Source organism: Nymphaea colorata, chromosome 2 (genome assembly GCF_008831285.2).
Source record: "Nymphaea colorata isolate Beijing-Zhang1983 chromosome 2, ASM883128v2, whole genome shotgun sequence".
NCBI lineage: Eukaryota > Viridiplantae > Streptophyta > Magnoliopsida > Nymphaeales > Nymphaeaceae > Nymphaea > Nymphaea colorata.
Window position 1 is genome coordinate 29,815,726 of NC_045139.1, and position 111,640 is coordinate 29,927,365.

At 38.5% G+C, this 111,640-nt stretch overlaps 13 protein-coding genes and 3 non-coding genes across 35 annotated transcripts; 6 read left to right on the forward strand and 10 right to left on the reverse strand.

The window, feature by feature from the left end:
• Window positions 1-5,015: 5,015 nt before the first annotated feature.
• Window positions 5,016-11,606, forward strand: LOC116248605 (binding partner of ACD11 1-like). 5 transcript variants are annotated; one of them, XM_050076317.1, is made up of 8 exons: window positions 5,214-5,547; window positions 7,292-7,460; window positions 7,659-7,734; window positions 8,025-8,138; window positions 9,048-9,486; window positions 9,764-9,831; window positions 9,927-10,040; window positions 10,877-10,892. In XM_050076317.1, exons 2-6 carry the CDS (start codon window positions 7,345-7,347, stop codon window positions 9,769-9,771), a joined length of 753 nt encoding a protein of 250 aa, XP_049932274.1. In that variant the 5' UTR covers window positions 5,214-5,547; window positions 7,292-7,344; the 3' UTR covers window positions 9,772-9,831; window positions 9,927-10,040; window positions 10,877-10,892. The 5 variants fall into 5 exon arrangements, with proteins under 5 accessions (XP_031477348.1, XP_031477347.1, XP_049932274.1 ...); XM_031621488.2 differs by lacking the exons at window positions 5,214-5,547; window positions 9,764-9,831 and adding an exon at window positions 5,016-5,161 and having other exon boundaries at window positions 10,877-10,896; XM_031621487.2 differs by lacking the exon at window positions 9,764-9,831 and having other exon boundaries at window positions 5,212-5,547; window positions 10,877-10,896.
• Window positions 10,898-11,447, forward strand: LOC116248607 (binding partner of ACD11 1-like). Its single transcript, XM_031621492.2, has one exon. The coding sequence runs from the start codon at window positions 10,898-10,900 to the stop codon at window positions 11,303-11,305; it is 408 nt and encodes a 135-aa protein (XP_031477352.1). The 3' UTR covers window positions 11,306-11,447.
• Window positions 11,607-15,142: 3,536 nt separating the features above from the next.
• On the reverse strand, window positions 15,143-17,907 carry LOC116249178 (uncharacterized protein At3g28850-like). The gene is made up of 2 exons (XM_031622356.2): window positions 17,389-17,907; window positions 15,143-17,153 (listed from the first exon to the last, which is right to left on the reverse strand). The coding sequence occupies exon 2, from the start codon at window positions 16,709-16,711 to the stop codon at window positions 15,425-15,427; it is 1,287 nt and encodes a 428-aa protein (XP_031478216.1). The 5' UTR covers window positions 16,712-17,153; window positions 17,389-17,907; the 3' UTR covers window positions 15,143-15,424.
• Window positions 17,908-28,002: 10,095 nt separating this feature from the next.
• Window positions 28,003-33,069, forward strand: LOC116249232 (transcription factor MYB124-like). 2 transcript variants are annotated; one of them, XM_031622446.2, is made up of 13 exons: window positions 28,003-28,340; window positions 29,486-29,618; window positions 29,742-29,788; window positions 29,887-29,943; window positions 30,016-30,088; window positions 30,432-30,487; window positions 30,603-30,782; window positions 30,876-31,063; window positions 31,175-31,323; window positions 31,427-31,599; window positions 31,703-31,905; window positions 32,215-32,354; window positions 32,462-33,069. In XM_031622446.2, exons 2-13 carry the CDS (start codon window positions 29,538-29,540, stop codon window positions 32,588-32,590), a joined length of 1,476 nt encoding a protein of 491 aa, XP_031478306.1. In that variant the 5' UTR covers window positions 28,003-28,340; window positions 29,486-29,537; the 3' UTR covers window positions 32,591-33,069. The 2 variants fall into 2 exon arrangements, with proteins under 2 accessions (XP_031478306.1, XP_031478304.1); XM_031622444.2 differs by having other exon boundaries at window positions 28,004-28,340; window positions 31,697-31,905.
• A 240-nt stretch (window positions 33,070-33,309) lies between these two features.
• LOC116249234 (probable serine/threonine-protein kinase PBL3) lies at window positions 33,310-37,541 on the reverse strand. The gene is made up of 6 exons (XM_031622448.2): window positions 37,157-37,541; window positions 35,456-35,778; window positions 35,126-35,261; window positions 34,542-34,678; window positions 34,310-34,433; window positions 33,310-33,949 (listed from the first exon to the last, which is right to left on the reverse strand). The coding sequence occupies exons 1-6, from the start codon at window positions 37,215-37,217 to the stop codon at window positions 33,480-33,482; spliced, it is 1,251 nt and encodes a 416-aa protein (XP_031478308.1). The 5' UTR covers window positions 37,218-37,541; the 3' UTR covers window positions 33,310-33,479.
• Window positions 37,542-48,914: 11,373 nt separating this feature from the next.
• LOC116248327 (amino acid transporter AVT1J-like) lies at window positions 48,915-53,384 on the forward strand. 2 transcript variants are annotated; one of them, XM_050076320.1, is made up of 4 exons: window positions 48,915-49,089; window positions 50,869-51,042; window positions 51,349-51,956; window positions 52,561-53,384. In XM_050076320.1, exons 3-4 carry the CDS (start codon window positions 51,465-51,467, stop codon window positions 53,074-53,076), a joined length of 1,008 nt encoding a protein of 335 aa, XP_049932277.1. In that variant the 5' UTR covers window positions 48,915-49,089; window positions 50,869-51,042; window positions 51,349-51,464; the 3' UTR covers window positions 53,077-53,384. The 2 variants fall into 2 exon arrangements, with proteins under 2 accessions (XP_049932277.1, XP_031476922.1); XM_031621062.2 differs by lacking the exon at window positions 50,869-51,042.
• A 78-nt stretch (window positions 53,385-53,462) lies between these two features.
• On the reverse strand, window positions 53,463-55,402 carry LOC116248325 (pentatricopeptide repeat-containing protein At1g08070, chloroplastic-like). The gene has a single exon (XM_031621061.2). The coding sequence runs from the start codon at window positions 55,248-55,250 to the stop codon at window positions 53,472-53,474; it is 1,779 nt and encodes a 592-aa protein (XP_031476921.1). The 5' UTR covers window positions 55,251-55,402; the 3' UTR covers window positions 53,463-53,471.
• Window positions 55,403-56,122: 720 nt separating this feature from the next.
• LOC116249242 (vacuolar protein sorting-associated protein 29) lies at window positions 56,123-59,988 on the reverse strand. 2 transcript variants are annotated; one of them, XM_031622460.2, is made up of 4 exons: window positions 59,766-59,988; window positions 59,460-59,625; window positions 57,885-58,022; window positions 56,123-56,719 (listed from the first exon to the last, which is right to left on the reverse strand). In XM_031622460.2, exons 2-4 carry the CDS (start codon window positions 59,589-59,591, stop codon window positions 56,429-56,431), a joined length of 561 nt encoding a protein of 186 aa, XP_031478320.1. In that variant the 5' UTR covers window positions 59,592-59,625; window positions 59,766-59,988; the 3' UTR covers window positions 56,123-56,428. The 2 variants fall into 2 exon arrangements, with proteins under 2 accessions (XP_031478320.1, XP_031478319.1); XM_031622459.2 differs by having other exon boundaries at window positions 59,821-59,987.
• A 1,490-nt stretch (window positions 59,989-61,478) lies between these two features.
• Window positions 61,479-65,562, reverse strand: LOC116249075 (annexin Gh1-like). Its single transcript, XM_031622191.2, has 5 exons — window positions 65,340-65,562; window positions 63,583-63,728; window positions 63,215-63,433; window positions 62,130-62,342; window positions 61,479-62,045 (listed from the first exon to the last, which is right to left on the reverse strand). The coding sequence occupies exons 1-5, from the start codon at window positions 65,413-65,415 to the stop codon at window positions 61,749-61,751; spliced, it is 951 nt and encodes a 316-aa protein (XP_031478051.1). The 5' UTR covers window positions 65,416-65,562; the 3' UTR covers window positions 61,479-61,748.
• An 845-nt stretch (window positions 65,563-66,407) lies between these two features.
• Window positions 66,408-66,480, reverse strand: TRNAR-ACG (transfer RNA arginine (anticodon ACG)). The gene has a single exon. It is a non-coding gene; the product is annotated as a tRNA-Arg (tRNA).
• A 2,043-nt stretch (window positions 66,481-68,523) lies between these two features.
• Window positions 68,524-72,415, reverse strand: LOC116246940 (annexin Gh1-like). Its single transcript, XM_031618861.2, has 5 exons — window positions 72,256-72,415; window positions 70,497-70,642; window positions 70,127-70,345; window positions 69,078-69,290; window positions 68,524-68,993 (listed from the first exon to the last, which is right to left on the reverse strand). The coding sequence occupies exons 1-5, from the start codon at window positions 72,329-72,331 to the stop codon at window positions 68,697-68,699; spliced, it is 951 nt and encodes a 316-aa protein (XP_031474721.1). The 5' UTR covers window positions 72,332-72,415; the 3' UTR covers window positions 68,524-68,696.
• Window positions 72,416-73,421: 1,006 nt separating this feature from the next.
• TRNAR-ACG (transfer RNA arginine (anticodon ACG)) lies at window positions 73,422-73,494 on the reverse strand. Its single transcript has one exon. It is a non-coding gene; the product is annotated as a tRNA-Arg (tRNA).
• Window positions 73,495-73,577: 83 nt separating this feature from the next.
• On the reverse strand, window positions 73,578-73,650 carry TRNAR-ACG (transfer RNA arginine (anticodon ACG)). The gene has a single exon. It is a non-coding gene; the product is annotated as a tRNA-Arg (tRNA).
• An 8,097-nt stretch (window positions 73,651-81,747) lies between these two features.
• LOC116247328 (protein LNK1-like) lies at window positions 81,748-94,501 on the forward strand. Of its 8 annotated transcripts, none has more exons than XM_031619451.2 (10): window positions 81,748-81,906; window positions 82,006-82,442; window positions 82,546-82,620; window positions 88,710-89,284; window positions 89,459-89,643; window positions 89,733-89,818; window positions 90,302-91,027; window positions 91,661-91,833; window positions 92,356-92,699; window positions 94,070-94,501. In XM_031619451.2, the coding sequence occupies exons 3-9, from the start codon at window positions 82,591-82,593 to the stop codon at window positions 92,648-92,650; spliced, it is 2,070 nt and encodes a 689-aa protein (XP_031475311.1). In that variant the 5' UTR covers window positions 81,748-81,906; window positions 82,006-82,442; window positions 82,546-82,590; the 3' UTR covers window positions 92,651-92,699; window positions 94,070-94,501. The 8 variants fall into 8 exon arrangements, with proteins under 8 accessions (XP_031475311.1, XP_031475318.1, XP_031475310.1 ...); XM_031619458.2 differs by having other exon boundaries at window positions 92,356-92,462; XM_031619450.2 differs by lacking the exon at window positions 94,070-94,501 and having other exon boundaries at window positions 92,356-92,889.
• Window positions 94,502-96,572: 2,071 nt separating this feature from the next.
• LOC116249163 (uncharacterized) lies at window positions 96,573-100,174 on the forward strand. 6 transcript variants are annotated; one of them, XR_004171100.2, is made up of 9 exons: window positions 96,573-96,846; window positions 97,694-98,217; window positions 98,299-98,371; window positions 98,460-98,540; window positions 98,622-98,685; window positions 98,984-99,071; window positions 99,364-99,448; window positions 99,543-99,748; window positions 99,846-100,174. XR_004171100.2 is itself a non-coding variant. In XM_031622336.2 (8 exons), exons 1-8 carry the CDS (start codon window positions 96,742-96,744, stop codon window positions 99,624-99,626), a joined length of 1,104 nt encoding a protein of 367 aa, XP_031478196.1. In that variant the 5' UTR covers window positions 96,573-96,741; the 3' UTR covers window positions 99,627-100,174. The 6 variants fall into 6 exon arrangements, 3 of the variants coding, with proteins under 3 accessions (XP_031478196.1, XP_031478198.1, XP_031478199.1); XR_004171101.2 differs by having other exon boundaries at window positions 99,856-100,174; XR_007572682.1 differs by having other exon boundaries at window positions 99,891-100,174.
• A 361-nt stretch (window positions 100,175-100,535) lies between these two features.
• LOC116248778 (asparagine synthetase [glutamine-hydrolyzing] 2-like) lies at window positions 100,536-107,072 on the reverse strand. The gene is made up of 14 exons (XM_031621745.2): window positions 106,813-107,072; window positions 106,542-106,680; window positions 106,334-106,429; window positions 106,024-106,165; window positions 105,573-105,668; window positions 105,354-105,448; window positions 104,415-104,576; window positions 103,444-103,524; window positions 103,138-103,359; window positions 102,913-103,047; window positions 101,793-101,873; window positions 101,597-101,683; window positions 101,394-101,501; window positions 100,536-101,034 (listed from the first exon to the last, which is right to left on the reverse strand). The coding sequence occupies exons 1-14, from the start codon at window positions 106,890-106,892 to the stop codon at window positions 100,807-100,809; spliced, it is 1,752 nt and encodes a 583-aa protein (XP_031477605.1). The 5' UTR covers window positions 106,893-107,072; the 3' UTR covers window positions 100,536-100,806.
• Window positions 107,073-111,640: the final 4,568 nt, after the last annotated feature.

A 111,640-nucleotide genomic window follows, 5' to 3' on the forward strand; every position in this document is an offset into this window, starting at 1 on the left:
ATACAGTTCTCAGCAAGATGGCTCAATTTTTTCAAGTCCCTGATTGGTAAAGCTTCTTCATCTGGCTTCAACGTCGCCGGCAGGCGAGGTTTCCGACGAATTTATGAACAAACCAGAGACTGCCCCCGGAATCTGTTTCCCTTACTTTGGAAGCTGAAAAAGCACATAAGGAGGCAAATATTTCCTTGAACTTGAATACTTTCCTAGGAAAACAGGCCCCACATAATTTGTCCACCGAAGGAAAAAGGCTGGGAAAGTGGGCCACTTCAGCCCTTAAACTTGGTCTGGACCCACTTAATTGAAAAATGGCCACTAAAGCTCAGGCCTGGCCTCTGCCCATGTGCTGCAGAGGGGAACCCGCATCTTATGCCAAGTTCAGAGAATGCTCTGATGCATTAATCAGAGCAAGCTGGGAGACAAAAGGATCGTCTCACAAATCACCACCCACTAGAAGGAAGAATAAAATAAGAAGGGGCCGTGCCGGAACCAGACATTTTTGGCTAAGGCGCACCCACTATATATTTGAAGGGCATTTTATATGTAAATATGAAAATATTTGACGTTAGCAGATTTTTATTAGACTGTATAAGCAATTGCCCACACATGCCCACATGCGCGTCCGGATGCACTATATCAGATCCAGATTAGATTAATGAAGGTACATAGTGTGTTTTTAATAATAAGGACACCTTAATGGGGTTCAGATCCCTTAATGGGTGTGTCCACCTACGAGGTAGTCGGCTCTCAGCATCGGATGCCAAATGGTAGGGCCCGCCATAACCCTTAATTGATGGCACATGCAAATGATACATAAAGTAGGTCATTAGGTGCTAAACAAGTCTTTATGTATGAGAGAGAAAGAGAGAGCTAATTTTTTTTTTCTCAATGGGTTTTAGATTCATTAAGAATGAATCTAACAATTGAAAGCATTGAAAGGAAAAGCATATTAAACAATACTCGGCAAGAACGTTTTTCCTTCTTTTCTCTTAATTGTCGGGGTGATCAGGAGGAGCATTTCATCCCACCACCCAACAAGGAGTGCAAGTCATTATGAGTTGATGCACCTAATATTAAAACTAGAAGCTAGCCGCCTACCGGATGCTTGTGGTTGCCTATGATCAAACCAAACTAGCCTCTACTCACCTCTTTTATATATATATATATATATATTATATATATATATATATATATATATATATATATATATATATATATATATATATATATATATATATATATATATATATATATATATATATATATATATTATATATATATATATATATATATATATATATATATATATATATATATATATATATATAATATATATATATATATATATATATATATATATATATATATATATATATATATATATATATATATATATATATATATATATATATATATATATATATATATATATATATATATATATATATATATATATATATATATATACCAATCTTTAGATTGAACGACCCTTAAGTTGTCTTTAAATTGAGAGTTTGAAAGAAAAACTTAATTTGAGTAAAAGGCCCACACAATTTTCTTCTTGGTGGTACATTTGAAAGGAGCGCAACAACAGGATCTTCAAGGGCACATTTTCATTGCCGAATTTTGTGGCTCGTCTTGTGCAGGAGAATGTCTATTTTGCTATTCGGCTATGGCGCCGTCCTCCGTCTACGGCTGGGTGGTTGTGTTGTTCTGTCTATCCACTCTCTCCTTATTATTTCGTTTTATTGTATAGTTGTCTTCTATATTTCGTTTTTTTATTTTTGTCTTTACGATTTGTTCTTATATCTAGAGAACTTCTTGTCTCCAAATTTTGTTATGAATTTTCATTTTATCGATGCTATCTCTCTCTCTCTCTCGTTTTTTGTTGAAGTAGCTAGATTCTAAGATACAAATGTGATAATCTGCAAGCTAAATGAGTTGGAATCCAGGTCAATCCGAGCAAGAAAAAAAAAAAAAAAAACAAGTGAGAAGAAAGTAAGTTCCCGTTAACAACGAATTTAGAGCACAAATCTGAAGCCAGATCCATTAGGTCCGCACAAATTCAGATTAGATAATAGATAAAAGGCTATAGGGAATCTTAATTAGACCGTGTTCAGTATGAATTGATACATTCTACACTAAATCCAGATGTACATCCAGTCGAGCAAAATAGGTGCCTAAACACGATCCAAATCCAATCCATTGTTTCCTTCCTCCTGTATCATATTTTTTTTTGAAGTGGCCTCTAAGTGTAAGTAAAATTAATCATTCACATGAATGCTTCCAGAAGGTCCATATGAACTTCAGAAGCAAACTATCTGGATCCAGGACACCAAATAAATTGGAGATCGGTCCGAATTGAATGGGATACGACCAAAAATAAGAGGGAACGCACTCTAGGACAAGTCAATATATTGGAGGCTGCAATATTGTCAGAACAAGGTTATGGGTTCAACTGAAAGTAGCAAAACCCCCCATACCAGATCAGTGGCGGAGCTTGGTATGGGCCACCAACTTATGGGGGCAGCTGCCCACACAGTCCTACATAATTTATTTTATTTACATATTGGTTCAATATAGAATTTAGTTTATTACATATTAATGCCCATCCAATCTAAGATTTATTGAAATTAATGTCACTTATCCACAAATTTTTGAGTTTACCACTGGTTCTGGATCGACCAGATCTATTAGAAAAAACCTGATAACATTAAAAGATGAGATAAGAAAGGTTACATATCTTAAGAAATCAAGGCCTTTATTATGCAGCTACCTGCATATGCTACTCCCTTGATCACGATCCGGTTGAACACGGAAATGGAAGACATAGAAAAGTCGAATAATGATTTAGTTGGTTTTCTGGTGAGTAGGAGAAGGTGAAGCATTTCATTATGTCGCCTTACTGAAAGCCGAAGCCTCCATCCCTTCCAATCAATAGTAAATCTGCTGCTGCATAACAAACGCCACTATTTCTTCAAGACAGGTAACCACTCGCGGAGCCACATGGTGGCTGGTGAGGGCAGTTGCCCACACTAGCCTTACAAAATTAATTTAATATATATGTTAATCTTTTGATATATTTGATTGTTATACATATAAGTGCCCCAAAAAAATTAAAGGTTTTGAATGAGTGCCCCCCAGAGAAAATTTCCGGCTCTGCTAGTACAGCTAACCTTTCTTATCGCATATTCGGACCGGGTTTGCTGGTCATATTCCAGAACATGCAGAGTAAACCCGGTTGTAGAAGGGTCGGATATGGTATTAAAGGTCTTGCCATTTTTTGCCGTATCAGATCCGAACCTCATTCTGATCAGGATGTCCACATTATCTAAACTAAGAGTGCATTTTCTTCTTCAACAAGCAAATGCACTCTTGAGTCAAAAGGCGAGAATAAAAGAGAAAGAAGAAAAAAGTGCTACCCAACAAAGGTAGCTTGAAAGTGTATCAAGAAAATGTTCACTTGCATTTTTATCTAAAGCTTTTTCGGTGAGAAGGGTATAAGATTTTGATCTTTGCATATTACATGATGACACATTATTAAGATATGTTTGGATAGATGATCCACAAATCCTGTTTGAAAATGTATTTGGATGTCAAACTCCTAATTTCAAAAATTTCACTATAATATTTACAAAAAAGTACTTTTCCTTCAAAATATTTATTTGTAAAATCTTAGTTAGTTCTCTCCTTTCTTTATTATAAAAGAGCAGTGTCCATGTTATGCAACTAACATGGAAGGCATATTTCCCAAAGGGGCATTTTAATAATTTTATAGGGGAAAATTTCGAGCTCTCCTTTTGCCATTATAGAGAAAGGGTTTTTTGTTTAACTAAAAAGAGCATTTTAATCATTTCCAACTCATAATATATGGTTTTTCTTATTAAAAACTATAACAAATAACCTGCTCTCTAGTGACACTGACTCTTTGAATTGTCAATTTTTGCATGTTCCCAAGGAAGAGGGATGTCATGAGCTGGAGATGTAGCTAATAACTCAATTTCGCCAAATGTTGCATCTTATGAAAATACATTTAGATGGGAACTTTTGGATTTAGGTTCAATTTTAAATATTTTAGTTTGTATTGGTAAACGAAATTATTGTTTGGAAGCCAGAAAATTCATTTTCATGTTTAATGAAGAAACGTAAAAACATAGTAATTCGACAGTAAGAAACACAGCAATAATATTTCTCCATCACTCTCTCTTTACGTTGTTCGCACCCTTCCCTCCTATCTCTCACTCTCTTTTCTCCCTTCTCTCTTCCTTCTTATATGTTTCTTTGCTTACTTTGTTTTCTTTGTTTTTTGTCGCCTTTTTGTTTCCTTCGAGACTACTCGTCGCTTAATTTTTGTTTAATGAATTCTTATTTTGTCAGCTCCTATCCCTCATTCTCTTTTTCTCCAGGAATCTCTCTGCTAAACTTATGATATGCCATCAAATATAAGCCATGGAAAGTCAATCTAGCTTTTCCTCTCTCTCTCTCTCTCTTAAATTGAATCGCATTGTGTTCTTGTTTTATGCATTTGTTAAGGTGCTTTAATATTGTCCTTTACTTATATATTATCACCTTAATTATTTTTCATATTTTTCATTATTTGTATTAATATCATATGCCTTACTAATTTGATCTTGTATTCAACCCCTCGAAGCTTATGTCTAAGTTTATGACGGACTTTCCGTCGCTTAACACCGACTTCATCTACTAGGTGGAAGTGGAATTCTAAGTACGTTAAATCTAAAAGCACCTTTTTCATGTTCGATGTTTGTGCAGGGCATATGGCCTTTGCGCTGGGTACTGGGTAGTCATCACATTCCAAGAACACGATGTTCCATGCAATAAAAAATGTGCTATGATCCTTGTTACAATTCATATATCCAAGATTTTGATATCTCAAATCACCTTCAAATTAAAATTGAGATGTAAATTGGCGTTTGGTAACAGGAACAATTGTTCTTAGAAATGCATGTTTCTAGAGCTTTGTTATGAGGAACTAACAAGCCTCTTCTTTCCCGAGGGGGAAGGCCATGCGAGCAGCGACAACATGTCCTCGAGAGACAACAAACAGTAGGAGAAAACTCTGGTAGAGCGAAGTGACGTGATGAGAATCTTTTGGTGGGCAGTGGGCTTGATTAGACCAGTTACTCATCCAATTGAAAAGAAGGTTCTCCTCTTATACGAATTAGTAGTTATACCAATCGCACCTAAACTCCATTTTAATGAAACACAGTCATTACCTGCCATCGAATTCTTATCGGTAAGGTTTTGGTAAAGGAAAGTTATTTCAGGATAGTAACGATATTCTGCTTTCACGTAGATATTCCTTGCAAAATTAACCGATGTTCGCATCTGCTTATACGTACAAAACTTCCAATACCACATTGAAATTTACCGAAAATGTCTGCACAGTACATCTTAGTAGTTCTTGCTCCAACCTAATTCATTAAACTAGTCAATCGTCACTTGCGCGCAAGTTTTATCAGTGGACGCGTTCGGGCAATCTATCTACGAAGGGAAACGCTTTCTCTCTGAGTGGGGAGTCTTCAAGAGGTAAGGAGGATATATTTCTTGGTCGTTTTCTTCCATTTCTTGTGTGCAGAATCTCCGTTCCGTTTTCTTCTCGTTTGGGTCCTTCGTGCTCATGAAAATTGGCCTTGATTCTTTATTACCAATGGTTGGGCTAAGTGCCCACCTTCAATGTGTTGGTGTTTCAGGATTCCCCTGCTTTTCTGTTCGCAGTTCTTTCCCTGTGAATTCTTTTGCGTCAGTAGCCTGTACTCTATGAGCAGATTAATCGAGAGAGAGGGAGATAGAGAGAGAATACTGACTAGAATCACTGGTTTTATAATTCGTGGCAGAACCAATTCGAAGGGGTTATTTTTTTCTATTCAATTTTCTCCCTTTTTTACAAGGTTGGGGAAGTTACTGCGGTTCCTGCCCAAATCACTCGAAAGCGTATTGTGCATTGTGGGCTATTAAGTTTTTAGTTTTTAGAATTTTCAGAAACCTTTATGTAATATCAACCTTCACAAGTTTAATTAAAAAACAGATAGAGGTCATAACTGGAACTGCAAGGTCCATCAAAAGGCAACAGACCCTGTGTATAAGCAAAGCCTCTAAATACACGCACTTACAGGACAAAGCATGTGGGTGCCATACCACGAAACCTCCTAAGGAGAGAGAGAAACTTAATCTCCTATTTTCAACGGTACCATATTCTGGGTAGGACCACAATTCTGCCAAATGGGGTCTCCATTTTTACTTCCAGATCTGTGCCCTTCTTCCATAATAATTGCTGAATCCCCTATCTGCAGCTGTCTCCATGTAACACAAGAACAAGTCTATACAAATTTTTGTATCGCTAATTTATGTTGTTTGTTGTGAAATTGGACTTCCTAAAATAATTTTTATTTTGTGCAGAATATGCCCAATTTTGTCTTGTGATGTAAAACAGTATCTTTGTTTTGCATTTTGTATAATTTTTATTTTGTGCAGAACATGCCCAATTTTGTCTTGTGATGTAAAACAGTATCTTTGTTTTGCATTTTGATGTTTAGGGTATTGGAATGCAACTGTAACCATTTATTGACTTGGCAAGTAGGACATTAGATCACTTTTGTGGCACATTAATGGTGGTTGTAGGGAATAAAAGTTTAAAGACTGAGAAGCAGTACAATAACTCGGCACATGTTAGTTCACCCATCGTTCCTCATGTTTCTTGGTACATCTTTAAGCTTCCCTGGATGGTGACAGAATAAATGTGCAATAGCATGGTTACCATTCCAAGTAAAATATGGACTAAACTCTATGTTTATCTATAGTTTGAGCTTGTTATGACTTGCGAGTGACATCGATCATCCAAAAGTTCATCATCATATGTATTATGAATGATGATTCTTCAGTTTTCTCCTCAAATTTGTCCTAGTAAATGATCATATGACGTGAATAGCACATTTTGTGATGCATATTTTTGTCCTGTATCTTGAAGCTTCCATCAGCTCCTTTAATCAACAATTTTGTAAACTTTATCCCATGAGCATCAATGTTTTCATTGGGAGTCCAAAATTGAAGTGAATCAGGTAGTCTGGTCTAAAATGTTACTCAGTTTTCTGTTCATCAACATTTGCAGTTTGGTTGAACATCTTAGATTCCAGCTTGGAATCCCAAAATCTTAGGATGTGAAGCATAAACTTTCTGAACATTATAAACAGAGATTCTTTCTTTGTCCTTTTATTTTCGTTGTTCTTTCCTTCTATAATGGAGCTAACAACTCTGTTTTCTTTTCTTTGAACAGTTATATCTGCTGAACTGAGGCTTGTACCAATAATTCCCTGTCGCTACAGCAGGATGAGTTCACATATTTTTGCAGTAGAAGTCACTAATCTGTCCCCTGAAGCGACAGAAAAGGATCTTTATGATTTCTTCGCTTTGTGTGGTAAAATTGAACATGTTGAGATCATCAGGTCTTGGAATCCTTTTGTCTCTCTCTCTCTCTCTCTCTCTGTGTGTGTGTGTGTGTGTTGTTAAATAGAAGTGCTCATGGCTGCATTTATGCTTGTTATGTTGTGTCTAACTTATATATTATCTTTTTGATCTAAGTGGATGCTTGTCGTTGGATTATTTTGTATTTCACTGGATTATTTTGGTTTTCACTTTGACAGGCATGGAGAGCTTGCAACTACCGGTTATGTCACCTTTGAAGACTTTCATGCCATGGAGATGGCAGTCCTGCTAAGTGTGAGTTTTATTTGTGTTAGGGTACTGAATTGTGAAGTTGAAAATTGTTGTCACAGTTTATGTGCTTGAAATCCCAACACATAAGAAAGTTAAAATCTTAATATGTGATTTTGTAAGTTATAACATTACTTGTTAATGATTTAGGTCTATTCCATTTGAACCTGTAATTGCACGATTTACCAGATATTCAGGAATGTAAGAAAGCTGCATGTTAGAAACTACTTGAGCCAATTTTCTTCCTTTCATTTTCTCCTATGGTCTACAAATGAGTTAAATGTGAATACTTTCAGGGTGCTACAATCCTAGATCAGAAAGTGTGCATTGCCCGTTGGGGTGATTATGATGACTCTTATAGTCTGTGGGGTGGCTATTCGTGGAGTCATGATGGAGACACAATTTCGAAGGTACTTTTGTATATTCAACGTATTTCATTCTTTTCATGCAACTATCAAGAAAACTGAAAATACCCTGGGATTGTGAGTGCTGATAACTAGAACCTCAAATATGTGTCTTATTTAACATCATTTGTCTATTATTTCACATCATGTTTACTATTCTGATGCAGCTTGTTGGTTCTCGGGGCACTTAGAGATAAGCCTTTATAGTCTTCCCATTCAACTTGATTTTCTGTTATGTAGAGAAACCCACTAGACGTGTCTATCAGTATTTGACTACCTTATTTAGAAGGTTAGATAGCTTAATTGTACATGTTCTTGTTTAAAACATATCCAAGAATGGCAGCGTACCAACTTTTGAAATGGAGAATGTCCAAACTGTATGTTGTACATAACTCTGAAATGCTGGGGAAACTTCTAAATTATTGGACTTTTTTAAGTTTCGTATTTCTGAGCAACTAAGGATGAATGATGCCCAAAGCCCAGAATTTATATTGGGCATAGGACTTGTTAACGTGACAAGAAATATGTCTTTACAACTTTGCCTTCAGGAGGTTTCATGTTAGGAAACCTATTGTTTCAGGATGTTGGATTACAATGATTTTTTTAGTTAATTACACTGTTCTCATTGTAGTACATCTGCATCAGCTGAGATGCTCATAGCAGGAGATGCTGTTCATAAAATTATCTGAGTGGGACATTGTTATTTATGTAATATGGAGTTTCCTTCAGGATAATGCATCATAAAGGAAGGAATAAGTGGTATAAATATCAATGCCAAAAAAAAAAATGCTATGTTACTCTTGACCATGGGCCACGTTTAAAGACTTTTGACTGTTGCTTTGATTTTATTATGTATTGGATAAATTCATGGAGTACGATTATAGCATCTTCTGAACTTGTCTGTTGCCTAACTAGGCCACACAAGAGAGCCACTTCGTGGCCACTCCAACGGAAGCTGTAACAATGGCACAAGAAGTAGTTAAAACCATGTTAGCCAAAGGATACATCCTAGGCAAGGATGCATTGGCCAAGGCGAGAGAGTTTGATGAATCCCATAAAGTGTCTGCCGCAGCTGCTGCGAAGGTTTGTGAATTGAGCAAGAGAATTGGGCTCACTGACCGGATCAATGCAGGAGTTGATACGCTCAAATCAGTGGACGAGAGGTACAATGTCTCTGGAATTACTAGCACAGCATTGGCAGTTACAGGCAGGGGTGTGGCAGCTACAGGAAGGGGTGTGGCAGCTGCAACCAACGCCGTTGTTAAGAGCAGCTACTTCTCTGCTAGTGCTCTTTGGGTGTCTGATGCTCTTGCCCGTGCTTCTAAGGCTGCAGCTGAACTGGGAAGTCATTCCAGTAAGAAGTGAACTATTGAAACTTTTTATGCTCGACTGTACTGTGAGAATTGGCAATACAAGCTGGCCTTCTTTCTGCTTGGTTAAGCAAGGACAGTTCCTTTCTGTAATGTAACTAATGATAATAGTAATGAGGCTTCCAAAATTTAACTAGTTCTTATGTCTGTTTTTCTTTTCCTTTTCGGATACCAATTGATAATATGAATCATCTTCCCGGATCTTTAGCTGCATTTTGCTGTTAGTAGCTTGCTTTGATTCTATTTTTAAACAAAAAACAGGGGGTTAAGCAGGCTTCTGAATATTGCTGCGCTGCTGTAATTGCACGATTTACCTGATATTCAGGAATGTAAGAAAGCTGCATGTTAGAAACTACTTGAGCCAATTTTCTTCCTTTCATTTTCTCCTATGGTCTACAAATGAGTTAAATGTGAATACTTTCAGGGTGCTACAATCCTAGATCAGAAAGTGTGCATTGCCCGTTGGGGTGATTATGATGACTCTTATAGTCTGTGGGGTGGCTATTCGTGGAGTCATGATGGAGACACATTTTCGAAGGTACTTTTGTATATTCAACGTATTTCATTCTTTTCATGCAACTATCAAGAAAACTGAAAATACCCTGGGATTGTGAGTGCTGATAACTAGAACCTCAAATATGTGTCTTATTTAACATCATTTGTCTATTATTTCACATCATGTTTACTATTCTGATGCAGCTTGTTGGTTCTCGGGGCACTTAGAGATAAGCCTTTATAGTCTTCCCATTCAACTTGATTTTCTGTTATGTAGAGAAACCCACTAGACGTGTCTATCAGTATTTGACTACCTTATTTAGAAGGTTAGATAGCAAACTGTATGTTGTACACAACTCTGAAATTGTGGGGAAACTTCTAAATTATTGGACTTTTTCATGTATCATATTACTGAGCAACTGAGGATGAATTATGCCCAAAGCCCAGAATTTATATTGGGCATACGACTTGTTAACATGACAAGAAATATGTCTCTACAACCTTTTGCCTTCAGGAGGTTTCATGTTAGGAAACCTATTGTTTCAGGATGTTGGATTACAATGACTTTTTAGTTAATTACACTGTTCTCATGTGGTACATCTGCATCAGCTAAGATGCTCGTAGCAGGAGATGCTGTTCATAAAATTATCTGAGTGGGACATTCTTATTTATGTAATATGGAGTTCCCTTCAGGATAATGCATCATAAAGGAAGGAACAAGTGGTATAAATGTCAATGCCAAAAAAAAAAAATGCTATGGTACTCTTGAGCATGGGCCACGTTTAAAGACCTGTGACTGTTGCTTTGATTTTATTATCTATTCGATGAATTCATGGAGTACGATTGTAGCATTTCTGAACTTGTCTGTTGCCTAACTAGGCCACACAAGAGTGACACTTCATGGCTACTCCAACGGAAGCTGTAACAATGGCACAAGAAGTAGTTAAAACCATGTTAGCCAAAGGATACATCCTAGGCAAGGATGCATTAGCCAAGGCGAGAGAGTTTGATGAATCCCATAAAGTGTCTGCCGCAGCTGCTGCGAAGGTTTGTGAATTGAGCAAGAGAATTGGGCTCACTGGCAGGATCAATGCAGGAGTTGATACGCTCAAATCAGTGGATAAGAGGTACAATGTCTCTGGAATTACTGGCACAGCATTGGCAGCTACAGGCAGGGGTGTGGCAGCTGCAACCAATGCCTTTGTTAAGAGCAGCTACTTCTCTGCTGGCGCTCTTTGGGTGTCTGATGCTCTTGCCCGGGCTTCTAAAGCTGCAGCTGAACTGGGAAGTCATTCCAGTAAGAAGTGAACTATGGAAACTTTTTATGCTCGACTGTACTGTACGAATTGGCAATCTAAGCTGGCCTTCTTTCTGCTTGGTTAAGCAAGGACAGTTCTTTTCTGTAATGTAATTAATGATAATAGTAATGAGGCTTCCAAAATTTTAACTAGTTCTTATGTCTGTTTTTCTTTTCCTTTTCAGATGCCAATTGATAATATGAATAATCTTCCCGGATTTTTAGCTGCATTTTGCTGTTAGTAGCTTGCTTTGATTCTATTTTTAAACAAAAAACAGGGGGTTAAGCAGGCTTCTGAATATTGCTGCGCTGCTGTGCATCTAGGATATGAACAGTTCGGATGTGGTTTCAATAGTTTAAATAGTCGAATTTAAACTGTCTAGGTACCTGTTTGTATAGTTTAATCTGATGACTATCATGGAGCTGCCTCTCAAGGGGGTAATCCACCAGGTGACATGGTCTCTAAACTCTGCAATGATTCACCAGTTTGAATGCGAGCTTAGGGAAGTTTCACTCAGTGGCATCCTGTTTCTTGGATTTTCAAAGCAACCTCAAGCTTCTCAATTTCTGTCACAAGTCACCTGTTTGCTCGAAGCAGGTTATTTGTTAGAACATTTCACCATTGTAGGTGGAATGCCTTAACACACAAGTCGCCCTCCTGGTTTGCCAACAGCTGTCAAAAAAGGTCCCTCTTTATTCTTTAATTCAGAAATTTTGAAGTTTATTGGAGGTAAAACCTTCTTTGGATTCTGTAAGGTTTACTTTTACTTTTTTCTCAAGAAATTCTTTTATGGAGATTATGGGAACTTCAAAACCTCACCTTTCTGAATCGAACCTTTAACTTGACATCCGAATTTGGGAGTCGTCAGAAAGAAATTGTTGCCCATATGAGGGTTAAATTAAAAGCATGAGATTTCCCATTAAATGGAATTTTTCTTCGATATTAAGCATTAACGATCTAAGATCCGCAGAAATCCTGATTTATAAGCTTTTACTTTCAGACAACTGTTTTCTCCAATAGATGGCTCTTGAAAATTCATCCTCAAACTGAATCGAATCGTCTCGAGTATGTGCTATGGTTTCCATTTCTACCGATCGTCTTGAATATTTACTGCGGCGTCGTCCAGTTTTCCCTTGGATCCTTGCAGTGGACTCCCAATGTGGATGTTGAAATCTCTGCATTGGGGTTGTCGACACCCTCACAATTGAGTTTCTTGTTACACACACGAATTTCTAACAAAATTGGTATCGTAGTTTCATAATGGAATCGACACAAATGTAAAAAGAAATCCCACCCTGCGACTAAATCGAGATCAAGTCATCTGCTGCTCGAATCCCTCAGCAACATGAATCACATATCTGGTCAGTAACAACAGTACACTAACAAACAAGAAAAAGGCTTCCATGGCTGGACAACTCGACAAGGTGAAGGGGGTGGCGACCTGCCTGTGACAAGTGACCTACAAAGAAAACCTGTGCTTGCTTTTCCAAGCATTGAAAAGGACATGAACCCACAAATTTGAGCAGCAGTAATAATGGCACATGAAACACCCAACCAGATATTGCCCATCACACCTGGGCAAAACTCCAATGAAAATAGAACTTTAGAGATCAGCAAGAAAAGAAAAAGGGAAAGGAAAACAGAAAAGCTGTCTTTTTCATTGTGCCAGCATAAACTTGAGCTTTTTGCAAGGTTTTTTTAAAACGCAAGAATTCAAACCTAAAATAGCTATTTTCCGATAACGGCAATTTGGGGATCTCAAGAAAAGTTGGGGACTCCATTTAGGAGATGTTTGATTGCGGATTCAACTCCCCATGGTCTGATATGGCTTAGAAATACACCGGTGCTAGGGGTGGAAGCAAGTGTGGGCTGCATGTGGGCAATTGCCCACACGAACCCAAAAATTTTCTTAATTTTATATCCATATTTTTTGAGTAATTTTTTTCATTTACTTAATTCTCCTTAGCCAGAATTTTCTGGCTCCAAGCCTTCAATGCAATAGATCAGGAACTGAAGGATCTCAGATCTAGAAAAGAAGTTCAAATAACCAGACATCCCCTGGCCAATCAAATAGATGGGACTTCAAAGATCATTGGTCCAAGATCCAAGGTTCATAACTGAAAACCCGGGCTCCAAGTGAACTATAGATGTAAACGGTTTGGATTTGGATAGTCTACCTGATGAATTTGATAGATTCATGCTGAAAAAATGTGGTGGAAAAAGATGGGTCATTAGACAACTCCTGTTTAAGGGTGGGCAATGGGCCCACTTACTCAAACCGGCCCGTGATGGGCTGAGTTTGAGCTGGTTCTTTGATTCTTGGGTATTGGAGGGCTCCATATACTTAGAAGTTAGAACTCATCTCTCCTTTTTTTTTTTTTTTTTGCTATATACATATTCCCTCGACATATGACATTAGCAATCGGCTTACTTAGAAACTTTTCATGTGTCGTTGATGGTATCTTTAGAAACTCTTCATATGTCACCGATGATTCTCTTAAAAGCTCTCAACATATCGTCAATGGTTTCTGAAATATTAAAATATAAAATATTAAAAGTTTCAAATATAAGTAATACCCATAGGTATAAAGTTGAGTTGACAGTCAGGCTCGACTCGACTCGACAGGTTCGGCTTATGCTTTGGACGACCCACCAAGCCTCACTTTGTTGAGCCACGGGCTGGCCTGGCCCACAGCCCAATGCCCAATGCCCAGCCTTATTTCTTCAGTTATTCACCAAAAAGAAAATTAATCTAACTGATAAGGTAAGTGTTGGGATCTAACAGTGGGCGTCGGGCCAGTCTCAGAGACAATGAAGAAACCGGGTCGAGCCCATAAAATTTTTTATAATATTTTTATGTATATAGATATATATATATACAATATTTTTTTAGTAAATCCTGAGCCGATGGCCACCCCTAGTTGGGATGTGCATTTATGGTTTTCATCTTTGAAATGGAGTCCGCGTTTTTTTATTTTGTCGTTTGGAAAAAGTTGTAGCGAGGACCTCCTTGATTGATCCAGCATTCTCTGGAAATGGTGGTCTCCAAAAAGGTATTTTTTTCTTTATGACTTCAACATGGGCACAGAACAGTGCTCTTTCGGCGTAAATGTTACAAAAAATGGGCTAAGAGATTAGGCAGGCACAATAATACAGCAACAAGTAAACCAGACAAATGTATAGTGCTCTTCCTTTAACCAAAAACTCAAACCTGCTTTTTACTACCTGCCCAACAAAATCCATATTCAAATTTGGTCCAACTCACATGCAAGAGAGGGAAAAAGGGAATCTGTGGTTTTGTTCATATGCATACATGAAACCATCTAGAAGTGATCCAAACTCACCCACAAAAAAAAAAAAAAAAAAAAAGGAAACTAAGATTTACCTACTCCACCTCTCTTCCTTAAAGAGTAAAGAAAACAAAGCCTCAAAGATTGTGAGAATTCTACCACTATGAAATTCCACACTCTCTTCCTTAGAGTAAAGAAAACAAAGCCTTTAAAGATTGTGAGAATGCTACCACTATGAAATTCCAAACAAACAGTGCCAAATCTCTCGCCTACCTCTTCAAGAGAGGCCAACCAAAACGGAACACATTGCTCTTTACACCAAGTTGGAGTTGTTACATCTTCACTTAAAAAGTTCAAACTGATATTCCACCGCTGTTCCTAGCAGGATTCAATTTTCAAGTTTTGAATGGGAAAACAACTACAAGAAATTTGGTCATGAAGTAGGCCCAACTGCCATGCTCCACTTGCACCAGAGCAGCCCAATCCACTCGATTTTTTTCAACTCTACGAGAATTATAGGCACATCCCCTACTGTTTATCAACAAGAAATACGAATAAGATGAAGGAAAATTTTCTCATTCAATTCAATGCTTCTCGTTGTGTATTCAAATCTTTTATCCATTTTCTGCTTTTAATCAAGCATCAAATTTCTTCTGTCAAACTCTACACTCTTCTTCTGTACACAGAGTCCAACTAAGCTTCACCACCACCCACATTTCAGTTTCCACATACAACATTACCCTTTAAACTAAGAAGAAAAAAAAAAAAAAAAAAAAGAGGAATACCACGTAAGGGATCCCCACAAACCAAAAATTACAAAGGAAATGCTCTAATGAGTATCAACAGCATAGGGAGCACCTCACGATACCGTTCTCGTTGCAGTCCGGGCACCTCAGGAACTCGTCCCTGTCCTCCTCATACACCTTGCAGCTGCCATGACACGTCTCGCAGGGCACGAATCTTATGTCACCGCAACCCTCGCACGCCGACCCGCCGACCGCCCGCAGCGGCAGCCCCTCCACCATTGCGCTCAGCTTCCCAGAGTCGTGCAATTGCCGGACTTCGTCGGCGCCGCCAACATACCGGCCACCTATGAAGAGCCTCGGCAGCGGCCCCGGCCCCGGTTCGCCGAGCAGTGTCCTGAGCTCCTCCTTGTATCCGGAGTGCATGGATACGTCCCTCTCGTCCACCAGCACGCCCAGTCCCCTTAGTATCAGCCTCACCGCACGGCAGTCCTCGTAGGTTTTTCGTATGCCACGGAGACTCGTCACATAGAGAACCACTGCTCCATCCTCGCCGCGTGGCGGACAGTCGTTAAGTGGGGCCACGCGGGATGCCTTCCGCGCCAACTGCTCGCCGGCCGGCGAGCTCGCCTTCAAGCTCTCTGACTCTGATTTATCCGATTCCTCTTCTTTATCTGATTCATCTGGTGAACCGACGGATTCTGCGGGTTCCTCAGCCGGTTCGTCGGCAGCGGCGGGGCTCGGGTTTGTTTTAGGAGAGAGTTGGTGATTTAGAGCCTTACGGAACGTGTCGATGATATCCGGATCGAAGTCGAGGACCACGGAAGGATCCGAGTCTCCCACCTGCAACCAGACCGATCCGGGGGAACCGGCGGCTGAGGGCGGCTTGGGCAGGACGGCGTGGAAGGAGAAGGAGCGGGCGGCGGTGGAATTGCGGTAGCTGGGGAGGTATAGCGGAGAATGCTCCTCGAGGCCCTCCATGAGCTCCCACACATCCAGAGTCTCGGGCTCGCCGGGGGGCGTTGCGGTCGGCGTGAACTTCCTCGAGCCTGCCCGATGCCGGTTCGCCGTCTCCATGGCCGTCGACCAATCCAGCACCTTGGCCGCCGGAGAGCGATTTTCTTCGCGCTTTGAGTCGCGCCCACCGCCATCGTCTCCTTCGACGCTCTCCGCTTCCTTCCTTGCCTCTGCGAAGAGTTTCTCGTCGAAGGCGTCGAGTTTGAGGCTGCCCAGCGTGGTGGACGAGAGGGAAACAACGTGGCAGCCATCATCATTCTTCCGAAGGAGGTCGTGGACGGGCAGGGAGCGGCTGCGAGGGAGAGGGTACCAGGAGGAGTTGGGGCTGCCATGGCGGCGAAACCTTTTCGAACTCGCACAACCCATCGATAGAGACGGAGGAGACGCAGACAGAAATGGCTGCGAATTAATTTCCTTTCTTGGGGACGATAGGTCTAATGAATTCCCGTGTGAACTAGAGCGAGAGAGAGAGAGGGTCTAATCCAATGATGAAGGGATCGGGATTCGGAATAAACCTGACGGCTCCCCTGGATTCCTGGTTTTACGGGAGATGTAGGTGCCAGAAAATCCACAATTTACTATCCTAAAAATTCCGGGAAACCCGCCGGCTTCTATATTGCCATACAATCATTCCTCGTCACAGAACCTCGTTCGCCGTCCACAAAAGTAAAGTAGAACAGCAACCATTCCCCTCTCTCGGAAGAAATGCGTTTCCAGCCGTCGACGGCAAATTTCCCCGCTGAAGTTACAGGAGACAGGCCATCCTCTGTCTCTCAGAAGCTATCCGATTCCACGCTCAGCAGCGATCCTGGCCAGACCCCAAAAAACGAAAATAAGAGATGAAAAATCTCTGAAAACATCAATCGATTCTGCTAATCAACAAGAGAAAAAACACCATAACTTTGAGTCCATTCAAAATTCTCGACAAAAATCATGAAACCGATCAATGGTATCGACGAATTTACCAGAACTGAGAAGAAACACGAAATACGAATAACGAAATTGGGCAGAGGCTTGATGGGGAGAGAGAGAATCCGACTTACGGAGTTATCCTAAATTCGAATTCCTGGAGAAGCGATTTCAAGCACGGAAAAGGAAATCTCCCAACGTGAACACTGGCGACGTTTGCGGGTGCCCGAGTCGGACAAGATCTCGACAACAGTGGCCGTGTAATCGACCGGCAATGGAAGCGTCGGTCACTGCATCATCAGCAGCAGTAACTCCATCGTTAATGCCAAGCACTCCGCTAATCGCGTTTCCTTATGTCGAAGAAACGACCAAGAGAAACGACGTTTTCCTCTCAATCTTCTGATTCCAGAGAGAAAGTGACAGAGAAAGAGAGAGAGAAGAGTCAAAAGTAGGAGGAGTCCCTCGTTGAACGAAGCCCTTCCTTTTAGCCGTCGCAGTCTCTTTTCAAATGGGGTTTTTCCCCTCTTTTGAAATCGTCAACTCAGAGAGAGAAGAAGACGAGGAGTGGCGCCAACTCTCTTCCTCCGCCGCGTCGTCTTCAACGGAACGAAGCGGATAATCAAAAGCAAGAGGAAGAAATGATTTCCTCTGCCGCGTCTCCTCTCCCTGGGTGCACGTTCATGGTTTAAGTTTTGTTTTCAAAAATTTCCGTTTACCTCTGCTTTTGAAGACAAATCCCACAAACGAACCTCAAACCTTAGAATTTCACCATAAGGGGCACGACTTTTGTTATAACATTTCAAATGAAATGCCTACGATGGTAGAATAAGTTCACATGTAATTGAAGTTTTCATTTATAAATTTTAGTGAAACTTTTGAAACTATAGTTCGGCTCTTTAATGAAAAATTCTTAGCTTTACCCTTCTTAAAAAAATATGTTTCTTACCCATGGATCCCTAGTCCCCAAGGGAAACTAATAGTACGAACTATAATTCGTAACTTTCCCATAAATTTATAATTTTTATGAAAACACTTGTGGATTATAATTTCTAACAGATTGATGATTTATATATATTTTTAATGTATAAATCTTCTTAAACAAGGTGTTACTTTCTATTAAACTGCGGAATTTCGTCTGCTTGCCTCGTGATGCTTGACGAACGGACCTTCGCCGTGGCTACAGTAAAGAAGAAGATACGTTAATTTTGGAATTTTATAAACCACAAAAAGGTAGCTTCGTGGAATAAGTTAAATATTTCGGTCGCACGTCTGATATTCTTGCTTGCCGGCACCAATAAAAGTTGCTTCCACCCGCGTGCATCAATTTATGTCCAAGCATTATGCTGATATTCTAAAAACGCCCTCATGTTTTTAAGTCTTGCAGTTGTGAACAGCCACTAATTTGACTGGCTTTTTAATGTGGACAGTCTAAAAATAGGAGAAAAATAAAAAAAAAATTGACGATTATTTTTGTTATTGGTTTTAATATATATATTTTTTATTATTATTATTTTCTTAACTATGCATCTACTTTATATGAACGTCATTGATTTGATAAAACAGCGCTGGATAACTAACTCGAGTCACCATTAACTCACTCTCAATCTCTATACTATGTATACACAAGGCCGGTTAAAATCTGATTAAATAAGTTAAAAAATATTACTTTTTATTTGTTAAATTAAATAATTAATTTAAAGTCCAAATTAAAAAAATCGAATACAAAATCCCATCAAAACAAGATGAACTGAGATGGGTCTTTAAATCAAATTGATCCAAATCCATGCGGTTTCAATACATCGGCACGTGATTAGATAACAAAAGGACGAAGGGAAAAAAACGCATCGGATGACATATAGTGAACATGGATTTAAATGAATATTAATGGACAACGTAATTTCTTAAGACAATGACAGAAAGGAGTTTTATTTGCATCTAGGCGGGGTTTTATTGGAGGGCTTCTCTGTCTCCCTCACCAATTCCACATTACTTCTGCTCAATTCAATGTCCCCTTAAAATTTACAGCATAACGTTTGCAAACCGACAAAAAAAAAAAAAAAAACTGGCTTCCATCATCCCATGTGGCTTTCATATTCATATGTGTGGCTCAATTGCTTAATCACAGTTTTTTTTTAGCAATGGAATGCATTTTTTGATAGTTTTTAATTATATATATATATATATATATATATATATATATATAAAAGAAAAAAAACTATTGGTACTCTGTTTATTTTAATTTTCATATATATATAATGACTTTGCCATGTAATCAAGACAAAGCATATAGATGCGTAAGAGAAAAAACTATATATACTAGTACTAGTCTACTAGATGATCAAAATACTCATCATTTATTTGGAGTTGGATAGAATGGTTCTAGTTAGATAGTTGGTAACTATGGAAAACTAAAGTAACAATATATATATCATCTGGATTTGAGTTTGATGTTGGTCGTCGTATTTGGTTTTGGTGAATGCAACTTTTAAATGGAAGGATAGGCATGTTAACCAGCAGACAAGAAGATAAATGTGCATCCACCAGACACATTATACCTCATTTTGTTTTGAATAAGGGAGATGAGACGTCAATGTCTGCATTGAACACCCAAAAAAATATGTATGCGTATTATCTGCCACACTCTTTGTCCGTGGTTGGTGGACTTACCTTTCTTTCATCCCCAAAATAAATAAATCTTCCGTTAATTTAAAAACACATATAGACGAGTCAACCGGAAGAAAATGAATCCCATGATGCGCCAAATACATGGAGAATGCTACTACCCTTGCATTCTTCTTGGGGACATCAAAATTTTAACAATCAAGTCTCTTCTTGCATATGATTTATGTATTAATCATGGGCCCCGTCAATTTGTTTTTTTTTTTTTAAATTATATCTAAGTTTTAAGAAATTTTACTTGTTTTAAATAAAAATTTTGAAAAATGATATTTCAAATTATGGTTAAAATATTTTTTAACCATTTTTTAAATAAAAGTAGGAAATTAATTAGCCAATACAAGCTGACTATGTCTACTATATATATATATATATATAAATTGAAAATCAACTAGTTAGAAAATGGTGTAAGTCTGTAGCTACGAGAACAAAAGCGCCATGAAAGAAGCGGAGCCCTCGAAGCAAACAACTCCTTTCAAGTGGACAGGACAGCCAACGTGCTCGACACAGTTCGCAAACGACGAGCTTCGTTGGCAAATTCACAAGATTTTGCTGCAAAGCAGGGAACAATGAACACGGCGCCTTGTTTGGTTGCTTTTGAAGAAGCTGCTACATGTTAATTTTGGTACAAGTTAATTTCATTGTTTTTATCAACTTTTCATATTTTCAATTTCCCTTTTTTTGTTTTTTGGCTTTGACAGTTTACATTTGAAAAAATACAAATTCCAATTTGATTAAAGTCACAAAAAATCTCGATTTTGACCCGATTGCGCCAATTCTTTGTGTATTTGCTTATGAATTTGATTTACAATCAAATTTTGACGCAGCAAAGCCTACAAAAAAAAAAAAAAAAAACCTCGAGATTGGGTCTGGTCAACCTTTTTGCTTTCACATGAACCATGCTGCTATCTTACAAAACTATGGTTGACTCGGTTTGGGCTGGTTGCTGTGATGTGACAGACGCATTAGCCAAGTTTGACTAAAGAGGCGGAACAGATTAAGCGATTTTTTTTTTTAAATATAAAACTTATTAGCCATGTTTGACCCAAGGCCAGTGTGAATAGAAATAGAGAGTGAGTTTTTTGGGTATAGGAATCGGCTTAAATTACCTTTATTCGAAGAGATAGAAAGAGAGAGTGAACGATGATTTTGGTTATCTATAGTCACTCAGCCATCTAACCAATGCCATCTATCTAAACTCAACCTTGGGCGTGAGTCAGGGGTCAGAAACAAGGCGTAGTTGTCAATGGTCAGGTCCTTGCTAGAGAAGTACGACGACACCTGAAAGTCAACACCGACATGGACAACCACAAGCGGAGAACTGGTAGGAAGCAATTGTTGTCGGTATCAGTTTGGTCCCATCTTATTGGTTTGAATTGGGGATTTTTTATACCAAGCTTTTCCTATTTTTCCTTATTCATTATATTCTAAAAAAAAAAAAAAAACTTGCATGTCGCTGTAAGTTGGTGCCACAGATGGGTCCAACCACATCAAGTTCTCCTACTAAAATCATGCAGTTTCCTCTTTCCTCTTACTTTAGATTTGTAACAACCTGGCTCGCTCACTCAGGCTCGGACTTCGAGTCTATCTAATGTGAACCTGCGATTTAGCCGTTTCAAATAAGGCTGCACACGAGCGCAGTCGAACCGGAGCTTGGTCAGCTTGAACTCAACTCGACTACACAAAATCGAGCTCAAACTCGACTCGTTTAACCCATTTAACTCATTTAGGTGTTATCTCGTGTAAGCATTAACTCATTCAACTCGTATAAGCATTAACTCGTTTAACTTGTGAAACTGGTTTTTGCAATATTATAGTTTTTTAGTATTTTTTAAATCTTTTCAGTAGTTCTGTCACGGGGCGACTGTTCTCGCCGAACCATGCGGCGCGACTATTTTGCATAAATTCCACACGCGCGTCCACTTAATTGGGAGCAAAACAAAATTCTTTAACCGCTAAAAGTGAGAAAAATTAGTATCTCGCAATATCCGGATAATTTAATAACTAGGTGCCTTCTTCGATCTCATACACGAAAATGTATTGAGAGAGAGAGAGAGAGAAAGAGAAAGAGTCACAGAATTATTTCATTAATTTTAGCAAAACATCACATAACTTTGTTCTTATTGCAGTTTAAAGCAAAGGGTGATTGCTTTTGACACATTCAACAATTATAGAAGCAAGCACATCTGTATTTGTCTCCACTTCCATTGGGCTCACACACGCCATTCCCATTGTACTGCTCCAAGCATTGCTGCCTGCAGCTAGAGAGGTCGCAGCTGTCCGGGCTCAGCACCTCCAGGCATCGACCCGCTTCCGCTCCAGGAACCATCTTCGCTACTGCAAAAAATTCATATATATAACATAATTAATTATTATTTCTCCGAAAAAAAAGGTTTTTCCAAATATTTTTTAAATTAAAGCAATAAAATCTTCATAGAATGTGCATCAGCTTCTTTGAGCTTAGACCAACTAGTGGGTGCAGCCGGGAATGCTAACCCACACAACTAAGACCTAACTGGGTGTGCTGCCCAAGTACATTTTTCACGTCGGGTTCTAAGATCACCCAGGTTCCGAAACAGTCCCGGTGCACCTCAAGAATACTTTTCAAGTAATTCAAACTTTTTTAAACAACAACTCGACAGAAAATCCTCAAAAATTACCAAATGAGAAGGCGAGGAGGGAGAGGAGCACGACGGCGAGAGCACGGAGATTCTTCATCCTTGTGCACCAACTAGTGTCTCAAGGCTCAAACCAACTGTGTGCATTGCCATGGATGAAGGGAAGCGCTCATATAGGAGATGAAGATGGACATGCCAGCCAATACTTGCACAAAAATATGGAAGTATGTAAGGAAAGAACATCTTTAGCGACACAAGATATCAGCAAAACTTGCCTTTTGAGAGGTAGCAAATCACTTCTTTCCTCATTGATTGGAAGAGCTCAATTTTTGGCCTCTGCTGCCCCATGGATGAATCAGATTCTCACTCATCTGAGCCAAGATGAGACCTGGGTCCCAGTTGGGTCCATCTCTTAATGCAGTCCAGACTTGTGTTGATAATCAGAAGTACAGGTTCATTCTATCTAGGCTTAACTGAACAAGACCAGACAAGATAAAGAACACAAACCAAATTGGTACCCACCTTGCCATTAAAGACCTAGCCATTCCTCATGTACCAAACACACAGTTGCAGAGCCAGTGTGGGCAACTGCCCACATGAGCCCAATCAAACCGCATATTTGTATGTTGATATTCATACTTATTTTCTCATTTTTTTGCATATCGTTGTCCCTAGGACCTGTTGTATGTTGACATTTACCCACATCACTAGTGGGGTAAATGTCATGTCAAATGCCAAAGCCTAATTGTGTCGATGACATATCACCTTACAAAGACATTATGTGGGGCAATTTTTCTTTTTTCTTGGTTTCAGGCACCTTCCCGTCCGGTAAGACCTAATTTGCTTAGATTATATCAAGGGAGACACATAGTAGGTATTTAAGTTTCGATCGCTTCATTCAACTGGACAGTAGAAATGCAATCCTCAATATAATTCAACTCGACAGTAGAAATGCAATCCTCAATATAAAGCCCCACAGCCGAAACGAGAATGTATCTAGGGGCCAGTGGTTGAGTCAGAATTTTTTGGTTATGGGACACTGTTATAAAAATTTTCATTTTTGAAGGGCACAACATATATAAATAAATAAATAATTATAAAAAATTTATGTAAAAATAAATAAAAATTTTGTTGCTGGCGTGGGCAAGTGCCCATGCCAATTTGTATGTAGTTTTGCTAATGCCAGGGCTGAGTCATATGTGAGCTTGTGTGGGCAGTTGCCGTATAGTCCCACAATTTTAGTTGTTTATCTGTTGGTTATGTTTGTATACAAACCATTGCTGAAGTTTTTGCTTATGGTGTTCTCCAATCATATGTTGAGTGAAAATTTTCATATGCTGCTCCTTGAATCCATGAAACTTCGGCTGCCTCGAATTCCAAACCCCAAAGATTTGTGAATGAAGTTTCTCCATATTAGTGCATGCATGGTGAAGTTGCCTAGCTAGAAGGTTTTCTATTTTTCTGTGGCTTGTCACTGACATGATACGATGGCTGCCAAACCTGCAACGTCACACAAACTCTGAGGTGGAGGTCGACGTGCTCGCCGACTCGAGAAGACGGCGAAGATTTTTCCAATTGCGGTTGAGATGGACATTCAATTCCATCCTTAGCAAACCGGCCAAGGCGTGAATGCTGAAAGATAAAGATTCTCTCTCCCCGAAAGGCAAGCATGGAAAAATGCATCTCCAGATATTTTTTCTCTTTTATTCTTGCCCGCCTTCAATTCCCCAATCTTGCATAATCAATTCGGTGGTTTTTGGGATTTGAGTACAGTACAGAATTAGAAGAAGAATGAAGCATTTCCGACCTCTCGGCTTTCTGCTCCTCGCCCTCTTCCTCATCTTCAACAGTAATTCCCATGACCTCCCATAATAAGAGTTGGACAATCAGTGATTTCCTGCTTTCACTTCATATTCTATGAGCTTCATTAAATTAGTTCATGTAACGTCCCGACCCACTCTCACACTAAGCTCGGCCCTTGTTTATTTATTCAACAAATTAAAATATGAGGGCAATGTGCAACGGAGGCGGGTTCCAGGAGCGAAAGCAAAGCAGTGTATGGTGGCGTTGAACCAGAGCAGCTGCAACCTCTCAAGCTGCAGGCAGTAGTGCCTGCAGAAGTACAACGGCAATGGGGTGTGTCAGTCCAATGCAACAAACTAAAATATGAGGGCAATGTGCAGCGGAGGAGGCGGTTCCAGGAGCGGAAGCAAAGCGGTGCATGGCGGCGCTGAACCAGAGCAGCTGCTGCAGAAGTACCACATTAATGGGGCGTGTCAGTCCAATGCAACAGCCACAAGAAAGAGAAACGCCCACAAGAATCGAACAGGAAACATGCTTAGCACATGATATATACAGTGTTGAGATCAATGAATCTAAAGCTATCAAACACACCCTAAGAATCTCCCATTTAAACATATAGGGATGTTGCATATTAAGTAACTGCAATTTATGAGTGCAATTCCCAATGTCTTTGTTTTTTCGATGCAAAGGCTGCTGGGGAGAAATGGCTCCCATCCTATTATTAAAACTTGTAGGAGATGTGAGGTTGAATTTGTTGTGGGGCACCACCATTCTATCAATAATTAATCCACAAGTTGCTAGTTATAATGAGTAGCTAAAGAGCCTGATGAGATCACATCTTTAACTGGGAAGCCGGAGAAAAGATTATCTCCAAACCTTGGGATTTAAAAAGCATGAACGCAGATTCTTATAGTAATTTAAGTAATTTAAAATCCCAAGATCTTAAATCACCTCAGATCTCAAATCCACAAACACGGCTTTAGTTGATTGGACGATGTGTCTGATGACAAGCTCTACGTACTAACCCGTAAGGCTGAGGGCACGTGACTGCGCTTTTAGTAAGACATGGAGACATATTAACTTTTAAAAAACGGCTACTTTTAACTTTTATTAAAATGCTTGTTGTTGCCCAACTTTATTAACACCTTTCAAAGATATATTTTAGAGTTAGAGCTACAGGTCGAGGGAGGATTGAGCAGCAAAATAAAGAGGGTACCACTTTATTAAAGCTTTCTTTTTCCTTCCACAATGTTAAAGTGGAAGATAATTTTAATATAACTTTTATCAAAAGGTACTAATCACCTTATAGAAATATTCTATTGGCCTTATTGACGGGACCTATCACTAAGATTTAACATAGTCAATTTAATGGGATCTTTCTTAATCAAAGCCGGACTTGAATTCATATTCAAACTTAAACGTTTGAAACTCAATCTGAATTTGGCAACATAAAAATCCCGCTTTCACCTAAAATCAAATCAAACTTAAAGTACCTGAAACGTATATGACTAAGGTTGTATTCGATCGAGCGGAGTTAAGCTCGAGCTTGGTCACTCAAACTCGAGCAGGTCAACTCAAGCGCCAATCGATAGACTGAGTCCCAACTCGAGCTCAACTCATTTAAGCTCGTTTAGCATCTCTCTATTTAACTTGATCCTTTTGTTACTTTTAAATTTAGAATTTGTATTTAAAAAAAAAAAAAAGATATCCTAGGTTAAACAAATTTTCAAATACCTTAACCATATATCAAATTCTAGTTCAAGGAATTGCTTCACTAGATTCATCTAACAAATGTGATATCACTAATTAATGAGAACTTATCAAACAATTTACATCACCAATCCAATTGCTAAGTTGCTAGTTCTTAGGATCAGTTTATTAACCTTTGCTTTTTTCATAGAACAATTTACAAGTGGTTAAAACAAAAAAAAAAAAAACAGCTACGCGTTATGGCGCTTAAAATAAAACATTATTTTCTGAAAATTTCCTTTGTTGACCTTTAAGCGCTTAGCCGATGAGGATAAAAGAGCATTTAATGACAACAACATGAACATTTTTTTTCCATTTTATATTCATTTAATCTGAGCCGTCGATGCGCCTGTCACGTGCCCGTACGCTGTCTCGTGGATTGAGAGCCACTTATATTCCCGTTGGATCGTGAGCTTCATTAATACGAATCGGGATCGCATCCCACGCATCCTCCGCTCCGAAAATCAATGTTATAAAAACCCTTTTCAGAACAAAGAGGAGGGAAAGTTTGGTTTTTTGTTTAAAACAAAATTTGCAAAATGCAGCTTCATGTTCAGACTATTTGCGCCTTCCCACCCTTTTTTATAAGGAATTCCTAAATCCCACAGCTCCTTGAATGAGACAAAGACACTAGAAGATTCGGATCCATTTTGATTGGTGATTGACACTATTATGTCAACTCCTTTGAATCTTATTATATAGAGTTGTACATATATAATACATAGAAACCTACCTATAGGAATGGAGCAGGGATTAAACCATATCCATACAGACTTGTTTGTGAACAAAGGCAAGCTCATGTTGAGGTTCTTTTTTTCAGCTTCAAGAGCCAGCATTTATTATCAGCCAGAATTAAACTGATTTTCTTTTTTTATATCCCTTTTTTTATTGCTAAAATAAAAGGTTAAATTTGAAAATAAAAGAATCCACACAAAGGCTAACTTTTGGTAGCCTAACTGGTATGTCAATTTCTTTAGTTTGACCTTAAAATATCTCAAAAAGTATAAGGGCGCGTTTGGATGCTTGCCCAAAATGGAGTTTTGCCTCTAAATTGTTGTTTTTGGCTTGTTTGGGTGGGACTGAAAATGACATTTTCAGAAAACCAGGTTTTTTGAAAACACTGTTTTCATATGTGAGTAATAAAACTGCCCCCTCCCATGTTATCCTGCTCTTCCAAACATAAAAACCATGTCTCCCAAAACTCAGTAAAAAAAAAAGTTAGGTTATATAATTTTTATAAGTCAGGTTTTATCGACAATCTTTCTTTCAAGGTGTCATCCAAACTCTATCTAGGTCAAAGATATCAATGCATTTTTGCAATCATTCATGGGTGTTCTTATATTTTAACCTATATTAATTTTGTAAAAACTACTCCAACAGGTTGATTGAAAATGTATTGTTTTTAAGTAGTTTCATGATTGGGCCAATTTTTACTATAAAGATAGTTGCTGGTTCAATTCTCATCGACATCAACCCCTTACATTGCATGTGCCCAATAAACATAGGTTTCGAGGTTTTATGGTGGTAAAGTTTCTCGACTCGACCTTTGGGTTGAGTTTGATAGGTAAGATCTGATGCTGCATAAAATGGTGTGTTTTGGAAGATGAACCGAAAACTTTAATTGCATTTTAAAAACCATGAATTTAAGATCGGATGGATGAAAATGAAAACATCTATGAATCTAAAATCTCACATAACTACTGCAGTGAATCAAACACAGCAACCTTGTTTCTATATTGGCCAATTGGATTCAAATTGTATGCCTTGAAGAAAAACTAAACTGGTCCACACCACTATAAATTTCCAAACTCAACTCACGAGTGAGAGGGAGGCGCCAAAGCGATCACAGGGAACGTCATATCGACGCTTTTGGAATTTAGTATGTTCACAGAAAGATAGAACCAGAAGAGAGAGAGAGGAATTACTATTGATTCAGTATTCGCTTCACTGTGAGTGGAGAGTAAAGACTGACATGACAAAGGGGATGATGGGGAAGAAGGGAAGCGCCACCGAATTTTACGCTCTCCTTTCGCTCCTCCTACTATTAATTTAATTCGCCACTCTCCCTCGGATTCCTCCCATCTCGCTTTGAACTCCAAAAACCCGCGCTCTCTCCCCCTCCTCACATTCTCTCTCTCTCTCTCTCCCTCTCTTTTATCTCTGACGTCTGACGAAGGAGCAGCAACCTCCGGGCGACACCTGATCTCCACCTGTTTCTCATCCGATAGAAGAAAAGACAGGTACGGAATTCTCCCTTCAAACTTCGAAAATTTTGCTCCCTTGGATTTGCCCTGCCGATTCGTCGCTCGGGGGCGCAGGTCCGGCTTCGATCTGGCTGGGATCTGCAGTGCCTCGCTGCGGGAGGACGAGGAGAGGCCGGATGATGGCGGCGTATGAGTTTGTATCCCCCAGGTTGGGGGAAGACATCGGTCTGAGTTGTGAGAGTGTTGAATTTAGCTCGGATGAGGGCCGGAAGTGTAGAGTTTGGAGATCATCGGAATTGCATGCACCCTTTTCTGTGGTATTTAGCTGGGGCTGGTGACGGTTACGGGTTATTTCGAGTATTCTTTGGTGGAATAATTGCCGGTTGTGCCAAGAGTTCCCGTATTGTTTAGAATTTAGCTCCAAAATTTACAATCTCCGGACCGCAATTCGAAAGGATATTGAAACAGGGGAGTATTTGAGCTCGGCAGATATTTCTGCACTGAATTCCGGAAGAGATAGAAGAAAAAGGGGAGGAAGGGAACGGTAGGTAGGTTGCGTGGTGTACAATTCGAAGAAAGCATCAGGTAGGAAAACTGATTTATTCCTCATTCCTTTTATTTTTTTTCGTTGGGAGGGGGAGCGGCGGGGAGGGAACTCTTTCGATTTATGATTGCCGCCTTGGTTTCTTCAGAACAATCTAAAGAAAATTTCAGTGGATTGCAAATTTTTGTTTTCTTTTTTTTCTCCTTGTATATCGTGAGTAAAATAGTTGCGGGTTCGTGCTATGGAGGTTGTTCTAGCTGTTTGTTGTTCTAACGGCAGGTTGGTTGGACCCCGTGAGAATCTTTCTCTTCCATATGCGGGAGAATGATTTTCAAGAGGTCACCATGTCCCCCAGTTCAACAGTTAATGTTGCTCTGAGAAATTGAATCAAGTCTCGTTCACTGTCAGACTCCAAATATCATGAAAATTACGATAAGAGTCCGCTTCTCGGGTGAAGCTTGCAATACGAAAGCAAATGTGCCCTAAGATGCACCTCAGATTTTTCTAGTATTGGAGATATCTTTTTCTCTGTTTCTGAAATAACTTGGAATTCGAATTATTAACAATGCAAGGCAGGACTAGAAAAATTTCCGGATACGAAGTGTCATTAATGATATAACTGTCATGTTGTTAATAGCCTGGATGGAGCCAATGAATGAACCCAAGACGCTGGAGAGGACAGAATACTGATGCGGGTGATGGGTTCCTACGACAGCTGTAAAATTAGAACCATGCACAAAAGCAGACACATCGTTACATGGACTCCAGAGGTGAGCTTGTTAATTAGATCTATGTTCTTCATGTATGATGAAGTTGACTATTTGAGTTGTGTTTCTTTTTATTTTTTATATATCCTGTTCATCTTTCAAACTGTAAAGCAAATTCATTCACAGGAAGATGAAATTCTGCGGGAACAGATCAGAATACGTGGAACTGAAAGGTTGATTACATTTGCCACCACTTGGAACTTCTCCTCTGCAGTTTCTTGTAAGCTATGCTAATTTCACGTTCACGAAAGCAATGTTTTTATGTTTGCAGCTGGAAGGACATTGCGGCAAATTTCAGGAATAAGACAAGCAGGCAATGCAGAAGACGGTAACTACTTGATTCAATAGAATCACGTTATTTACCTTTAGCTCTTTCTTGAATATGTGTATGTGATTGCAGGTGGTATGCATATTTAACTTCAGATTGTAAAAAGGGTGGATGGTCCGAAGAAGAAGACAGGCTTTTGTGTGAGGTAAGAACTTGGTCTCTGTTGAACTTTATAGCCATTTAGTGCTGGAATTTCTGAAGTTGCCGGAATTTTTTCAAAGCCAGAGCTAGTTAAATTTACATTATTGGCTCGTAATTATTTACTGCAAGCTTGGCATTTAATCTCAAGATCCTGTTTAGGAGTTTAGAACTCTTTCTATTTACAGATAACACCAGATATTTATTATAATCCCAGTTTCTGTTTTAATTTTTTTATCAGGTTCTCAGTCTTTTAACTAGCATATTCTATTTATAGGACTGTAGAACAAGGAAGCACTTCTGTAGTTAGGTGCATAGATAATCTGATTGTGGAATTTCTATTACTGCAGGCACAGAAAATGTATGGGAACAAGTGGACAGAGATAGCAAAAGTGGTTTCAGGCAGGTAACCAGCGTAAATCCTACCATAGCGGGGCTGTTTCCCACTATCTGTTTCCATGAAGTTCGACGCAGACTGATTCTCACATTGCCATGGAAATGGTGTTCTTTTGCGTATGCAGGACAGACAATGCTGTAAAAAATCGATTCACCACACTCTGCAAAAAAAGAGCTAAATATGAAACTTCCATAAAGGAGAACCAGGGCATTCTTATCAATTCAAACCACGGTCCATTCATGCTTCCGAACCAACAAGGTGCTGCATACGAATCTTATACAACACTGCCACTTGACAGAATCAGGTACCATCAGTTTTGCAGTACTGAAACTGCAAAAAGTAAATAAGAAGAAATTAGTATGAAGTTACTCCAAGGCTTACTTGTCGTGTGCAATAGGATCGTGGAGGAGATGTCTGCTTTGCATGGTTCACATAATGACACAAGAGGGAAATCAAAAGGAACTTTTGGATCTCAACATCAGAAGATGCAGAACATAAGGTCCCCCCTTGGTGCCCTGGACCTGAACAATCTGGGCAAGTTTCCAACCTTGAATATCAAAGAAATGGAAGGCCAACCACATAAAGGTACCTCTATTCACATTTTCTTTTTCATGCAAAAAATGGCAGTCCTGCCTTCCTTTGTTGATAAAAATCAAAAAATGGACTTCTGTCTCACTCTTCTGTTGTTTTCCATAGTTGCAACTTCCAGTAAAGCCCAAGGGATTTTCCTTAGGAAGGATGACCCTAAAGTCACTGCTTTGATGCAACAAGCAGAACTATTAAGCTCCCTTGCAATAAAAGTTAATGCCGAGTGCTCAGAGAAAAGCCTTGAAGATGCATGGAAGGTGATGTTGACTTTATTCTTGCAATCAAAGCATTTTTCTTTATGCAGATGTGCAAAGTATGCACTTTGTTGTGGAGATGCTTATAAAAAAAATCTGCATACAGGAACTACAAGAGTTTCTGCAGCAAAATAAAGAAAATGGGAACCCCTATTGCAAGTTTGATGATATGGACTTACACTTTGAAGATTTCAAGGAATTAGTAGAAGACCTAAAGAATGGTAACTTACAATTGGACTCAGACTCGAGCAACCATCTGGAAAGTCAGATGCCTTGGAGGTGGATACGGATACTTATCTTGAAATAGCAAACAAAGATATGTTTACGTTCATGATAGACCTTTGTACTGACATCATCTCTTCTGTTTCCTTTGTAGTTTCAGGGAGTATGAAATGCACACAGATTCTCAAGTCAGCTCTGACTGCAGCATTGGGTCACACGTCTCTTATCCTGCACTGGATGAACTAGAGCAGTATCAGACTTGTTCTCTAAATATCATTTGCCAGTCAAGTTGCAATCATCAGCAAGATGGTCAGGTTGGTGCTAATGAAAATGGGTGCTCAACGGAGGCCATTGAGATTGAAGGTAATCAACACACTAAAATTGCCCTTGAGCGCTTTTTTGTTTTGATTGTCCACCTTTCAGAAAGTTATAGAAATTTAAGTAAGCAAAATAGGTATGGATTTTTTATGTTTTGGTTTAAATTTTAAATAGTTTTCCCCCCATGCTCCATTTTATATAATTCATGAATTTATTATTCATATTTTTTCATGACTAACCTCAGTAATATTTCTAGTAGTTCTGGCTGTGGCGATGAATCTCTCAGGCTAGAAGTTGTGGACTTAGTGCTAAAACTTTAACTGCTTATTGATGTTAATGTTGAACTTCATACAGCCTCCTACATGTCATCTACTACAAAATTGAAGGGAGAGGCTTCCGTATCTTTAAATAGGGAGTTTTGTTCCCCTCTTCAAAGTATCCCATTCTTGCGCTCGTATGCTGATGGAATTCCAACTCCGGAGTTCTCAGCCAGTGTAAGAGCCTCCGTCTCTCTCTCTCTCTCTCTCTCTCTCTCTCTCTCTGTGGCACACACTTGTACAATCCTAGATAACTAATGGGTCCTCTTTTCATGGTTTTTCAGGAAAGGAGATTCCTACTTAGAACGCTTGGGGTCACATCGCCATCACCAGCATCAAAAGCTCCATTGCTGCCACAGCCTTCTCAGAGGTCCACTCCTCCATGCCGAAGGGCACTCCTCCATAATTTCTGAGTCCCTTTCCGTTTCCTACCATCGTAATGGCCAGCAGCATCGTCCCTCTGGTGCTTATTTTAGACATCCCTATGTGCTCTCGTTGGGTGTCATCAGCTATTTCATTGGGTCTGGTTGGGTACTCGTATACGAAGAACCTACCCCACATCTCTTTATCGTGCTTCTTGTACATACCATATTATACAAAAAATATATGGCGTCTCTCTTCGAGTGTATCAGTTTCTTTCATTCGTCGGCATTTCAGATGAGAAGGTGAAGACAATAACAGAGGATCAGCGGATAAAGTAAGGATCTCTCTTTGTCTTGACGAGTTTTGCAGCTTATGTAAAATAGTAGTGAAAGGGAAGTCATTGATGTTGGTGCTGTTTTATGAGGCAAATGTGGCCCCTGCTTTCTATCAGAACTGTAATATGTGTGTATACATGTTTCTGTATCTTTGTCTCTGTGGTTAAGGAGAAGTGGCTTTATTTTGTTACCTAGCACATATTCTTGCGCATAATGCTAAAAAAGCATTACAGGTTTGATGGTAAAGAGCACACCGAAACATCATATTTCGTTGAAAGCACCATCTTATTATCCACGTAGGCGAGAGACCAGATTACTCAGCAAACCGGACCGAACAGAAGCGCTGAAGTCAGACCGGGGTGTGAGAACTTGGTAAAAATATATTGGCTCAAATCATTTTACTGGTCCTCAGATGGTGGGGAAATACTCAAAACTGAGTCAAGCGTTTCATCTGAATTTTTTAAAAAATGCAGCCCTTTGCAGTTACAGCAAAGCAAAGACCAGTAACAAAACTTTCACAACAGCAGGCAAGATTTAAAAAAAAAAAAAATACATATCATACATCAGATAGATACACAAATTCCAAACCAAGAATGTCCCTCAATCAATGAACGCGCGGTGACTGCCGAGCTGGTTGCAGCGGGGATGCTACTGGAGTTCCACCAGCGGATCGGGGACTTCGATGGTGGTGATGGTGCCGTGCTGGTGATCTATGACTGGATTTGTGGTGACCATCGTGCTCCGGAATTGCAAGTTTTGCCAGCTCTTTGGTTGACTGAAGCTGTTCTAGTTTCTCCAGAACCTCAGTCATCTGAGGCCTCGTCTTCGCCTCTGTGTGGATACACTGAAAGGCAAGAGCTGCTGCAGCCTGCGCGGCCTTCTGCGGATACTGACCCTCCAATTTGGTGTCCATTATGCGAAATACCTTTCGCTTGTCGACTAAATGAGGCTTTGCCCAATCAACTAAATTCTGCTCTATACCAATTCTGGCTTTGTCGACGGCACGGCGTCCAGATAAGAGTTCCAACAGCACTACCCCGAAGCTATAAACATCACTCCTTGCAGTCAGGCGACCTAGCAAGAACCAGCAAGAGGATCAGGAAACAGACGGCTACAGAATTGCATTGGACAGTTTACATTGAGGAGGGTGATTTTTCTTCTTCCTAATCTAAGCAGATGGCTCTTCGAAGATCAACTGAGGTCCATTACTAACCAATCAAGAAGGATATATTAATCAGTGGTATAAGCGATTATTCATCAAACTGTTGGCACTATGATTTAGAATCAATATATTGTTTTTTGTGCTTTTTAGAGGCTAAAACTCATGAACACACTGTTTATGCAACCCATTAAGATTCCAGCAAAAATTTTGATTCTACTCCAGGCAAACCCAGAGAAAATAACTGCAAAACTGTGAAATATGGAAACACTGACCTGTGGCTACATATTCTGGGGCCGCATAACCATGAGTTCCAATAACTTGTGTCGAAACATGCGTCTTATCACCAGTAGGCCCATCTTTCGCCAAGCCGAAATCGGAAAGCTTTGCATTGAAATCCTGTACAAGAACACAATTACACTACATGTATGATGATTATTGCTTGCGAAAATTATTTTGAGAGAGGAGAAAAGCATAGATGTGAATCGCATTCTTTGTTCAACTTACTGCATCAAGAAGAATATTAGAAGCTTTAAAATCACGGTAGATGACTGGTGTCTTCGCATTGTGCAAGAAGGTTAGGCCCTTGGCAGCACCAATAGCAACTTTCATCCGTATTGCCCAAGAAAGTGGCTGGGCACCACCTGCAGAAACCATTTTTGGAAAATTTCAGTTCCATATGGAAAATGTCATAACAATTAAACAATTGATGCCCATCTAACCAATAGAAGAATATCTTGGATATATAGTTATATACTACAGAGATTGGAAAAACACATCTACCAACTAAAACAGAGAGAATGAAACAACATGCATCTCCTGATACATAAGCTGCATGAGTCTGCAGGGCTCTGAGATTCAGAAATTGGCTTCCCATGACATGTTAAGCTAAAGAAGATTTATTATATATTAAACAGCAGACATCAGATGATGGGAAGAAAAAGGTTTCTGCACCAGGCAACTAGCAAGGACATGCATAAAAATTAAGGTAACCAAGAAAATTTTCTTCAACAAGTAACCAATATACAAAAATTTGAAGTAAATAACTATGATAAATTTCTGCCATACCCTTGAACACAGAAAATACTCACGTCTAAATAAATGATTTTCCAGACTTCCTTTGGGCATGAACTCATACACCAGCAACCTGTTCTCGCCTTCTAGACAGTACCCAACAAGTTTTACAAGATTTGGGTGATGAAACTGGCCAAGGTAATTTACCTCTGCCTGCAATGATAAAAAGTTCATTTTATAAATGTAGATATCAACGAAATGATATCACGCAAGTTCCTGATCATTGGCTTAAACCAAATTTGATTCTATATAAGAGGATAAAGAATATGCACCATCTTAGATGGATAGTCAGTTCTCTTTAAAGAGAAACGAACTAAAGATTCAAGAACTGTATCAAGAAAACCTACCAGCCACTCTCTGTGGCCTTGAAATCCTTCTGGTTTCAGCTTCTTGACAGCAACAACTATGCCAGCCCCTGGTCTGGCAGCAGTCAAGGTTTGCTCGTCTATCCATCCTTTGAAAACATAGCCAAATCCGCCTTCACCAAGAAGGCTATCTGGACGGAAGTTTCTGGTAGCACTTCTAAGATCACTAAACGTGAATGCCTTCAGATTTGGTGATGACAATATCTCACCCTCAGATCTCAGGTGAGGAAGGGTTCCCAAGGAAGGCAGAATGGTCTGCTCCGAAGGTGCTGATACCGCAGCATTGGTGGAAGCTTTTGACGTATCTGGTTGCATACAATTAAAAGAGAAAAGAAAAAAGCATCAGAAAATAACACCAAGATTCTATGAACCAAAAAAATGGATGACATAGTTCAATACGTTTACTACCATCCAGTGAGCGATGGTAAATCAATAACATAAAAAAAGTGTACAAGTATGCAAACAAAAGCAAACAAGGTATCAATGCACACCAAGTGCTAAAGCTCAATCTACATTCAATGCCGTGGACAATCCAAATAAGCAAACTGTTGTTTGGAGTAACTGCGACAGGGATAAAAAGGAAACCCAAATAGAGAGCAGCTTCTAGTTTTCAGTTATTCTCCCACCCGGATAATTCGTGCGACCGAGAGAAATTTGTCACACCTCATGAAAATTTTAATATGTAAATCAGAAAACTGCTCGATTTTACAATCACAAAATGTTCAAGAATCAATGTGAAATTTGAAACGTCAGATACAAGTACAGGAACACAAAATCGATGCGAGAAAAGTTCAACAATAAAATTCAGACCAGACAAGCAAGCCTACCCCGTAGATAAATCCTACAATATTCCTTGCCCTTTTGCTCTGTTCTGGAATTAAATACTGTGTACTTAAAGGCATATCCCAGTCCAAGCAAGAAAACTTAACTCTTCATACACACACAAAGACGAGAGAAGAGACAGAGAGCAGAGCAGAGCTTTCTCTGCATACATGAAATCGTAGTAACTGAGAAATACTATAATTTCTCTTACCATTCTAATTTATAAAATGTCAAAGGAACACTTATATGAAGAAAGAAAAACTCAAACCCATTTCACAAAAGATTTCTCATTTTCCTTATTGTGGTTATACTTCATCTCTGAATTGCAAACTGAAGCACGACATCAGCCATCACGTACACATCTCCATGTTCAGAAGCTTCACTAGAAAGATCCACCTAATCAGTTCGGATTTTTCTCATTGTGGCAAAAGAAACATAAGGTAGCAAGAAGAAGTAAGACTCCTCATTTCCAGTCAATTTCAATAATATTTTCTATAACGAGGTCAAATTTCTTTATGTCGGACTGTCATGGTCTCTGAATATCTCCTGAATTAGGGTTTCACCATTGCTTGACCAATCTGAATTCACCCACGAAGTCTATTGGAAAGAAAGACAAGTAACTCTAAAAAAGGAAAAAGGATGGCAGCTGAATAATCTATCTCAAAAACTAACTGATCCAAATCCACCACAACAGTCAAACCTGCAAATCCACCAAAAAGTTTTCCATAAAAAGAGCAAAGGAAAAAGAACTAGAAGCGAGGAAAAACAAAACTTCCAAAACCAGCAACAATTCAAAATAGCATCTCCCCCAATGGAAAAACTCTGCGGCAAAGAACAGAAAAGGCAAGAAAACAAGCTTACCAGCATTCTGATTGCTCTGGGTGCTATCTACTCTGCTGGGTACATCGAAACAATTGCCCATCAAGCCAAGGATACTCAACAACAAGGCCAAACTCCAAAACCTTTACTTTCTGTATAATCCCATGACAGCTAACAGAGAGCCATCTCTCTGAATCTCTTTCCCCGAGTAGATACTCAAACCCCTCCAAATCAGTCTCTGTGTGTGTGGGGAGAGAAGGACAGAAAGCAGGAGAGAGAGAGAGAGAGAGAGAGAGAGAGAATAAGAACAGCAGAAAGAGAGAGAAATAGGAGAAAGAACAAGAACGCGAGAGACGCGAGAGAGAGAGAGAGAGAGAGAGAAAGAAGGCGCCGAGAAGGAACTCCCTTCGTCGCTTCCCACAGAGAAAGTGACAGGCTTGTTTCTGGGTATTTTCCACCATTTTTCCTTCGTGGCTAAAGAATAGAAAAATAGATTGGTTCCTCGAAAATTTTACTGAAGGTTGGTTTTCCCTTCCCTTCTTTTTACTGCTTCCACTTCAATTTTATTAGAAAAATTTACAAAATCAGCATCACTTTTATGCAGAAAACAAATTACTCAGGACAGTAAATAATTCTCAAAAAGCCACTTCCTCGATGAATTTTAAATGTAAAATATTACTTTTAAAGCAAACTAACACATCTGCACTTCCCACATTCTTTCTCTTACTCTTAACTCTTGATCACCTTACATGTTTTTCCCCATAATTTGATTCTTGAAAAGTTGTTAGTCATTGGTTACTTTGTCAACATTTTCAAGGGATTGCCTAGAGAAAAATTAATTCAATAGCTTCAATTCTTTCAAAGACATTTATATATACAAACAATCAAATATTTCAAAACAACAATAATAAAAATAAACATATTTGACTTTGCCACTGATGGGGATGATGATTCAACAATCGAGCAATAATTTTGTATTTGCGGAAAAAATTAAGTGGTTTTCATGCACGTTTTACATTTTATCCATCCATGCATGAGTGAGATTTCTTTAGTAGCGTTTTTCTAAGGGCGAGAACACCCTCAATTTGGATTCACTTATTTTCCACACTGATTTAATTACATTATAGCTTTCAAACCAATCACATCTATGATACGATAAGGTTTTAGGACAAAAAATAAGGAATTCTATTGGACGTCGGCCAATTAATGGTCTAAAACTAAAGCAAATCTAATTTGCTTTGTTGTCCACTTTAAAGTAACATCTACAAGATGATATACATATATATATAATTATTTTGTCTTTCATTAGATTGTTGTGCACAGTATCGTAAATTGTTATTGAAAGCACTATGAATTTATGGTGCACTGTAAACGATTAATAATATCCCTGTGCCAAATATTTTGTAGCGATAAATTTTTTATTTTTTACTCGTTTACAACATTGAAGATTGTATATTTCAAAACAACTGCACATGGACAAGCCTGTCAGGCCCTTTTGAATTTGAGCTCCTCACCTCTTCTAACTTCACATTTGCCTGAAAAAGTCTGCCTGGGCGCTGCCATGCAATCCTCAGGCCATTTTCATTTGTGGTAAGGAAAATTCTCTATATTTATTATTCCTGAACAAAATAAAAAAAAAATTGTCCAATTCAAAGAAAATACAATATTTACATATACTTAAAAAAAAAATCATGTCGCTAATATTGACCAAATAAATATTAAAAAAATACAATTTCTCCTTATTTTGCTTAGAACGATCGTACACATTTGAATTTTCTTTCCACATTTTTAAGTTTCTATACAATTCAGGAAACAATGGGCTAAGATGTAATGCATTTGAAAGTCAAAGCTGGTTGAGACGGTCAAGATGCATAATTCGTTCTATAAAATAACACCAAATATCTAGCTTTGAGCTATTGGACTGAACGTATGAACACCTTTCTAAAGTCAAAATGATTCCAAGCAACATAATTAATTATTTTCCTTATATGTATGAACTTTCACTACTTTTCCTTTGGAATCTGGTGCATTATTAGTGATAGTACGTCTGCTTTCATAATCTTTAAGATGGCCCCATGAATCAGAATCACCATGGGCTTCATTTGACTATTTCATACAGTTATATTACGACGCGAATAAGTCTGGAAGATCTGTCTATAAGACAAGACGATATTAGTGAAGAGGCTTTCAAAGTTAATTAAAAGGAGGTAAAGATTTAAGTTTTGTAATGTACCACTTCACATAAACTGATAGTAATGATCTTTCCTGTCCCAATTGTTATCGGGCACATTCATGTAATAGTTTGATTAGTGGTCCTAAAAAGATGCGCGTTCCCCTTTTCTCTTTCGCTTATAAACTGAGATACAATTATATCGCAAGCTCAAAGATAGATACAAAGTATATAGTAGACTTTATCAAATTATACAGATGATTTGAACTCTTAACCTCCTTCAACTTGAAAGATTTAAAGTTTGCTCTTCAAGTGTAAGGGGACTATGACCATTAATCTTAGTATAAAAGTCTCGAAAATGCAATCATTCTACCAATTTTCTTTTCGGTGAGTAGGAAGTTAACAACTTGAGTAGTAAAGTACAGACCACCACCAATGTTATGCCCTTCAGGGCATTCCATATTCAACCCACTTTTAGGTTTGAACTCTTGGTTTTGTGGATCCCCTCTTACCAGTTTCAGTTCCAACCTTAAAAAAACTATGAACCAGGATAACCATATATGGAATAACACTCCTTATAAGCTCTTAAAGATCACTCATAATTTTCAATCCGATATTAAATTTTTATGGTGTTACAATCCACCCCTTTAAGGCACACGCGTCCACACGTATGAGACCCTAGCTCTGAGTGTTGAACCGACTCTGATACAACTGAAACAACCTAACCCACTTTTAGGTTCGTACCCTTATTTTGACAGATTTCAACCTACTCCTAGCGATTTTAACTCTAACCCCAAAAAAGTTAGGAACTAAGACAACCATGTATGTAATAATTTCTTTTATAAGCTTTCTAATATCCCTCACAATATTCGTATTATGGTGTTACACTATGTTGCCTAAATCAAACAAAAGGGAAAGTGATGAAAAAGGATAACTTTGTTAAAAATATGGTTATGAATAAAAAATGGAAATATTTTTTCTGTGATTGAATTTTTTTATACATTGATTTTTTTTTTTTTTGGTTGGTGGAGCATTCTTTTTCCGAACAAAATTGTGAGCTGTCTTCCTTAATTGCGCTGACATAGGTGCATTCAGGTATCAATCATCTGACCTTGACCTTTTTCAACTTGAATTTATGACAAAATATTGAACTTGCAGTTAATGTTGTGTGCGAAAGTCCAGCATAATTAAATATGGTTTGAAGGTTTTTTAAAATCTTTCTCTGCCCTAAAATTCAAGTCAATCTTGAACATATTCAACCACCCTCCTTCTCCATTAAGTTTTTACCAAACATACCAAAGAAGTACGTTAAATTTGACTGTCAAATGTTCATAAAGGATGAACAAGGCATCTTTTTTCTTCTAAAAGAATTTCCTAAAACGTTCCCAGAATTTTCAGCTTTTACATTGCTTCATTCTCATAAAGTTTACGTAATCTTCACGTATTAACTTCATTATTTGACTAAAGAAAGTTAATGGTAAATGGATTTTAGACTGATTAAGTCTGTATTTTTAGTCCCAACAGATTAAAAAGATCATAGAGCAGCATAATCTTCTGCCTATATAGAGTTGACCAACTTGACAGTAGCAGAGATTGATGGGAACTAATTAAATGAAAAAAAAATAAAAGTAAATAAGTTTTATTAGGCGGATTGACTCAAAGGGTCGGTGGAGGAGTGGGGCACGGCTGCTAGACAAGTAACCAGCCATGTGATTACGATAATCTATAATATTTGAAAGATGCCGGTCGAGTTTGACAAAATTTGACTCTTAAAAGGTCCAAATTTTAACAATAAACAACTCATATTTCTAAACCAAAGTTTCATGGTATGAGATGTTTTTTACTGTATAATGGCGTAAACAAATTATTTTGAGGAATAAGAAGGTGAAGAGCTCCCAACTCTCATTTCGCATCATATTTTCCCTGTATTCGATGGCAATAGGTATCAGATGAAAAACCTTATAGTTTATAGTTGTGCTTGCTATACCATGCCATGGATTTCACTCAATCTCATATTCTTTTATAGTTGTGCTTGCTTTACCATGGATTTCACTCAATCTCAGATTCATAAATATATGCAAATCCATCTCTTGACGTTTACTTGTTTACAAGTGTTTTCTAGTGGGTTGCTGCAACGAACCGGGCGAGCGGCAGATAGACGGTTAGTCTTTGTTTTAAATTCCCGATACACCAATTCTCTATGCTACAAATAGGAGATCACCAAAAAGCAGCACTTCGAGACATCAAAAGCAGACATTATAATACCTTAGGCAGATGAGTGGTTGGGAGGGGGAGCTCCAACTCTTTTCTCTGAATAACAGTGGTGTAGCCACATTGTTGCTAGTGTAGGCAGTTGCCCACACTAGCCTCATAAAATTAGTTTAACATATATGTAAATGTTTTGATATATTTGATTATTATACATGTAAGTGCCCGAAAGAAATTATAGGTATTCAATGAGTGCTCCTACAAAAAAAAAAAAAAAAATCTAGCTCCGCTAGTGTTGAGTAACATGATAAAATACTCTTCCACTCACTCAAAATTGTTTATAGGTAATAATAGTGTTACTCAATTTGATTACTTAATAATATTTCCATGAGTTCTGCTGCTGCCATTAATGAAGCAAGTTTATTGGATGAAATTGTTGATGAAGGAATGAATGATAATAAAAACCAAACAAAGGGATTCGAAATCGGCAGGCAAAATCTTGTAAAGTTAATTCCTTTGCATCACCGCTCCACCACAATGATAAAAGTGAGACGTGTAGAGATTTGGTGTGCAAAACATTCTTGGGTTCACATCCACGCGTTTGCTTGCCCATCAAGGGACCCCTGGAAGTGGACGGTGGTGTGGACCATGAAAAGAGCCAAATCCAAATCGGCATGGCCCAGACCCGGTTCTCTTCCCTGTTCACAACGGCAACTTGGGTCGCGTTCACATGCAACAATCAAAAACTTCTCAACACCCATCAAAAGTTTGGAAGCAAGAAAAGAAAAGTCCCATCCCTAAGTTGTTTTCTTGTAAGCAGACAAGTGTGGACGCCTTTACAAAGTTTGAATTAAGCAGAAAATTATATTAAAAGAAAAAAAATTCCAAGACCATGACTGTGTCATCAAAACCATATTGGTAGTTGGCTCTCTTTATATATATATGTATGTATGTATATATATTCCAATCTGATATGGGCACCTAGATGAACTTCTCCATCGACTGTATTATTCTATATTTACTTGGGAGTTGAAGGTCGCAACCATAAATTAACTTCTAAACTTTCAGTAAGAAGGGTTTCGGCTTCATGTCTTTCTTTCATGCAAACAATCAGATAATGATCTATATGATGAAATTATTTTCCTGTGTGTCTGTGCCGATTGAATTGAATTGTTGAAAGAGACAAGTCCAACAGCACTAGTGATCAGGTCAATAACTCAGACATGCGTTGCCAATGATGGTCCATCCTGTGTACGTGTTTGTGTTTGTGTGTGTGCGTGTTCTGCGTCCATGCACATGCGCTTACGTCCTTGCTGACAGGAACTATTGAATGTTGAGACATCTGAACTGGTCAAGACTGCCAAGACTCCTACATTGTCCACTAAATTTAACTAAAAATGTTCATGATTTTATGCAAAACATTATAAAAAAAAATCATCCCAGCCTCTCAGGGGAACGATTTTTTGACGTTTGTGTGAAAATTAAAGAGTTGTCTAATTATAGTTGGGTGAGTCGCCGAGTTGGTTTGGGAATCGTCCGAGTCAGCTCGGATCACTTAAAAACCTGGCCATGAGTCAAGCTTAGCCCGGCTCGCTCCTAACTCGGCCTGACTCGCTCCTAATTCGTCCAGTCACGTTACTCCCATTGGAGACTGAGAGAGCGAGAGTCATATTGGATGATCTAGTGCCACTGGAGTTGGTCGGCCCAAATCAATCATTTACTAAAAATAACTAGAGATGCAAATGGGCCAGAAATATTTGATTAAAATTTTCAAATTAGATCTATGTACATGGAGCTAGTAAACAAATAGAATCCAAATAGTAATTGGATTAGGTGAATGAATTGGACACGGAATCTGAAATCTGATCTAGTCCAACCAGTTACATGCAAATACTGTCTAGTAACGTCTGAAGGATCTGGATTCAGAATAAACAAATCTAGGTTTAATTGCGAATATGAACCCAAACCTAATGAGGAGAAACCGATTTGGTGGATTTACTAAATGCTGGATCAGAATTCAGTCAAACCCGTATCCGTCTCTAGCTAAAAATATTAATCTATAGAAAGACTCCCACCTGACTTGATGGATAAATATTCTCTGTATCTTTTGTTTGCAGATGATTCACCTTCAATACAGATTTCGTGACGTTGGCATAAACTAGTAGGAGTGCACCATTTTTTGGAGCCATTATTTAGTGGCTTTGGATATCTAAAATATATAGTCTTAGAGAATCCTCGTTGATTTATTCAAAAGAATTTTACAGAAAAGCTGTCCAGCTTTTGATGGTATAACAAAATCATGCTTAAGTTTGAGCTTTTTTTTTTTTATCAACTTCTCCTTTTATATGCAGTTAAATGGTTATAATGAAAGAATCTCAAAGTTAAGCGAGTTTTTTTTTTTTTTTCATCACCCTTCCAAAAGTTGAGTATGTTCTTAGTTATCTTTAAGTACAAGGAAAGGCAGTTGAACAAAAGGCATTTGGAATTTTGGCTCATGGTGAACTTGGACAGTTTTTCTTTTTAAAAGTAAAAGGCTAATGGAATTTGGAACTAACTTGCTTTTTTACTATACCACTTCAAGGATGTGCAGAAGACTAACTGAGAATTTCTTGATTTTTCTAATTATAAGCAAACTCAGGTTGGGGAGATCCCTATTAGATTACACAATTGTATCAAATTATTAAGCGAAGGATAAATTAGTCATCCACCATTTCTTGCTAAAATACTTGAAATACTGTAACAAAGCATTTTATGAATTTGCCCTAATGTTTAAAAAATGTATATATAACAGTAACAAACTATTTCTATTATGAAACGGTCCCTACGAAACTGACAACAAATTGTTCAACTGATCAACAAGTTACTGCAATGTAGTGTTTCATGAATTTATCTCAAATTTTGAGGCAGAATCATTGAACAATAACAATCTGTTATGGGTGCCAAACGGCTCCTAAGAGTATGTTAGGGTTATCACAAAACCAAATATATAATCCATGTGGTCGAGCAACTTACCCATAGGGTCAGCTGTTCTCAGTTCATTCTTATAGCCAATTTAGCCTTACTAAACTTACAAGTTCTTGCTTAGAGTTCAAGAAGCAAAGGTAGAGTTTGATTGCACTTCTAGTTGGAAAAACATTTCCAGAGAAAGTCAAGAGGAAAATACAAGACGGAAAATCTCGCCTAATATCATATTCGAATCATGTTTGGTAAACCAGAGAGAGAGAGAGAAAAAAAAAAAAGTAAAAAAAGGTTTTGTGTGTTTGATGAGTGATCGATCATAAGGTGTTCCAAGTCGAAGACATTAAATCAAGCCCCCACGATGCCACTGTACTCTCCAAGCTTTCCCATGATATTTTTTTTTCCAACAAGTTGAAGATGAGCCAAGGGATACGGAGCAGCTCATCTCGATTTCCGGCCATCGGCGATCGAATTCTCCGGCTTCCAGAAAACACCACAATAAGAGAACATATGAAAAAGGGCATCGAAATATAAAATTCACAACTTTGTTTTAATGCCAAGTACACTAAAATTATTCCTTGGTTTTTAATTTATACGCATTTGCTAGCCAAAAGCGAGCCCATTTTGGTATGTAGTGGTAAGTCCTGGACCCAGGGTATGGGCGAGGGAAAGACTACAGGGACCTATAGGTAGGGGTAGGCACCTCTCCAACTTAACCAATACTGTTTATGTATTCTTTTTAACTAGCATACGAGCATATCATAAGGCATGTAGTGCTTGTTGCAGGCCATTTTTCGGGTCCCACTGAGCTTGTGCGCTCCCAAATCTGAACCATTGTATCATGTCCATGTCCGTGGTGACAACTGACAAACCCTAAATGGTGGAAGACTTGGACACCACTAAAGAAAGATGATCTTCTAAGGCAAAATTGATCGAGTTTATCATGCATGCAAAAAGTTCAACTCATCCATCACTAGCAAAATACAGATAATTCATGCTCGAAATCATCCGGAAGTTTGAAAAATGCGACTGGATTTCGGAAAAATTTGTCACATGGATGCGGGCTTGCAACCAAATTGGCAAAGTGAGCTAGGTCTTAACTGTCATGTGGGCAGCCATGGTTCAAATCCTGTCGCCATAACTTTTAATTTGAATCCAATCGGAAGTCATTTCTTATATCAAACAAATCTAATATATGGTGACATGCATGGTTTGCAAAGTTTATACCCAAATCCGGGTTCGGACTCGAGGTTTAAATTATGGTAATTCTACAGATTGATTCTCTAATTCATATAGTTTATGTGGGTAGGTCTGGTTGACTGTATTGGAACTAAAACACGAACCTGATTCAGATGCACTCAACGTACAAATATGTAGATCAAAGAATTGGCGACCCAATATTGGATCCATGATGATCAGTATAATACCAGTGCATCCATAGGCAGTGAAACCTGAACTCAAACTGGTCAAGCATAGTTTTTCAAATTCATAGTCAACCAGGTTTGTTTAATTTTTTGCATGCCATTCACATTATTGCAGTTCTTGCTTGTTACCAATAAAAAAAGGTATTTCATAATATAAAATATGGCAAAAGAAGAGCCTCACTATGATATATTAAAGTGCATAAAAGGAACATTAGAATAATATCGTATCAAATATATTTGCGTTTCCAACTTGAATCTACCCTTTTTGTATACCAATCAACACCTCGAAATGTAGATAAGGGCCCATTTTTCTCCCATGCATAGTGTAATCCACGTATCTGCCGTCGTCGTCACTGTCCTTCTGCGTATGGAGAAAGTTTTGAATATTAAATGAAGAATAAGAAGTGAATGGAAGATTAAAAAAAATGTAGAAATTGCATGAAGCTGTTCCATCTATGGCCTGGCATTGAGGGAGACTAGTTTTTATATTTGTTCACTCAAATAGCACGCGTTATTATTTCGTTGAAAGTGAAAATTTTACAAGTAATTTGTTAGTCATTCAGTCATGTTAACCAAGAAACTCTTCTTTTTCTAAAAGAAAATGGAATGTAAGAAAACCAATAAGCTTTACAAAGACAACACTAAGAAAAAGTTCAGAGAAGAGACATGGTAGTGCAAAGACTTGTTTATGGTTTTCAGCTTGAAACCTTTCATGCTCCCTACTTACCACATGTACATGGTTAACTCATTTGATGATTTTCGTACATCTTGACCTTCATATTTTAATAGTGGCTTACATGACTGTCATGGTCTTTGTAGCTCGTTCGTATGTGTGTGTGTCGAAAACTGATAGCTATCAGAACCTCATATACAAGACTTGATAAGAATCATTTGGGTTGTAGATTCTAACCATATCATACAGCGGAAATTAAGTTGTAAATATAGAATTTTCGAAAAGTTGAAAATACCCTTCAAAGGAAATAAGATGTTCTGTTTATATACACTCATTTGTTTCTTTCATTCTCTTTCATTTGAAGAGTATTTCGGACATCCAATTAATTTTCATTATTTGTTTTGCTTGGAATAGATTGCCAGACGACTCCCATCAATTCTGATGAACTGTTTCTTCCTCACTTCAAAGAAGTGGATGCGTGGAATGACGAACTGAAAACAAAGTATCAAAAGAACCAGAAAAAAAAAAAAATTAATCTCACCTGAGATTCTGCAGTAGCTTTGTGTTTCATTCACTTTTTATCTTCGCTTGTGAGTGTCGTCCTTGTTGGGCTTCATGACACTCAAACAACCACCTTGAAAACAACTAAAATATTGTAAAATAGAGTACAAAAAGATAAAAATAGAACTAATAAAAGAGAGTAGGATCTCACATGAGATTTTCGGCGGTCTTCTTTTTACCGAAAGTAAGTGCTTCTTCCTCAGTACTCAAAAGAAGTGAGCATATGAAATGAGGAACTGAAATACAGGTCGAAAAATAATAATGATTTGGTTGCTGAACTCTCTCTTGTAATTTGCTTGCGACATCTATGCTTTCTCAGTTCATAATTCATGATGGGGTCGTTTGGCAGCGAAAACACTATATAGGTGTTTCATGAATCTACTTCAAAGATTAAACTAGATTTATAAGACATTAGAACTAACAATGTTCTATGAATCTGGCCCAACATTTGAGGTAGATTCAGTTAAGTTATATTCATAAGACATTAGAACTAACAATGTTATATGAATCTAGCCCAACATTTGAGGTAGATTCATAAAATACTCACATAGTATTTCTGCTGCCAAACAATGATTTCTAAACGAAAAATTATGTATCGGTCAAACTGATTCAGTTTCTTCGTAATGGTGCACGGATTTGATTGAGAAATGCTCTAAAAAACTAGCAGCTTACCATTAGCCATCTTCCAGAAGCGTACTGCTAGTTGTGGAGTTGTAATGCAGTAAGTACTTATAAAACAAATTTAATATTAAAAAGACATGAAAAGGGTAATTTAGTTTTAGCGTTTCTGTCCAAGGAACATGTTTGATGCTCCGTCAGTATTTATTAAAGAAAGGAAAGAAACGAACGGTAGAATATTTTATATGCTCAAATGTTGGAATTCTTTGAGTTGAATATTTAGGAAAATGGTTAAAATCCATAGCTAGAGAATGAGGTATGGAATATTATAATATGAGGACAATGCTTGAATGGGTTTGTACATAATCCACCACGGAAAATAGTTTTGGTTAAATTATAAATTATTATCTAGGTAATACAGTAAACTCTATATTTTTTAACTATATATAGCACTTACTCTGGCATCTAATTCTAGAATCTTTTGAGACATGCATACAAGTAGTGACAGAATAAGATCTCTTTATTTGTATCATTGACAATAACATGTTTATTGTTAGGAAGTTATTATTATATCATATAATTATTATTTTGAATATCAGTAGAAAATAAGGTGATTTAAGTATAATTGATCATGTAATGAATATTATTATGTATGGTTAAGAAAGCTAATACAAGCTAATGAACTTACAACTTGCTTTTTTTTTATCAAGGGCATCTTGATCTTTTTATCATATTAACTCCAGCTCAAATTAGTTATCACTCAGGTTAATGAGCAAATCATTGTTTTTCAATAGTAAAACAGCTAGTTACCGTCAGTTCTTTAGGTGACTTTAAAAAAAAATGTTAAAAATGGAAATTAGGAAGGCATGGATATACTGTTAAAATCAAGTAAATTCAGAAAGAAACAAATCTTGACAGTTGCAGTGAAGAGGTCCTAATGAATCTAACTATTTAAACTGTGTGCCTTTTGGTTGTTCTGTTAGAACGGGAAGGAAAGAAGAAAGGTGGGGAGACATCTAACAGGGAATCTGAAAATTGATGGCTAATGTGATTGTATAAGTCATCTTCTTTTATGTTATGCTCCACAGTTCTTTGTTGGACATCTAGTCACCTTCACCTTGTCGACCACAAAATGTTGTTATATATATGTGTGGGTTGCCCATAATGGTTTTGTAAAGAGCAGTAGTGGACCTTCCAGTGTAAAACATTCCAACACACTGGGGCTATAAGAAGAGCTCAGTGAGCCACATGAGTTTTCGAGCGACCATGGACATTGAGCACCAACTTCAGCAAGGGGCAAGTCATGCTCAGACTGGCACTACCTTCATCAAGACATGCTTTAATGGCCTTAATGCACTTGCAGGTCTCTCTCTCTCTCTCTCCCTAATGGTGTCTCGTTTCTCCTTTCTCTTTCGGTTTCTCTTGATAATGGTTTCTCCTTTTTGAAGGTTCTTCCAGCAAGCTTGTTAAAAGTTTGGCACCATAGTATTAGCACTGAACTCTCTCTCTCTCTCTCTCTCTCTCGCTTTCTCTTTCTGCTTGTACGACAATGGTGCTTGCTTCGTAAAGGCGAAGCAGATTTTGTGATGGCAGCCCGAACAAAAAGAACAGTGCATGTTAGGGATCAGACACACCGGTTATGTTCGTCCTGCCATTCAAAAACTACTGTTATTTGCTCGTTTCATTTTTTCCTTAGAGGAAGGAACAGTTTTCAATTTTGTTGCCTTCATTTTTTTTCTTTTTTGTGCTTATAAGGAGTTCACTTGCCCCTAGTGGTTCAGAGACGGTCAGTTCTTAGTTTGAGTAATTCTCAAGATGGTTGGCTCAATGGTTAGGGAAAGGGTTGGTAGGTGGCAAGTTGCTATTTCAAATTTCTCAGCATCAATTGTCTGTGCTACAAAAAAGATGCCACTAACTTCTACGTGGCACCTGAAGACATGAAAGTAGACTTTTTACATTAGGGAGATGAAGAGTTTGGTAAGAACTTCGGCTCTCTTTTGAGTGGCAGTCCCTGGTTTGAGTAGCATGACCACTCGCTTTACCTTATGGGCACATGAATAGATTTGAGGTTTTACGCCAATAACGTACTCTCAGTGCTGAATAAGAACGGTGAGATCGTGGGTCAAACCTAACCTTTTCGCATCACTTGCAAAGTCAAAGGTTTAGTCAATGAAAAGTCGGTATGACAAGAGAAGCAGAAGCAGCATAGGGCAAGGAAAGGAACCACCAGTCATAACAAAGTGGTTCAATGCCAAATAAAAGCTGAGAATGGCTGCTTCCCTTTATACAATTAGGTGCTTGCCGCATCGCTTAGCTTTGGCTTCCCTTTAGTCAAAACACTCCTTTCAATCTATAGTTGGCATTAGTTCATCAGTTAGAAAGCACTCCTTTTTAACTAAGAATAGTGTGTTACTGTTTGGTAATTACCCCCAAACTATCAAACAGTAACAATACTTTTACTGTTACCAAATGTTTCCTTTGAAATTCAAAAGATTTTTTTCATTCCTTTATTTTAAAAAGTATATTTTCAAAAATAATTTTCTAATTTCAAGTTTCCAATCCATCAAACCCCTTAAAGATTTTCTTGTCTTTTCAAGCACTGAAACCTAGCATTTTCAAGCACTGAAACCTTTGGCCGGAACCAATAATCAGAATCCTCCCTTCTTGTAACACATGTCAAACAGACAGGAGGAACGCTAAAGAGTAATTGGATTCGCACATACAAGTACCTTCCGTCTTGAGGGTACTCTCAGTGAGCTATTGAAAAAATCGGCACTAGAGTTTTAGAACAGAAGTATTGCTGACATGAGTTCACGTTTCAAGGATCATAAAATTTGTTACATTTGCTCTTGTTGGGTGAAAACTAAACCAGCTGAATCGTGAGAGCAATATGGTTAAATAGCTCATAAGCTAGTAGGCTTTTTCAAATAACTTATAAGTCATGTACCTTTCACGCAAACGGCCAAGTGGATGGACACCCATAAGTTTTAAGCTGAAACACAGTGGGGTAGGCGACCGACAGGACAAAAAATGAAAGATAGTGTTGAGGTTGTGCTACCAGAGATGAGTTCTCCGGCTGAGAGTAGCTGCCACTGGTTATTACACTGTCGAGATGCCGCTAAGTTTCGCGTTTCAATTTCAGGTGCAGTTTCTAGTGGTAACGGGAAAAGGAAAGGTAGAAGCTGAAACTCAATGATGAGACCTGAACTTTGTCTCCCTCCACCTTGACCTTTGTCACAGTGCCATCTTCTCAAAAGCACAGTGGTGGAGAAGATTCTGCTGAGGTTTTCCTTCCTTTGAGCAAACCTATTAAGTGGTATGATCAGTGGGGGATTTTTCATCAAAAAGAACCCAAAAAAAGTATTACTTTTTTCAATGATTTATATGTGTGAAACAACAGAATGGTCAGAAGGGCTCTGCTGACCTTCGTTTGAACGTTACAAGTTGAAAACCCTTAATAAGTTGGCAAACAAATGAAGTGACTGTTTTTAATCAGAACTTTCTATGTTGCGATGGGTAAAAGAGATCAGTATTTTTAAGAATTGTAGTTCAAATCCCTACCTGACAATGAAGACCCATAAATGAAAAGAAAGAACTCTCACTAATTCTTTCTTCTCTGCAGGAGTTGGTATATTATCAATACCATACGCACTTTCAGAAGGAGGATGGGTAAGCTTGATCTTTCTGGTTCTGGTAGCTGCTGTATGTTGCTATACAGGCATCCTTCTGAAAAGATGCATGGAAGCAGACCCACAGGTCAGAACCTATCAGGATGTTGGTGATCTTGCCTTTGGTACTAAAGGAAGAATCACAATCTCTGCTTTCTTATTCCTGGAGCTATTCTTGGTAGCTGTCGAGTTTCTGATACTAGAAGGTGACAACTTAGCAAAACTCTTTCCTCAACTAAGTTTTAGAGTAGGGGGACACGCGATTGGAGGAAGCCAAGCGTTCATAATCATCTCTGCTCTGGTGTTTCTCCCTACTGTTTGGCTAAGAAGCCTGAAGTTGCTCTCTTATGTGTCTGCTGGAGGTGTGGTGGCATCTGTGGTTCTTGTGGCTTCTGTCCTTTGGGCTGCTACAGTTGATGGTGTTGGTTTTCACCAGAAGGGAGAGGTTTTCAGGCTTAATGGCGTGCCCACTACTGTCAGCATCATCACCTTTTGTTATTGCGGGCATTCTTTATTCCCCACAATCTGTTCTTCAATGAAAGACAGAACTGAGTTCCCTAAGGTGAAGTTTTTTCTTTGTACGAGCTACAAAGTGAACTTATGCTCTCTCTCTATATGCAGGGAATCTTCTTGAGCCATATGGAACTTTTTTTGTTTAACTTTTTACTGTTTATGTTTACAATAGACGCGTGCTTTCGCGCACCACGTTTTGTAATTTAATCACCACGAATTCATCTTGGAAGATTTCCATTTAGGAGGGCTGCTTTGTCAATCGGTCTTTAAAAAGTCTCATTTCTGAATTTTTTTTTGTATAAAACCCAACTTTTGGTAGCAACTGTGAAATGATGACCACCTATATCATTGCCCTTAACTATGTCTAGAAACTCAGTTGAGCAGGAAGATATGATAGTAGTATCCTTCTTTTCACAAAGCACAAACTGTAGGTAGTATAAAATAGCATACTTTCAGCCTCTTCTTTTAGCAGTTGCCAGCAGTAGTTGAATCTGTGTCAAAAGAACTACAAACGTAAAGCTTGTTCTTTGTTTGTGACCGAGATAAAAGCCTCTAACCTAACACGCACACGGTGCAAGTGGTCATTAAATATTTCAAAGTCTTGCACGTCATCCTTTCCGTAAAAAATGATAATCTATGACATTGTATTGCAGGTACTGTTTGCTTGTTTTGTCATCTGCACGTTCAATTATGGATCAATGGCAGTACTCGGATACTTGATGTATGGAAATGAAGTAAAGTCTCAGCTGACGTTGAATCTTCCGGTGGAGAAGCTAAGCTCCAAAATAGCAATATATGTCACCTTGGTAAATCCTTTGACCAAATATGCACTGATCGTTACACCAATAGCTGCCACCATTGAAGACAACTTGATGTCAAAGAGGACCATCATCACCAGCCTCCTAACAAGAACCACGCTAGTGGCAAGCACTGTCCTTGTAGCTTTGGCTGTCCCATTCTTTGGGTACATGATGGCTTTGATAGGATCATTCCTCAGCATCACAGTTTCAGTCTTGTTTCCATGCATATGCTACTTGAAGATCTGCAAGGGCTACAGAAGGTCCAAGCTTGAGGTCGCAACAATTGCAGTGATTATGGTAGTGGGGTGTTTGATCGCTATTGAGGGTACCTATAGTTCTTTGCAAAAGATCATACAGCATCTAGGGTAAGTGAATTGCCAGATATAAAAGGTCCAAATGAAAATATAGAAATATCACTTTACAGGGGCGGCGAGGAATGCCAGCAGTAATTTCTCTTCTACACATGCATTCATGATTCAAATGGCCCCTTCAAGTTGTTTAGTGCTTTGGAATGAAGTCCCTCTCCGTGAACAATAATGTAGATAACTGTCACATATAATGTCACTGCAGCCAAAGTAGAAGAATATAATGATCCAGAAAATGTAAGACATTGTCAAATCGATGGAATTTCCAGCAAAAACAAACTATAATTCTGAGTTTCCACTTAATGTTGATAATTTTTCGTTGTCCTAAAAGCTGTACAAAAATTTGTTTGGTTCTGTAGGTCATAAATTAGTAGCTGTCCACACTTTTTACCACATGTTTTATACCTCAATCGCACTGCAACCCGGCTTACCATTGATGGGTCCTCTAACAGCCATACCTTCCCTTAGTTCCAACACATTCTCCCACTGAGAATTTGATGCATAAATGTTTGATAACAGTACATAGTTTCCACTGTAAGTTGGTTCCAACTCAAGTATAACAGACATGATTCGCCCTGCCAGAGCATCATTTCCATGGTATTTACATGCTCCAAGCAAGCTCCTCCACACTACAGAATCAGGCTTGATAGGCATAGACTCTACAAACTCAAATGCCTTAGCCACCAACCCTGCTCGACACAGAAGATCCACCATACATCCGTAATGGTCCATGCCTGGTGCAATTCCATGTTCCTTGACCATGGAATTGAAACACTGAAGGCCCTCATCTACCAATCCTGCATGACTACATCCATGCAAGACGCTCAGAAAAACAACATCATCAGGTCTGAACCCTTCCCTTTGCATCTGAATAAATCGAATAAGAGCAGCTCTTCCATGTCCATGTATTGATAGCCCCTTAATCATTGCCGTCCAAGAAACTAATGTCCTTTTTCTCATTCTGTTGAAAATCTGACATGCTTTCCCCAAGCTTCCACATTTTGCATGCATATCAATTAGTGCATTAGCTATCACAGTGTTCTCCCCAAACTCTTTTCTCCTGACGTAGTCATCTATCAATTCTGCAAGCAAGGAATAGCCAGACTTTGCACATGTACAAAGAATACCCAAGACGGCAACCTGATCAGGTTCAATATTTTGAGACTCCATTTCCCAGAAAAGCCTCAGTGCTGACTCAAACAGACCATTTTCAGTATAGCCATTGATCAAAGCCGTCCATGACACCACATTTTTTTCAGACATTCGATCAAAAAGTTGGTGAGCGGTACTTAACTGGCCACATTTACAGTACATGTCCACCAATGAGTTACAGACGAAGACGTCCACATTGACCACATTCTTCACCACATATCCATGCACCATCTTTCCCAATTTCAAGTTCGCAATATTAGAACAAGCGGAAAGGATGCTAACAACAGCAACCTCATTCGCCCTAAAATTTTCACTAATCATAGCACAAGACAGCCAAAGTGCCTCAAGAGGTTGACGCTTCTGAACATGCACAGCAATAACAGCATTCCATGACACCGAATCCCTGTAAGACATTCTATCAAACAACTGACGCGCGACCTGTACATCACCAAAAGAACCGTGCAATTTTAGGAGAGCAGTTTGTATGATCAGGCCCGAACTGAACCCCATTTTCAGAACATGGCAATGGACCATCTTGCCTTCACAATACCTCGAGGAGACGACACAAGCCCGGATCAAAAACTGAGCCGTGAAACTATCAACCTGAATTCCTCTCTTCCTCATATGGGCGTACACCAAAATCACCTTGAGTGGAGTGCTCGTCTTCAAATAACCCCTAAGAACTACGTTCCACGTGAAAGTACGTGCGTTTCCAATCCAATCAGCGATCAAGAAGGCGTGGTTCAAGCTCTCCAGAAGATGAAAAGCGGCGGCGAATTCGACCAATTTGGAGGCCACAAAAGGGTCGCGGACGAGTCCCGAGGCCACTGTTTGAGCGTGGATTTGGTAGAGTTGGTCCACCTCTTTGCATCTATGGAGTAGAGAGAGAAGGGAACCAAGGGACGGATAGTTGGCAGTTGATGCTCGCGCCGATAGGCAACGTTGGGATGATCTGGTCGCCACAGGAAAAAAAGAATAGCCACGATGCGAAGAGATCTCATAAGAGATGCAGAGCAGGATCTGCATTTGAGAGGTGGGAAGAAGGAACTGCGAAAGGGCAAGCCGCCACTAATAGTGGGGAAGAAGACGAAGCCTGAAAAATATCGCGTTTTCAATGTCCAATGTACTTAGTCGCAAAATATCGCTTGTGTTGAACGTACAGAGGTGTCAACGAGGACATTACTGCCATATTTGCTATAGTTTTGATGTTTTTCCACTTTTATGTGTTGGATTTTTCCTATGTAGTGTGTGTATATATATATATATATATATATATATGCACTGAGATGAGGACAACCTATATTAACTATGTCTACTTGGTTAAGCCGAGATACAGCACTAGTTCCCTCTTTGTTCGTGAGATCTAGTAAACAAATTTAAATTTGAAATAGAAGAAGTACAAACTGTACATAGTCTAAAATGCATATTGTAAGGCCCTTATTTTGGCAATTTCCAGAAATACTTGAACCTATATATAAAAAATGCAAATCCAAAGCGTGCTCTTTGATCTACATATGGTTAATAGATTATAAGCCTCTAACTTAAATGCATACACACATCCTTATTTGAATATCAGGTGAGCAATCTACACCAGCATATCTTAGTATATCTTTCAACAAGACATCAAAGGTCCGCTATTGTTAAAGTTTATGGAAACTATTAAAATAATTTGCAAAATCCAGTACAACAAATTTTTAAAGTCCAGCGCATTAAGAAAATCTTCCGTTCAGCTTCTTTCTGGAGAAGAGCAAACAGCAGGCCTTAACCATCATTAGATCCAAGAAGACCCTTACCTTTCTTCCCGACAGAGGGTTATGTGCATGTCCTGTGTGTACAAGCACGTGCTTGTGTGTGCTCTTAAGTGGGTGTACGCTCGTGTATTTAGTCTGCAAGCAGAGTAGATGAAGATTACACATTCTTGATGAAAATATTGCTCAAACAATTCCACCCCAAAGGTTTAGTTTCACTTGGTGCTTCCCCTCCCCAACATACACATGCACATACATGCATACAAACGCCGCACAAATGCACTTGGAAAGACATGGAAAGAAGTCTATACATCAGCAGGAAACAGTAGTCCTGTATGAGGTAACCTGATCCCAAATTCTGCAACCATTTATCCGACACACTACACAAAGTCCTGCTGTCAATTTGGCATCTCTAAGTTGAACAGTTACAGTAGTCGAAGCTTCAATGCAATTAGTTCAGTGTGTGGTTGTTTTCTTGAAATCAATCTTGTCAACCTTGACTTCTCCATCAATCAATTCATAGACATATACCACAACACGAAGTCCATCAATGTCCATAAGGACAAAGCTGGGATTAACATCATATGTGACACTGCTATATGCACCTGTTGCAGAGCCAGGGTTTATGACCACGCCTCCCTCATGCTTGTAGGCCTTGAATTGGTGAGTGTGGCCAGTAACAAGGATGTCCACCTCCAGTTGCCTCTGAAGCATGGCTAGAGAATCCAAGTCACCCCATGGGACAACCTTCATTTCAAGCAAAGACCAATTAAATATTGCATGAAACAGAAGAAACTAAGCAAAACCAGGTCATTAGAAGAAAAAACCATCATAATTTAGTGGTAGGCCATCTGCATTCCTGTTCTTCAGATATGATTAATAAGTTGTGGAAACTGATCAAGTTGAAATTGCTTAAGAAGTTATATAACCGAGCGTGAATTGTCATTATTTTTTGATGGTTCATACGCTCCCATGTTCACTTACTCAGCAAGCTTCCAGTGTCAAAATTGAAAATTTAGAAAAATGAGAAACCAGATCTGCTGTTTAGTATAAAGATACTAATGTGTCAGAAGTAACTGAATTGTGGCTGTCAGCCTATCAGAGGGAGGGACTCGCTTCAACTCTCCTCCAGGTATTGGTCACCTGTTGTTGTGGAGTGGACAAATCTTGGAACCCTAGTTGGAGTGTGCCCCTGCAGTTCAATGTCTACATGGACCAATATACTTGCAGAAAAGAACGTCTACAAAGTGCAGCCTATCAGGGAGGGACTCGCTTCAACTCTCCTCCAGGTATTGGTCACCCGTTGTTGTGGAATGGACAAATCTTGGAACCCTAGTTGGAGTGTGCCCCTGCAGTTCAATGTCTACATGGACCAATATACTTGCAGAAAAGAATGTCTACAAAGTATCCGGTGAACACGTCACATTTGTTCGTTTACTCTGCTCATATATGTGGATGGTCTGATCAGTAAAAACACAGTATTCCAGTCAGGATAATACAACATCTATGAAGGTTCTGTAGAGGTTCAGAAAACAATCAAAGACCCACAGTGCAGAAAATTAATTATTCAAAAAACAGAACATACACCTGAAGAACACATTTAAGGTGTGAACCATAGCAATATAACATGATCAATCGATATGCGGGCTCAGATTGTGATAACAGTTAGGAGATATTATTCACATCCTGCCAACAGGTAACCAAGTAGAGAAAACACATATACAGGCTACATATATATATATATATATAAATACACACACACAGATGTGTCCGGACAGTTTAGCTGAAAGAGAAAAGTGTCTATGTGTTCATGTATGTGTACAAACAATAGGAAATGTGTGCGTGCAAGTTGACTGAAAAAGTAAGCATCCAAAAAATTAACGGAAGTGAGGTCACACAAGAAGAATCATACCTGATGGCCATGGCAAAGTCCAAGCTTAAACTGGCCAATCGTGAGGGTTTTAGTCTCTGGATAGCGTGCATCCTCATCATATTCACCACGAGTAATGTGCAAGTCTGGACAAAGACTCTTCAAGTAATCATGGACTTCCTGTATAATATCAAAAAGAAAATTATTGAACTTAAGGAAAAGCAAAGTCACTTATGAGAAAGAACATAATAGAGAAGAGGAAGGCAGAAAAAACAGAGATTAAAGCCTACAACTGTCAGAGACCACTTCAAGGAAAGCAGGCCAGGTGAGATGGAGAAAAGTATCTGAACGGCAGGAACTGAATTTGATAAAAATAGGTCAAGAGAAGAATGCAATATTTCCATACTAATCCTGCAGCCATCAATGTACGACTGCAAAGTTCAACTGTAGATGCTTTCTTCTGACCTAATACAGCATGAGTGTTGTAAACAAGACAACGCCAAGTAGCAGACTTTGCTTTTGCATCATTTAAACTACTTTCAGATCTTCTAGATGACAATGAATTCAGTTTCAAACTAAGGACAGAGGTCCAGCTATACAGTGCAGCCATCAATGTACGACTGCAAAGTTCAACTGTAGATGCTTTCTTCTGACCTAATACAGCATGAGTGTTGTAAACAAGACAACGCCAAGTAGCAGACTTTGCTTTTGCATCATTTAAACTACTTTCAGATCTACTAGATGACAATGAATTCAGTTTCAAACTAAGGACAGAGGTCCAGCTATACAGTGTGAGAGAAATTCTTGAACCATGAGACGTTTTTCCATCCATCAGCCAATGTTATATACACTCTACTGTTATGTTTTTTTCTGATGCAACAGAAAGCTGTCAACAAGGAAGCGAAAAGCAAAGCCCCTTCAAGAGTACATATCGCGCAGGGACATTGAAAACCCATGAAATTTAGCCAGAGAAATCCACAAGAAACTTTCTTAACTTGTTTAAATAATGACAGAAGCAGAGATTAGGACAAAAAAGAACTGATGTCTGGTTCCCAGTTCAATTTACAAAAAATTCTTCAACATCCATTGGGATTCTTTTACAGTATTTGGCTGACATATAAACGCCAACCTTTTCATCTACATGCACTCCATATACCTAAAAAAGTTTCAATATTTCAAACTGGTGGGTCTTTAACGTAAGAAGCAGCGGATGAAGGACCAATCTTTTTAGCTGATAAATTTGCAGACTAAACGATCCCTTTTAAATTTGGTTCCTTGGAGTCTACGCTCATGATAATCTACTACAGCGGCACACATGCAGGTAGTGCCCGCTAACACCAAGGAGAGTTGACAAGAAGTGTATTCTTTTCAAGATCGCAATCTAGATCATCGTAATTGTTGACTCTAGAATCTTCACCGAAACTTTCTTCTCTTATTCCGCCAAAACGTTTAGAAGAAACGAGCAAGACTCTCCCACAAAGTCAACCTTTGCACGAGAAATAAATTACCTCAAGAAAAGGGAAATCGTGAGAAATGGAAAAGCAAAGCAAAACGATCATCAAACCTAAACCTACCAACAACCACGATACGCTTTCCGTGTAATGGAAAGATTGTTACCTTTATGCACAGGTTTCCGGGACAAATTATGTGCTGAATCTTTCCGGGAACAAGCATAGACTTGAATTTAGCAGGCAGATCGGCTGCTCTATGTGGGATGTGAAGATCTCCAAGGGCAAGCACGAGCACCATCCTTCTTCAACACCACCGTACGATTTTCTTCAACCTGGAAATCTCATAACAAACGGAACAAGGCCAAATGAAATGATCAGACAACTGGAAAGGAGAAAGAAGACTATCTTCCGACGAAGAAGAAAATTATTTGTGGGTAGTGGGTAGTGTTATAGTGAAATGAAAAGTAGTTACCCAAGGTAAACATCGACAAAAGGTTAAGATTTGAGAAGAGAAGTAAGATGCCAACCTTTTGAAGATCCAAGAGGATACATGAATGGAGAGAACGAAAGAGAGAAACCACCGGCTAGTGCGGGTTTCGAAGTTTGCCTTCGTGATCTACACCCACCAGGGCTCCCTGATGGAACCAGGTCGGCAGTTCAGTAAAATTCGGGTCGAGTTCCTCCAGCTCCCAAGAGGTCCGGTTCAAACTATGCTCGAGTTTCAAGTGTTCTCCTTTTATTCAACAGATTTGTTAAATTTTCAGAATCTAGTCATTGTCATCATTCACCAATGCCAATGCATGGGGTGCCCACACCAGCCCATCAAAAATTTCGTGGGAAAAATTCAAATTTACAATGTCATGAAGTAAAAATTAAGTGGGACTCCCGCATCAGACCTGGGCTAGTGATTCAAGTGCCCTTCAGCCAAAAAAAATGTAACTCTGCCACGGATTGTATCCAAACAAAAACTAGGTTACATAAAATTTGAAAATCAGGTTTCAGGTTGTTAACCAAGCAAAACTTTTGTTTTTATACAAAACCAAGTTTCTACATAACTGGGTTCTGCAAAACTTATGTTTAGATGTGCATCAGAGCCCTTCTCTCAAAATATAGTTTTGAAGATAGTTGCAATATCCATTCCAAATTGTAATGCAGTGTCTTCACAATGACTAGTGCTATCAAATGTCAGAAGGGATTGTCGAAACCATAATTCGCATCTTGGATTTTATGGAACCAGGCGCTGTGGTGTTCCAATAGAAGCGGTTCACAGTGAAATCTGATTTTTCACATTAATCTTTTACCCGTAATAATATGAAAAGGGGGTCGGGCTTCAGGATCTTCAAGAACAGTGGTGCTGAGTTTATCGACCCTTTTGACTCAAAGGTTCTATTTCTTGATTGGGGCAAAAGGGATATATCTCAATGGTAGAATGTCACCACCAATCCTTGTCATCAATTATCTATAGCATATAACCATCTTGATTGCAGAAATTACCGAACAGATTTGCAGAAATTACTCAACAGAACTTTGAGAACAAATGCATTTCACTGGGTGACTGAATGCCCTTGCTAAATGCGTTTCTGGTTTTTTGAGGACTTATTTAGACATTTATATTGGATTTTCTTAACCTTAAACAAGAAGAAATCTCTCTCTCTCTCTCTCTCTCTCTCCCCCGCATCAACATATTGCACAAAATTTTGGATTGGATTATTTGGTTGAAAATTTGCACACCCAACATGACTACATATAAATCAAATTTTACTTTGTCTTTCCAAGATTTCGATGTCAATCTGAATCAGAAAACACAAGTCACTAGGTACATTAACCACTTGTCATGAGACATTCCCCAAGTCCATGATGTATATAACGAAAAATAGACGGTGTGAAATTCCAGCACCACAAGAGTCAAATAACCCAGGTGATCATTACTTGATAAGTTCAAGGATGAACTTTGTGGTACATACTTTTAAAGGGAAAGTAAACGGTATGATAAATTGGGGTAATCTGTTCATTCAAGTCAGACGGCACAGAATGGTGTGAAATGCAAACCAAGAAATCAGCTTGTCGCTATATCCTTACAGTCAGTGAGGATGAAATATCACGTCTTTGTTCAGGTTTTCAAAAATGTTTTCGGAAGACAAACAATTTACCAACTTTTTGAGGAAAATTTTATGTCACTAACATCTTAAAGAAAAGTCATCGCTTACCACTTAACAGAAACCGTCAAAGAAATATGTGATAGAAGTCCGGTTTTATGCAAAATTTCCCCACATGCAAGAAAACTGTCAAACCACAGTACAAACACGGTTTGCTGCTTCGCAGGCTCAAACTAACATTATTGGACAATGGAAGGCATCAGGCATCTCCATGGCCTATCAAGGTGAGAAGCAACTCCCGGTAGTCACCTGAGGTATCATCCACAATGGCTTTGTCCAATATTGGACAATGGAAGGCATCAGGCATCTCCATGGCCTATCAAGGTGAGAAGCAACTCCCGGTAGTCACCTGAGGTATCATCCACAATGGCTTTGTCCAACCCGACACCATTCACTTTGAGGTATTCCTCCTTGATCTGCTTCATATCAACTTCAGCTCGTGTAACCACCACCCTGGTTAATGCTCCTTCATCAGTTCCAAGTCTGTTGATTGCCTTGCTGAGAACGTCCACAAAATATTTCTCTGGAAATACTAAGCATTGTATCGCTGCTTTCAGTGCACATACATACTCATCTTTGGAATCAACCTTAAGATCCTGAAGACAGTGAATTTTACGATTTCATATTTCTGAAAAAGGGAATGGATTGCTAATACTGAAAGTATCATGACCGATCTCTACCTCGTCTATAGGGTTCCCAAAAGAGTCCTTGTAATGGCTAAATGTTGCACTCAACTGTGCTTTGCTACGGGTAGTCAAGATCCTGATTACATCTTCATGATTCACAGCATTGCCATTTATCTTGTCATGCAGTATCTCTGCCTCTTTCTTTGCAAGATCACTATCAACCTCCACTCCAGGATAGCGATATGAACTAACTAGACCCACCAAAAGCTGAGGAAACACATAATCGTTTAGTACAAGAACTGACGTTCAGGACAGCCTTAAAATTCAGGCATGCATTGTGAAAGGTTGCACCTTTTGAACCTTTGGAAGAAGTTTACTAGTCATGAACTCCATTTCCAACATATAAAAAAAAAATTAAACACCATATTATGCTGCATTACAAGAGACAAATGTTTCAATATAACTGTAAAAAATTCAAAAGGTATAGAATTTGATCATTATCTGCAAAGATAACCACAGGGGCAGAAACATGGCAGTAAATGACTCGATGGTAATTGGTTCATTCAGACAACCAGGGGCAGAGAAAACCATTGTCACCCACGTGAAGATCCTAAAATTCGAAACTTATAAACTGTATGAAGTTAACTGTATGAAGTTCAAACTTACTCAAATCTATCTTCAGATGGAACAGACAAAGCAATAAATGCAGTTATTGGTACCTCACATTAATAATGATTCTGGAGAAATGTCAACATACGTAGATGAACTATGAGAAAAATAAAAATAAAAAATAAAACTGAAAATGGAAAAGCTAAGCATGAGAGACAACTATAAGCGTGAAAATACTCATGGTTTTTGGAATACTTACAGCATGTCATTCATGAGGCATGTAAATACAAGGGATGGAAAGAGAAATGAAAGACCTTCAAGAAAACTCCTATTCCTGTTGGGCATCAGGAAGTAATGGAACAGAAAAAATATGGCAATCCATGAAAGGGCCTAACATGAGTAAGTCTAAGTCAATAGAGATAGAAATATACTGAGTGCAAACTGGATACATGGAATCATGGACATGAATCCCATTGAATTTAGAAAAAAAAAGGACATAATGATATGCTTGAGGAAAAAGATATATACACCTTACGGTAGCCGCTATCTACGTGTGGTGCAACATCCTCTTCAATTGATCTCTTAAAGCGAGCATGATATGCCTCTCTAACAAGCAGTAGTTCCTTTGGAGACCTTGCACATGCTATCTCTATGAGGACAAGGTTTTTAGGATCCCACCTCCTAATAGTTTGATTGGCCAACAATGCATCACGTTCAGCTGGGTCCAAGGTCCACAGAAGCACAGCACTCTGGTTTAAAATATTTTAACAGCCATCAAACATGGATTTATTTAATGAAATTGACACAGTTTGCGTCAGAGAAAACATTGACACCTTAACTAAAATTTTTTCCAGCACTTGCTCAAAAAGTAAAACTAGACAGTGATCATGAGCACAACCTCAAAGTCATTTGAGAGCTCCTCCTTTAGATCCTTCAGGAGACTTTCTCCATAAAGTTCAGAATAGGTATTCCTAATTAATTTGAGTTGGGCTGCATTTCTGTGCCCAATTATGGAAATAATCAACTTCTCGTTTGTTCCCCAACCTGCAAAAATAAGCGTTATTTACGTGAAGAGATGGATTGATAAAATAAAATATCAGTTGCATACGACATTGAAATTTGTGCATTTCATAAACACCAAAGCCCTGAGATTTTTCAAGGGTAAAGCAAGTGACTGGAAAGCCAGATGACAAAATTTGACTGTGTAAGTGATGGGCATCCAGTTTTGCTCATTTGAGTTACGATCAAACTCCCAGTTGCAGAGATACAAGGTGAATGTTCAAGCAATGCCTTGAAACATGCATGGATACACAAAGTGCATCTGAGTAAGTCAAGTTCCAACTCAGCCTACTATGATCAAGGGGCAATCCAAAAGCTGGCTAATAATCAATCACAGTTTTTAACTTGTGAAGGGGTCAGATTGGAGTCCCATTTCCATGATCAACTAGTGAGAAATGTTTGTACATTCGCTAGGCACTTTTCAAACGAATTCTGTAATTCAGCAGTTGAGCGACCACTCGTGCAACCTTATTGCACTAAGGCAGCACAAAAGCTTCAAAGATTGAACTTGCGTAAAAGATATTTGATGGCACAGAGACTTAAGATTGGTTTGGTGACTCCTCTTGAATAAATTTATCATTATATCTCCCTGCTAATGCCTCCCCACTTTCAGCATGAAATTAGTTTGATCCAACATCCTTTATCCATAAATATTTTTCCAATTTCCACCAGAACATAATTAAACGTCGCTCATAAACTCAGAAACTCCGGTATGTCACTCTCACAAAATATCAACCAGATTACCATAATATTCACATACAAAGACATACCCGAGGATAGAGTGGCCAGATACGCATATAATACCAATCACATAAATCAACGTCAAATTTTCACCTGCAAATAAATGCTTTATTTTAATTTTTTATAGATGAGTGGTTCATGAATTTCTCCTTTTATATTAGCAAGGCAACTCATTCCTTTACCATAATTCTTCCATTTCTCCATGCCATAACCAAATGGTTACCTAATCAACGGATAGATTATCTGTGGCGAACAAAAGATCATGCTTATAAAGATCATTTAGATTACGCACACGAGAAGGATTTTCAGTAGAGAGAAGGAATCTAAAAAAAGTAAAAAAGAGAAAAACTTTAGGGAGACAACGGACAAGAAAAAGACAAAAGGCCATGAGTAAATCAACAAGTTGAGGGAAAGGGAAAGGGACGCCCATGAAACCAATCAGTTGCTTCACAATTGTGGGAAATGATAGGAAGTATAGAAGAGTATATATAACAGTAATAAAGGATCATAATGCGTTTTCATTCGGAATCCATAATCCCTGATCTCCATTCAACCACACGGACATGAGACAATTTTTCGTGTTCAACATCATTAGCGCAATGTTGATGACGATCCTGATTGTTAGATGGTCAGCAGTTGTGCACAGGAAAAAGAAAACAATACTAACAAGTCGACAATGTCTCAAGAGAAAAGTCAGCTCAAGCAAATTGAATGAAGAAAAATGGACAGACCCACGATAGATCTTGTGATCAAATTGTCGAATGGCAAAACTTTCTTACAACCGATAGATGGAACACATCGATTCTAGAAGATGGCATATAAACAATTCAAGAGAGGATGAAAGAGAGAATCTACCGGCAAAAGCAACTCTAAGTTGCTCGCAATCTTCGGATGGGGAGGGGACGGTCGGAGGAACGATCACAGTCGACATCTTCAAGCCTTTCTCCGATGAAAGCGAGATTGATCAGACTTCTTGCGACACGGCCTCCCTGTCTGTCGGCACATCGTCGGCGTCTACTCTTTTTTATACTTGGACAGATGAAGGGCATTGGGTTCCTCAATTTGCAATGAAAGACCCCAACTCCTCTCTTTTTTTTCAGCATATCAACGATCCACATACAAGTTGTCAATCTGAATGAATGATTTGTGAAAGTTCCTTTTCATATTTCCCTTTGTTACCCGCTAACTAATTTCAAAGTGTGGCTAAGGTAGGTAAAAATTCTGAAATCGTGTTGTAACTGAATTGAAGCTTTCTTTTGAATGAATAAAACAGTTCCTTCTCTTTTTTGTTCCTTGGCGTCGCCAACATGCAATTCTCAGGTCAATCAAGGAACCATTTATGCGTTGTTGACAATAAGTAGAAATTGATGGGTCCAACTTCTTTCTCCTTTTTCAAATGATACTTTTAAGCCAGTTTTCTAAAAAAAACCTGATTTTATAAAAACCAATTTTTTTGAATGAATTTTGACGGCCCCCAAATGCTCCAATTATTTTAGAACTCAGTTTTCAAAGGGGCTATCCTGCTAGTTTCTTCAGTAGTGATCTTGGCTATCAATTCAGTTCACATAATCAAAGATTATGATAAAAGAAACCAAATTAGTTACATGGAAACCCAGCCCGCTTGGAAAGACCTTCCAATGAAAATATTTTATAATACAGACAATATATTTCAGGAGTAGTTCTTCAGGCGTCTGACAGTAACAAAGGAAAACGCTCTCCTCCTTTATGGAGCGGGTTACAATTTTCCAGGTAAAATACTTTAACGTGCACGTAAGGAAAAAAAGGTAAGAGAAAGTGTCAAATGTCGCCTTTTAAACTAGAAAAATCTTTCTTGAAAATTTTTCCCATGTTTGTTTGTTAAGGAGTAAGGTATGGACAGAGCCATCGCCAAAACAATCATTGCCGACAGGCGAAAAATTATAACGACTCCACTGGGGATCGAACCCAGAATCTCTGGTTCCGTAGACCAGCGCCTTATCCATTGGGCCATGGAGTCCTGATTGAGAAATCTTTTTCAGTGCATTTTGAAAATGGTAAAAACAATAAGATGTTTAGCACAGCAGGCTATTCTTAGGGATCATGTGACAGGATTTTTGAGGTCAATCTAGTGATTTCTTCGCATGGTCTTAAAGGGCAGGGTTGATGGGAGTAGGACTGCTTATGCTTATGCAAATGTTTAACATTACTCTTAAGCGAAACCTTGTGTACCCTTTTATTGCAAAGGGGCGTTGTGTTTTTTTTTTTTAGACTACATCTTTTATGGACAATCACTAAATCCTAAATTTTTTTTTTCAGAGTATCAAAAGGCATAACTGGTCATGTCAGTATGAGTGTGACACTGATGAGGTGTCTTCGATTAGATTTTTATGGATACTATTTTTTTGAACTGTAAACGATGTCATACAAAATACTCAAGTAAAAGAGTGTATCGTATGACCGTCGTGATCTCGAGAAAGAGCAAATCAAATATCTGCCTCTCTTTCTTAGTAAGCTAAGAATTTCTATCTTGCAAAGGCTGCTATAAGTCAGTTGAAGGGTAGTTCAAAGCATTCACCACAGACGATGGTTGTGATTCAACACCTACGCTTCATTCCTCAAAGCTTAAGCAATGGAAATTGTACAAGGTAAGGCTTAGGGTTTTATACTAAGAAATCAAGACGCGCTTCACTACTCCCGTCAGATGCTTCATTCCTCCTCCCCTCACCCCCTCGTCAGTGAAGACGAACCTTTTGCTGATAATGAGAATGATCGATCTTTCACGTATATATATCTCTATCTAGTGACAGCAAGGTAACTTGATTTGGGTTTATTTAGAAGAAACTGAAACTGAGTTTTCCAAAAACTTGATTTTGAGATGAATCGAGTCTCAAGTGGAAATGGAAAAGCTGCTGGCCTTCAGTCTCATTTTGGAATGAAGACTCCGTCCAGGTTTCAGGTGTGTTTTTTTTATCATCAAATTTCTTGAACATTCAGAACCTCGTTATAGTAATCCAAGTTACATAAAATGAAAACCAGGTTTGAGGTTATACAAGACTTGCTTTTACTTTTTGAAAACCTAAATACAGATCAGGTTTCTAAGTGGGTCTTTTGTGAAAATATAGTTTTGACATATAAAAGTTTAGTCTTGTATTGCATATTGTGAGGGATTTTCAAGAAGTTATAAGTGTGTTGAGATCTACCAAACTGGGTTGTTGCACTCAACAATTATCTTTACACTGTTTTGAAATTTAGTTTTGAGGATAGTTGCATTGTCAACTTTCAAATTTTAATGCTGTGTCTTGAAATTATGAGTTCCCTCTCTAATCCGTTTTTTCGTATTATTTTTGCATCCGTGACAACATGAAAAGATCTGGCTTCAAGCCGTTCAAGAAAATGTGTCATTGAGTATATCATCCCTTCAACTTAGGCTGGTCAGTTACACGTCACATTTTATTTCTTAGTAAAATTCTTCGATTATCCTCAAGTATATTATGAACTTTTCGATAACCCAAAACTTGTTGTTTGCAGAAAGTGACCAAAAGTTCTTTGAGAACAAATACATTTCACTGGTAAATGAATCACCTCTCACTGTGAGTTTCTGATTTCTTTGGCGTCTGATTTATGCGTTTATATTAAAACTTTTTAACCTTAAACAAAAAAAAAAATCATTGGGATACTTTACCAAGTCACTAGCTACATCAATCACTTGGCATGAAACCTTACCTGATGTATATTAAAAAGAATAAACGGGTGAAGTGCCAGCACCCAAGGTCCAAATAATACCACATGAGCGTCGCTTGATGAGCTCAAGGATGAAAGTTGGTGAACGTCCTTTTAAAGCAAGAAAAAAGGACGATATGTTGGGGGTGATCTGTTTATTCAAGTAAGATAGCAAACAGAATGGTCTGAAATGTAATTAAGAAGTCTGTCTGTCTGTGTGCCCTGACAGTCAACTAAGGATGAAAGGTCATGTCTTTGTTCAGTTTTTCAGAAACATTGTTGGAAGACTAACAATTTTGCCTACTTTTTTCAGGAAAACTTTATAAGCATCACCAACATCTTAAAGAAGTTATCGCTTACCACTGATGAGAACTTGCCAAACAAATAAGCAAATAGAGATCCAGTATGGTAGTGCAGAATTTCTTCATATGCAAGAAACCGTTAAACCACAAACGCAAACACAGTTGTCTGTGACATGGAAAAGCAAACAACATTATTGGAGAATGGGAGGCATCAGGCATCTCCATGACCTATCAAGGTAAGAAGCAGCTCCCGGTAGTCACCTGACGTATCATGACCAATGGCTTTGTCCAATCCAACACCATTCACTTTAAGGTATTCCTCCTTGATCTGCTTCATGTCAACTTCAGCCCGTGTAACCACCACCCTGGTTAGTGCTCCTTCATCTGTTCCACGTCTGTCAATTGCCTTGTTGAGAACATCCACAAAATATTTCCCTGGAAATGCTAGACATTGTATTGCCGCTTTCAATGCACAGACATACTCATCCTTGGAATCAACCTTCAGATCCTGAAGACAGTGAATTTTATGATTTTGTATTCTTAAACAAAAAATGGATTGCTAAATACTGAAAGTAAGATGACCAATTTTTACCTCGTCTATGGGATTCCCAAAGGAGTCCTTGTAATGGCTAAATGTTGCACCCAACTGTGCTTTGCTACGGGTAGTCAGGATCCTGATTACCTCTTCGTGATTCACAGCATTGCCCTTGATCTTGTCATGCAGTATCTCTGCTTCTTTCTTTGCAAGATCATTATCGATCTCTGCGCCTTGATAGCGATATGAACTAACTAGACCTACCAAAAGCTGAGGAATTGCACAATCATTTTGTATAAGAACTGAGGTTCAAGACAACTGTAAAATTGAGGGATGCATTGTCAAATGTTACACCCTTTAAGCATAAATCGCTCGTGGTTGAAATTCCAACCTATAAGAAAAGCTAACAGCCACATTATACCGCATGAAAGGAGACAGATGCTTCTACATAATTATAAAGAATCACAAGGTAAAGGATCTCATTATTATCAGCAAAAGTAACCATAGAGCTAGAAACATAGTAGCAAATAGGATTGGATAGTTACCAATTACAGACAAACAAGAGCAGAACAAATTATTTTCACCTATGTGAAGATCGTAAAATTTGACATTGATAAACTGGAAAAAGTTCTGAACTTTTTATCTTCAGCTGGACAGACAACACAAGAAAGACAGTTACTGGTACCACTCGTTGAAAATGATTTTGGAGAAATGTCAAAATACATCGATGAATTAAGAGGACAAAGAAAACAAAACAAACCTAGAAATGGAAAAAGCTAAGCATGAGATACAACCATAAGCACCAAAGTATTCTTGATTTCTGAAGCACTTATATAATACCTTTAATGGAACATGCAAATTCAAGGGATAAAAAGAGAAACCGAAGATCTTCACATAAGAAAATACTATCCCCATTGAGCATCAGAACGTAATGGAGCAAAAGGAATCTGGCATTCCATTAAAGGGCCTAACATAAATTTACGTCACCAGAGATAGAAATATACTAAGAATGCTAATTGAAGACATGGAATCATTGGCATGAATGCCATTGAAATAAATAAAAAATTGGAAGATAATGATATGTTTGAGGGAAAAGATGTATGCACCTTACGGTAGCCACTTTTTACGTGTGGAGCAACATCCTCTTCAATTGATCTCTTAAAGCGAGCATGATATGCCTCCCTAGCAAGTATTAGTTCCTTTGGAGACCTTGCACATGCTAATTCAATGAGAACATGGTTCTTCGGATCCCACTTCCTAATAGTTTGATCCGCCAAGAAAGCATCACGTTCAGCTGGTTCCAAGGTCCAAAGAAGCAAAGCACGCTGGTTTGAAACATTTTAAACAACCGTTAAACATCGATTTATTTGACAAATTGACCAATTTGACAGAAGAAAAAATATTGATGCCATAACTAATAATTTTTAAAGGCGTTTGCTCAGAAAGTAAAACTAGGACAGTGGCTATGAGCACAACCTCAAACTCCTTTGTGAGCTCCTTCTTTATATCCTTCAGGAGACTTTCTCCATAAAGTTCAGAATAAGCATTCTGAATTAATTTAAGTTGGGCAGCATTTCTATGCCCAAGAATGGAAATGATCAACTTCTCGTTTGTTCCCCAACCTGCAGAGATGAATGTCATTTACGTGAACAGATAGAATTGTGCATTTAAGACTGTACAAACAGTAAATCCCCTATGGTTCTCAAGGATAAAGCAAGTAACTGGGAAGCCAAACCACAGAATTAGTTGATGGTAACCCATAACTCCAGTCAGTGAAGTGACAATCAAACTCAAACTTACAGAGACACAAGGTGAATGCTCAAATTAATGCCTGGAAACATTTACAGCCATACAAACTGCAATTGTGTCCGTCATGTTCAAACTCAGGTTACTATGTTCAAGGACAAGTCAAAAGCTGGTTCTTCATCATTGGTCACGGTTTTTTATTTCTGAAAGGATCAGATTTGAGTCTCATTTCAGTGATCAAGTAATGAGCACCCCACATGCAGGATGGAATGTTTTTAGACTCTCATGAATAAGCAGGTATGCGAATTCTTGCAAGAATTCTGAGATTCAGCAGTGGAGGACCACTCCAGCAACCTTATTGCACTAAGGCAGAAACAATGTTTCAAAGATTGGACTTACATGAAAGATTTTTTATGGCATAGAGAATTTAGACCGGCTTGGTCATTCTTCTTGAATGAATTTATCGTTACATTTACCATGCCAACGTCTTCTCACTTTCAGTTTGAACTTGGTTTGACACAACATCCTTTACCCACAATTCTTTTCCATCATGAGATACTTAAATGTGGGAGATCATTCATAAACTCAGACCATCACGTAGTCACCGTCACAAAATATCCTCCAGATAACCATAATCTCCGCAATCGAAGACATATACAAGGACAGGACGGCCAGGGAAGCATAAAATACCAAAAACATAAATCAACCCCAAATTTTCACTTACAAACGAACGCTTTAGTTTTAGAGACGAGTGGTTAATGGATTTATCTTTTTACAGCAGCATAAATCATTCATTTACTTTTCAATATCTCTATGTTACAACAAAATGCACAGTTGCCTAATGAACGAACACATTAGCTGTTGCAAACAAAAAATGCTTATAAAAATCATTTCCTTTGTTTTACGCACAAGTGAAGGATTTTCAGGAAGACAGGGAATTTAAAAAGAAAAAGGAGAAAAAAACTTTAGCGATACCACAATTAAGAAAAAGACAAAAAACTATAAGCAAATCAATAAGTTGAGGAAAAGAGAAAAGGATAACCATGAAGCCAATCAGTTGCTTCACAATTATGGGAAACAATAAGATGTTTAGCACAGTAAAAAATAACGATGTTAAGGGATCACGATGCGTCTTCATTCAGAATCCTTAATCCCTGAATCTCCATTCAGCCACACAGATATGAGACCATTTTTGTGATCATCATCGTAATGGTGATGACGATCCTGATGATAATAGTTAGACGGTCAGCAGCGATCATATCTTAGGAGAAATGTCGGCGTAAGTAAATCGAATTAAGAGATTCAGGTCAGACAAATCCTGATGACCCTTACCAGGAAAGGAGAAATTGGAAAAAACAAAATACCCAGGATAGATCTTGCGATCAAATTGTCGAATAGCAAGATTTTCTTCTGACTGATATATGGAACGCGTTGATTCCAGAAGATGGCATATCGAGAGAGAGAGAGAGAGAAAAAAAAAAGATTTTACCAGCAAAAGCAGCTCTCAGTTGCTCGCAATCTTCGGATGGGGTGGGGACGGTAGGAGGAACGGTCACCGTCGACATCTTCAAGCCCTTGTACGATGAAAGCGAAACTTATCAGACTCTTTTCGGATGAAAAACCAAGTTTTACTTCCGACATGGCCTCCCTGTCCCCGTATATCATCATTTTGAGAAATTTTTGTTCAGCCGCTTCTCTTTTATTCTTAAGACTGATAAAAGGCCCCACGTTCCTCAATTTACAAAGATATACTGTAGCTCTTCTTTCTCTTTCTTTAGCGAGTACCAACGATCCACAGGCTTGCGGCCAGCTCTAGTAAATGACTTCATATTTTCCTGAGAATTGCTTGTGTCTGTTAATGAGAAACAGATAAAATATTACCCGCTATACTGATTTTACAAGAACTTAAGTAGAGAAGTAAACAAACCATTGTTTAGCAGTTCAGCAGTTGTTTGAAATTATGTTGTAACAGAGTTACAGAAACGAAGCTATGTCTAAAATGATAATGAACAAGATTGTTCTTTTTTACTTTTGTTATTGGCCTCGCCAACACCAACGTGCAAGACTCGACTATTGTAGGCTTAGAGAAGCCATTGATGTCTTGTTTAATGTTCGATGCCTCAGACAAAATTCCAAATCAATTCATCAGTCTACAAAGTAACGGGCAAAAAGTGGAAGTTGTGCAGCCTTTTTAAGATCTACTAACAAGTCGTTCACCTCGGTGAACTTCACTTGTTTAAAAGATAAATTATCTGATTCATCAAACACGCTCGTGAGTAAAATGTGATCTTAATCTATTATCTTCGTTAAACCGGCCTATTTATGTATATGTATATCTATATGTGGGTGTGGCTGAGTATTCCATTACTTGATCCAATAAGCATTTGACATTCTACTTTTTTCAACAGAAAAAGGAAAAGAAAAACAGTGAACGAGAAAAATCCAGAAGCTTGGCTTGTTCTGTAAAAAATATGTTGTAAATAGCTATGAAAGCACATCAAAATATTCCTCGTACAACGCGTAACATATTTCACTCCTTCGCATTGGAGCAACCATGCTTCTGAAGCGCGCGTGACTAGAAATGTCTAAAACTTGAAGCCAAATAGCTCCCAGAGGCACTCCACTATAAAAAAGAAAGAGACACTAAAAATAACGCGACTCCACTGGGGATCGAACCCAGAATCTCTGGTTCCGTAGACCAGCGCCTTATCCATTGGGCCATGGAGTCGTCATTGCGTTGGAAAACATCAATTTTATTTACGTAATTTCATTAGTAAGTTTCTACCTCAAAATAAAAAGATATACTCTGACCGACTCCACTGGGGATCGAACCCAGAATCTCTGGTTCCGTAGACCAGCGCCTTATCCATTGGGCCATGGAGTCTTTGTTGATGATGTTCCCACATAAAATTGTAATGGAGCTTAATCATTATGCTTCACCTACATCAGAATTGGAACCGGACTTGTATTTGGGTGAGAAAATTTATGAATTTCAGGACCTATGAGATCCCAAGTAACTTACTGGATGCTACATTCTATGTGAAACTTGCTTGCGTACGTGTTGAGAAATTCTTGCGTCCAAAATCTTATAACCAATCACTCACGAAGACTGAAAATTAACATCGAGTCACTTAGGTGTTCGGACTAGACCCTGTCAATGACCCATTTTGATATCTTTGTTGGTATATCACATATTATTAATATAAGAAAGCGAGAACATGCTTTTACTTTACTAATGCATTTCTTCGAGGGCTTGTCCCTACTCCAACTTTGTCTTTTTTTCTCTGATGATAAAATGTTCTAAGATATAATATAAGGACAGATGAATAAGTTCCAAGTTGAATGACACCAATATCAAAGCAAGGGGCCTACACATTAATTCTCTTCCGTTCAAGTTCAAACGGGGGATCCACGAGTTCGGCCTTATTAAACCGAAAACTTTGTCTTATGAACGACACACGTAATAAAGAATCCAATTACGACACAAGTGTTCCGATTTTTGTGGCTGATATTGCTAGAGTCCGCGCTTACAATATTCTAAGATTAATTTGGACATTGTAAAAGTCACCAACTGCGGCTTTACCTAATTAGTTTAAGGCAAGTTGGAATTTGTTAACGTTATTGGCTTTAAAAAAGGATTAGTAACGTGATAATGAGTGGGAGCATGTTTTAAGTTGACAAAAGCAAGGCTAGGTGCCTGACGGAAGACAAGGATACATAGCTGTCTCATGAACCCCACAATACATGCCAAAACTATATATTAAACTTTCTTGACGCATTCTTTTAGTGGGTGTTTGATTTCATGAACATGAATCTGACTACAAAGCATGCCAAAACTATATATTAATCTTTTGTTGACGCATTTTTTTTTAGTGGGTGTTTGATTTCATGAACATGAATCTGATCATAGTATATTAAGGTAGTGCTCCTGTCCATAAAGGAAGATAAGAAACCGGCGAATATTCTACTCTACTTCAGAAAAAATAATGAAGTGAAAGAAGAGCCTAAAAAAATCTTGGAAGCAAACATAATATAATCTATAATTTTTTGTGGCAGATGCATGAAATGGTATATTACAGCTCCATCGGCGCAAACGCCTTTACAAATAATTGGTAGCGTGCAAACAACTTAATAACAAATCTCCCCTAAGAGGGTGTTTGTAACAACTCGACCCACTCTTGAGCTCGAGCCCTTAGTTCATTAATGATCTCATTTTATAAGTCCTTGAAGATCCCTCACAATCTTCGATACAGGACTAAACTTTTGGGGTGTTACAGTGTTTGGTAATGGAACATCGCAAAACAGTGTTTCATGAATGTGCCCCCCAACAAATTGTGGCACATTTTATGTAACCCAACATTCCAAATAACATCGTGTTTCAATTACCAAGAAAGAAAACTTCAAGTATACAATAAGAAAGTGCAAATACAATCATGATGTTTATTATTTGCCTTTCTGCAATATGTGAATCAATGTTTTAATAATTTTATGAAACACCCTAATGTGTTCTTTCATTTTTTTTCTATAGAGATTTTAGGGACCAAAGCTCCAAACTGAATGAAGACTGCTTTTATTTTGGTGCAATTTTTTAGTAGGCATCAAAGATTATATTATTGCAGATCATGTTCACCAACCCGAGATTTATTATTGCTCTATTTGATGCCCGGATATGCTATGGGATCCAGGCAAAGACAATGGCCCTTGTTAAAGTGGTCAGGAAGGAAGGCAAGGTATGAGCTGCTGGTGAGTTTGCAAGTTGGACCCTGCTACACATCAAGATTCAAAAAGCATTCCAGACAGGGGCCGAGGCAGGTGTGCGCAATGTGTGGGCAGTTGTCCACAAAGTTTCTTACTTTATATTGATACATCAGAGAAAGTTTCTTCGTATATAATTTGGTGCGTCGTAAAAATTAAAAAAAAATTATAACTAGTGCCCCTTGGCCAGAATTTTCTAGGCTCCGTCATATTTCAAAACCAATTATATCTCAAATGTAATTTCTCTGCATGAAATTATTGTAGCAGAATTGAATCATCTATGTTTCCAGCAAATTGAATAATATGTCAACATTTAAAATGTAGTTCAGATTTTCAGTTTGGGTCAAGGTTGTGTTTGTTTGAGCTTGACTGAATGTCCTCGATACTCTTTACAAAATTCTTTGTAACATTGCAATGTTTGCATCAATTATACGTTCCATCCACCCCAAACAAATACGTACGTCCTAAATAAGTACATTTCATGCAGGGGCAAAATGTTGGATTTTTTTCAAGGGCGAACCAAACAGCCTAACCTAACCTAACGAACTTATTCAATTGTGACCTAGTTCTTCCATACATGATATTATCTGAGATTATATATATATATTTTTGGTATGAATATTGTTTTGGAAGTGTCAATGTCAATATATATAATGAATGCTAGGATACGAACAGCTTTCATGCTTCCATGATTCTGAGACGAGCAGGTTTGACAACTGGGAGAAGCAAAATTTTCTTGAGAGAAAAATACCATAAATGAGACTTAATGGCACGTTGCAAACACGTGATTATGGAATGGGCCCCTGCTGGACATACATATCCAGAGATGCTCAAAACGACACTGGACTGCGTGCCAGGGTGGTTCCATTATTTCTTCCCCACTCCCTCTATAGTCTGCATTTTATTATTTATGCGCGCACACACACAAATAAGTGCTAATTAATTTCTTACTAATTCATTGTTATACGACTGATGTTTTTCTTACGATCTTTTGTGAAAACAATATAAAACAAAATAATTCAGCAAAATATAATCCCTCTCTAAATTTAGGTCAAAAAAATCCGATCCGACGTCATTTTTTATATCCGAATTGTCAAACTTTTTTCCATATATCCTGTTGTTTTTTTTAGTTAGATATCATTTCTAAATTGGATTTATTGACATCCATCCTCAACTTGAAAATTCTAAATTGAGTTTGCACTTGTTATTCTCGTAGCAAAAAAAAAATGTAATGTACATTGTTTATATTTGTTAAAAAAAAAAACTATAATTGAAATGTATAATTCAGTGGCACTCGCAGCAGCGAAAAGTTAGCTACCCACTCCTTAAAGATGAGGTGAAAAAAGAAAAAAGAAAAGGGCTGTAAAAGGAATTAATGGTTGATACAGGGGGCATGTTGGGCTGGGTCGGACAAGTTCACCACGATGGGAAAATGCCAACTCTGAGAAAGCAGCTTGAGTGGGGCTCTGAGTAATGACAGCCTTGTTTCACGCACCGTCCGGACTCCACCCTTCCCACCCATTCATTTAACAGTTCATAAATTAGAGGAGGAAATTTTATCCACGCTCCCATCCTTTAGTTGTAATCCAAAATACGGCCCTTACATCCCCGACTACCTAAACATACGGCCATCATTTTTTAATTTTTTTAAAAGATCTGTCGTTGGCTAATGCACGTTAACCATATGCATTGATCAATGCAATATATGGTTGATATAAGCCCCGTATTAACTAACCTAAATTAATAAAAAAAAATTCATTCTTCTCTTTTAAGGCTGATACAAAATGTTGCATGTCGTCGATATACATCATTTTTTAAAATTTTTATATTGTTTTGAATCCTTTTTGACAAAATATCAATATATGTAAAACACGGCTTTGCCTCTGAAACACTGTCGAAAATGTGTTTGATCGATGGTTGAAATAGGGTTTTTAAAAACTCACTTTTGGGAAAATGATATGTTCTCATATTGAGAAGGGAAGTGAATAACATAAACGGCTTAATTCTTCTTTACATGAAACACCGTGTTTTTGGGAGTATTAGCCAAACATACAAACTAGGTTTTAAAAAACGAATAGAAAACCATTTTTTTTCAAAACATAGTGTTTGCATTGCAAAAGACTTTGTGACCTTCATAAGCTTCAACAACTCAATTCTTCAAGAAAACATTTTCCCATCTACTATACAAAGGAAATAATATTTATTATCATTTCATTATTACAACTTGGGGGACTTCCTTTTCATCATAAAAGAAGTCACCAAGAATAGAAGGTCGATGATACTAAAATGATGCCATATCAAGAGATTACTCGAGCCTTAGTTAGGCAATTTGAGGAATTCTAGCTATTCCATGTCTGAAGGGAGTTTACTCAATGGGTTTGATCATCACGTTCAAGAAAGCAAACTTATACAGATCTTTCAAAGTTGAGAAACTCACTCAACCACTTCCAAAGCTCAAGAAAAAGTTAATCAAGTTGAGACCAAGAAAGCACCATGCTATCAAAGTATTAAGGAATACATGGAGACAAAAGAATTTGCTTTTAACCTATCAAGAAAGAACAATTAGCTACACAAAAGGTATTTTATCTTACCAAAAGCCCTTGTATAGGCGAAGCTTCAATTCAAAATACTCACAATATCTAGACAAGGACGAAATACAAGAAGTAATCAAGGAGGTACATGAAGGGATTGTCCCTGGACATGAGAGCAACCAAACCCTAGTGGAGCAATTAATCAGAACATGCTACTATTGGTTGACCATGTATAAGCATGTGAAGAGATGCCTCAAATGCCAGATGCAAGGCAATTCAAATCATGTACTGGTGGTCTCTTTACATTCAATAGTACTTGTCATGACTCTTTTCTGTGCAAACATTCAATGTGGTGGGCCCCATTAACCCATCTGCTTCTAATAGTCACAAATACTTCTTGGCAATGACAAAATACTTTACCAAGTCGCTTGAAGTTGTCACTCATAATTGTAGCGGCAAAACATGTTGTATTATTCATCTATAAGAACATCATTTAAAGATTTGAAGTGTCACATGACATTGCCTCAAACAACAGTTCAGTTTGAAGAATGAACGAGTGAGGGGTTTTTGTACCAAGTTTAGGATCAGACATCACTTCTATGTTGCATATTGTCTTCAAGGAAGTTGTGAGCGTATTCGCCAATAGGATTTTGATCAGACTATTGAGAATGATCTTGGAAACAAGCCACAACTAATACAAGAAGATTCATAATGTAACATCTCAGAAGTTTAGTCTCGTATCGAAAATTGTGAGGGATCTTCAAGGGCTTATAAAGGGAAGTTTTAATGAGATAATTGTCCTGATTCCTAGCCTTTTTATGATTGAAACCGAAACTGCTAGGAGGCAGGTTGGGATCCGCCGAACCATGGGCCCGAACCGAGGAGTGGGTCGGGTCGTTACAGTGGTATCATAGCAGTTTCAACACTCGGACCTGGGGTCCCACACGCACGGACGCGTGTGCCTTAAGGGGGGAGGATTGTAACACCCCAGAAGTTTAGTCCCGTATCGAAGATTATGAGGGATCTTCAAAGGCTTATAAAGGGAAACTTTAATGAGATGATTGTCCTGGTTCTTAGCTTTTTTAGGATTGGAACCGAAACTGCTAGGAGGCGGGTTGGGATCCGTCGAACCAGGAGCCCGAACCGAAGAGTGGGTTGGGTCGTTACACATAATGTGCTGTAGGCTTACAGATCCACCATTAGAACTCCCACCAATCCTACTTATGCTGAACTCGTATATGGGATGGATGTTGTCTTGCCGCTATGTGTACAAAAGTTTACATTGAAGTTTGTGTCTGTAGTTGAATTTTCCGTTGATCATTTTCAAAGGCCAAAACTTTAATTGAAATGCTCATTACCAAAGGTAGATGGTGGTACAATTGGATCTCTTGGATGAAAAGAGGTTGCAAGCAACAAAATATGCAAAATCCTATCGATAGAGAGTGACTCTATATTATGTTTAGTCTATCATAGAGCACAAGTTCAAAGGAAACAAAATGGTTCTCAAATATTCTATCCATGGAAGCATCGTCCACATAGAAAGTGTGCCGCAACTGAAATGGTCTTTACGTGATCAAGGAAGTCCTCCTTGTGAAATCTTACAGGTTGACTAATGCCAATGGAGTTGAACTGCCAAATCTTATAAATGTTCTTCATTTGAAGAATTTCTTTTAATATAATTCAATGTTTCTATCCTCAATGAAATATGTTCTTTTAATGACTAGACTTATCTCTTTCTCTCTCTCTTATCTGACCTCAATGTTCTCATTTCTGCCCTCATGTTGGGGCATTTTTTTAGAACATGAAAAATGTAATAGAATGGCATTACAAAGATATGTCAAAACATTTGTTTTGGAAATCACTTTTTGAATAAGAAGAAAATTTCAGGAAAACATGAAGAATTTCATAAAGCCCGCAAGTTTCGAACCCTAAGAGAAAATTCTAAAGAATTTCAAATTCACAAGGATCTCATAAAAGCATGAATCAACATCTACCTGCCGTCACAAGCAAACAAGTTCACAAGTACCCAGAGGCAAATGAACACGAGCACCCACAATCTTTACAAGTGTGGATTCTACACTTAGAGGCACAAGTATTTAGAAGTATACAAGCATTTACATGAGCACACAAGCATGCAAACATTCATAAGAGTGTTTATACCTTGATGAGAACTTGTCAATGCCATTAAAATGGTAATTCATAATCATGATAAACATGTTAAAAGGAGAGAATCCTGTCAGGAATATGATATAAACTGTGAGAAAGAAGAATTCCCTGAAATGGAGGAAGTCAAAGTTTAGAAAATGTCACTAACTTCGATGACCCAGTCGAATGCGAAAGCCAAGTGGAAAAGATGGGAACTAATCCGAGCTAACCAGGTATGGCATTGCAAATGAGCGTGATCTCTCTCATTTGCTAAAATTTTAGGTGGTCTCTTGGTGCAAAATTTTCATGCAGCCTTCACTTTTTTTTCTGATAGGCTGAATTAGTGAATTTGATTCAAAATTATTAGTGAATTTGATTCAAAATTATTAATTTTGAGTCAAGAAAGTGAGCTACTAGTGATGTTGTAGAGGAAATTGTTGTGCGCTGAACATAAAAAAGGACAATGGTAAAGATAGGCCCTTCTTGACAGTTGTCAGTAAAATAGTGCCGTGTATGTGAAAAATCAGAAGTATAAAGCTTATATTGAAATAACAGCAAATAGGCGGGCCCCTTTGAATGAAGATTTCCTTACAAAATCTTGTTAAAGATGGAAGAGCCGGTGGACTGGCGTTTTTTATATAAACTAGTGGCGTTGCTGAGATTGGAATGGAAGAGGTCAGGCGACTGACGCTCAACAACAGTCGGATCGTGGCCACAAATCAGATTTTCCGGGGAAGAAAATCTCACGACAATTCTGGAAATCTCCGATATATATATACATATTATATTTATCTGTAAAATATTATTATATATTGTTTTGAAAATAAAAAAAAAAACAGCTGAACAATGAGAAAAAAATTCTAAAATATTAAAAGTAATAAAGAGTAAATTACGTATGACGCGTCGCATCATCGAACAAGTGGGTCACTCAGATATATATATGGACATTATTTAACTAGACGGAGTACTGGTTTTTATCACGTTATTATTTTGTAAAATACATGTTCGACATAAAATAGTGTGCTATGCTGATATGGAAAATATCGTGAGTTTATGCCAATTAATTTAAACGTTAAGAAGAAAAGCCTTGCGATACAAAGAGAAGCCTTACAAATTAGAATGTTGGGGTGGTAAAATACATTTAAAGTTTTTTATAGTCACTTCTTTAAATTCTTTTCTCATTTGTTCCCATCTTTTCCAAGTTATCGTCGCGAAGATATTTTTCCCCGTTTTGTGGACCAGAGTGGAGCGGCCTCTTTCATGGACTCGGAGGCAAGCTCACCGTAGCACGTTAGGCGCGGCCCTTACCTCACCAGCCCTCAGTCTTGACTGGAAGCGGGGCTTCGTGGTTTTTTTTTTTTTTTTTTTGCTGCGGACGCCAAAATCCACGTGGCATTAATCTGATGGTTGGTATTAAAAAATCAGCCAATGGGAGACGAGCAAGGGATCGCATCTCCCTTCCCCTCTCTTGTCCACAAGTTTCGTCCTACCGCTACACGTTTCCGCCAGCCCACTCCCCTAGAGCTGCCACGTGTCGTTTACTCTTCCCCGCTTCTCTCTCTAGCGCCTCTCCCTCTCTCTCTCTCTCTCTCTCTAGAGTCGACAAAGGGAGTGAGGATGAGGAAGCTCGAGGGTTCGAAATTCTGCGTCTGCTTCCGTCTCTTGGTTTTCTGAGGGAGTTTGTATCGGTACTTATTGGCGTCTGCGCGGTAAAAAACAGTTTTTGGATTTCGTTTCCTTCCCTACTTTTCTTGTTTGGCCGTCTTCCTGAACTGTCTGTCTCGTATTTCTCTCTTCTCTGCTGCTAGGGTTTCTGTCTCTTGGTTCGTTGGTTGTTCCTTCTTCCTTCTCGTTCTTCGTCTGCGGTTGTTTTTGTTGCCGTTGGTGGCGAGAAGGCTGTTGCGAGGCGGGTTTCGATCCTCGGCTCTTGTCTGTGTTCCGGGGTTTTCTTTCTTGGAGAGGTATCGGCGCTAAGACCAGGAAGCGGCAAGATGATTCTGGACTACGGCTAGATTTCCTGCTTACTTTGCGAGTGCTGGTCGTGGTGGGCGGGCTCCGCTTCTTAGCTCTGACTGCAGCGTTTGGAGGTTAGGGTTTGCTGGGCCTGGGGATTGCTTCTCTTTGTGGTGGATTTTGGGCCTGGCTTGCGGTTTGTTGGTTGGTGAAATAGATCGGTCTTACGAGTCGGAGAATCGTGAGGGCGTTTCTTGCTTACGGTGTCGTGGTAGATCGATGGTTTTTGAAGGTACGTCCCTTCTGCTTCCCGCTTCTTTTCTGGTAATTTTGATTGATGAAGGTTGCAGTGAGTTCTTGTGGAGGTGAATAGTTTTTTCGGTTTGTGCTTCTAGGGGATTGGAGACTGGTGGCTAGATGAGGGATTTGTGACTCTAATAATGCTAGGATCTGAGTGGAGCTCTTACGAGGTAGCTTTGTGTTCTTCTCCATTAGTGATGCCTCTCCTAAGCATTTCAGTGGATTGCACTGCTTTTGTTCCGTACTCTGCTTTGTTCACGATGTATAGATGTTATTCCTTTGTTTCTTTCTTTTTGTATTCGTTACGTGATAGATCGTGCTTTCTTCATCTTCATGTGGCCGATTGCGATCTTAGTAGCCTCTCTGCTGCTACATATACAAGTCTTCACCCAAAAATCCATTCAAGAAAGCCTTGTTGAAATCAAGCTGCCGAATGGTCCATTCATGTTGTATTGCAAGCGCAGGCAGCACCCGTATGGTCATCGTCTTTATAACTGGACTAAAGGTCTCCCTATAGTCAATTATGGGTTCTTGTGAGAACCCCTTGGCAACTAGCCGTGCCTTGTGTCGTGCAATTGAACCATCAATGTTTTTCTTGATTCTAATCACCCATTTCGATCCAATAATGTTGAGATGGGGCTAGTGAGGGACTAGATACCATGTTTTGTTTTCCACTATTGCGTGATACTCTACATCTATACTTTCCTCCATGCTGCATCCCTTACCACTTGGTCATATGTGATAGGTTCTATGGTGGTCTCAGTATTGACACATTTACTGATGGTAAAGGTTCTTGGTTTCAAAGATCCCATCATGGATTGGGCCACCATGTGTCCTTGGACAATGGTTAAGGTTAGGTCTTCTTCAATGGTTGTATCAACTGAATTGGATGTAGAAAAGGGTTCAGCTACTCTAGGTGGTTCGTCACCGGTTGTTTGATGTTCAAACCGACATAGATCTGACTGATCCAAAAACACTAGTTTGTGGACTTGGTAGGTTTATGACCTGGTTGCTAGCAGTATTGCCTTGGATGAGCGGTATTGAGAGATTCAAACTCAGCGGCTCAGGTTGGGTTGGCTGTGTGTCACCCAAAATACGTAGGGTTTGATACCAGTAAACCCCATTCTTGAAGATTAATATCTGAAAAATTGAAACCTGGTGCCTTTCTTGCATTGTTATCAAAAGGCGCATGCCAGATTTCAAAATTTTCGTGGTGGAAGGATCATAACAATGATAGCCTTTGTGTCTAGCCCATAGCCAACAAATAGGCATTCCTTGGTATGAGGATCATATTGAGATGAGTTTTGTGGTGTCATTGAAAGACAGCAAACCGATCTAGGTTTCTCATGAAACATTACCTTATATGGAGGCCCTTGTTTAAGGATTCTATATGGAAGCTGATTAATCAAATCTGTTGCTTCAACCCAGAAAGTTTCATTCAAGGAGGTGTCATTCAACATTGACAAACTGGTTTCAACCTCATGCATGTTCTTCTGCTCAACCAGCCCTTTCTGTTCTGGAGTGTAGGCACAAGAAAACCAATAATGTATTGCATGACATTTCAAAAAAATTTCAAATTGATGACTAGTAAATTTGGCTCCATTATCACTTTGTATAGATTTAATGGAGATACCAAGCTGTTTTTCCACCAATCGTTTGAAATTTATAAAACAATCGTAAGTGTTACTTTTATTTCTCATGGGAAACAACCGACAAAAATGAGAACATTCATCTACAACGAACAAGAGATATTTAAGTCCCTCTCTTGACATCACCAGAGAAGGTCCCCAAATGTCGGTGTGAAGGACTTCTTACACCTGACTTCTATGTGTCTCCATAGATTTGAAGGGCAGTTTATTTACCTTGCCCATCAAACAGTTTTGACAATCTTAGCAAGCACTTCTATTTGCTGAAATAACTTTATTGGCTACTAAAAACTTGATGACACTTTTGTTGATATGACCTAGGTGTCTATGCCACTGGTCGATTGAGACTTTTCTCCCACCATGATTGGCCATCAGTGCAAATCTCCTTTCATTATTGTTGGCCATCAAGACCATTCCTCGAGCCTTACTTATATACAATGCCATTTTGCTTTCCATTGACAAAGAGCAGCCCCAGCTTGTTGATCCTTGAAAATTATTTCAAACAGGTTAAATTCACAAGTACAACCATTGTCTCTAGTGAACTGGTCAACAGATAACAAGTTTTTTAGCAATATGACGAGCATGAAGAACCTTCTCCAACTTAAAGCATGACTTTTGATAACACAAATTCATAGGTCCGATGTGAGAAACTGGAGTAAACAACCCATTACCAATTAAAATACCTTCATTTTGTGTTTTCGGCTGTTTGTTTTGGAATGATTGTTTATCCATAGCTATGTGATTGGTTGAAACACTGTCCTGGTAACAATATCCCTCATCAGAATCATTGAGTGTCATGGCAGAAAATGCTTTGGGTACATCCCAACATGTTTTGGTTGTATGACTTTTCCTCCCACAATATTGACATGTAATTGGAGGCTCTATGACTTTTCCTCCCACAAGTATTGACGTGTAATTGGAGGCTCTATGACTTTTCCTCCCACAGTATTGACATGTAATTGGAGGCTTAGAGCCTCCAGACTGATTTCTTGATTGTCATCCTCTAGAATGGCCGATGTTTGAATTGTCTTGCTGGTTAGAATGGTTGTGTCCTTTTCCACTATAAGGGTTACGACCTCGATCTTCATCATTTATGGTCTGCCCTGCTGAAGCTAGTGTGTTTTGCGAGCAACTTAATCTTGTCAAGGTATTCAGCCATAGACACAAACTCCTTATGGATGAAGTGTAGCTCTGTCTTTATCAATGTTGTAAAAGGCGAGAAAGCGAGGCGAGGCGTTTATTGAAGCGTAAGCTTCACGGACAAATTTCTGAATTATACAATATTTATAAAAATAATAACAAAACTGAAAAAAATGAATACAATGCTAAGCATATCAATAAAGAACAATACGCAACATATGCAAACCACAACTTCACCACAGCATCGGCCTTCAACATTCTTCAATTTCTTTTTAATGACAAATTTAGAGCTCAGTGGTATCCAAGAGGCGTCAGAGTTTTTCAATTGATGCCCTTGACAATGTATATCCTGCACAGGCGCCAGAGCCAATCACCATACAACAATTTAATTGAAACAAAAAAAAAAATCCAAGGAGAGAGAGGGAAAGACAGAGCTAGAATAGAGAAGGTAATACACCCAAGATATGAAGATCATTACTAATTTGCAAACCACACAAATTCAGATACCATTTTGCAACAAAGCCATAAGGCAGGGGCTGTTTGGCGGAAAACCCATTTTCTTTTGGTTGTAAAATTTCTTCACCGTTTAGAAGCAACTAGTCACTCAGCAACATACGCACTACGCAGAGCAGCAGAGGGCGGCAACTCTGGCCACCAGAGAGCTGAGAGAGCGAGAGGGTGGCCATGGCCAACGCCAGCCATGGGCAGAGATTGGGACAGAGAGAGAAAAGTGGTGACCTATGTGTGGTGTCAGCCATGGAGAGAAAGAGACTCAAAGAGGAACATATCATCCATGGAGAGAAAGAGATTCAAAGAGACTTACAGTTGCAAAGGATTTCTGACGTTGGGCGATGGCTCCAAGCTTCCACCAGCCGCAACTCCAGCCTCCAGCCTCTAGCAATTTCACAGCATGCAGCAGCGATGGTTGAATTTCACAGGTGATTTGGATTGAGAATAAGGGATTTAGGGATACAAACGTGGTCAATTAGGGCTATGTGTGAAGCTTGACTTTTTTTATTTAATTTAAAATTTTTTAATTAAAGAAACTAAACTGTCCTTGAGGCATAGCCTCAAGCATTAAACGTGCCACAGATGGAGGCGTATGCCTCTACCAAATGAGGCGCACTCTTCAGGGACGCGTGTGCCTCACAGCCCTGCCTCAAGGCGTTTTTTTTTTTAAAATGCCTTGAGTCGGTTTTTTTTTTTTGTAAGAACAACTTTGGTCTTTATCCTCATGATTCTTAGTGGAGGGTGGGAACCATATGACTTTTCTAGAACTGTCCATGCCTCTCTCACTGATTGCACATGCATGATCTGCCCTAAGACAGATTCAGAAACTGTTGCCTTTATCCAGCTTAGTGCAAGTTGGTCAGAACAATGCCGTGCCAGGAATTCAGTATTGAGTTATTGAGAACCACCTTCTTTTCCTGAAACCATTTTTGATGGAGGATCAGTGGACCCGTCGACGAGCTTGAGAAGGTCCTGACTTAACATCACCATCTACAAACTGTGAACACCAACCAGAGGAGATAGTTCTATCTGTTTCGTTTCATAGAAACTGAACTTGCAGCAGCATTCAATTGCGGTTCAAACTTGCTGCATCCATGACTGAGATCTTATGTGAGAGCTGATGCTCTGATACCATAAAATTCAGCCACTTTATATTAGAAACTCTGTTGGTGTCTCTTATACATTGGGAGCCACAGTAAACATATTTACATGTAGTCTTTATTATACACCAGAATTTAAGGCATCTGAATGATAGGAAGGATTCCCAAAAGCAAAAAAAGGTTACAACACAAGATTTTTAAAACAAAAAATTAGGAAACTGCATGCTGAGAGATTCTCGACCTCTATCATTATCCTCCTCCTTTGCCTTTGATTTTGTTTCCATCATTGTCTTTACAGCTTAACTTCTTATCAGGGATGATACTTGGACTTCACATGGGGAGGATGTTGAATTTGTGTTGTAGATGCTTGTACCCTTTTCTCCATGCATTGTGGCAACGATTTCTCTAGCAAAGTGAGCTTTATGATTATTCATAGGTAAAATCAATTTGTCTGTCTGCCATGTTTGTTTGAGCTAGGGGCTCTAATCAAACTTATAGCACGTGAGGTGAACCTCAGTAGTAATTTCAAGGTTCCAATTCTGTGAAAACGGAATTTAATTTGTCCTCAAAAGTACCCCATGAAACTCTTTTGATAATCTATTCAAAACAAATAAACTATGATGCAATGAAGGACTTGTTGGACCTCAGCACATTTAATTAGGGTTTTAACTTGGAACAGGAAATAGTTATGTAGAAGAAAGGAGTGCTGGAGAATTGGAGATGTGCTTCTTATGTGAAAGTTTTTTGTTGCATCGTCAGTCAGTCAGAAAAATCCCACTGGCCACTATCTTTTGACGATTAAACTTGATTTTGCTCGCTATTGATTGATCTTTTAATTTTCTTATTTGCACAAGCTTCTGTCTTGATAGTGGTTCAGGAATTATGGGAACATGGCTAGTTTCTCTTTTAAAAGACTTACCATTTTCGAGAATAAAATTGGTGATAGGATATTTATCTTTCACCTCTATCCCTGAGTAGCATTAGAAATATAAGATACATCTTTCTTTCCCTTGTAAGGTATTGTGAGATGGTATTCACATGACTTTGAACATTAACCTTACTTTTTCCTTTTGTTTGTGCAAGCTTATGTTGTTGCATGTCAGTAATCTTATTTCTTGGTGAGAAGCCATGATTAATGTTGGTAATATGATATGCATCTTTCTTTTCCTTGTGAAGCATTAAAAATGTTCTTCACATGGTTTTAACACATTAGACTTTTGGCTTCATTCCCTTTATGTATGTGAGCTAATTTGTTGCATTGGTTGGGAGTGAAGAATTATCTATGTCCAGCTTTCTTGTCTGAATATGATTGCTCAAGGAACAAATATTCACATTATAGTCATTAATATTGATGTTAGCAATTATGTGATGAACTTTTCTTCGGTTCTTTTTCTTTTTTGTCCAAAGCTTCAAGAGATTTTTCATCAAGGTGTTTTCCATGCGAAAATATTGAGAGCCTTGAAAGTTCCAGCAATAAAAATTATGAGAACAGATCTTTGTTTTTTCTTGTAAAAGAAGAATGAGTAATTTTTAATGCATAAAATAAAGAGGAAACTGGTTTACCTAAATATAGAAAAGCACCTTTTTGAAACCTTTTCAATATTTTTGGTTTGTGATGATATTTTTAGAACATTAGGCCAGTTTTCTGATACTCTTTGCTACCTTCAATACAACAATATTGTTATGCATTCATAATATCAATATGTCATGTCATGATGATTCTCTACGTGCTGCTTTCTTTTGTAATATGTCTGCATGTTATACTCTTCTAGACTCTCTTGATATGCATTTTTTTTTGCAAAATGAACATACATTGTGGTTATGATATTGGTGGAGATAAATTCGTTTTTTTCATCCTTGCAGCTTGAAGATATTGTCTGGGATGAGTTTGGTGAGAGTGATGACCATATAGTGCCTCGTCCTGGCTCCGGACTAGAAAATGCATGTGCTGGCCATGTGGATTGTACAAAGAAACCTTGTCTTGAGCTAGAGAATCCCACCGAAGGAGGCACAGATGACACCGTGTCTGTTAATGTCAATGATTTTGATGCAGAAAATGGAGGCCTGTATCCTGGCACCAAAAAAGAACCGCTCACTCCATCTATTGAGACATCTAGTTGGCCTGAAAACGTACTTAATGATCCATACAGCACAGAGGATGCTGACAAGGTGGAATTATTAGCAGAAGGAAAAAATAAATTATCTGGAAATGAGGAGCGTGCTTTAATTGATGAGTTCTCTGATGGCGATCCTATTCTAAGAAACCGAGACTCTATGAACTATAGTGACCTATGTGCTTTTTCGCTTACTGATATCTCTCCAACAGATACTGATCTTGAATTATTTGGAAGTGAGCTTGAGGACAAAGAGAGCTCTAGTTTCCTTGGCTATGGGTGGCCTAATATTGGAAACTTCGATGATGTGGATAAAATGTTTAGGTAAGTTTAGTTTGTAAATCTTCCTTGGATTATTCTGTGTTCTTGCAGTATTAAATTTTGTTGAACAATGACTACCACGTGATGTTGCACTTATCAAAAGCAAGTGCTGTCCTACTTTACTAAGTTCAATTTTTTTGGATCATTCCATTTTTTGTAACTCATACCTTTTTGCAGAAATTGTGATGCAACGTTTGGTCAACAAAGTGCAGATAATGCAGATGACCAAGCCTGGGCCTCATCTTCCTCACTTAGAACAGATGGGACTGATGCTAAATTAGTCTTCAGGTCTTCAGATTTGGACATGTTCCCACTGAAGAATGAAAAAGAGCATGATGGTGCTGGTGCAGAAACAGTTCTTTGTGATTGCCGCCACATTGTCAATTACAACATGAAGTAGAAATCTGCTTGATTTGACTTAATATTTTGTTTTTTTTTTCTTTTGTTGCAGATGATCTGGACAAACAGACTTACCCTTCCTATGGAGAAAAATTAAACAGAGATTCAGAGGTTGAAAGAGCTACGCAAAGAGAAAAGGTTGCGGGTTTTTGCTAAAAGTTCCTGTACATGTCTTTCTTAAATAGAAAAGTACTTTCAAAATGAGCCGTTTATTTATATTCCATCACTACAGAGTTCTCATGACATGTGCATAGTCCTCTTAAATATGGTAGCATGAGAATCATTATGTTCCATATCATTTTAGATTGCCTCAATGTCACATTACCATCAAATGATAAATGGCTGTCATTAGCATCAAATGATAAATGATAAGCAAGGGAACTGTTAGAATACTAGACCCAGATGCTCCACATCTATTACTACTGTGGTAGGGCACATGATATTGACTAAATAATATAAATTCTCTTGGGCGTTGCTTTTGCATAAACCATTTGTAGATATGCCTTGAGATGCATACAGTTAAGGTTAGCTGATTATTTGTTCCATAACCTGTCCTGACCAGCCTTTTTTTTTTGTGAGTTTGTGTATCATATGAAAAACGGTTACTTCTTGTTGTTATAGCAGGTTGATGGACAAAGGACATTGTTTAAGTCTCAAAGCCAATTTGAAGGAAAGAGAAGCGAAGCATCTCTAGAACGTGCTAGAGCAGCTACTCATGCTAGTGACCATACTGGAGAAAACCTCATAGCATCAGCTTCTCCACCCTTGATCTCACAAGCATATGCTTCTACTGTCAAAGCACCAGAAATGCAACGATGGAGGTCTGATTCCTTTAGGTACATGGACACAGACATGTCGGACATGCAGCTAGGGTATAGTTACAACTCAGATCAAGTTCTGGTGCAAGGCTTGCCATTTATTAAACCTGAAGTCCAGAGTCATGTTTCACTTCCTTATAATGTTCCTGGTGGTGCTTCACGTCATAGAAAAGCTCTACATCGATCTAGAGATCCTTCACCAAAGCATCCAGGAATGACACCAGAAGAAAAAATAGAAAAGCTGAGAAGACGCCAGAAAATGCGTGCTGCTTTATCCATGATGCAGCAACAAACTGGTTTTGTTTGTCAAACACAACTGGCTGATCAAGCTCCTCCTGTTCAAGTTAAGCCAGAGGGAATTCATAATGAAGTTAGAGGTCAAACTAAAGCCGAAATGCAAAGCCTGGAAAATTCTGCTCTTGAAATTGATTCAGCTACACAAGAAAGCTCTTGTATGAGCTCGATGCTAACAGAAGATTCTTCTCTTGAAGAGGCTTGTTTGTGTCAGCTTCAGGATGTAATCACACAGGTCAAACCATCGAAATCTGTCTCATTTTTCATTCTTCTTGTATTTTTTTTCTTGTTTGTGTTTTTCCCAAGAGCAGACCATGGTCACCTATATTGTTGTTGGAATATCCTAGATTTTTTTTTATTTATAGTTTTAGAAGTTCTGAAAATTCAAAAAGAGGGTAATACAAATGAAGTTGCAAGTTTTTCACATATTTTCGACGTTTATGGTTTTTAATTATAAAAAAGAAAAAGATGGAAGGCAACTTTTCTTTGTTAAATTTTGGTGATATCTTGATGTATCACAATGGTTTGCTATTATTATTGGTTTGAGTAATTTTGGTGATAAGATTGTGATATTTCCAGAATGACAATATTTTTGATATCTGTTTTCGAAGTGTATTTTTGTGAAAAGTTGTTTTCTTAGTATTATTGCTGGTGCCTATGCATGCGAGTTTGTGCCATATATCTTTTTATTTGATGCTTTGCTGATATTGACTGCAGGAGACTTGTTTTTCAGTAACATTGCACTATCTTTAAAATATTGATCTGATATTGTGACCATGGTCTAGACTCTAGACATTGAAACTGATATCCAGTATTCATGTGTTTCAAGTGGAACCGTCTAAGCATATATTTCTTTTCTGAATTTCAGTTGAATAATAAAACAAAGCTGTGCATCCGAGATAGTTTGTATCGTTTGGCAAGGAGCGCTATGCAAAGGCATAATGTTGGTGATGCGAACAGCTGTTGCAAAGGTAGTCGAGACAAAAATGAGAGCCTCGGCATGGATGGACATGCTACTCAAGAAAAGTTGCAGTCTGAGAGGTATCGAGCCTCAATCTTTTCGTTTAAAAGAATTATGTGATGGTTTAATGATATAAAGTTATACTTGAAGTTTGTACATGCAAGCGGGAGCTCTATTTTCTCTTTGCGGAAATATATAATTGTTTTCTAAGATATGGATGTGTTGCATATGATTTTCTTTTTGCCACGTTACCAAGTTTACTGTCAACCTCATATAAAACATCTCTGTACTCAGGTATGCTTAATTTTTAAACCAAGATCTGAAACATATCTTCTTGCGGCCCAAATCTTTCCATGTTTTTGTATCTGCCCTTTGTGGTAACTGAAGGAATATTTGATTTTGTTCATATTGGTTATGTTGATCCATGTTGAAGGTGAAAGATAAAGTCACAACATGTGAAAGATAAAGTCACAACATGCGGAAGTTTCATTGGTCATTTTAGTTGCACTTTTATATGTTCTTGGCTAATTTTGTTGTGTATATACGTGCCAAATATGTCATTCTATTTTTATATAATAAAGACATTTTTCCTGCTTTTGAAGGTGCGAGGGGCTGATCAACATGGAAACTGTTACAAATCCTATTGATCGAGCCGTGGCACATTTACTCTTCCACAAGCCGCCTGATGTTTCAGCGAAGCCTCTTAATGGTATGTTACCTTTGGAGTCCCACATTACGGCAAACATACAGAAGTCTTGGATGTCCCATGTGTTTGCATACTGTTCAGGGCAGCCTAATCATTCATTGCCCAGTATACACAACGATCTCAATAAGCAAGGTCATCATCTTAGCAGCCGATCTGTTTCACCTAAAGAACAAGCGCACCCTATTTCTTGATGTCAGAAACTAGCTTATTCATACAGCTCCTGCTCCATGTCTGGGAATGGTATTTCGTCGCTGCCATCTTGTTCTTCAGCTGCATCTATGAGTAACTTGAATATCTCCGTTACTATATAAGTGTGATGCTACCTAATTCTGTCCAACAACTCCGTTTGTTGTGCTGTCAGAGTTTGGATGTTTGCAGTTGTGATTCTTATTGGTACATATTCATATTGATAAGTCCTTTCTTTTAGCTAGTTGGAACCGCCCACAAAAAACTGCTTCCTCTGCAACTTTTTAAATTGGGTTCTCACAAAAGCAGTTCTCGCGCTCATCCCTCCCCATTATGATTGACGGAATCTTCCCTGACAGTGCATTTGTAGAACAATTTCATCTCGTTTATTACTTGAACCATAGTTAGCAATAGGTTTCATGTCATTTGAAAATATGTTTGTATGCCAGGCTTTTATCTATTTCTTTTCTTTCTTCCTATGGTGCTTATTTCATTTCATTGAACAAACGCATTTTCAGTTAGCAAATTGCACCTGAACGGATACATTGAGCCCACAGGTTAATGCAGGAGTGGATGTGTCAAAAGCAATTTTTTTCCTTTTTTGTGTCTAAAGCAATTTTTCCTTTTTAGATAGCAGAGACCACATCGGTGTTTTAGGAGTATCAAAAGGAATTTGGTAGGAATAATTTTCAATTTACTATAGTTGAAGTATCAATTTGAATTTGTAGTTGGTAACCCCTTTGCTTTGTGGTTGTTGAATGATGAACTCCAACTATTGAACGTATCATACAAATAGTGCAAATCACATGCAGAAAAAATTAGGGAAACTTCAAAAAATTGACAATACTTGTAACTTTTGTTATTGTTAAGAAACAAGTCATTCAATGGATAATCAAAAGAATTCATAAGGTATTTTCGTAAAGTAGCTCTTCAATTAGTGAAAAAGTACCATCTCTTTGAAAAATGATATAAAAATATAGCTAACTTTGTCACTAAACCTAGGTGTTCCTTGGGTAACTAAATAAATTTGGATAACGATAAAACCAACTCGAATGTTGTTAATCACGTGCTGTATTATTAAAGATAATTGGGGAAGGTAATGCAAATTAATAAACTTGAAAGTTCTTTTTGCTGGGAGTATTTTAGTCACTGATGAATCGAATTAATAGTCGGACTTAATCCAATAGAATGGAATTGCCAAGGTAACAAACAGGCATCCTTCTTGGGGTGAACGCTCTCCTGATTTTATTTTGTTCCCTTAACCCTTTTTTTTTTCTGTTCTCCATAATTTTCGATAGAATTACCAAGGAGGGAGATCTTTTCTTGTCCATCGGCCTTGAACCTGTTGTTGGGGAATAGGCGCTTTTGACTTTTTTTTTTTTTTTTTTCTTTGCTTTGACATGGATTTTTTCCATTTTGGACAGGAGAGCAGAACAGATCAGTGAAGGAGGCTGGTGAGGGATAACTTTAATGAACGTTGGCAATAAGTTAGGGTTATAGACGCAGTAAACTGGCTGAAATGAAGCATCATTTTGTTAGCTGTTGGGATAGTTGATCGCCAGGCGCCCCGACGATGCTCCAACCCCACATTTTGAGAAGGCCAATGTTATCGTAGTTGTGTATCCCTCCAACTACTGAGCGGACACTGCCATTATCAATGATAGACCGGTCCAGCCATATCAGACTGTTGTTTATTAAAATAAGATAATAGAACTATTTGTATTTTTAGGTGCAAAACACAAAATGCATTTAAATGACGGTGAACTGATCTGGTGTGACTGGTAGGAGCCGAATTTATCTATCCTTTGTGAAAAGATGCACGTTGGTTATTGTATTGACAGTATTATAATGCTCAACTGCATGCGTGTATGCGTGCATGTATCTAATGTATATATATATATATATATATATATATATATATATATATATATATATATATATATATGCGAATTTATGTTGAATGTTATCAGATGGTTAAAAATTTGTAAATCGGTATTAAAAGGACAATGAACCATTGTTGCACATAAACAGTCTTTATCGCTTTTTTTGTGATTTTATTTTAACGATAAAATTTTAAATTGTTACCATCCAACAGCATCCTTGTATATGGCATAATGAATTTCTCTGTGTGGTCGCAACTAATTTTTGCCTCTTTTAGTTGGAGGGTCATGGTAAGATTCTGTTGCTGTTATCATGTAGGTAAAGACATTTATCAGCAAACAAATTCACTGCTAATACTCGATATGCTCGGTGAACCTCGGAATCGATATGGCGTCTTATTTTGTTTGGCGATTACATCTTACATTTTTTTCGTTGTTATTAAAAAAGATACTGCGGATTAGCATAATAACAATTGTCCTTCATGCACTCGTAGATTCATTTGATAGGGCATCAAATTGTTGGAATGATATGCTTGTTGTGAAAGGAAATTTTAAGGCCAAGCGGGTGATTTCTTAGAATGGTCCCAAAAAGCAGGGCTGAGGGGAGTAGGACTACTGATGCAAATCGTCAACCTTGCTCCCTTTTAAGTGAAACATTGTGTGATATTTTTCCCAGAGGTCATTGTCTATCAAACCAAATATCTGTCTCTTTTTATTTATTAAACTAAGCATTTCTGTCTCGCAAGGGCTGTCTCACTGGGATACACAAGCCCGTCTAATGATAGTTCAAAGCGTTCATTGTGGAGCTTAAGCAATCAAAATTGTAGCAGGTGAGGCTTCTGATACTGAAAATCTAAAAGAACAAAAGAAGTTCACTATTTATAAGATTTCAAGAGACCAAAATCGAGCCCGCCTTCTGTCTTATGCTCCCTTACGGAGCAACGTGAATGGGGAGCTTTCCGTATGAGTCCACTCAGGCTGGGGACCGGCTGCAGCCCGTGATCACAGCCTGACCTTTGACCAACTGTTAGGACCTCTGCCCACCCAATCCGATTACAATAAAAAATTAGCTCTATCTAATTGGAACCTCAAACTTACCCCTGTTTGGTTGGAGGGAAAGGAAAGTAAAGGACAGAAAGAGAGGAAAAGGAAAGAAAAGAGAAAGGGAATGAAAAGGAATGAAATGTAAATAAAAGAAAAGAGGTGATTAAAAAGATTGTTTGGATAGAAAGGAAAAGGAAATGAAAGAAAATACTAAAATCTTCTTTAGTTTTTTTTGGAATGGAAATGAAAGGAAAGATGTGATTAAAAAGGTTGTTTGGATAGAAAGGAAAAGAAATGAAAAACAAGAAAAGACTAAAATCTTCTTTAGTTTTTTAAACGTGGGTCCTCATGGGTATTATGGTTGAAAAACTTTTCATCTTTATTTCCTTTCCTTTTCGATTTGAAAGGGATTTGATTTACACTAAATCCTTTTAAGCTACGTATCAGAGATCCATCTGATGCGTAGCCCTGCATAGCTTCCCCTTCCCCTTGGAGGAATTTGTAGGAAGAGTTGTTTTCAATCTGCATCTGAAAAGGCAGTAGGAGGACCTTCTTTCCGGTCGACCCGTGCCTTGTCTCATACTCCAAAGCTTTTGTAACCACAGTTTCACGACAGAACAGCTAATCCAAACATCGCTTTTTCGATACTCAAACAAAACGTCATCGGTTTATCCTTTCATCCCTTTTTTTTTTAGATTCTTGCCAAATTCATGCCTAACTTATACGTAGTTGACAAGTGGATCCTGCTTTGTTGCTGCCAACAAATTTATCCTGTTTCTATTAAGCGTTTCCAAAATAGTTCTTATGTTAAATTTGTGAATTGCGACTATATATTTTCAATAAAGTGACTTTAAAAACTTTTATGAAATGATAAATAAATGGCTTTCATGTAAATATATAACATTAACTAAGAACGGGCCCATGGTAAACGGCCAACTTATGAGTAAAGTAACGGAAAGATTAATTTGTTTCGGAAAGTAATGAATGTGTCAATTGCCTTGAGCGAGGGACCTTTTTCAGAACTGAGTTCGGCCGCGTTTAATTTCTTCTGAGATTTTTTCTTCCTCAGGGGGAAAAAGCGTGCCACCACAATAGTGGAGGCCACTACCCAACTCTTCCACCTAACGGCAAGTCTTTCTTCAATGGATTGAGGGTTTCGACGAGCTCTCGCGATGCGTTGCCAGAGGTTCTTCGGCGGCAAGGCGGTTACTTTCGTCTCGGACCTGACCACCGGCCTTCTGAACCCAATATCGGACGAACCATTGTGCCGCCGTCGTGTAAGTTGGGCATCTCGTGTTCTGTGGAGGGCAAAGATTCTTTTCGTCGTTTTTGTGATGGTTCGTTTTTTAGGGGTTTTCGTGGGTTTCTTGGACCACCGATTGATGTCTTCCATGGTTCCTGCCAAATTATGAAATGGGGAGCTCTGATCGTTATACGTATGAATGGTATTCTTTTTGAATTTCTTTGGGGTAGTTTTGAAACTACAGGGAAATGAATATCTGGCGATGCCTTCTTTAGGTTTCTTTCTCTTTCGGTCGATTTGCCGCTTGCCATCGGAGTGTTGTTCTTTCGATTGAAACTGGGGGATGTAATTGTTCTTTTTAGTTCGCTGCGGTTGAGCGGTTCACCAAGATGCTATTAACTTATTTAGTTGTAAGCAAGTATTTCTGGAAATTGAGGCGGCGTTTGTCTTTCTTTTCTTTTTCCATTTTCAAAATCATCTGTTTTTGGCTATCAAATCCACGGGAAATTGTTATTTGCACCATTAATTTGCTTACTTCATTTTTTTGCGGGCAATCTGTACTTTCTACCGCTGAAAATGCGTTTTCTCTTTATCGTTTCATGGTGGTTATGATTTTTCATCAAGTTTAACTCCCCTCCATTTTGGTAAACTGAATATGTTACACATGAAATTCCGTTCATCTGCTCTGGGTTGAGTATGAATATTTTTCCCCCAATCTGAATCGTATCACCGTCCGCGTTGGCTGCTCTCTCTGTTTGAGGCTGAGCTGATCATGTCGGCATTTTTAATCTTGTTTTTCTTTTGCCAACATGTTAACCATGTCAAATCCCAATTAGTTCATTATAGATGGAATCTACCTTTCAGTAACATTGTCCCTTAAGTTTCAGCATGAAGAAGCGACGATGAAGCTTGAGGAGGACAAGGTTGTCCCAGAAAATGGGTCTGGGATACAGCTTAACGGCCCGGACACGTCTTCTTTTACTGCTTTCATCTATTCTCTGCTATCACCTTCGGATTCCCAAGATCATTATTCCAGTGACGAGGAGGAATCTGATGGACCATCTTTGAAGTCAAAAAGCAAAACGAACAATATTCGCAGGCCTTTTTTACCGTTTAAAGGGAGGAAGAAATTACTCGGAGGGGCAGTGTGGCAAGAAATGGGGAGGAAAGCAGATGATTATAGAAATATGAAATCAGATGGACATGTCAAAAATGGTGAAAGGAATGAGCAGAAGTTGGTTGAGTGTGAAATGAAGATGTTTCAGGTCTCAAAGGATGTTGTATCAGATGTCGCCCTTCCTGATGTTTCTGAGCCTTCATTACTTCTTTCAGAAACTACTCGGGGGATCCTCTGTCCCTTGCTACCTGCTCTGATCCATGGGACAAAGTGGGTGCTGCTTTATAGGTAGGCAGGAACTTGTATGGCAATTCTACTTGCCCGATACTGTTAGATTGCTTGCTTACTTGTTAGATTTTGTTATTGAAGCACTTGGAGACATGGAATCTCGCTCTCAACTCTGTATCGGCGAAGTGCGCTCTGTCCCGGATCATATCTTCTGGTATAAGGCTGTTACTGTGTTGGTTTGTTTTCTTTGTGTTATTTTCCATAATGATAGCTTTAAAGTTCCAAGTTTGATCTATTTTCAGGTCGTTGGTGATAGGAAAGGTGCAGTCTTTGGTGGATTAATAGAGGCACCACTGAGACCCACAAGCAGGAGAAAGTATCAGGTAATGCATTTGCCTTTCAGGTCAAGTCTTTGTGTCTCCGCTTGTAATTCTTTTGCTTTATTTTTTCTGAACTTCATGCAGGGAACAAGCAATTCTTTTGTTTTCACTGATATATCCAGGACTCCTGTTGTCTTTCGTCCAACAGGTATCTTCTAGTTTATTCTTTTATGGTCAAGGGTGTGGGATTAGAAAATATCCTTCAAACACTTTTGTAATGGAGATGATCACTAATTACTATTGGTCCCTGCTTGTGATTGGCCTTTTAGCTTTTCCTTTGTCTAAGTAGACTCCCAGCTTCCTTAGAAAAATTTCCTTCGTCTTGAAGATGATCACTAATTACTATTGATCCCTCCTTCTGTGATTGGCCTTATGGTTTTTCCTTTTCCAAGTTGGTTCCCAGCTTCCTCTCATATGTTTCCATTATCTCATCTGTATCCTTTCAGGTGCAAATCGTTATTTCACTCTATGCTCACCTGAATTCTTAGCACTGGGTGGGGGTGGCCATTTTGCACTCTATTTGGATGGAGATCTGTAAGTTATTTATACATTTTTAATGCCTTCCTATCTGAAAACATTCCCTTATAGCCGATGTACAAACCTGCTTATGTACCCTGCCAAGCTATATATTTTGAAGCTTTAAAGTGGCCTATCGGAAACATTCCATTTTTGGAATGGCTGCTTAAAATCCTGGAGCTCCTCATGAGCACTACGAATGCCAACCATTTGCCCCTTGTGTATCTCTTTCATTTTTTGCCTATAAAGTTGAACGATACAAATAAAAGTTAGTGAAGTTTTTTACCCTTCAATCAAATTGTGTTTCTAGATTAACAGGATCGAGTTCTGCATCGGAGACATTTGACAACCCCTGTCTAGCTCACACACCTGAGTTTGAAGTGAAGGGGGTTGAGGTATATCATAAGCCACAGTGCTTTCGTTTGGTGTATTGCCCATTATTTCACTTAATTTGGAATGTAGATCTGATTCTTGAAGTGCGTTTTGTAGCTCTGGGGTTTTAAATATGCTTCGAAATGTGGGGAACGAGAAACTCCATTCCACCCTGTGGAGGCAGCTAGCTTATGCAGCTGAAGAAACATCCTTGCAGGCTCCGTTAGACCTTTTGCTGCATGATACCGTCTACTTTGAGAAATTGTTGTGGCATTGCGGGGAAAAGGTTGAGGTGGCGTTCAGCTTCAGACATAACTTTCAGGGTAATTATGGTTACCGAGTTGTAAATATTAACCTGTATATAATGTTATACCTTTTGACTCGTTTTTACTTGGAATTCTTCTCTTCTGTTGCATTTAGCATGACTCAGGCAACTGATTCAGAAGGTTTTCCTTGAATATAAAGGGATCAACCTCTGTTCAATCAACTAAAACAAATTTACGCTGGCATACTTTAATAAAGTTGTGGAACCTCTTGAAGGCACTGGAAATCCAGCAGTGCGAAGGCATATGGCAATTACCAAAGCATGATAAAGATGGCCTCATTGTTCACCGAAAGACGACTTGTTGCTGCTAATTGTCTTCCTGTATCTTGACATCGAATTCTGTGCTGGATCTAGCACCAACAGCTCTTTCTATTTGTCATTTACGTTGGTAATGGAGGCTTCCAATAAAGTTAGCATTTTTCAATCTGTGATCTCCTTCTAGTGGATTACCAGAACGAATTTTTCAAGGGAATAAATGGTTCGGAAACATTGTGCGCCAAAAACAGTTCATTCTCTAGCCATGTCATTTGAACCTTCTTTCTGTACGCCGCACAAGTACTAAGTCCAAGCACAATGATGTGATAAAAGGTAACAATTGTGAGAGTATTATCAAAATTGGCCTGCATCAACCTCCGCGGGCTGATTACATATCAGATCGGTCGATAGTTGAAAGAAGTGAGGCGGTTTCGTGTGCTTTTTAGCTTGTGAATTATTTAACTTGAAAACTCAAACAAATTTGTCTGCCCCCGGTTGAGCTGATATATCCCAATTGTTTTATCGAATCATCCTGCAAAACAATTCGCTTCCAAAACGATACATCATTTATCTGATACATTGAAGGATGTACTGTCAGTAATCCGTTCCATGGTTCTGTTATTTCGGAGGCAATTTCTTGATAATACCCTAATCAACAAAGAAAGATTACAAACTATGCATCAATACTTGGCCCGAACTACAGAATACTACAAAATATGTATCTATCCTTATGTCGAGAGAAGAAACCCAACCATAGATTAATACTATCCCTAGAAAATCTAATTGCGAAGCTGTCTTCAGTCACACGGTTGCTTCAACACCTTGCAGTTTCTGTGACAGGTTAAGCTTCCCATTTTCAGCAGAGCGCTTAGGTGCATCTTCTGTACTTTCATAAGCAGCAGCATGGACACCAAGAGCAGCACGCCCTGAAGGGTCTAGGTTTTTCGACCATGCAGCATCCCATTCTACTGCTTTTGCAGTACTACAAGCTACGCTTGGTCCTCCTGGCACCGTCATCCTTGCTGCATTCTGTTTTGTGATTATAGAATACAAATTAGAAGCAAATCATCATGGAAAAATGCAATACAGAAGACTTTCCAACTCTAGCAAAAGGTGTATAATTTGAATAGAGATAGACGTGAGCCCTCTCAGGCCTCTTTTCCAGCTGAATATGCCAGAGCATGCTATTTTCTGTCTTTGAAGGAATGGATGTTTTGCAATTCAAATATTGCTTACGCCGAAAACCGTCAGATTCTTACATCACACAATATTCCAGATGACAATGACTAAACACATCCTTGGAGACTGCTCCTATAATTTAGCTATGGTGCATGAGACCCAGGATGCTTGTCTATGTTGCCACACGGAATAATGAGGTGTGTGATTACCTTTGGAAAGAACCTCTCGAATATAGCTCTGTAGTAATATGCTTCCTTTGTTGTAGGCGTGTTGTCAGGAAAAACATAACTTGCATTTGCCAACATTGCATCAGAGACCTAAGACGTTAAATAGACAGGTTCCAACCTCAGCACTGAATCAGGGGAGGCATCAAAAATTAATCAGAGGAGATCTATGCAATTGGAAAAGTTACATGTGCATTTGCATGGTCTTTCAGACCATCGATCCAGCTATAACCAACTCCATCACTGAACTGTTCTTTCTGTCTGTAAAGTATGTGCTAAACAATAACAAGAAACAAAATCAAAATCTGTTAGCCTCACAAGTATTTGATCCATTGATATTATGCTTGCTACTGGCAGAATGAAATTATAAAAGCATAAACAAACCTTGGGTAGGTATGGGTTCTGTTCATCATCAAATGCATATCTGAGGACCCATTTCTCAATACGACCAAGGTCAGGTTTTATCTGTCACGACATGAAAAACAAACAACTGTGTAAGAGATTAAACATGAAAGTAAAGCAGCTATGTTGCCCTGTTTAGCTAGATGACTTATTACATCCCCAAGCTTGTATCTTTGATTGCATGTCTTGTTTCCAGATAATTGGGAATCTAAAAAGTATAATCATCATGATCATTGATAATCCGAAACAGAAACCTGCTGGTTAGCTATTATACATAAATAATTCTGCAGTGTGTGTGTGTATATGAGAGAGAGAGAGAGAGAGAGAGAGAGAGAGACATAAAAACAAATGATAGCAATGCACACAGACTTTAAGGCTTAAGCCATTCCTTATGCACCAAAATCTAGCCAGGCAGATATAGATTTTTTATGTGGTATTCACAGAAGTAATTGTTCTCCTCAAGGGAATGGATTGTCCGCCAATCAAACTATCTGATGCCGAACAGTTTTGTAGCTTATGTTTCATAAATCTTTTCCGCAAGGGCAATGTAATTAATGGAAAGGTAAAAGAAATTAAGATAACATGAACTAGGAAAATGAGAATAACATCAGGCCATATAACATTAGGAAGGCCATTTCAGCAGCACCCTTCCGAGGATACTCTACCAAGTACAATCTCAAGTTTGGAGGGGCAAGGGTGATGGGTGCTACCAGGTCCTCAATGGGTCCGTGCTGACGTGCACTCTACTACACTGATTAGAAACAGCAATTACTTCTTGTGCCTTTTGCTGCACCCTACTCAACTAGGTATGTAAAACTGGTGGCGGTGATTACTTGTCAACCATAATGCAATTATAAACTTTCCATCACTCAAAAACTAAAACATTCAAAATAAGAAATTGTGATCTTCGCTGTTATTTAATGATGGCACTGCACAAAACCAACTAGATGACAGGCACAAATGGTGCACAACTATCTTTATCATTGGAAGGACAAAATATAAATTTGACCATACTGTAGATGAGACAACCAAACACGTAGATTCATTATCCCCTCTTATTTGAGGAATCTAAATCCAATCATGTCCAATAAAACAAGCTCACCATCTTCCATTCTGGATCCATGCCCATTGCAACATTGATAAACTCTTTATCCAGAAAAGGGACACGAGCTTCTAAGCCCCATGCTGAAGTGGATTTGTTAGCCCTGAGGCAGTCATAGAGATAAAGAGCCTTAATCTGAAAAGGAAAGAAAAAGGACCAGATGCATAAGAACAAAATTGAAAAATATTCATAGTAAGGGAAACCTAATAAATAGAGAAGTAGTACCTTGCGACAAGTTTCAAGGTGTAATTCCTCCTTGTTAGGGGCCTTATGGAAGTACAAATAACCACCAAAAATTTCATCTGAACCTTCACCTGAGAGAACCATTTTTACACCAAGAGATTTTATTTTTCTAGACATCAGAAACATGGGAGTGCTTGCCCTCACAGTTGTCACGTCATACGTCTCTATATGGTAAATTACTTCCTCTAGTGCATCAATGCCTTCCTGAAAAGAAAAAGAAGTGTCACCCAAACACATTACTAAGTCTAGAAACAACAGCTTAGTCAATTTTAACAATAGAGAACTCACCTGCACGGTGAACTCAAATTCATGGTGGAATGTTCCTAAATAGTCTGCAACCTCTTTTGCAGCTTTCAGATCTGGGGACCCCTGTAAAGATTTTGGAAGCATCATTCATCAGCGCAATTTGTATGGAAAAATTCAGTAAAAAATGGAAAACTTGCTTATCTTTCCATAAGATCAGCTGCACAAGCTATGAGGTTCAGTTCAAGGAACAAGATACACACCAGTCTCAGTGCATCAGAAGGCATAATTGCATTCACTTTAACGGGTGAAGAGAAAGCACATAAGGCACAAGTAGCATTATATTTATTGGTCATCTATGGAGTTTCAGTAGAACAATCACTCTGTGGATGTCAAATATCTGTTTAGCCAGGTTTCAATAGGCTTCCTCCTTTTCATTGTACAGACGTAGAAACGTTCGTATCAGTAAGAAGGATTTTCTTGTTGAGTTGGTAGGATGGAATTGTGAGTAGAAAAAATATGGTCATGCAGACTATTCTTTGTCAAAAAAGAGGATCAGAAGTCTAAAGTTTGGGAATAGCTATCATATCAATTTCTTTCTCATGCATCTTTTGTCCCAGAAGATCAAGACAATTTTTAAGTACAAAGAAGACAGAAAGGACAGTAATTTGCTAACAACAGAATCAATTTGAAAGGAAATCAAAGTAGATTTTACTTGAGTACATTATTCCTTATATGTTATTTCTTTGTAGGATAAAGATAAATAAGGTGCTTATATATTGCATACATATATGTGTGCATGGAAACACAATGTACACACACATAAGGATGCATTTATGATGCAAAGTTGGCAAGTACATATGAAAATTTAGTTTGTTGATATATTCTAAAATGGCAGATATAGGAAGTCAAGAAAGCCATGGCTACAAAAACTTTTCTCATTCTGCGGACACATCCAAGTAACAAAGTTCTCGACAGAATGGCTCACGGAAGTATAAAGTGAGATGAATAATCACCTTTAGACCAATACAAAATGTATGTAGCTGTGATCCCCATTGTTTAGCAACATTTGCTTTCGCCAAATGGCGTGAAGCAACAGAAGCAACAAGTGATGAGTCAAGACCTCCAGACAGTAGAACACCAAATGGTACATCTGTCATGAGCCTCTTAACTACTGCCTGCAGGATAAAAGTCCAACCTTGTAAAGCCAAAACTATATGAAACAAGAACAACTCTCAGACCAAGAGATCGGACTGAACACACCACTCAGTATATACCAAAAGTTGATGCAAGAAAACAAAAAGAAAGCAAAAAAATCACAAACAACACATACAAGGCCAAACAGTAGATAAAGTCAAAATGTCACTCTGCGTCATCACTGATGTCACATACATTTGATATATTGTTGGCATAATAAATTTTTAGGACGTCAAAAGTAAAACTCCAAAAGAACACATACAGATAAAGCCTATCAGAAATGTATCAATTAGAATGATAAAGTGTTGTAAAATACAATATGTGAATATTTCCATAGAACAGTAACAGATTAATATGCCCAGATGCAGCAAGATCCTCACGTCTGATTACAGCATAGTGCACATTGGGACCTGCCCAAAGTACACCACTACAATGGAATAATTATAGTAAAAGACAATACGTCAGTTGTCACTTGTCAACAATAACATCAGTTCTAAACTGATAAGAATATGAATCTTATCAAATGGTTGCAGCTTCTCATTGAATAGAAGTCAAAGTTAGATGTTCCATGTCAAGGTTTGCCTACAGGTGGCTCAAAAAAATTGTGAAATACACACAAATTGCGGTCAGTAGGTCAAGTTAGATAAGTACAAAACAAGTTTGTTAGATATACAGACTAAGAAATATATCATCACAAAAGTAACCTGGTTATTTAGAAAAGCTGACAAGTATATGATCGAGAATAAAAAACTTGATACCTTTTCAAAGGCTTCACGTAGAAGTAAACGGTCATATGTTGCTGATGGTATTGTCTCAGCAAACCAAGGTGGGCTGTACCATCTTTGATGTTCTCCTGCATTCAACAATGAAAATAAAGTCAATTATTTTTCATTCTAAATTGATCCTCAAAACATGTTAAAGTAATTGTATTGAGTCAGACAGAGTCCACAAAATAATTAAAGCTGGAAGAGTCATACCGGATTTACTAGAATATATGTGTCCAGGAGGAAATGACACAAAATGTTCACAATCATCGCTTAACGCTTTCATTTCTGAGGCAAACCAGATTGATCCTAGAAAGAAAAATAACAGCAAGATATGTCATTTTACAGAAATGACAGTAATATGAAATGAGAAAGAGATGGATGCTTTAAACTTTAAACTTTAAAGAGAAGGAAAACAGAAAGATGTGGTGGAAATTTGGCTATCTCTGCTTGGCGGAAGGCAGCTTTATCTAGGGACAGATCGTGACAGCCCGGTAAGCAACTGGGAGTAACTCAGAGTGCTTACAACAAAAAGTTCCACTATGGCCCCTAACAACAGAAGAAGTAATAGCAGATCGGCGACACATAGAATAATAAATTAATCTTGCCAAGATGGATCAAAATGAAACGCTAGCCAGTGAGCCGTTGTTTAGTTTTTTCATACCATCAAGACCCCAACCCATGTATAAGGGTGTAATGCCAATAGCATCCCTTGCAGCAATGAAACTTTTATTGCGAGTGTCAAGTAGCACAAAGGAAAACATCCCGTCCAGCATGTCCACAAAATTTTCCCCATATTCTTCATACTGCAAGAGGCACATTATGATAGAAAAAATAAGCCATTATAACAACACTCGTCATAATTAAGCTCTACAAAAATTGTCGGACCCACTTCCATACAGCTCATAACATGCTCCGCCTATGATTGTATGCGATATAGTAGACGCATAATAGTATACGAATGGGGCACTTACAAGATGCGCAACCACTTCACAATCGCTGCCAGTTCTGAAGGTGTGAGATTTTAATTTCTGTCTCAACTCTTCATGGTTGTATATCTCCCCATTGATCTAACACAAAAGCAGAGGATCTTAATGTGATCAGACAGTGACTCTACACGCTGAAAAATCCTCAATCAAATGAAAAGAATAAAAATTTGAAGCATGAGAAGAAAATTAGTACCGTAACGATGACGGTCTTATCCTCATTATATAACGGTTGATCTCCTGAAGTTGGGTCGACGATGGCCAAACGCTGGTGTGCTAGGTAGCAATCTTGGTGACAATGGATTCCACTCCAATCCGGGCCTCTATGCTTCAACCTGCTCACCACCAAAGCCCACCCACCGAACCACATAAAGATACAACTGGGTAAATGAATTCACAGAGAGAAAGAGAGAAAGGTGGGGGGAGGTGCGGAGACAGAGAGAGAGAGAGAGAGAGAGAGAGAGAACCTCCTTGAAAGCTCGATGATTCGAGCTCTTTTCGACTGAGAGGTGTCACTGCAACCCAAGACTGCTAAGATTCCACACATGGCTGTCTCTCTCTCTTCCTGCTTGCCTTTGAGTGCTAATGCCCTCACACCCAAAAAGAGAGAGGAATCAAGGACGAAGGCGAGAGAATGTGGAGATTTCTTGGCCCTTATGAGTCCAATGGCGGCCGTCCTCGGGCATCTGGACTCTCTGAAGATTCTGCCCACAATGTGCCCCCAACTTAGAATCTAATTGAATATTAGTAAAGATCAGTTATGGTGGCATTGCTGGCCGCCTAATATTGTGGGGACGTCCTTGTTGGGAACTCAGTTTTTGACTCTTGACCATTACCATCATTCCTTGACCCGGCTTTGGGTTGTGCATGCCAACATTATAAAACAAAGTTTAGGTCAAAAAATCAATACTCCACATGCACATATACATATACAATTAGGCTTTCTAATTGATCTTGTCTGCTAGCTCTTATACACTATAAGTGTTATTTTTTATAAGTTCAACTATCTTAATACACACAAAATGTTAAAATCCATGGCATTTAAAAATTCGATTTAGATGTCATAAGATTTTAATGATATAATTGAGTTAAAAAATGTGAAATAGATGACATTTTAAAATAATGTATGTCGACCGAACTTATGGTAGTAAATAAAAACGATTTGAGTTTATTTTTTATTTAACTGTTGAGATTTTGGGGCATTTTCGTTACGAGTGCATATTTCTAAAAATTCACATAAAATTAATTAATGTTTCAGAATTTTGTAGGAGATAGAGTGAAGCTCATGAGAATTGAACAGCCCCTCTACCAACGGCAACTTTTATTATAGCATACCAATCTCTCTTTATGCTAGTTCGAGATTGCAACCGAAGCAACACTGATACAAAAAGTTGGTATGATCAGCAGTGGCGAGGTACATCATGAGGTTTGTGCGGGCAAATTGCCCACACAGATCCAAATAAAATACTTATTTTCATGTTAGTGTCTCATAGGCTCATAGCCCCATTTGCTTATCAACACTTTGGTTGCCCTCAGCCCTTGATTTTTCTTTCGACGGTCCGCCCCTCAGCCACCACCAATATGGTGAACCCTAACTCATCACCTTCTGAGCTTCGACTCACTTTTTAAAAAAGTTATTAATAAAAACAATAAGCATATGAAACAACAACATATGAGCTTTTGAATATTTCTTAAAATCTTCAAAGCAAGACTATCTTTAAGTTGATTCTTTCATACTATTTTTTTTTTTTCCCACACACAAACTACCAAGCTAGCCTTACCAAGACTACCCAGTACAGTATAAACCTTTGAGGGCATCAACGGCCAGTTCATTAGACTATGGAAGACAAAATTACAAGCAAATATATCCAAGTAAGTTCGTCGTATACTCATAAAGAAAATTTTGTTTTGATAGCTTTATTGCTGAAACTGTGGTGGAAAACGATGGTCCCCTTAGCATTTGCTGCCCATGTGCACTCTTTATAAGTCTGAAGACCGTCCATGGACCATTCCTTACCCTATAAATAGAGCATTTGTTACATATATGAGTTTGTATTTTGATTGAACACATCTTTTATGTAAGTATATTATTCTTAAAATATGTAAACTAAATAAGCATGAAATTATATGAGCTAGTTAGGAACTTAATAATTCAACTTTGCTTCACAAAATACTGTCTAATTACTTGTCAAAAATTTAAACGACAATTTGTCTGCATTAGAAAAAGTTACTTTACATAAGACATATTTAATTACTTCTCGTATAACATTTTATCTATCATCAATAAAGATTACGATGAAACAACTTATAAATCATCACATCATGAGCAAGTTGTAGCACCTCGACATCCCGACATGTTCTCGGAGTTTGTCTGCATGGCTGCTGCTGCCTGCAAGGCCACATGAAATGCTGCCAAACTACAAACCCCAAGGTCCTGCTGCCATGGCAGAATCTCTCTCTCTCTCTCTCTCTCTCTCTCTCTCTCTCTCTCTCTCTCTCTCTCCTGATGGGATGGAGATTTGAACATCTTTTCTTATGCTAATGAATCGACAAAAATTGCAAGAGGGGGTTGGCATTGTGTCTTTATCTTAAACTAGGTTGATTCCACGCTACGCTCTTCCTATATAGCTACGAGATCACATGAGAAAAGGCAGGAAGACAAAATAAATGCATGTCTGCCACCCAATCTTAATGGATGCACTGATTTTCTCATGTCTAGAATTTATTTATTATTTTGAATGTAAACCACCTAACATGAAAGATTCGAAAGTCCATGTCATAATTGTAAAGTTGACGGCATTGCAATTCATTAGCGCAAAAAATAAGTCGTTACTAAAGATTCAATGTGGCCGCATGTAAGTGTGCCGGTGCAGCTTCATCCAGCTTTAGTGACAATTAATTTGCGTTACAGATTATTGAACCCTTGTATTTTCCATCATTTTCACTCTCATCTTGCTTAACATCTCCATTCTCTTCTCTAATTGAAAGCCCCAATGGTATATCCCTGAAATTCCCATCTCATCATAATCTTTGCCTCATAAATCGATCTCAAACATGCAAACATGTCATTGCCGAGTATCAACTCAGCTCTAAACTCTGAAGGTAAGGGAAGACATCGTCTCTCATTTCAATAGTGGGATAAACCTCATATTCACCTGAAAATCGAGCTCAAATGATTTTTTTAGGGTGAGTGGTTCATTTCCACTACCTCGAAGAGATGCAATTGTCTCCCCCAAGGTTCACAGAACTTGCGTAGAGACCTATTACGCTCCAGCGCATTGAGTTGTGACATTGACTACATGATTTGAACTTCATATCTCCTTTGAAGTGGACCACCTTACCCCTCAATGTGCTACAACTCCTTGAAATGTCCTTGAAATGTCTTTGAAGAACTTAGATATATGATTGAGTTCCTAATATCCAAGTTAAACGGCTTATGTAAAGGTTACAAAAACCTATATCAAGAGAGAGATTGAACCCATGATACTTGAAATCCAAGAAGTCTAAGGCGAGGTTGTCTTTAGTTCGAGTTTTGAAAATTTGGTTCGAACTCTGATCAATGAGACTTAGAGCTTGACTCGGTTAAGTGAAGCGAACCAGATTCCAGAAAAGTCTTTTCCTGTTTGAGATTCCGCATTTTAAGGACCACTCTGTATTTGGAGACAAAGTCCAAACCGGTGTAGGAAAAAACATTTCTTGAAAAGATTTCCATGGATCGTTGTGAAACATCTTTTTTCTGATTTATGACATCACTCGTATAGTCATATTTGCAATAGGACCTGTTTTTTCCTCAAAATCCTGGGTGGGGAAAGATCTCGTGAATTTCTGTGGGGAATGTTTTCAGTGGATGGGTTCCGCATTATTAACAGCAGTGTCTCTGACGGCGCACCTGTTTTCGTAGGATGGCAAACTGTACTTGTTCTCTCCTTTCCATTCACACCATCGGAATGAGATCCACTTTTCCTTCCTTGCTCATTGTCAAATGGGCTGGGAAAGAATCACGGCGCCCCTTTGATGGATTTCAACTTTGCCTTCAAAAGGGAGAGAAGATGAGAAAGCTTGGGGTTCCCGCAGCTTTCGTGTCTGGCTTTTCTTAATCAGTATTCCTGACGTTTGTTTCATCTGAAGGTTTTAACTATTTTTTATGCTGAAATAAGATCCCGGACATAGTTTTAGCGTCACTTTATGGTTATTTCCTTTCATTTTCTCGAAGAAACAAACAGGCTTTCTTTCTTCTGCAGCTACAGCCCAGGGCACCGTACCAGCCCTCTTAGGAGTAACCAGCCTCGTCTTTTTCACTTTTTGTCATTTTGTGTGGTGCATGATGAATGGGCAGCTGGGCGTGGTACCACATTTGATTGTACCGGCCGGTCCACCGGCGCTTTTACCAGGCCGTCCTTTCAGCTTTGATCGAAGTGTCCTCTGCCACGAGAAGAAGAATATCTTCTGTAAGAGGAGGCTGAAACAAACAGCCCCTCTAGGGACTGTTTGATTGCCAGGGATTCCACTATTGAAGTGGGAATCCAAATCCATTTTTTCTTTTTAGGAAAATGTGGCATCCAGCAAACACTGGAAGATAATGTCGGATACTGTCCCTGTCTGCGTATCTGGGATTCATTTCCCAGGATTTTGATCTCCCCGTGAGGGGTACGACTAAAATCCATTCCCTTAGTATCAAGTCACTAAGTCCTCGCTGCCAACACTGTTGTGCAGCTCCTTTCTTACTGCAATCTGTTATTAGTGTGAATCATTAATGGTAGAAGCCTCTTTCATTAATTTCTTCTCCATACCTACATTGAAGCCACGAAGGAGGTGCCACCACTAAAGTGGAGCGAGGTGCCGTCAGTCAGTTACCCTCATTCAGAGTTTCAATTGCTTCAGTATTGGGAGATGCCGAATGCGAGCCAAGTTCTAGCTACATCAAATACCGCAGTCATGTTTCATCCACAGAAAACCTCATTAGTACATCATGGTCTTCCATGACAGAGTCAGCCTGGGCTAAGTGCTTGAGCAGAAGAAGCAGACAGGTAGGACCAAGTCCTTGGAGGTCCTACCCATGAATCTGCGAGACAGATTGACAGTAGGTGTTGGCATACTTAACCAGCTTCGAATCTTCACACCATTGAACTAAGGACGCCAGCACCAAATAGCTCAAAGAAGACCTCATGAAAGAAATTTCCCTCTAGCTAGTTGTTGAGGTTGGACTCTAGTATGTGCTCAGAGTTTCTGGGATCATAGTTGGCTACAAAATTCTTCTTGGTAAAGGCAGGGCCTTGAAAGATAATGGTATATTAC

Excerpts from the sequence above, each read along its gene's own strand:
- LOC116248605 (XM_031621488.2), top strand. The coding sequence starts at position 7,345 with ATGAGTTCACATATTTTTGCAGTAGAAGTCACTAATCTGTCCCCTGAA. Across the intron at positions 7,461-7,658 it reads GAACATGTTGAGATCATCAG|GCATGGAGAGCTTGCAACTA; the intron begins GTCTTGGAATCC and ends TCACTTTGACAG. Across the intron at positions 8,139-9,047 it reads ATGGAGACACAATTTCGAAG|GCCACACAAGAGAGCCACTT; the intron begins GTACTTTTGTAT and ends TTGCCTAACTAG.
- LOC116248607 (XM_031621492.2), top strand. The coding sequence starts at position 10,898 with ATGGCTACTCCAACGGAAGCTGTAACAATGGCACAAGAAGTAGTTAAA.
- LOC116249178 (XM_031622356.2), bottom strand. The coding sequence starts at position 16,711 with ATGGGTTGTGCGAGTTCGAAAAGGTTTCGCCGCCATGGCAGCCCCAAC.
- LOC116249232 (XM_031622444.2), top strand. The coding sequence starts at position 29,538 with ATGCGGGTGATGGGTTCCTACGACAGCTGTAAAATTAGAACCATGCAC. Across the intron at positions 29,619-29,741 it reads TCGTTACATGGACTCCAGAG|GAAGATGAAATTCTGCGGGA; the intron begins GTGAGCTTGTTA and ends ATTCATTCACAG. Across the intron at positions 31,064-31,174 it reads GGAAGGCCAACCACATAAAG|TTGCAACTTCCAGTAAAGCC; the intron begins GTACCTCTATTC and ends TGTTTTCCATAG.
- LOC116249234 (XM_031622448.2), bottom strand. The coding sequence starts at position 37,217 with ATGGGCAATTGTTTCGATGTACCCAGCAGAGTAGATAGCACCCAGAGC. Across the intron at positions 35,779-37,156 it reads CCAGAGCAATCAGAATGCTG|ATACGTCAAAAGCTTCCACC; the intron begins GTAAGCTTGTTT and ends GTATGCAACCAG. Across the intron at positions 34,679-35,125 it reads GGAAAATCATTTATTTAGAC|GTGGTGCCCAGCCACTTTCT; the intron begins GTGAGTATTTTC and ends TGGTTTCTGCAG.
- LOC116248327 (XM_031621062.2), top strand. The coding sequence starts at position 48,975 with ATGAGTTTTCGAGCGACCATGGACATTGAGCACCAACTTCAGCAAGGG. Across the intron at positions 49,090-51,348 it reads TGGCCTTAATGCACTTGCAG|GAGTTGGTATATTATCAATA; the intron begins GTCTCTCTCTCT and ends TCTTCTCTGCAG. Across the intron at positions 51,957-52,560 it reads ACAGAACTGAGTTCCCTAAG|GTACTGTTTGCTTGTTTTGT; the intron begins GTGAAGTTTTTT and ends ATTGTATTGCAG.
- LOC116248325 (XM_031621061.2), bottom strand. The coding sequence starts at position 55,250 with ATGCAGATCCTGCTCTGCATCTCTTATGAGATCTCTTCGCATCGTGGC.
- LOC116249242 (XM_031622460.2), bottom strand. The coding sequence starts at position 59,591 with ATGGTGCTCGTGCTTGCCCTTGGAGATCTTCACATCCCACATAGAGCA. Across the intron at positions 58,023-59,459 it reads CCGGAAACCTGTGCATAAAG|GAAGTCCATGATTACTTGAA; the intron begins GTAACAATCTTT and ends GATATTATACAG. Across the intron at positions 56,720-57,884 it reads GACTTTGCCATGGCCATCAG|GTTGTCCCATGGGGTGACTT; the intron begins GTATGATTCTTC and ends CTTGAAATGAAG.
- LOC116249075 (XM_031622191.2), bottom strand. The coding sequence starts at position 65,415 with ATGTCGACTGTGATCGTTCCTCCGACCGTCCCCTCCCCATCCGAAGAT. Across the intron at positions 62,343-63,214 it reads TAGATAGCGGCTACCGTAAG|CTTTTGGTGGGTCTAGTTAG; the intron begins GTGTATATATCT and ends GTGTTTCCTCAG. Across the intron at positions 62,046-62,129 it reads TTGGGAACCCTATAGACGAG|GATCTTAAGGTTGATTCCAA; the intron begins GTAGAGATCGGT and ends CACTGTCTTCAG.
- LOC116246940 (XM_031618861.2), bottom strand. The coding sequence starts at position 72,331 with ATGTCGACGGTGACCGTTCCTCCTACCGTCCCCACCCCATCCGAAGAT. Across the intron at positions 70,643-72,255 it reads ACTGAGAGCTGCTTTTGCTG|GTTGGGGAACAAACGAGAAG; the intron begins GTAAAATCTTTT and ends TCATCTCTGCAG. Across the intron at positions 68,994-69,077 it reads TTGGGAATCCCATAGACGAG|GATCTGAAGGTTGATTCCAA; the intron begins GTAAAAATTGGT and ends CACTGTCTTCAG.
- LOC116247328 (XM_031619451.2), top strand. The coding sequence starts at position 82,591 with ATGCTAGGATCTGAGTGGAGCTCTTACGAG. Across the intron at positions 89,285-89,458 it reads GATGTGGATAAAATGTTTAG|AAATTGTGATGCAACGTTTG; the intron begins GTAAGTTTAGTT and ends ACCTTTTTGCAG. Across the intron at positions 91,028-91,660 it reads TTCAGGATGTAATCACACAG|TTGAATAATAAAACAAAGCT; the intron begins GTCAAACCATCG and ends TCTGAATTTCAG.
- LOC116249163 (XM_031622336.2), top strand. The coding sequence starts at position 96,742 with ATGCGTTGCCAGAGGTTCTTCGGCGGCAAGGCGGTTACTTTCGTCTCG. Across the intron at positions 98,372-98,459 it reads GTCCCGGATCATATCTTCTG|GTCGTTGGTGATAGGAAAGG; the intron begins GTATAAGGCTGT and ends ATCTATTTTCAG. Across the intron at positions 98,541-98,621 it reads CAAGCAGGAGAAAGTATCAG|GGAACAAGCAATTCTTTTGT; the intron begins GTAATGCATTTG and ends AACTTCATGCAG.
- LOC116248778 (XM_031621745.2), bottom strand. The coding sequence starts at position 106,892 with ATGTGTGGAATCTTAGCAGTCTTGGGTTGCAGTGACACCTCTCAGTCG. Across the intron at positions 104,577-105,353 it reads TACGTGAAGCCTTTGAAAAG|GCAGTAGTTAAGAGGCTCAT; the intron begins GTATCAAGTTTT and ends TTTATCCTGCAG. Across the intron at positions 103,360-103,443 it reads AATTTGAGTTCACCGTGCAG|GAAGGCATTGATGCACTAGA; the intron begins GTGAGTTCTCTA and ends TTTTCTTTTCAG.